This window comes from Vicugna pacos, chromosome 4, assembly GCF_048564905.1.
Source record: "Vicugna pacos chromosome 4, VicPac4, whole genome shotgun sequence".
NCBI classification, from domain to species: Eukaryota; Metazoa; Chordata; class Mammalia; order Artiodactyla; family Camelidae; genus Vicugna; species Vicugna pacos.
Genome location: NC_132990.1, coordinates 19,366,835 through 19,511,013, shown reverse-complemented (window position 1 = coordinate 19,511,013; position 144,179 = coordinate 19,366,835). Strand labels below are relative to the sequence as shown.

General features: G+C 37.9%; 2 long non-coding RNA genes across 5 annotated transcripts in view; one reads left to right on the top strand and one right to left on the bottom strand.

Annotated features, from left to right (window-relative positions):
• Nucleotides 1-11,145, top strand: part of LOC140695997 (uncharacterized) — a 19,545-nt gene extending 8,400 nt beyond the window's left edge. The window contains exons 2-5 of one of the 3 annotated variants that reach the window (XR_012071905.1): nt 5,790-5,905; nt 6,573-6,608; nt 7,608-7,744; nt 10,798-11,145. This is a non-coding gene — a long non-coding RNA (uncharacterized lncRNA). Of the gene's footprint in view, nt 1-5,789; nt 6,008-6,572; nt 6,609-7,607; nt 7,745-10,797 lie in introns of all 3 variants that reach the window. The other 2 variants (XR_012071903.1, XR_012071904.1) reach the window with 2 other exon arrangements.
• A 24,396-nt stretch (nt 11,146-35,541) lies between these two features.
• LOC140695996 (uncharacterized) lies at nt 35,542-116,150 on the bottom strand. Of its 2 annotated transcripts, none has more exons than XR_012071901.1 (4): nt 116,013-116,150; nt 106,146-106,189; nt 103,402-103,513; nt 35,542-36,332 (listed from the first exon to the last, which is right to left on the bottom strand). It is a non-coding gene; the product is annotated as an uncharacterized lncRNA (long non-coding RNA). The 2 variants fall into 2 exon arrangements; XR_012071902.1 differs by lacking the exon at nt 35,542-36,332 and adding an exon at nt 79,339-80,336.
• Nucleotides 116,151-144,179: the final 28,029 nt, after the last annotated feature.

Genomic DNA, 144,179 nt, shown 5'->3' with positions numbered 1-144,179 from the left:
GCACTGCTAGAGAAGCTACATGTTCAGAATTTAAGATCCTTGGAAGAGGAATGTTATCTCTATTTCCATTCAGTCCTCTGTAATCTGGCTTTCATTCAGAATCTGGGTAACCAATTGCCAAGGTAATCAATGACTTTCTTGTTGCTAAATCCAATAATTTCAGTCTTCATCTCAGTGTAGTTTCTTCTCTGAAGATTTGGATCCTGATGAACTCTTTTCTCTTGATGTTTTTAACTTTTTCTTGCCTCTTATGAAGCCATCCTTTCATATATTACCAATAACATACGTCATGGTGTGATGAAAATAATACCAACATGTTCATATCCTCCTAAAAACATATTCTTAATCCACATTTAGTTCATCCATATTTTTAGTAACAATGCCAAAATAAAATCTTGAACTGTTATCTATCTGTAAAATATTTACTTGTCCATTAAAATTTTTGATGTTGAGTCCCTCTTAAATATCAGATACCATGTGCTAGGTGTAAGTGATGAGCAAATCATAGAGTATTAACTACAAAACATGGTAACTGCCATTAAGTAAAAGTCCTGGATGCCATGTGAATGCATAATGAGGGAGCTGATCTGGTCTGGTGGTCAGGGAAATTAAGGGATATTTAAGTTGAGATCTGAAGGTTTATGTTGGTATTAACCAATCAAAGAAATGAGGCAGTCATTGTAAGGAGGAACATTCCAGGCTGAAGGAACTGCATGTGGCAAGCTCCGACGTGGGAAAAAGTGTGGACATATTGAAGGAATTATGGTTAAGCATAGGGATGGAGGAGGAGAGTATAGCTAGCTGTGGTTAGAGAAATAAGCACAGCAAAATCTTAGGGCTGTATAGGCCATGTGAGGAATTTTTATCTTTAAGGAAAGGAGAAGCCATTGATGTATTTAAGCAGAGAAATGATGTGATCAGATTTTCAGTTAAATAAAAAAAGAAAAAAAAACACTTTAGATGCACTTTGGAGAATGGTTTTGAGAAGAAGCGAGAGTGGATACCAGTGGGCTGAGAGTTCAAGGACAGATGATCGTAGTTTGGACTGAAGTGTTTGTACCCAAGATGAAGAGAAGCAGAATGTTTTAAGATATACTTAAGAAGTAACTTCAACAGAGCTGAACAATAAACTTGAGATGGCAGATGAGGGAGAGGAAGATGTTAGGCAAGTTTGTACAACTGAAGAGGCTGGTGATCATGGTCACCAAAACAGGGAACATTGGATGAAAATGCAGTTTGAGGTAAAGATAATGAATTTGAGTTCAGAGAGCTTGAACTTCACACATGGTGATATATCCAGGGTGGAGATGTCCAATGCTGGAGAAATGGGCCAGCAGCTCAGAGAGGAGTACATAGTTTTAATTTAGACTAACTTATACTGACAAATGTAGAAATGAAATTTTCTGTCACAATCTTAGCATAGAAAATAAGTTTAATTTTTGGAAAAGTATTAGCAGAAGTTATAGTAATTAATTCTGAAAATTTTCCAGCAAAAATTTTTGATAAAATATGTTGATACCACCTCTTCTGTGTCTAAATTTGCTTAATCATTCTGAAGAAAGTCTTTACATTTCTTTACATTGTTGATTTTTTTTATTTTAAAATTTGTAGGCTTAACATTTTCTTTGATTATTTATATATAATAAATATAAATATACAGGCATACTTTAGAGATATTGTAAGTTCAGTTCCAGACCACTGCAATAAAGCAAATATTGCAATAAAGAAAATTACACATTTTTTGTTTCCCAGTGCATATAAAAGTTATGTTTACACTATACTGTATCTATTAACTGCTAAATAGCATTATGTCTAAAAATACAAAGTGCACACCTTAATAAAAGCACTTTATTGCTAAAAAATGCTAACCATCATCTGAACCTTCAGTGAGTCATAATCTGTTTGCTGGTGGAGGGTCTTGCCTCCATGTTGATGGCTGCTAACTGATCAGGGTGGTGGTTGCTGAAGGTTGGGTGACAGCGGCAATTTCTTAAAATAAGACAACAATGAAATTTGCTGCATCCACTGACTCTTCCTTTTACGAAAGATTTCTCTGAAGCTGCAGTGCAGTTTGATAGCATTTTACCCACAGTAGAACTTCTTTCAAAATTGGAGTCAATCCTCTCAAATTCTGCTGCTGCTTTATCAACTAAGTTTATGTAATATTCTAAATCCCTTGTTTTCATTTCAACAGTCTTCATAGCAGTAGTTTTCATCTCAAGAAGCCACTTTCTTTGCTCATCCATAAAAATCAATTTCTCATTTAAGTTTTATCATGAGATTGCAGCAATTTGGTCACAGCTTCAGGCTCCACTTCTAATCTAGTTCTGTTGCTATTCCCCCCACAACTGCAGTTACTTCCTTCACTGAAGTCTTCAACCCCTTATAGTCATCCATGAGGGCTGGAATCAACTTCTTCCAAACTCCTATTAATGTTGATACTTTGACCTCTTTCTATGAATCACAAATGTTCTTAATGCCTCCTTTCCAGGAGGTTTTCAATTGACTTCTCCCAGATCTATCAGAGGAATCACTATCTGTGGCAGCTATACCCTTACAAAATGTACTTCTTTAATAGTAAGACTTGAAAGTCAAAATTACTCCTTGACCCATGGGCTGCAGAATAAATGTTGTGTTAGCAGGCATGAAAACAACATTAATCTCATTGTACATCTATCTCCATCAGAGCTCGTGGGTCATGAGGTGTATTGTCAATGAGCAGTAATATTTTGAAAAGAACATTTTTTTTTCCTGAGAAATAGGTCTCAGTAGTGGGTTTAAAATATTCAGTAAACCATGTTGTAAACAGACATGCTGTTATCCAGGTTTTGTTGTTCCATTTATAGAGCACAGGCAGAGTATAGCATTACTACTAAGGGCTCTAGGATTTTTGGAATGGCAAATGAGCATGGCTTCAACTCAAACCATCAGCTGCATTAGTCCTCAACAAGAGAGTCAGCAGGTCCTTTGAAGCTTGGAATTCAGCCATTGATGTCTCCTTTCTAGCTATGGAAGTCTCAAATGGCATCTTCTTCAAATACAAGGTTATTTCATCTACAATGAAAATCTGTTGTTTAGTGTAGCCATCTTTGTTAATTATCTTAAGCCAGATCTCTGGATAGGTTGCTGCAACTTCTACATCTGCACTTGACGCTTCACCTTGCACCTTTACGTTATGGAGACATAAACCTTGTGAACCTCTGCTCACTTCAAAATTTCTCCTGCAGCTTCCTCACCTCTCTCAGCCTTCACAGAATTTAAGAGAGTGAGGGCTTTGCTCTGGGTTAGGCTTCTTAAGGGAATGCTGTGGCTGGTTTGATCTTGTGTTCAAACCACTAAAACTTTCTCCATATCAGCAATAAGGCTCTTTCACTTTCTTATCATTCATATGTTCACTGGAGTAGCACTTTTAATTTCCTTTAAGAACTTTTCATTCGCATTCACAAGTTGGCTGACTGGTGCACGAGGCCTAGCCTTTGACCTGTCTTGGTTTTCAACATGCCTTCCTCACTAAGCTTAATCATTTCTAGCTTTTGATTTAAAGTGAGACCTGCAACTCTTCCTTCACTCAACACTTCGAGACCATTGTAGGGTGACTAACGGATCTAATTTTAATATTGCTGTGAATAGGGAGGCCTGAAGAGAGGGAGGGAGACAGAGAATGGCAGGTCGGGGGAACAGGCCGAACGCACATCGCATTCACCCATTAAGTTTGTCCTCATATGCGGCTACGGTTCATGATGCACCCAAACAATTAAAGTAGTAACATCAGAGATCACTGATCACAGATCACCATAACAAATATAATAATGATGAAAAAGTTTGAAATATTGCAAGAATGATGAATATGTGACACAGAGACACGAAGTAAGCAAAGGCCATTGGAAAAATGGTGCCAATAAGCTTGCTTGATGTAGGGTTGTCACAGACCTTCAATTTATAAAATATGCTGTATCTGTGAAGCACAAGAAAGTGAAGTTTAATAAATGAGGTCTGCCTGTGATTCAGATTCAAACTTAGAATAATCTACTGAAAAAAAATCAGAGAACTACATAAAAACACTCAGAAACAATGCCAGGAGAAGGCATTTACTACATGACATCTCTGATAAGAATTTCTTCTAAAATTTCTTTATGTACGCATTCTTACTAAGTGAAAAAAATCTTGAGAAAACAGTATTAGTAGAAAATCATGTAAAAATAGTGCCCTTTCTGAATGAGGAATATTTTTTCCATGGTTGCTCATTTCTGTGTACAAGTGTGTTGATTATTTAACACATCTGATAGCCACTCAACAAATATTTACTGAGTGTCTGTTATGTGCCAGGCACTCTTTTAAACTCTTAAGATACATCAGTGACAAAATAGTAAAAGATCCCCATCCTCATGGCTCTTTATTCTAGCAGGGGTAGCAATTTCTGCTGTAAAGTCAATCGTATTATAGAAATGACCCTTAGAAGAAGTTATTTTTAAATTGAATATACTTCATATTTTATACCACATCCTCAAACATACAAGGCCCGTCTAATGAGAAAACAATACCTGCATCATAGAAGGACTTTTAAAATAATTTTTGTTATATGAATAAGTCAATAATTAAACCATTTTCTCAAAAATCATAAACTGAATGCAAAGTGACTGTTCATCTCAGAGAAACTTTGACAGAGTTAAAATAAAAGTTTTAAGAAACAGACCTTGGAACAAGAATAAGGCATGTTGGGTTTGGGTTTCTAATTTTGCTATTCCTATAAGTGTGTACTGACAATTTAGTGTTGGAAAACTAGATATGGTTATAAACCAAGGCACAGTTGAAATGAAAGTTTTAAAAAAGAATCATAAGCCAAAATTCAGTATCATTATTATGGCAGTTTTAGGATTTTAATTTTTACACCCTAGTCTCAAGTTGTGTTTGATGTGGTTATAAACCTAGGTGATGTTGAAGTGAAAATTTCAAAACCAGTACAAATAAAGAGTTAGCAAAAACATAATCAATATAAAGATAGTTTTAGGATTTAAAATTTGGCATCCTAATTTCGGATTAGCACTTGAAATTTAACAGTGAATTATCAGAGGTATTTATAAAATAATGTTTCTGATTTTGATGTATAGTTTTTGAAATATTTTATAATCACATGTAGTATCACTCAGAAACCTGTGCCTTGATAGACCTGAGTTGATCAAAGACATCCAATTCCTTTTCTTGGCATGATACAAATAAATTACTAAATAACAATAATAACAATAATAAATATAAATGATAATATCATCATTATCTATAATCCTCTTTTAGATTATTTGATTATGGCATAATAAAATTTTAACATTGCCATATTCCTCAAAATAAACTTTTATTCTCTAACTGGCTTAATCTGAGAAAATGTGGACAACAAAAAGAATGATGATACAACTTAAAACCACACTAAATGTAAAAAATAATCTATTGGAGGTGGGAGCGACAGTAAGGTTCTCTTTCTAGAGCATGGTAACTAATATACAGTGAATCCTAGACTTAGAAAATCACCGTATTGTGCCCCCAAGGGATCACAATAGACCACAGCTGGGGAACAGAATAGTTTCTGGTCTCACCCCAAAGATTCATTTATTAGTCACAAAGGAAAAATGCACTTCTCAAGAGAGTGAGATCTGGCAGTTATTACCTTACCCAAATAAGAGAGCCTGACCATGTACATTTTGAGGTTCATCTAAGTGGGGTTTTTGATGGAATGTTGGCTATGAATCTAATTACAGAGGAGGCAGTCTAACAAATCCAGATTTTTGGATGTGCTGCAGGAATACTGGACTCTTTAAAGGATTCAGAGAAGAGAGAATGTTGGTGGCCATGCTAAGACAGCACCTCCCATCTGGTTTCTGACCCAACCTACAAGACTCTCTTTGTGGTCACGGAGGTATGTGCCACCGAGGCACCTGCCTTCCACTGTGTGTGCCGTCATCCAGGGATACGTGGGAAGAGAAGAGCAATGGGAAGACATCTCTTCTAGGTTTAATCTGTACGTTATTAGAGAATATTCCAATGGCCTGTTTTCAAATATTTACTCATAATTTCCAATTTCATGTATTTACTTCAGACTTTGTATTTTTACAAGTTCGTTTTACCTTCTTCATAATTACTAAGGTCTGAATATTGTGATATTAATATCCTATGATTCAAATAAGCAAAAACTTGCTTTCTGCTACAAAATGGATAGTGAATAATGTGAGTATGGAAAGTACTATCTCCTATCTGGGACCATTCCACTCTCTGCAGTCTCCCGAATTCTCATTTCCACTGGTTTGCGAGCTATAACTTCAGTGATCAGTTTTCTCAAAGTAGATTTTTTAAGTTTATTTTTCTTGGTCTAAAGGCAGAAAGCTCAAAGCACTTCTTGAAAAGAAGATTAAACACATTTTAGTTACCCTTATCACTTGGGAAATTTGGTTTCAGTCAAAACTTATATGCCAGACTGAAAAAGCAAAAGTGAGGTCTTTCTTTTCTTGAGGAGAGGATTCTTTGCAGTTAAACAGCTCACCAGGTATTTGGAGCCCATGGATAACGCGTTGCTTCTTTACTTGTAGAGTTGCCCTTGGTTGAGACGTCATACAGGGGAAGTGGTGAGTGCCAGCATCCCTGCCTGGAAGGAGCCCTAGAAAATGCCTGAACTTTATCTTTCTGTTTGCTTCTCTGTTCTTCAGAGTGAGTGGGCTGAAAGAGTTTGAGCCAGGAACCAATTGCTTCTTTTATTCTATTTAACGTGTATGTCCTGTCTGGGTATTTGGCAAAAATGACTAATTTTCTCACCTTGTTTGGAATGCCCTGGTGTTGACATATTTTCCCACATTCCAGAGGAAAAAAAAATACTACAATGCCAAGATGTAAAAGTGTAAGAAGTTGAAAAGGATGAAGTGTGGGCATAGTGAGTGGAAGTTCAGCCCTTTAAGACATTACTGGCAGAGTAGAATTAACACAAGCTTTGGAGTTAGGCAGACTTAGGTTTGAACTCTAGCTTTGCTATTTCTAGCTGAGTTATTTTGACCAAGTTATTTAACCTCTTTAAGCTTCAGTTTCCTTATTCATAAGATATGATAATACAACCTTCCTCATATGATAAGTATTAATTAAAATTGTACATTTTAGCATACAGTAAGCTCCTAATTAATGGAAGTTATTATTAATACACTGCTAGGAAAAGAAAATGCATAGGGTACAAATAATATAAACATTTTATTAATAAAATAGAAGGGTTATTTGTGGACAAAAAATTTAGGATTACATTTTCAAGCAGTCGTCTCTTTCACCAGGTGTAGTCAGGTTTGCTCGGCTAGTGACAAAGAATATACCTAGTTACCTTCTTAAACCAGAGTCACAGGACATAAATTAATGAATCAGATTTGATGCATTTGTGGAGCACGTTCAATTTTACGTAGTCATTTGTATACCACTCACAGTGTTTACCCCACTCTTAGATGATCTATTATATTATTTTCTCAATTTTTTTCTTTAAGTTGACTCACCTTTTTTCCAACTTCTAAGTCCCATTTAAACAATACTAACTGTAAAAAAAATCATGCATTTGCTGTGCAAATTATGTTTTTTTTTTAAATCCACTCTAGAAACACTTGAAAAAAGTTCCAACTGTATTCCATGTACCACTGATAATCATCTCAAGTACCTCCAGAGCTGTTACTGTGCCTGGGAAAACACTGACACACATGATCTTCCTTGGTCCTTGTCATACGAGTCATATGAGGTAAGCAGAGAAGGCATGATTATCCCCATTTCAAAGATGAGAAAATCAGGTTCATGGATAGAACCTTATAGCCAGTAAATTTCCAGAACTGGGCCTGGTACTTACGCTTTCTCCATATCAACCAATGCTTCTACTGTATTAGTAATGCTTCTAAGGAACACCAATCTAGAACTAAAAACAAAGTTTTATTGATTTAGATATGACTATGTTGGAATTTTGTGGTAATCTGAATAGAGATCAGGTAGAAAAACAATTAACAAACAAAAAAACTGAGAGAAGATTGCCAGGTTGGGTGGGCAGCTTCTCAGACAGCTCCTGAGTCCCCTAGGATTCATGCCTGGGTGATCCCTTCCACTTGAGTAACTTACTTTTAACCAATGAATTGAGGCAACTTAGAGGACGTATCATTTCCATGATTAGTTTACAAAAGATTGTCACTTCTACCTTGCTAGAAGACTCTCTCTCTTGCTGATTTTGATGAAACAAAGCTGCCATAGGAGAGAGGCCCCGAGGGCAGCCTCTGGCCAAAACTGGCAGGAAACCGAAGCCCCTAGTTCAACATCCCTCAAGGAAATGAGTCCTGCCAACAATCTCAGGCATCAAGTTGGAGGCAGCTCCTTCCCCAAGTGAGCCTTTAGCTGAGCCCCTAGCCGTGACTGGGGCTCTCACTGCAGCCTGGTGAGAGACTGTGAAGCAGAGGACCCGGTTAAACCTGCGGAACCCTGAACCACAGGTGTTTTAAGCCATTCATTTTGGTGGGGTGGTGGATTTAATTTGTTATTCAGCAATACATAACACAAGTCCACAGGGTCATTTTCGGAAGTGAGTCAGTGGAGGTGGGATGAAGTGAACACGGCTCTGCACAGGCCCCAGGTGCTTGCAGTCCTCACAGCCTGTGATATCTAACACTGGACACTTTATCTCTTATTCTTCCATTGTTTCATCCCTTCCCTCTCCCTCCCTCTCCTTCTCTTCATTTCTTCTACGCTTTCCTATACTTTTAATTAATAGAGCAGTTGGAAAATTAAAGTCAATAGCAACAGAAAACTCCTGCATCTGCAAAACATGATCATTTATAACTTTCCCCTGTGCCCTGTCCTGGGCTTCAGATGTAGGCTTCGTGTGCACATGTAGGAGGTACTTAACAGAAGTCTGGCTGTTGGTATTATTTAATTATCATGGAGTTGCTGCATTGCTGTCCATCCCATTTTGTTTTCATTTTTCTGTTTATTCTTTGTGGACTTTTTGTACTCCTGTTTTCTGTTTTCCGCTGCAGGCAACTTACAGCACTGATCTATCACTACCACTTGCTGATCGCAATGTGCAGATGATTTTTCCTGCAGGTACTCACTCTACAAAATTATCAATTTTGATTCATTTGACTTGATTTTTGAATTGATTAATTTTTCACTGAGCACGAGGAAATAACAGCCATGCTTTTACATTGTTACTGATTCCCCCTAGTTTCTCCATCCCCTGCCCTACCTGAGAGATTTTCACGTTTGAGCAGTGTGTGCTTCTATTTCATATGCGCAAGTAGCTAAAGAGAATTAGGCAAGGACCATTCCAAGTGAGTCTATCTGCATAAAACCTTGAAGAAAATCTGAAAATAGTCGTAAAAGGGGGAGGGGCGGGGTGTGTGAAGGGATAGAGAGGGTGGGGGGGGGAGGTGCCTATATGGATGAATTTGAGTCACAGGTTCCTCACTACAGACTAGCTAAAAATTAATAGTAGAACTCCTAAACATACACACACACGTAAATGAGTCAGTCACACCATAAAAACCTTCAACAAGTGCTGGCAAGTCAGATGGCAGACTCACCCCGAAACCTGTCTCTCCAATAAAAACCTTATAATTAAAAACAAGGCTGTCCATAAATTATAACATAATAGCAATTACACACAACTGGTACAAGACTTGATTAGGAAGTTAAAAGTTAGCTTTCTCAGGTGAATTCTTTACCTCTACATATGCAGCCAGCAGGTTATCATCTATTCTTGAAGAGTAAAATGCTACCTGGTGCAACTACTAACACCTACTGACCTTGGTCCTAGAGGAGACTGAGGTGATACAGTTTTTCTCATCTTGTAAGAACAATACTACTAGCGTTTGCCATATGCTGAGAAAGTTCCTACTATGTGCCAGATACTTTGTTAGGCACGGAATGTACTATCTCATTTTATCTTCTTTAAACTCAGGAAACAATTAATTTCACTTTTATAAAACCGAGGCTTAACATGGTTTACCGATTTTCCTAAATTGACCTGACTTTCCTAAATTTCCTAAATCAAGGTAAGTCACCAAATCAGGGCTTGGGCACAAGTCTACCTGATTCCCCAAAGGTGCTCTTTCCATCAGAGTTGTGACCTTGATAAAGGCCATGAAGTGGGTGAATATATGGAAGCTGGTGAATAGGACACAGTTGTTGATCTGGCCTTAAACCAGATCCTCTTGACTGTATGGTAGAAGGGGTAAGAGAGGCCTTTCTCTGTTGCTACCTTTTTAATCCTGGACAAGTCACCCAGCTTGGTTGGGTCCTTTTTTTTTTTTTCCCCAAATTGATTTTTTTGTTTGTTTGGCATAGTGTATTACAATTAGTATGCATAGAAAACCACGTAAAATCACAGGGTAAATGGTTTATCCTCCATAATAACCACAAGATAGTCTGCTGGGAACTTCTAGTACCCTCAGTATTTTAACATTTGTGTGTTTCACAAAGAGTCATAGATATACAAATAAGATTATAATACTTTTTCCAGGGAAAGGCTTTTTTTGGTCCACATTTTCCATTTAAACAAAGAAACAAACAAACATCTCAACTGGTTATTACCTGATGTGCCTTCCAGATCCAGATTCTATTATTCTAGTCTATAAATTCCTCCACCCAGGCGCACCAGGCTGGCAAGCCGAAACTAAATACACCCTGAGAGTTGGCCTGTCCTTCCTCGGAGCCTCCCTGTGGCAGGTGGTCAGGGTCTGAAAATGGAATGGAAGTTCCATGAAACTATTGCATGACTTTTCCATTGTGTTCCTCCCTCTCTCTCTCTCTTAGGTGCCTAGTTTGGTGAGATGTCCTGTGAGAACTTGAGGTGAGAAGAAGCTGGAAGTCGGACTGGGAGGGAGATGGAAGAATCAGCTGCTAAAATTCAGCTTCTAGTTTCCTGAAACACAACTGAGGTTTTGAGGAGTGGAAGAAAGCTCTGTGCATAGGCAGCATGTCTTCGGGTAGCATTTAACAACAAAATTGATTGCAGTGAATTCCCATTTCTTACAATTTCATAATTCTCCGAAAGTATTTATTATTCTCAACCTTTTAAAAATTCTTAATGGCATCCTGCATTGCAGAAGTTGGCAGATGCTTTCTCTAAAGGGCCAGACAGTAAACTGTTTACCCTTGGTGGCTCATGTGGTTTCTGTCACAATTACTCAACTCTGCTGTTGTAACACCAAAGCAACCGTAGATAATACATAAATGAGTGAGAATGTCTGCACTCCAGTACAACTTTACTTACAAAAACAGGCAGCAGGACAGATTTGACGCAAGCCTCACAGTTTGCTGATTGCTGGTATAGTGGAAACAGTTCATTTGGAGTTTTGATTATGGCTCTTTGACTCCAGCTAGTATTCTTGGGGAATATATTTAATTTAGATTTGCTGTACTTCCCTATGTGTAAAATGGGGATAATAAGACCTATTTCACAGACCGTTGTGAAGATGAAGTTATGTAGCTAAATACAGCAAACTGTCTGGCACATACTAGGTGCTTAATAAATGATAACTGTAATTATTATTATCATCATAATGGTATTATTATTTTAATTTCTCTTAGTTTTTTTTTTCAGTTGTTTCAGCAGTTTGACTAACGTATTTATAGAAAACCAGTAAGTGCTGTCGAGGGCAGCTGTAACTATGTTTTCCTGGCTCATTATTGAAGATTCTTCTACTGGAATTGGAAAGTTGCTTTAGAGAGCATTGGTGCTCATTTCATACTTCTTGAGCTAACACTGTTCTTCGTTCCAGTTTGTCTACCTCAAGTCCTTTGAAAAGAACTGTATAGAAGTGTGGAGGTGTTGCTTTACTTCCTTATTTTCCTTGTTGGGTAATCATGCATATGTTGATTGGCATCAAGCAGAGCTCTTGCCTATCCTCACGCCATAACCTTCCACTGACTTGAATTCAGACCAGCCCCGGTGGCCCTGTGAGTGGGAAAGTCTGGGTGTGTCTGGCTTGGGCTGTGGCACCAGGAGAGGGTGGATGCACCTGCTCTACTTGTGTAACACTGGCACCAGTGGAGCGGTTGCTTCCCTGTGTATATATCTTATTCTTCTTTGTGAAAGGTCACTGGCTGATCTGAACTGCTGGGCTGAGCCCCTGCCTGTGTGGGGCTCCATGTGTGCTGTACTGCCTTTTTCTGTGGCATGCTGCCTCATTTCTAGAGGTAAATTTGGCTTATGAAAGTGAGACTCTAGCTTTTTATCTTTAAGAATTTCCCTAGAAGGAGAGAAGGCTATGATCACATCTAAGGGTCTTGAGTCATTGTAGACATGAACTTACTCAAAGAGAATTCTTCGTTAAAGGAGAAAACCCATCGCAGTAAAGCAGAAGCCGCAGGATGGGGCTTGGGTTGTTAACTTACTGTAAGTGTAAGGGCGACATTTAACAGATGCCTTTCAATTCCTGCTATTGAAAAGATGGTCAGTTCTTTCCTCTTTTTTCTGGTACCTTTCCCCATCCTCTCCTTTTCTTTCTCCTTTCTTATAATGAAGAGTAAAGACAAATGACAACACATGAGCTTTAGGCTGGTACAGAGGCAAGATATCCATTTAATAACAGAAGTTGGGTCAAAGTTCACTTTTCTCTTTTTCAATTGAAATTATAGTGTGCATAGGCTAATTAGATGGAAGGCTTTAAACATTAATGAAGATAAAGCTTGCAAAAGTGCCTCCAGAGAAAGAGTCTACAACAACGTAGTAATATTTAAGGATAATATTAAAAGTATTCCTACATGCATTTTAAGACATTTAATTTGTCTTAAAAGACAAACTTTTTTTTGGTAGATAAAGTGACTAATACAAATACCAAATATTTTTAAATTAAAATTCACTCTAAATTATTATAATTCTGGAAGTATAACATAATAGTGATAAGTGAAAAATGCATAATATTTCATACTTTATTTGTATATTTGTGCCATTTTCTGCTTTTGCTTAACCTTTAGAAAAAATGTTTAAGTTACATCAAACAACAAGGCAAGTGTACAGTCTAAATTGTTTTCTTCTGTTTTCCTTCACTTCTATATATAGAGGTATTTCTATGCTAAGCTAGTTCATTCTTTTAAAGTCACTGTAGATTTTAAAAGAGATAACAGATATTCTAGTAACTCATTTATGCTCTCGTGTTAATGGATATTTAGCTTGTTTGTCATTTTACTTAGGCACGTTTATACTTGTGTGCTCATGACAAAGTTAGGAATAGTATGTTAATTTAATGGGTGGTGTTTTCTTTCATAACTCCTGGCTTTTTGTTTGTTTTTCACATGAAAAAAACTTGATTATATTTTAAATGTTTTTTAACAGTAAAAAAAACTATGATGATATTTCTTGTCTTATACAATGTTTTGTTTTGTTATCCCTTAAGTTAGTAATTATTTTTATAAAAGTTTACTTGATGTTCTGTGTATCCAGGACTGCCCTCTGCCCTTGGCCATGAGCTTTAGACTCTGGTTTTCCCCATTCTTGCCCATCTATGACAAGGAATCCATGGGGTCCTTGGGGATGGAGCCATGCCCACCGCAACTTGTGCCACTGTGCTCTCCTGGACCTGGCTTCTGAAACTCTGGACTCCAGAATTCCCTGCCCAGATGGTCCCAAGCACCCTTTCAGATCCCTCTTTGCAAAGGCAGATGGTCTTACTGTGTGCACTTTCCAAGGTCAAGGACTGATGAAGGAGCAGGTGTTGTAGTGTTCACAGGTTTGTGCAAGACCCCTTGTAGTAAAGGAAGGAGCTGGGGGTGGGCTGTGGACTGGAGGCCTCCATCCTCGACTGATGTGTGTGCACCTGTCAGTAATGCACCCTCAACAGATGACTGGACTAAATAGCCTCTTAGTTTCTTCAAATGCAATTGCTAGTATCTTTGCATAATGCCTTACTTCTTGCATGCCTTTGAGAATGATCTTATGAAACAAGCTCAAAATGGTTTTGGAAATGTACTATATATATTTATATTGACTCCAGGTCTATTTCCATGATTTAGCTATATCAGAGACCCAGGAGTGTAGGTTTAATTTGAAATCCAGTAAAAATTAATACTATGGTTGGACTCTGGTCAGACAAGTTGCCAGTAACCCACCTGTGGTGTGGGATTAAAGGTGACTCTTCCAAATTCTCACATCAACATACCAATTTGGCCTTACTTTCTCTCCCTTTCTCTTGATTGCTCTCATATGATTATTTGCATACATGTCTTCCTCACACCACTAAGGGATGCCTTATTCATCTTTGTATTATTCTAAGTTTCAACCACAGGGCCTGGCCCAGAGTGTTTACTCAACAAATGTATGTTAGAGAAATAATTATATTCAGCTAGAAATTCTCATTCCGATTTCTATATCAATACAACTGGCTTTCAGCTTTTTGGGTGGGATAAAGAAGAAATATGGGTTTTAGGTACATGCTATACTTTAATGTAGAATTTAAGAGCTGCCACACAAGTTCAGAATCCTCTGTGGTTTTCCACTGTTAAACTCACTTCTATCACTAGCCATGTCTCAGTGCTAGGTGACTCTTATCCTGGCATGTTTTGGCAAGAAAGAACTCTTTACCTGGTTTGTCTAATCTACTTTGGCTTCTAGTTTCAACAAGACTTGTTTACAAGCATTTAATTTTAGCTCTTGGGCTATAACATGTCATTGTTCTTTTCCCTCGTCCTCTGCCCTTGTATTTGGAAATGGGCAGGCATCTTCAATTCCTGCTATTCCTGTTTGGTGTGCTCTTAGATGGATTTTCCCTTTGCCTTTTGGCTTTCCTGGCACTCCAAGATATCTTACAGTTGTATTTCTTATATAAGAAAATATAGACTATGTCATCACAAAGGGAAGTGGAAATTGGGGGATATTATTTAAATGATTCAGGGAACTCATATGCTGGCTTGAAGGAAAATTAAAGCAAGGTATTTGAGTTAATTTATCTCATTTGATTGTTCAATTCAATTAAAAGGATATTCAATTTCCTGGATAATACATTCCTATAGTCATATATTCCTACATAGGATAATAATTTCCTATATTCAATTTACAGGATAATACATTCAGGTCTTATTCAATTTTATCTGTTCCTGTCACAATGAATCTAGAAGAAAAAAAAGTATATTTGGGGCTTGGTTTAAAAAATCATTTTTAGTAGAATCATTTTTATTTTATTTTTTTCTTATTTAGAGGAAAATGAATTCCCTAGAAAAATAATAATGAACTTTGGACAAAACAATGTTTTCCTAAGAATAAGTACTTCATGAAAATTGAAAGTACCCAAAGCAATCTTACACAAGTGCTTTGAAAAGTCACTTGCACAATTCAATTTCTTTATAGTACTTACACAATCATATTTCTGAATAATTTTCTATGAACATTTTTTTTTTGCCCACAAGCTTGAAGACGTACAAATAAAGAGATAACTTTGGAAGAAAATACATTTGTGGTTGTGTACTTCTACACTACGACAGACATAAAATTATGTTTTTTTTTTTTACAGTACAATTTTCATATGTCAGTTATGGAGACAAGGAAATGTGAAACACTGTAGGAGGTATCAGTTCGCCACCTAGAGGGGAGATACGAAATTTAACATTTCTCCAAACTTACTTCAGGAGAATTCATTCATTCATTCATTTAATTACTCATTTAATTATAAAAAAAATGAAGTACCTACTAGGCTTAATTATTGTGCCAGTGCAGATTTGATAATCTACTCAAGAGCTGTGAGATCAAAGAAACTACAAAGTGTATCTTATTTTAATTGCACAACTACATTTAAACCTTTTATTTTTATTTTTAAGATTTTAACTCAAATATCTGGACAATTTCAAGTATCTGAATTTGTGATGTCTATTACTTTTATCCCTTGGGCTATAACAGATTTTTTTCTGTTTTTTACTCATCCTACTGAAATATCTATAGTGCAGATATTAGTAACTTCCCTGTACAAATTAGGAAATGTAGTCTCAGAGAATTAAACAACAAGTTTAAAGTGTCACAGCTATTTAATTATAGAGCCAGTATCTGAACTGAAGCCAATCTGACTCCAGAGTGAAATCATACTGGTCAATTTTAGTCTAATCTAGATGCTCACAACCAACCAGACTGCAGCTTGGGGTGTGGACAGTGCTTAGGGGTTGAAAAGGAGATCACGGCCAGCATCAGATGGTCAATAAAGCAGGCTGGGAGAAGCTTTACGAAGCCAACTAACTAGACAGGGTATACTAAAGATGGTAGGATTGCTCACACATATGGATTTCTTCTACCCGGAGGAACGAACTCCAAATATCCCTGAGTTAGTCCAGCCTAGGCAAGAGTAAACAAGGCTGGGACAGTTGGTGGGCATGAGTGCCCCTTGTAGCTGGGTGTCTAGCATCATTAACAACCACATCTCATGTAATACAGAGATAAGCAATTTATAAATTAACTCCTGCAGTCTGATTCAATGTAATTGCCATTTCTGTCAGGTAGACAGGGCCAGTGTTAGCATGCTGATTATATATATGAGGAAACTGCAATACAAGAGGTTCCCTGAATTCGAAGGTTGCAAGGTAATCATTGGTGCCAGAACCAATTCCTAGGTTTTTTGAAGTCAATCCAGCATTCTTTCTATCATTTCTCACTGCCAAAAGAACCAGCTTTGCTTTCTCTGATTTTCTTAGTCACTCCTGTGGTTTTATACCATTCGCTCCTTCTCACTAAATAACTCTCTGGCAAGGCAGAAATTCCCATGAAAACAGAAAACAAATGTACCAAAGAGGTTGACTGTATAAGAGAGAAACAGATAAGGAGAAGGCATGTTGCAAAGTTGTGTCCATTCCTGCAAAAGAGAAAAGGGATGTTTTGGGAGGAAAGAAAAGAGAAAATGAAACACCATGGGTCAGTTCTGAGGTGGTGAGGAGAGCAAATGCCACATGCATACCCAAATCTCTTCAATAGGAATGACCCTGAAGAGCTGCACACAAGATGAACAAACGCACACTCCACTGTGGAAATTGTCGGCCGTTGGGATCCTATGTGAGCCATTTTTCAAAGTGAAGAAAACTCGGATCAACCTCTACTTTGCATATGCAGAGGACTTTGCCCCACTGTACCCAGAAAGCTTGAGAACACCACACAGGCATAACCCCAAGACTATTTTGTTTACCAGGAAAATATGCTTAAATGCTTAAAAAGAACCATTAAAATTTGTTTAATTCTACTCAGGGACGTGATATGTGCGTGATGGCCTTCTATTGTGAACTTGGAAGACTTAACCTTTCTGCATCTGCTGCTGAGACAGGAAGGAGAGCATTTTCTTAGGGTTTTGAGCTACTTCAGTTGAAATCTGTCCAAAACACAGCAGCACCAGAGACTGCATCTTACTTATTTTGTATCTTTCTCTGCACCTAACATAATTTTTTTGGTGATTAATAAAGGGTGCTGTATTTTACTTAGGTTCTAGATATTATTCAATAAATTTAAAGTATTTTATTAAAGTCATTCGAAGACAATTTACATTCAAAAATTGAATCAGTTTGACTCACATTTCCCTCTGGTTGAAAAGTCACAAACTCTAAAGCAACTGTTTCCTTTCTGAAAAAAATAAAAAAATAAAAAATCACCCAGAAGCAATGGCCCTGATCCTTATGCTTTATTTATGTGCGGTTAAAGTTCAAATTTCTCAACATACCATAATCTCAGTCTAACTGGCCAAATTCCACATTGGATAATTAAATCTTGTTCAGAAGGGCAGATCTGGATGGAGGGAGTAGTCACACTGTACTTCTGGAGGAATCTATTAGCCAAGTTTACTGTGTTTGACATGAGCGGTTGGACTCACCTCACTTGCTGACTGGACTCACCCAGCAGGTTCTACAGGTGAGATCACTGCTGGGCTCTCTCACTCCCCGGCCTGGTAGGCAGAAGAGGCTATGAAATAAATGGCCTGACTTTGGATTTCAGAAATTGTCTTTCCTATTTCCTCTCCCAAACCCCTTCTTCTGCCAACTCTAGCGACTGAAGCATTCATTTATAACTCATTCATTCATTCAACAAATATTAACTGAATACCTATAATTGTAAGGCAATGACCCGGGCTCTAGAAATGTAATAGTGAACATTTACTGCCTTCAAGGATTTACAAATGAATAATTATAATACTCAGTGAAAAATGTTACCATTCACAAAGCTTAGAAATCTAAATCTTTCTTTTTTCTGTCTTTAAAAAACAGAAAGGGCACAACTGCTGTTTGGAAAGGTATGGCATGGGAATGTATTTATGTATTTGAACACATAAAATTAATGGATGTGTGAAGACCTGTTCAGCTGTCTCACTGTCTGTTTGGAGTAAACCCCACCCTCCCTGCTGTACCCTGACTCCACCTTGGCCAAAGGCCACCACCACAGTGTGGCTGGAAGCTCTGCTCTCCAGGGTCTCAATCCACACTGTCTTTGAGTGTCTTCATGGTGCTATCCCACTGGTACTCAGACCCAGTAGTTAGATAAAAAATTTCACATAATATTCCTGTTTGGCTTTGTTATATTAGATGAAAAACAGGCATGACTGAACTTACTTCTCAAAAAGCCCTCATGTTTCAGCAAAAGTCTCTTAATTCTCTGTCATCACATAAACAAAGAAGAATGACTATGCTTAAACTCTCCTAATCAATTAAATTCATAATACTTACAATTAGATAATGTGTTGCCTTGCTTATGAAATGTAAACATGCTTTGAAAACCTATTTACAATGGAGTTTTTAATGACATTCTTATTAATAGGCTGTCATTGTGACACTACTATAACATTGTATGGAATCTTAATTCCATCTGATTTGTTAAATTTTTAGCTCCCTTTCCCCAGTTGTAAAGGGCTATCCGGCCTGTACTTTTTATGATTGTGAAGCTTTAGGTTATTTGTAGATATAATATCCACTGATATCCACATCAATCATTGATTCAACAATAAATTATTGAATGCTACTGTGTGCTTGGACTTTCCCAACGTTGTTAAGGATGAGAAATTAAAATTTTCCTCCCATACATTAGCAACTTAAGAGTTTTTTTTTAATCCATGTATTTTAAACATTGGTAAAGATTGTCTCATATTCATAGGTTTTTCTCAATAGTAAGAAATCATTGGTGTTGAATAAGGTATGAATTACAGTTTAAGCCTTTTTTATATTCGCTGCCTTTATAAGACATTTTTCTCCATTAAGAGCTACCTGAATAAGGGGAATGTTCTGATCAAAGACAGTCACATACATGGAGTTTCAATTATCTTCAAATCTAGGTAGCACTGAGTCGTTGAGCACATGTTAATTTACTGACATAGGTGAAGACTGGATCTTCCTTCTAGAGGTTTATAATCTAGTAAGTGTGAGATTTGCGTCTTTCAAAATGTGACATTCCTTCCTCACTCCTTAGATAGTGAAAGCAGTTGTTCATGCTTTAATTATTTCCCAAACTTCAGTTGTTCCTGTGCCATCTTTCCAGTTTTTGCTGTACTCACATATCACCTATCCTATTGTGCTCTGTAAATATACTACTATTTTTAACTTAATTAAATTTAATTAATAATATCTGTTAAATCATTAGGGTAATGTACTAGCTATACATTTTTCAAATATACCTTAATATAAATATATGACTACTAAATTAAATATTTTCACGTGTGTCTGTGTGCATCCTCAGATCTCAAGTGCTCTTGGTACTAAACAGACCAGACTTTGGGAAGCTTTACACGTAGGAGTTACCTTTGAAAGTGAGGAATGGCAGAAAAACAATAAAATGTATAAATAATGATAATGATCATAGCAATGGTAACAACAGCTATTATTTATTAAAGGCTATACATGTATCATTTAAATTTATCTCATTTTATCTCTGCAACTCTCACAGACATGTCTATCACAATGTGAGGCAAAAGGGCAGTAAAGAGGGAACAGTGGAAGTGAAAATTCATTTTGCGTAGAGCAGCTGTAACTCATACAGGCCCTCATATTTTAGTGTTTTTTCTTTAGTTAGCTGAGGTTTCATACCAGATTTTATGAAAATTGGTGTATGATGGTGGCAGATTAAAACACTTTTTATCAAATATATTTGCTGTTAGTCAAACAGAATAATCATCTCAGAAAAAGGATGTTAGTGTCAATTACACCCATTCTAGGAATGCAGGGTCAAGTGGGAGAAATCAGATTAAAAATTTTGGGGAGTGGGGGGCTAATGGTTTTCTGTTTCTCCAGTTGCTAATAAGTGAGAATGTCTTTGTCCTACTGAACCAAGGCATTTCTTACAAAGCCTCTGCATTCTCTGGTATAAGTGCTAATTTACTAAAGGCAAAATTCCTCCAGTTCTCTGCTAAAAAATGGTAAAATAAATATTTTATAAACATCACAAAATTAAAATGCAACTTGAAAGGAACCTGAGGGGCCTAAGACAACTCCCTCACTTAACAGAGGGAAAAAAAATGTTGAAACGCAGCAGTAACTAGAAAAAAAATTTCCCTGTGTTTGCATACTTAGTATTTCCATCATAAAGTTTATGATATGCACATCTTTTTATTTGCATACCTTAATTTTGCTTCCAATATATAGTGAACTCCAAGTACAAACCATGCCTTGCTTGTTTCTCATCTGTGTCTTCAGCAGAATGTCTTAGATTTATTGGTGCTAAATAATTGTTTTTTGACTAACTAAATGGGATAATATACCCCTTAAACCTATCTTTTAACTCTTCTTTGACATAAGCTTTCTGGATACTTAAATTCATTCCATTATTTATCTTCCCTATAAAAGTGTTAAGACAGTGTATGAGGATTACTTTGGCATGAAATGTACATTAAGAAGTGTTGTATTTCCAGAGCCCTGTCTGTACCTTGTGCATCTTCCTTTTTAAGCCTCAAAAATTTTTTTTCTTCAGCAGCTTGATAGAATATAACATGCTTCTCCTACCTTCCCCTTCTTCCCGTGCCTTTTCCCCAACCAGGTGGTTTGTGTGTGTGTGTGCGTGTGCACGCGTATGTGTGTGTTTCCCATTCCTTCTGGCACTTGGACTTCTTTTTCTGCCTAATGAGTCTGTTAGAGTGGAAATGTTTAACTCACATTTCCCATCTTGGCTGGGAGAAGAGGTCTGAAGGCAAAGATGCCTGAATATGCTCCATTTGGGTCCTCACACAACCCTCCTGACCCTCTCATGAGAACCCCACTTTATATTCAAGTTAGAAAGCATCAATGATAAGCCACTGTGCAGAAAAAAACACAAGATCTTGAAATTACAAGATCAGTGTTCAGTTTAGAAAGTTTTTCTTTGAAGAAAGAGAAAAATGTTATTGATTTATTTGTGTGTACAGTTTTTCTTAATGCCTAGTCTCCCTTCACAAAGGATTTAAGGAGGTTCTACAAACAAATAATACTGTAGGAAAAAGAGTGGAAAGAAAAAATATATAGTTATGGCAAAAAAGGGAAAGGGAAATAGGGGTAGGATTATAAACTGAAAATGAATTGTTTCTATTCTAGCATACAGTAGCTACTGCTGTTGAACATTTATTATATGTGGAACACTTAACACTACCTAACCAAAATATCTAATCTAATCTCATGGAATAATTACCGTTTTGAATCTATTTAGATTTTGTAGATGTAGAAATTGAGGCTTAGATTAGTTTATTCGACTCTACACTGCTAATTAGTGGTGGAAATGGGAATGAATTAGCTTCGTTAAATTAGTCAGTCCCCTCCTCACCAAAAAGGACAAGAGGTAGAATTGGTTGGAGGAGCAGTAATTGTTGGGTACTGGGGATAGGTGTGGTTTTTACCGAGAAACTAGTGAAATACACAGGATGTCCCTGCTCTTTGCTACAATGCAGGTCAAAAAGTAGATCATTTAAAGCTTAATGTTATCCTTACAGGTTGTATTCTTCACCAAGATCTGAATATTAAATAAACCATATAGACTTAGCAATATGCTGTAAAAGCGAAGATACTATAAAATTCTGCTATAATGTAAACTGCTCAAAATTGTGGTCAAAGCTCTTTAAAATCCTCAAAAATCACCATGCACATTCATTAAACAGTTCAATAATGCACGTGCACACACAAACACACACACACACACAATAATACAATACCATACTGCAATATCACAAATTGGACCTGAAATGAATTCACTGGCTGTAATAAATACTAAATATTTAATAGGTTGCAATTTTGTTTGCACTAGACTTAGAACACAGGGTAAAATTGGGACAACCTTAATAACTCAGTTCTCTTGAGAAAGCTTTTTTGAAGGCTTTTTTTCCTCTAGATAAATTTCCCTGTAGCAAATGAAAGCCATCAGAATAGAATGATTCCCTAGACCTTAAAGCTACCTCCAAGTACTGTTACTTTGTCTCCTTGACAGCTTATTGAAATAGATCAGAGTAACAATTCAAGGAAAATATACTGACTCTCTGTATCTCGGGCACCATGCTAGGAACATTATGCATGTCATTTTATTTAATTTAATAGCAACTCCATGAGATATTATTACCCCTCATTTTAGGGAAACCCATTGAGAAACAATAGAAAGATCAGAGAAGTGAAATAATTTGCTTTTACAAAGCACGTATGTAATGGAGCCTAAATTTGAACCTGGGTTTGGTGCCAAACTAGACTGTCTGCCAACTCTCTCAAGGAACTGCAAAGGTTGTCACAGAGGCTTGACTATGTATAGACAGTTGCTTCAAGAGAGGAAAAAGGCAAGAGGATTTGTTGTATAGGTTTTAAACTAGCTAAAATTGCAAGACGGAACTATTATATTCTAGTTATTGAGTAGAGGTATATCATGCTCAATGTGTTTCTCTCCTCCACATACTGTCCAGGTGATAAAGGGGCCTAGGAAGAGGGACTAGGGAATATCTTCTCTGTTTAGGTCACAGCCAAATCACAGGATGAACATTTATCGCTTCCTTCTCCTACATCCAGTCTCTCTTTTGATGAGAAGAAGAATAACTTCATTCTGAATCAATGAAAAGACTTCTGTCCTCTTGCCATTGGATATATGTTATCTGCACTTACAGAATTGAAATTTGTACATCAAAGGAACATTCTCTTGGGAAGAAAGATAATGAGATACATTGAACGAGAATGGGTACTTTTAAAACTGGAGACTTAGGATCAATTTCTGGGGTTGATGCTTTTTAGTAGCATAGCCTACCTTACATCTTTGAGCACTGATTTTTTTTTTTCTGAAAAATAAGGGTGATCCAAGTTACCTCCAGAGTTATAATAAAGATTAGTGCCATGAGTTTATCTGTATTACATGCATTATGAGACATAAATGAAGTCTTTTCATCTCCCGTATTTGCCCAAGCTCTTCCCTTCCTTTGCCTCCTCTCTTCTCCCCTCCTCCTTTCCTCTCTTCTCCCCTCCTCCTTTCCTCTCTTCTCCCCTCCTCCTTTCCTCTCTTCTCCCCTCCCTTCCTCTCTTTTTCTCTCTCCTCTCTTCCCCTTTTGTTTTCTTTTTCTTATTGTTTCTGTGCCCAGCAGTTTTTCATAAGCCCTAGAGTTTTGTATATGTACATTGTTGCTGCAACTATGTAGAAAGGAGACACTGATTCTTTGCATCCTTTTACATGCTAATATAATGTTTCATTCGCACAAGTTTTAGAAGGAAAGTCTGGATGCTGGTGGATTGGTAAGAAAGCAATGCTTATTTTACCTTAACTTGAGCACTGAAGAGATACCCTTTCACCGTGGTTGCAACTCCATGCTTCTAAGAACTGGGGAGTTAAAGGACTTATCGCTTCTGATGGACTAATCAAGCAAAAAGACTGAAATGAACAGTCTATAACACCAGTCTATAACACTACACTACGTTACAAATGTTAAAATGTATTACAATGATCACTATTAATTATAATTCTTATAGCCCAAGTTTATGCTGTTGTACAAAATTCCTTATATCATTTTATGACTCACACTGTCTCTGTTCAAGAAAATATATTGTAAAACATAGCTAATGATTGCAATAACAACAGGAACAGCAAGAATGACCTACTATGTAACTCCTTCCTAAATATTTTCCCATTAAGGCAATTTTGAGATCCAGCTTTTCTGTGGTTAAACACTGGATAAGAAAATATTAAGTTGGAAACTCCGAAGATGATGTAAGTAATTGGATGTATTTTAGAGCGGGATTTCATCGACAACTAGCTTGTCACTGTCATCCTGTAAACGTCTTTCTGTACTAAGCCCACTGCCCTGGGCAGTTGCGTGCCTCTGTATGAAATCTCTCAGCTGTGGCCTTCTCTTGGAGGGAGGGAGCTGGCCAAAGGTTGTATACCAAGCAAAGCTCCTCATTCTATTGGCCTAACTCTCCTGAGCCTACATTTCTCAACAAATTTCTCTTTCTCTTTCTCTTTCGCATAAATCCAGGGGAATCATTTCCTTTGATTTACATGGAAGAGTCTGTACAGCTAGTCTGGCAGTTAGGGTTCTCTGCTGGATTTTTAGCTTTCACAACTTCCAGCTGGAGCTCATGGACTGACTTTTAATAGCAACACAAAAATTTGGGGCAAAAGAGAAACATGGTTTCCTTCACAGACCCATACTGGCTCTGGTTAAGATCAAGGGCCCTGAAGTCAGACAGACCTGAATTTCAGTATCAGCTCAAATAATACATTTCTTCATTAAGAGGCCTAAGGTATAGTCTATTAAATAACACACATTTCACAGGATTGTAATGAAGAGGAAGGGAAGTAATATTTGTAAAGTGCTTCATGGATTGGCCGGCATATAGTAAACATTTAATAAGAAGTAGCCATTATTATTTTCTGCTCAAAATGTTTTGTCTGCCAGCAGTCGTGAACGTCAGTCTCGTGTAGACTCCACGACTAGGGCTTGGAGAAGAAAAATGGTCTGAACAGTTTAGACAATTGTCTTTTCCCTTTCAACCAAGGGAAGCATTTTTGTTCGTAAATCCAGACCCATGTCGCTTTAGTTACCCAGGCACTTGCCAGCTGTGGACTTCACTTTTATGCAATTGGAAAGCATTTAAAAAGTTGTATGTGCACGCACACACAAATACACATGCTGAAGCATTATATGTGAATATACCTTCTGTAACATTTTGCCCTTCTACTCTCTCCTGTGACCATAACCCTATGAGGCAGGTTTTATGTTATCCTATTTTATGATTAAAGGAAAAGGGAAGCAACTTGGCCAGACTAAAGGCCTTGCAGCTGATTAGGGATAGAGCTGAGGTGTCCTGACCCCTTTCTGGTTTTTCTTCCTTTGTCCTGCTCTGATGACCATGGAAATAAAATACACTAGAACTTGGCTGCCAAAGAAGTTTCAGCTGATAGGTAACCAAAGGAAACAGCATGGCTGAAATCCAGTTAAAAGTTAAAAGTCTGTTGGGCAACTTCTCTTTAATCCACGACAGGAATTGCTGTCAGTGCCCTGTCTAGCCACTTTGCAAACAGCGGGGTTATTAGCAAGAGCCAACGGTAGACGGTAAATGCTTCCTAAGGGAGCAGTGATTGCTTTGGCTGGGTTCTGCTGTAGCAGTTTCCTGGCGGTGAAGAGGCTGTAGTCAGACAATCAGAGGCAGTAACCATTTACTAATAACCATCTCAGGGTTTTGGCACCTTATTCTCTGCCACTGTCTAGGGAAGCTCTTTATGTTTATTCATGCTACTTGTCAATTCAAGCTGCTTGTCTAATTTCGGTGGGAAATCTGACACTGCCCGTCAAACCGCTCACCTCAGTGGGATCCAGTATGTGCCCTGCACAGTGCTCGACGGTTCTGATCGTCTCGGATAAGCCAATAGCAGACAGAGGTTTTTAAACAGGGATGCAGTTTGCACAGCTTTTCCATCCGTGGTTCCACGGTGTTTTGAAATCAGGTTGCGGTCCTGAGTTATTGACACAAGGAAACACTTTGATGCTTGTATTGCCTCCTTGGTTTTCTTGAACCTCACATGGACTGGCTTCATCCTGTCCCCAAGTCCATAGCCCTCTATCTTCCTCCCCGCTTCCTGTGCCGGCTTCCTCTGGTTTGTGGGCTGTGCATTTCATCCTGTTCCTTCAAGGCATGCACCGAGCCGCTGGTCAGACAGAGTTTTTGTGGTGCTTCTGCTATCTGCTTATCATCCAATCCCAGGCTCAGGTTTTCGTTCCCTGTTTTTTATACCTAGAATAGCTCTTTTCCAATTTGTCTGTAGCTTTTTCTTTCAACTCTCTCTCCCTTCTTCATGGTAATTAAGCTGGGGTTATTGCTCCTTTTCCAAACCTTTATTTTCTAATACCTTTCTTCCTAAAGAGTTATGTTAGTGAGTTTAACCTAAATATGTTAATCTTGGTACTGATTTGATGACTTCAAAAACCCCAGATTCCTTGACAGTTTTTTTTTGTGTAAGAGCTTGCCTGAAATCTCTGCTAATCTACCCATATTTCTTTCTACAGGCAATTACATAGAATGCCTCTTAAAATGAATTTTCTAAATTTGCAGGTTGGTAGGCTTCTCCTGGGACTCTGGAGAGTTAATAAGTCATGAAGATTAGGTCTTCTTATGGGAAATATGAAGTCTCCATTGTGGATAAATATGACTTAAGAAGACCCTACATTACAGGGAAGGTTGAAGATTTTTTTCGAGACCTGTAAAATGCTCTCTTTACATCAGTTACTGCAGGTTATATTATATTCTCCCTCTAGGTTATATTATATTCACATTGAATCGTTCCACGGATTTTGCTTTTAGCCTCCATATACCATATATGTTTCTGACCTAAGTAGATAAATTGGCCTTATAGATTTAAAGGAGATTGCAGCAGCTGCTACTGGGAAGTTCTTCTTGAGTTAGCAAAGAACTTGTGAAACTTAGTCCTTGATATTTCACTAGCTGCCATTTGTGATAAATGACAAAATAGTCTAGGGTTAAGGGATGACTATGGTCCTCATATCATGGTGGGGAACCCTGGTGGCCAAATGAAGGGAAACCTCCTACTCTTATTTCTTATGCCGTGACTATCATTGAAGGGCTTATTCCTTCTCCTACTAAAAAAAGAGTTTGCAAATTTTAATACTTTCCTCTAATGAAAAATAAAATTACAAGATTGTAATACTTTTCCAGTGCTCTTGAAATTGTCAAAGGTTGCCCAAGGGCTTCCCAAGGGCAGGACTGGGTCTGACTCAGTCACTCTTTCACGTGGTGCCTGGAGCACATGGAAGGCACTCAATGAATGAAATAAATGAATGCATCGAAAGATAGAACCAGAGTCACATTTTAGTGGCTTAATTACATATTTTCAGAGCAATGCAGTATTTAAAAGGGGACAGTGATAATACATTTCTAAAAGAAGATGAATGGCATATTTAACACTTCCAAAGAAGAAGGAATTCAGCCTCTATCACTTGATCTGTGATTTCAAATACAGAAGCATTGAGAAGTCCTTGTGGCTGAATGTGGGTGAATCTTTAAGGTTCGTTGAAGACCCAGGCTGCCCTTGTGGACATCAATACTCCCACAGAGCACTTTCCATGAAGAAAAGTGTGGGCTTGCTGACTTTTCATCAAAACTCCTAGAATTTGGCTGACTGCCTGGTTTTATCCCAGGACATTAGTCAGCCCACAAATCCCACATTTGTTTATTCAGACCAGAGCAAGTGAATACTGCCATTCTCTCATCTCCTTTGTTGGCAAATCTTTTGTTAACCTGAACTGAGTTCTGCAACACAAAACGACATGACTAATCTTTTGGGGGTTTCCCCTCCCAGGTTCTTGTATGAGCAGCTAAATCTATGGACCACAAAGTCCTACACTCTTGTTTTTCCTTATGCTGCCCTTTTATTCTGATGGTTCCACGTTGTACTTAAGGAAACCAATACCTTCCAGAGTGTGGTGGAACTGGCGCCACCATCAAGAAAAGGAGGTTACTGGATTTTTTAGTGTAGCAGCAAAAGAAGGCTAGGCTGATTATTTACACATATGTAGCCTGCTACTGGGTGTCTGTAAGAGTTGTTACCTTGCACTCGCAAAGCAAGTTTTCTAACTGAATACGTGGGTCTGAAAGTACAGGAAGTAGGAATCTTTACACAAAACAACCAGTTTGGATGATCACAAATATGGGGTAGATCTGGAATATGAAACTAAAAAATGTATATTCTTAATTGCTAGATTATTTGCCTATCTAAAAACACATGTAAAGCCCTAAATTTTTTTAGCAAAATTTGAGGATCTAGTTAGTAAATCGCCTTTGACCACGAAAGAATGATTAGTTTCAAAAGACAATTGTTCTGCCACATGGTGCAAAACAGAGGAGGGGATAAAGAACATCATAGAAATGAACATTCTTGCTGTAAGTCCCAGTTGTTTTTACAGCATGTTGCACATGGCAGCTTGGCAAAGAATTCTCCATCATTAGGTCTGCAGAAATTCTATTTCGTTGATAAAGTTTTTTCTTAACTTTTAAATTTTTATTTACTATTATTATTATTTGGGGGAGGGTAATTAGGTTTGTTTATTTATTTACTTTTAGAGGAAGTACTGGGGATTGAACCCAGGACCTCATGCATGCTAAGCATGCTCTGTACTACTTGAGCTATACCCTCTCCCTAGTTCATAAAGTTTTGACTCTGTGTTTACCATTGATAACCTGTTTTTCTCGCTTCTCTTCCTCCAACTCTTTGCTGGAACTACCTTCCAGATGACTCCTTGTTATCACACTCCTCCTCAGTGTAAGGGGATGCTAGTACATGCTGATGTTTGAAGCAAGAAGATTGAAGAACTGCTGCCTGACTTCTAACCCAAGCTTTTTAGTGTGAAGTTCAGGGATCACAAATGTTGTTTCACCTATGGGACTTATGCAACTTTTTATCGTCATACCTTAGATCTGGGAGAAGGACTAGTCTGAATGGTTTCTAAAATCACCATTGGCTCAGGAGATAAACAGCTAAGGCATATGACAGGAGCTTTGCCCACACCACCCTGTTTTTTGGTCACATTGTTTTTTTTTTTAATATGTTATTTTAAAACTTTATTTTGGGGGGAATAATTCCTCCCACTATTTTTCTATAGAGGGTCAGAAAAATGTAAAATTTATTTCTGGGTTTGGGTGCAGATAATGCATATGCTGGCAAACAGAAATCTAAATTGTTAAAGGAGATTGTCCTTTGAAGATACTTCTCCACGCTGGAGTTCTATATTTTTCTATTTGATTCAGTGAAGATCTTTACTGAGTGCTTAGTACAAGCCAAACACTCTGCTGAATTATAGGGGTTGGGAGACTATACTGTAGTCCAGTTGCAATAAAGGAAGGATGAGGGAGACTACACATAATTCTAGCACAAAGCAGAATAAAATATCATATAAAACGGGCTATGGAATATTGCAGAGGAAGAGAGCATTTTTTATTCGTGGGGCCAGGAAATGCATTACCAAGGTGATGGCCTTCTTGCTGGGTCATGAAGGATAGATAGGATTTGGATGGATATGTCCACGAAGGGTAGGGTCAGGGAAATAAAAAGTGGCTGGCTTTATAATGTAATTACTGAGCTGCATGCACACAGTTGACTGTGCCCTCATCTTTGAACCACGGTTTACCCCAGAGTCACAATTGACTCCTGGCTCTTGGCCAATCTTATCAGCCACTGCATCTCAGTCACCTTTCCTGGCTGCTCTTCCTTAGCCTGAGCTCTGTATGTTGAAGGGCTTCAGCATCAGCTTTTTAGCTTTCTTCTCCTAGGTTGCTATCATTTAAACATTATGTATTTAACACTTACATGCCAATAATCTCCAGATCAGTAACTCTCCCCACGACCCATGCCCTAACCTTTAGGCTGGCTATCAAACTTGTCTCCTCAACATCTTCACTTCGGTTGACTCAATATCTACGTTCAAATCAGAACTCTTTGTTTCTTTGCCTCCCCCTGCTCTGCCGTAAATCCTGCTTCTCTGCAGTCCTCTCCACCTTAGTTAACCAGCCTGCCACCCACCACTAGCACAAACTAGGAGTTATTCTAGATACAGCCTTTTCTCTCACCTTCACCACATAATAACAAGTATTTTGAGTCTACCTCTACCCCATCCCAAACAAGTGACTATTGTTTTTCATTATAAGTGTTATGGTAGTAGGATTTGTCTCCAAATACACACGAATCACCTTGATAAAAATAAATATTAAATTAAAAAGATTCCCTCTTGATTCCCTTTCAAAAATTAGCTCATAAGTTACCCGGAAGAGCCATGTATTCTTCAGTTTGCGTGTGTGTTGTGTCTATCTTTATTTTCCCATTTTCTACAAGAGCTTTCACGTTCTCTTGCCTTTCAGACCCAGCTGCCATGGATTAGATACACAAATGCACGTTCCTGTGTATCTGTTATTTAGTGAAAATAACAATAATGATGAAAACAATAGTGTTACTAATACTATTAACAACCAGCACCTATGCAGCCCTGCCGGCACTGCCATTAACACTGAACATTCACCGGCAGTTTAAACCTCACAGTGACGCTCTGGGATGGATACCACCATTGGCCTCATCGTAGACCTGCTGAAGGTCACACAGCTGGGAAGTGGCAGAGAACCAGGACACAGGCCTACTTCTGCCAGACTCCAAAGCCCATGCTTTTAGCCAAAAGTACTTTAAAATTGTGAGCCACCGAGGAAAGGTAGATGCAGCTTCTAGTGCAAAGAGTATTTTGGCTGCCACACTTAGGAAATTATAAAAACATAGCTCTAGAAAGACGATATAGTATTAAAAACTACTAGACCTTTACAGCACCTTTCTGTAGGCCTCATGGTCTATTCTTACATAAATTTCAAGGTAATTTCAGTCTGGGGGGAGGGGATACTGAAAAATCGCCATTCATTAATTTGTTTCCTCTAACATTCACCTCTTCTCACTTCCTCCAGCGAACACCTTCACTGACACCAGAAGTGAAAAGAGAGAAACCTGGGGGAAGCATGAACCTAATAAGAGGATAAAAAGAATTATTAGAAAAGTTTTCCAGAGGAAGAACACTCCGTGCAGTCATTTCAATCTTTATTTCTTTCTCGATTTGACAGTGAGAGTAACACATAAGCCTGAATGAAAACAGAACAAGATTGAATCAGTCAGAATAAACCAGGTTATGCTTCGGTAACAAACAACCTCAAAATCTCAGTGGCTTGAAAAGCAAAGGATAACTCTCAGTCATGACATAAGCCCAACAGTGGTCGCATTCTGTGATATACTCTTCTCTCCAACATCTGTTTGTATCCCTATCTCTGGGCACAAGGGCCATTTTTCGTCTTCATAGAGAAACTGCCTCAAGAGAACACTGTGGGCACAGAAGTTGTTTCAATTGCCATTGATTTTGTTTGAGGCTTTAAATGCTTCCCTGGAAGGCTGATTGCCCCCAGTGCCTTCTTTTCTTGGGTTTTGGTCCATTCTGTACTTGAAATAGTCTAATTTGTATTTCTTGGAGAGCTCTGAGAGCCCTTCCAAGTGAGGCAGTATTCTAGAATTCCAAGCATGGACTTCGGAAGAAGATGGGAATCTGAGTTGACTCTGACCTACTAGTTCTGTGACATTGTGCCGTGTCTTAACCTAATTCAACTATGGTTTCCTTATTTGAACAAGGCTGTTGTTCATTAGGTGAACAGGGAAAAGAGATTAGATTTGAGAGAAAGCCAGGAGATAATATTAGGAGACAATGTTGATGAATTGGGTGAGGCAGAGGGTGGAGGCAAGGATGACTACCGGGTTTGTATCTCTAACAACTGGGTGGTGATGTCTTTTACTGTGGAGGAGATAAGAGAATTGTGTGTGTGTGCATGTGTGTATGTCTGTGCATGTGAGAGAGAGAGAGACAGAGACAGAGACAGAGTAAAAGAGAGACAGATAGATCAGTTTAGGACATGAGGATTTAAGATACTTTCTAAGTGGAAATGTTGAGTTGAAGTTTTAATGGTACATAAGAGGGTGATCTGGACTGATAGAATTCAAAGTCCCTTGTGTAAAGAAGATAATTAAAGCTGTAGGAGTAGATGAGATATACTTCTGGAAATGAGCTGAGCAGAGAGTCTAGGGTGAGTCCTAAGAACTTTTCTATTTAATGGTCTCTAGAGAGAGTAGAGGATTCTTTAAAAAAAAAGTTAGCTTTTATGATACCACATTCCCTCCTTTTCCTCTTATTTCTCTGTACATCAGGTTTTTTTCAGTGAAGAAAAAAATTATATTGTCTACTTAGAGTGAGGGTGCAGGTTTTGGGTGAGTTCCTCAATACAGAATTATATGTTTAAAATAATTACTAAAGAGAGTAGGATGGAATGTTGATCAAGTGAAAAGATTGAGATGTATTGTAAGTCTTCAGATCAGAGACCATATGTTTGTTACAACAATAATCTGAATGGATAACATTTTACTTAGGAGTGCTCAGCCTTCTAGGTACCAAGATGGCATCCATCCTGTGTTGGGAGTTTACCAGGCGAGAGCGATACAGGATGAGATATACGGATTTGAAGGTGCTGAAGGTGAGTAGTTCAGATACCCAGCTACTTGCTTCTGTTTAGGGGAAGGCTGATGGACTCTAAGGAAATGAAGACCCAGGAGCTGGGGAACTCAGTGAATTTGAAGAGCAGGTGTGTGCAAATGAGGGTCCTGAGAGCATTGCAAGAAAGACAGCTGTGTCAGAGAACACAATGTTTGTAGTTAAAATTTTTGGTGTGGAACCATTCTGGGTGATGACAAGATACAGGATGTTCTCCTGGCAGTGTGGGGAAGTCTATGTTGAGTTGAGGTGAGACTTGGTATTGTGTATTTGAGGTCAAGGAACAGTAGATTGAAAGTATTGTGTGGATTGCTCTCAAAGATGTTGAAGTTTTCTAGAATAATGGCAGAAATTGGGTTTTAGAGGAGAAGAGGAGTGTTATATCTTAAAGAATGTGACCAGGAGGTCAGTAGATGATAGAAACATAGATGTGTACACAGTGGTGTGGTCAGATGACATAGGTACCAGCATGGAAGCGTAGTGGTTCTAAAGGAGCACAGAGGGGCCCACAGAGTGTCACTGCTACCCTTAGTTCTACAGTAGGTGAAATATACAGCATAGTGTGGGCAGGTGTTATGTTTACTGGCCCTTCTTCTTTTACTTAAAGGAAGAAGATTCCAGAGGGTCTAGTGGTTTGAGGAGAGAAGCCAAAGAGAGGAAGTGCAGAGCATTAAAGGGTTAAGAACAGGGGAGGCAAACTGACTTTCTTTTGGCATATGAGGATTATAGGAATGGAAGCTTTAATTGGAATTAATTGACCACAGACATTCCAAAGAAGGAGTGAGTCATTTGGTGAAAAAGACATTTGAGGGTCTGAGGTGGGGTCTGGCCTAGTCACATGTGGGTGAGCTCACCATGTGGGGACAGGGGTCATGAAGGATCTGAACATGGGCCCCTCCTGTGTGCAGGATGGAGGAGCAGGACTCTCTTCCCTGGGCAGCGGTGGGTTTCAAGATGTGCTGAGTGGCCACATGCAGGACAATTGTTATTTAACATCTCATTTTGAGCCTCATGATAAACCTAAAAGGTGGGCACAGCAAAAATGATAATAAAATAGTGATAATAAAACACCTGCCTTTCTTCTCTCCCTAAAGTTTTGAGGATTCAACGCAATCATTTGTGGGAAAGCACTTTAACAACTGTAATCATTATATGTAGGCTAAGTTTTATCGTTACCCCCACGTTTGCTGTAGTTCTCTTTGTGCTCTTCCTGTGACATATTCTGTAAGATAATAAGGGCTTCCCCCCGACAAAGCCAAGATCCTTTATTTACAGTGTTGGGCTGGCACCTGGGCTCACTTTCCTTTAGTGTTTATCTAGTCTTGATGTGGACTGGCACCTTTCCCTGGAGTGTGAGTATCTTCCTCAGCAGCTTCTCGTGGCCAGAAGCTCCATCTCTGTGTCTTTCTATTACAAGACCCAGACTCCCTTTTAGGCCACCCACCAAGTTCCTCACTCCAGTCTTAAGGATGCCTCCAGCCCCTGGCTCATTTGCAGAACAGAGCCAACTGACATGCCTTAAGCAAAAGTTGCCATTCTAGTCTAGTTTTCCAGGTACTCCTTGATGATTTGACAGAGAGGCATCCATAGGAAAATGGTACTAGGCTCTGAGAACTGCAGTTTTACAGAGTCCAAAGTCTTCTAGATGTCCCTGGAGAGAGGCAGATGTGATCCTAACCAAGACAAAGGCATTCCTTATTAATACCCACTGCCTCCCTCTGAAATTTAACTGAGACTTGATTTGAGTTTTTAGATGTTAGATTTTCTTCAAAGGGGAAAGAAGCTCTTGTGATGGAATAGATTTTTTTGGGGAGGGACGGGGGGCTGGTGGCAGGTAATGCCCATGTAGATTCATTAGCTTAGTTCAATCATCACTTTTCTACTGATAGTGATTTTTTTACCTTTCATGGCTTGGGATACAGACACTGTTCTGCAGACACCTCATGCCTTGGTCTAATGGGGTGCACCTCCCTCAGTTGTTTAGTACAGTACAACACACTTAGTCAACTATTAAGATATGCACAAATTATAATTAATAAAATGGGTCGGTCTTGGGAGAAAAAAACAACTAAGCTCTATGTTTCCTTTACTCACTTAGTTTATAATATTCTAGAGAAATGAATAGGAGAAGGTATTTTATTCCACATCTGTTTGTACCCCATGTCTTTATTCCAGGCATAAGAGCCATTTTATTGGCTTCATGTAAAAATTGCCTCAGAAGCACAGAAGTTATTTGGACTATCCCTGACTTTTTTTTTTTTAGGCTTTAAATGCCTCCCTGGAAGAGTAATTACCCCCGGTGCCTTCTTTCTCTGATAGCTCATATTGAATTCTCTCCAGCTTTCTGATTTTATCCATTTGAATCAAACCCAAGTTCTTTCACATCTCTAGAATTAGTACCATCTGGGTGTTGAAGGGTTGACATCTACTAAGTAAATATTAATTTGTTTAAATTCTTGTTCAACTTACATTTTCTGCCTTGGTAATACTGCTTCCCTGACTTCTTGAGAATTTCCAAAAACCTATGCTTATCTTTTATCATGTCACTTCAAGCTCCACGGGGTGTCCCCATCACAGCATCCCTCTCTCCAGAGGGAACTCTAATTGCCAAGAATAAACATGCTTTTTGATCATCCTCCTTTTGTTGGTAGGCTGGTAGAAATTTAATATGTGAGTGTTCTTTGCAGAATTCCGCAGGCTTTAATATTCAGATGGAGACTAGCATTATTTGTATCACTGTAAGAAAACAGATCTGTAATTTAGCTTCTATTAGGAGACATGACTTAATCATTGCCATCTTTGGGACTTTGTGGTGCTGCCAAGGCAGTGTGGTCAGAAAGAGGGTGGGATGTCGAATAAAAGAAACTTGGGAGAGCATGAGCTGGGTTGAGTCATGTAAGCAACTATCTCAGCTTCCTCACCTAACACAGCACCAAAATGTGTTACCACAATTCCAGAGTGCTGATTTAAAAAGAAAACAAAAAGGATAAATACACGCACACAGGCAGCTATGCATTTAGGAAGGATGTGGAGACCTGAGATATGTAGGCAGGATAAAGCATTTATTTTTTTATTTTTTAGGATAAAGCATTTCTTTTAAAGTACACGGCCCACAGTGGTAAGCACAGTCCTGGCCACGTAGCAGGGGTTCCATACCGTCTGTTGATTGAACTGGGTTTTGAAAAAATACTATAATGGACAAAGCAAAGAGCCCCAGATGTCTTTATAAATCTTAAGAAACAGGCCTTTACTTTCCATATTCAGCTGCAAAATACAAGTTTGAATTCAGAGTGTATCCTGAGTTGCAGTTTAAGAAGGTAAAAGAAGGCAGTGAAATTCACAAATGTTCAAAGCCTGTCTTTTCTCCCCAATTCTTCTTTCTCTCATTTCACTCTTCCTGTTTCAGGAATACAATTTCCCTTTTGTTTCCCCAACCTCTTCTTTTCTGACTCAAAGAGGAAACAAAAAACATTTACTGAACACGAACCATGACTTGTTGGTCTTTGCAGCCCCCAAGCATACAACATATTGAAATGTTAGTTTCATTTTCACTTCTTCGCCCTTTTCCAGATAACCCTCCTTTTAGCTATTTGCATAAGCATAAAGAGAACTTTCTCTTCACTCTTCCCAAATTTAATCAGACTACTCCATGCTCCAATTTTCTTGTTCACATCTGTCAACAAGACAGAAAGGATCCTGGCCCTCTTGGACTTGACAATCAATCAAGGAAGGCAAACACTGAACAAATAACTACAGGTGTGACAAGTGTTAGAGAAGGAAAAGTTCTAGACGCAAGGAGGTAAAATCGAATCCAGGAGATCATGGGAGGTATTCCTGTAGAACTGTGACCTGAAGAAAAACAAGAGCACACGGAGGAAGCCACAATTAGGAGGAGCTGAAGAATGGGACACATGGTGAAGTGCCAGTAATGTCATTGTCATGGCCATCGAAGTGGAACTGTAACAAATGTCTTCCTTTGGGGCACAGAAAAGTACTAAGTTTCCTCCAAACAGTTTTACATATTCTTATAACCTAAGCTAGACATTAATGGGAGCTCATAGAACCAGAAATCAATGCAAATGCCAGTGACCTTAAAGGCACTTTGTCCAGGGTAGTTGTTGATTCTGCCTGACTCAAAGGACTTGAATTTGGGAGGACACAGGCCTAGAGTAGTTGGCAGCCATCTTGTGACACAGAGGGCCTGAAAGCCCACCCAGGAAAGAGGAACATAGCAGACAGATGGGAGAAGTTTAGATCCTGGGGACATGATTCAACCCTTGGGTTAAGACACATCTGAAAAATGTCTACTTCTGGACTCTTAAATTAGCAGACATAAAACAGTGTGAATTTCTTGCTTAAGTCAGCTTGATTTTTGTTGTTGTTTTTGTTAATTGTAACCTGACAGATACAGCTGGCCTCTTTGCTTTACAGTTCAGGAGACTAATATCAAGTATGGCAAAGTGACTTCCTATTAAGTACTTAGTTAAAAATTGAGACTTGAACACAGGTCTCTTGACTCAGAGGCCACGTTTAGGAATATACAGCTTTTAAAAATGATCTGCCCATGAGGGCCTAAATATCCATGTACCTAGAAATCTGTTTCACAGTAACCACATATTTGAGAGTGTGATTGAGTTTAGTTTAAAAATGGTATTTCTACATGACAATGTTTTAGAAAGAGAATCCAACCAAGACTCTGGCATTGTTTAATGGTCCACTTTTACCACTAATTGCCTTTGTGAACTTGGGCCTATCTCTCTGGGCCTCAGTTGCTCATTGGATGTGATTATCTCTAAATCCTCTTCCATTTCTATGATTCTAAGCTAAGTACACTCTATTTTCAATTATCCATTGTGGATCTTATATATGGCTCTGTACCCTGGGGAAAAGCTTCCTTTTGAATTATTTTGCTATTACTGAGTCTAGCTTCACAAATATTTACTGAACACCAATTATGGGCTAGGTGTTGCCAATGAGAATGACTGTTTCTAATCAGTACGGCTTACCTACTTTAGTGTTCTCAAATGCAATTTGATACTGTTTGTAACCCCAAAGTATTAAACAATGCCTTCTAATCCAGGGACTGTGTGATTCCAAATAGGAGCAGGATTAGAGGGAGGGAGAGATTGCCCCTGTGCATCAGTTGGAGAGGTGATGCCAATGTGTCCAGCAGTCAGAAGAATGAATGGAGCAAAGTTCTGAGAAGAACAGGCAGATTGGGAGCCACGTGTATGTACAAAAGCACATTCCTGCCCAAATAGAACTGGTTTTGGATCATTACTCATCATCAGATCTGCGTCACAGTGATCACTGCGGATAACTTTGGGTCTTTTCAGAGTAGTTGCCTCGGAGGTTAATAACAAGTTGCTAACATTTTTTCTTTATATGAAATTATAAGCACTTAATGCTTGATGGATCCTTTTGGATAATCTTTTTGTAATATAGAGATTAATTTGATTCACCAAAGTAATTTTCTAGCTTGCATAAAGACCAGCTTCAGTCCGTTTCTTAGCCTGTCCACATTTGAATAATTCAATTGGCTGGAAAATGACCCTGGAGCTCTACAGCCTCACTTGAAGAGTCTTGGGGAGGGACCACGATGTTGGCTCTACAGTTTGATAGATTCCATTTCCTCTCTAGTCATTCTTGTCTGTGTAACCTTGCACACATGACTTAAGCTCTCTAAGCCTTAATTTGTCATCAGTCAAATGGGAATAATGATATCTCCCTTAAGGGACTGCCCAACACAGTGAATATTTAAAACATAGCTAGAATAAATATTATTAGATAATATATTAGTGAAGTTTTCTTGTGACTGTGTTCAAGTGATGCTTAGATTCTAAAGAAGAAAAAATGGCAGGAAGACAAGACACTCCAACTTGTAAGGTCGATACACAATAAGAAAATACACTACAGTTTGATAATTTCATTTGGCCAGAAGATAAAGTGGTAGGATTAGTCCTAGTTCACTACTATCTTGCTTGTAACTTTGGGAAAATTATTTAACCTCTCTAGATTACTATTTATTCATTGTTAAACTGAGGATAATAGTGCTATCTTATTTCACAGAAACTTAAAGGAGATAATAAATAAGAAAGTCTTTATGGGAGTAGAAAACATGAATATGAAAGTTCATGCTAACATAGTACAACTGACATTAAAAGTTAATATTATTACAGATCATTCCTTTTTTTTTTTACATAGTACAAATTGTTTTATTTCTATGTTGGCCCCTGCCATTTATAAAATATTTTCTCTGGGTATTAATTTTTGTGAGGCTAACTAGTACTGCCTTCATTCTTTATAAAGGGTCCTAGAAAAGCAATATTTGTCAGATGTTTCAGGCAAAAGAATTAAAAGGGAATAGCTATACATGTTGGAAATAGTAATCCCTTCCCTCTAAAGAGCTATTAATTTTCAGAGGATTGTTTTCACCATTCAAAAAGATTGTCTGGAACATGTGTTGAGCCACTTACCTCTGCAAAATATTTCTAAGAGCATCTGTGCATCTAAGCTGGGAAAGTATGCGAAAATCCCCTAGCATTTTCACATCAAGCCACGTGTATTTAATATACACCACCTCAAAGAGGAACATTACCACCCTAGCACTATGTAGTGAGGAGAGAACTGACAGATTTCTAAGAATATATGGGTGTAATTTTCTGTTAACTGAGAGTGATTGACAATTCTCGGAAAGCTGCCTTCAAAATAACCTCTTTGCAGCACCCTTAGTTTTATCTGGTGTGAAGGAAACTGCTTGTTGCTTATTCATTTAGCTACCAAAAACTCTTTTTCTTTGCCATCTTTATTGCCTAAATCTCTATGGATATATGGTGTAAAATCTATGTTTATTTAATTTAAAATTTTAAAAACCAGTGTTACATTTATTCCTATTTGAGAGTTGGTTGAAATAAGATCATGTACATAAAACTACAACATAGTCTAGATCTAAAGTCATTTTATGCATCTAGGGGATTTTAATAAAATTTGAGGTTCTAAAATTTTAAGATCATTTTCCAAAGGGAGGAATTTTGTTTCGTTTTATATGCATGGACAAAGAACAACCTTGTTGTGCTCAGGAAAATAGTAATTCCCAAAAAGAAAGAGGATTTAGAAGAAAAAGCCAAGCTGAATTTGTTTTATCTGCACGACTTGATTTAAGGGGGATTATGAAACTATCAGAAATTAAGTCTTTGATGAAGGAGGCAGTTGGGGGGAGGGGGAGAAGCACTTGAGATACCTGTCCAGTCACTTTGGGATACATAGCATAGTCTAAGGAAAGTTCATACTTCATATATTTGTTTCCTTCTGCCCCCAAGTTCAAGTCTTTGACCATGCCAACACTCTCAGTATGCTGCTAACTCAGACGTCACTGCTGGAACTGGAAGCTGGGAATGGAATGAGTTGGGGAATGAGTTTCTTGGGACCATTCTGCTTTTCTTGGGCTGTACTGGGTTCCTGTACTTCCCTATTCCCCAACCGGTCCTCAGCTCTGAGTCCAGAGAGGGGATCTGCAGATCTGTGGACCGTGGTTCAGAGAAAGTCTTTGTTCTGAAGCAGCTGGTTTCCTAAGCCAAATCAGTTTGCCATGAAATTTGCATAAGCTCATGTCTATACTTTAGACTTCCGTCTGTCCTGCCACGGACGTTCTAGACCAGTGTTCCTCCACATAATGGGTATACCACTGGTGGTAGAAGGGAGGATTTTTAGATGGTAATGGATAAATGCTTATTTTGATTGTTATGTACTTTTAATGCATATAAAATATTAGTTTTCCATTTATGACAGTCATATAAAGTTTCTTGTTTAAATACATTTAAATTAAAAATATGAGTTATTTAAAGACATTTATTAATAGAAATTCTGGAGGAATGAGGTATGGCAAAAAACATAAAAGTGGCATGTGAATAGCTGAGGTTTGGGAAGCACTGTTGCAGACTCTAGGCTGGCTCCTTCCCGACCTTAGGCCTATAAACTGGTTAGACTCTCTCAAGGGTCAGGATGTCCTTGGCATGTTGACTTTTATCTCAAGAGTGTCAGGCAATGATGAGGAAATACACCTCAGGAGATTCTAGGAGATCTCTGATGTGGAGAGTGGTGATAAATATTAAAGACGGAGTCACAGGGTATGACTAAAGTAGAGAAAAGGACATTGAAAGTCAGCACTGAAAGAAGCCTTCACTGGGGTGAGCACCTAGCTGGGTGAAGGGGAGGAAAGGAATGATGTATTCCAACCTTATTTCTTAAACCACAACTTCCAGTTGTGAGTTTTGGGCTTAGTCTGGGGGAGCTGGGAAGGACCGTGCTGTCTGTAACTTTATTCCTGACACAGGCACTCAAGTGTATGCAGCTTGAGCTTGATTTTTTTACTGCTTCCCCTACAGAGGACTCAACAGGGTGATGGTCTCCTCTATGATCAGTCCCACCCAAGGGCAGACAGGGCAACAGCAAAAAGAGGTGGTCCAACTGAAGTAAAGGAGCAGGAATGAAAAGAGATTTCTCTTTGCATAACAAATTCCAGAAATGTCCCATTTTATTGTCTGGGAGTGTCTGACAACAGGGAAACTGTGTATTTCTAAGAATGGGGCTTTGCTCAACCTTCTGCAATACTTGGAGGGGTGAGGGTGGAGAGTGATGCTGGAAATCTTACTCTTTTTGGCAGGGTTTCCCTCTTTCCTTCTTAAATCAGGCATGTTGTATAGAAAAGTCAACCATTGACAGCCTCAGCTTGGACAGAAAGGATTGAATTCCTTTTTGAACTTTTCAGAATGACATAGAACAGGGATGTCTAATAGAAATATAATGTGAACCACATAGATCATTGAAAGATTTTAATAGATTATGAAAGTAAAAAAAAGAGGTAAAATTAATTTTAGTGATATAGTTTGTATAACTCAATATATCTAAAACATTTTAACATGTAATAAATATACAAAATACTGAAATATTTTGCCTTTCTTTTCATGTAAATATATGATATCTAGGACATACTTTCCACTTGCAAGTACCTGTCAATTAGAATATTAAATTGTCATTGAAAATTATATTTAGGTTTTATAAGATGGAAAAAGTAAATTCATATATCCAAAATGTCTCAAACATGCTTAAAATTTCCAATAACTAGATATTAGTTTAATGTAAAATAATTATATTTATTATTTCAATTAAGTTAAATGAAAATAAGATCTCAATTCCTCAGTTCCTCAGTTCCACTAGCCATGTTTTAGGTATACAACTGCACACAAGGCTAGTGGCAACTGTATTTGGATCATAGGATAGAAGAAAAAAAATCAAAATAATTTTTGGGGGTCACTTTTAGTTCCTCTTCTTCTGTAATGATTACCAAAGTAGGAATTTCATAGCAAGCTGGGTAATGAAAGTACAATGAACAAAGGCCCAGGAAGTCTTGCTCTAGACCTGACTCATTGATTATGTTCTCGTATAATTTGAGGAGAATGATACCTGTTTCTCTGCCTTGTTGGTTTTTGCAGAAGCAGCTTTGAAAATCCAATGAAGTCCATAAATAACAAATTTTGGGGGTTTGAATGGCCCTCAGTTATCTTAACCAATGGTTTTCAAATGCCTGTCCACAGACCAAGTGTTTTTTCCCACATCACATTCCTCCATATTTTTAAGCTTTTTTTTTTTTAAACCAAAACTTTTCGTAAATAAATTTACCAATTCCAATTCCTTCCACAGTTTTTTCTCTCAGGTCATGATTTTAATTTTTCTGTCATGGTTCTTCTCAACTGAACATGTACTTGTTTGTCTCTGAATTTCCTAATTGCAGTTACCTTCAACTGAATGCACCGAAAAGACCTGACAAGTGTAAGGCAGAGTAGGGCAGTCATTCTCCTGATCTAGAGACCATGCTTCTGTAAATGCAGTCTCTAGCTTTTGTTTGCTAGCTTTTCAATTTTTTTTGGTAGCCACAATCAGTTGACTCATATCAAGCTTATCAGTAACTGAAACCCCCATTTTCCCTCTTCCTGTACTTGTTTGATTAATTTTGTTGCACTTTGGTGAAATGCCTCACTGTTTTTTTTTTTTTCGATAAAGGAAAAAAAAAAAAAAAACCCCAACAGTAGAACTTGCCTCTATTTGTGGCAGTTATGTCTTTTCTTACCCCATTCAACATTTTAAGCCATACTGCATTCAATTTGAACAGGGTGGGTAAGGGGGCTTGAGAGGGATAGGGAGGTGCCTCTCAAGCTTTAATAAACACATATCTACCTTGGGGATCTTGTTAAAATGCTAATTCTGATTCAGGAGATCTGGGCTAGGGGCCAAGATTTTACATTTCTAACAAGCTCCCTTGGATTACATTTTGTGCAACAAAATCTTAGGCTATCTAAAGGGTTTTCTTACAACCATACACTTTCTTCCATATTTTCTTCATTATCATATGAATATGCATTTTCTTACTGTAAATCAGCTCTGAGAGCCTTTAAAATCTTAGCTGGGGCTTATGGATATACAGCTTTGAGATTCTCAGCTTCTTAAGGGAAAAACCCCTGTATACTCCTCTTTGGGGTTTCCTCATAGTCTGATAACATGTAGAGTGTTAATAAATGGTGCTGATTTTTACAGCATTAGTTTGGCCCCCCAGTGAGAGCTGGAAAGGGCCACAATCGTGGACACCTTACTGAGGAGGCAGGGACAACTGACACCAAAGTGGTTGGCAATCTCTGGAAAAATATTTTTCCAATTGACCTTGTATCCAAGTTCATTTTTAATTTCCTCAGTTCTAATTCATTTCATTAAAATTAAAAAGAAATAAATGCAAATCATAAATATTAGAGATCATTAAATTTCATTGGAGGGTCTAAGAGAGGAAGGCTGAAAGAGGGTGTAGTGGTTCCTATCCTGGCTGAGGAAACAATTTGTGGAAAAGTGAATTTAGTCCTGTTGGAAGGTTTGGAGCTGCTCTTTTTTTTTACTTCAAAATGGAAATTTGCTCCAGGTTTTTTTTTTTTTTTTTAAACTCTTTTCTATATCATCTCTACATCTACATGTCCCCTTAGATGCCCCCGTCCTTTCTCCACTGTTATAGTTTTTTTTTTCCCCTTCTTAATCTTCTTGGGTTTATCTAGGCTCGGACTACATTTGTCACACTTCTTTGAAAATCTACTGTTTCTCAAAGTGTCTTTCTAGTAATACAGATAGCCCTCACCTAGTACCTTTCATGTGGTTTTGGTAGAGTCATACAGAGCAGCATTGCTTTATGGAAATGAATGTGACTGAATATTCCTGTCCACCAAAGCAAGGCTGAGAGGAGGTGGGAAAAACCAGGTGTCAGTGCTTCACACTTACATGTCTGAAAGGGGCCCGCTCGAGTGTTTTCTGCTGTTCTCTAAATCTCAGAGGTGGGGCTGAGTGAACAACTGCCGAAGGCATGTGATGTTGAGAAGTCCAGTTTGGCTGGCGCTGTGTAATCAAATGCAGCCAGCCCTATTTGCGTGTGAAAGGACTGGGTTTTCCCCAACCTGCTGGTAATGATGTAAGAACAGACTTTCCCCTCTCTGGCTCCGTGGAGTAAAATGGCTGCCAAGGTATTTGGAACAGAATTTGAAAATGTACCAATCACCGAAAGACAGTTACAAGGATCCTTTGATATTTTTGTGTTCACTATGATCGCCTGGCATCCATTTCCTTCTGTAAGGATTCTGAGATATCATTGCTTGATGCAAGTTTGTAACCTGGCTACTTCTGTTCAGGATACACTGTGGGGTGGGGTGCAGCCCTATTTGGATTGGAACTCAAGGAACAGCATTTACAGATGAGTTTTAGTGAAGCCCATCAGGGAGCAGAAAGAAAACCAAACACAATGGGGACTGTTTAACAATTAAAACCAGCCCTTGCTTGTGTGGTCCTGTGTTTCACCTCATTCTTCTATTGAAATGGACTGCTGGGAGGAAGACTGGATTTTTGATAGTTTATGAAGCCAAAAACCTGTTGAAGACTCTTTATAAGGTAGTGGAGAAAATGGCAAAAGACTCAAAATTTCAGGGAAGTTACTTAATAGCTCTGATTACCACAGGCCACCAGGCTGTTGGGTCATGGGATCATGGCTGCGTGATGAAAAAAATAGGACGTGGGCTGACCCAGACTCAAACAATTCGAAAATGCACTATGACTTTCCAGGAGGCTAGTTCTTCTTATTATTAAAAATAATTTTTTTTGCATTGAGGATTAACCTATGCTCATTAAAAATGTCATAAAATGTCAATAAGGAGAAAAAAAGTATAACTCCTGTTTCCATCACCTAGAGTCAACCCCCATTCATACTGAAGTGTGTGCTCTTTTCGATGTTCTTTTGTTTTCTGTGCTTCAAACAAAAACATAATAATGTCCATATGGCAGATACAATTTTGACTCCTTTAAAAATTTTAGCTTCTCAAAGTCTATTTTGTGTTGTTTCAAAGTTGTCATGCACAATTTGTCATGTTAAGTTTTAATGGTTGCTTTTGTAGGTTTGTGCCAAAAATTACTTATTCACTCCCATGCTGTTAGTCTTTTTTTTTTTTTTTTTTGATATTATAACTACTGAGGCCATGGGTTTTGAATATTTTGGATTAACTCCCCAGAATTAATTCTCAGGGAGGTTATTTACTTTTCTGTTATGTGCAGAGTCTAGTGGATTTATGAGTGCATTCTTCTGTGATTTAAGAGGATAGTGTTGTCCAGGTCAGTATCTGAAACTGTATTGCCAATCTAGTGGCACTTAAATCACCTAAATCACTCTCTGCTCCAGCCTCACCTACAACCAGAAGGCTCAGTCCTGTCTGGCCAGACCAAGGCAAAGAGATCCCAGGGATTAAAGAAATAGGAACTAATTTGCTCTTCTGAGTGCAATATGCAAATTGATTCAAGTGAGCCCCTGGAACATGCCATGCTCAGTGAGCTGAAATCCGTCCTTCAAGTGCTTTTTTTTCTTTTTTACAGAAGAAATCTGTTTATCTTTAAAAAAAATTTTTTTTTAAATTGAAGTAGTGAGTTATAATGTGCCAATTTCTGGTGTACAGCATAATGTTCCAGTCACACATGTATATACATATATTAGCTTTCATATTTTTTTCATTAAAGGTTATTACAAGATATTGAATATAGTTCCCTGTGTTATACAGAAGTTTGTTTTTTAATCTATTTTTATATATAGCAGTTAACCTTTGCAAATCTCAAACTCTCAAATTTATCCCTTCCTACCCACTTTCCCTGGTAACCATAAGATTGTTTACTATGTGAGTCTGTTTCTTTTGTAGATGAGTTCATTAGTGTCCTCTTTTTTCTCTTCTCTGTCTCTCTCTCTCTTTTTTTTTTTTTAAGATTCCACATATGAGTGATGTCATATGATATTTTTCTTTCTCTTTCTGGCTTACTTTACTTAGAATGACGATCTTCCAGGTCCACCCATGTTGCTGCAAATGACATTATTTTATTACTTTTTATGGCTGAGTAGTATTTCATTGTATAAATATACCACAACTTTATCCAGTCATCTGTTGATGGGCATTTAGGTTATTTCCATGTCTTGGCTATTGTAAATAGTGTTGCTATGAACATTGGGGTGCAGGTATCTTTTTGAATTAAGGTTCCCTCTGGATATATGCCCAGGAGTGGGGCTGCTGGATCATATGGTAAGTCTATTTTTAGTCTTTTGAGGAATCTCCGTACTGTCTTCCACAATGGCTGTACCAAACTGCATTCCCACCAACAGTGTAGGAGGGTACCCTTTTCTATACAGCCTCTCTAGCATTTATTGTTCTTGGACTTTTTGATGATGGCCATTCTGACTGGTATGAGGTGATACCTCATTGTAGTTCTGTTTTGCATTTCTCTGGTAATTAGCGATATTGAGCATTTTTTCATGTGCCTATTGGCCATTTGTATGTCTTCATTGGAGAAATGCTTGTCTAGGTCTTCTGCCCATTTTTGGATTGGGTTGTTTGTTTTGTGTTATTAAGTTGTATGAGCTGTTTATATATTCTGGAAATTAAGCCTTTGTCAGTGGCATCATTTGCAAATATTTTCTTCATTCTCTAGGTTGTCGTTTTGTTTTGCTTATGGTTTTCTTTGCTGTGCAAAAGCTTATAAGTTTAATCAGGTCCAATTTGTTTATTTTTCCCTGTAATTCTATTGCCTGTGTAGACAGCTTTAGGAAAACATTGCTAAGATTTATGTCAGAGAATGTTTTGCCCATGTTTTCCTCTAGGAAGTTTATGGTTTCTCATCTTATATTTAAGTCTTTAAGCCATTTTGAGTTTATTTTTGTGTAAGATGTGAGGGAGAGTTCTAACTTCACTGATTTACATGCTGCTGTCCAGTTTTCCCAACACTACTTGCTGAAGAGACTATCTTTTCTCCAGTGTATATTCTTGCCTCTTTTGTCAAAGATTAGTTGACTGTAGGTCTGTGGGTTTATTTCTGGGCTCTCCATTCCATTCCATTGATTCATATGTCTGTTTTTGTGCCAATATCATGCTGTTTTGATTACTCTAGCTCTGTAGTATTGTTTGAAGTCTGGGATGGTTGTTCCTCCAGATTCATTCTTTTTCTTCAGTATTGCTCTGGCCATTCTGGGTCTTTTGTGATTCTATATAAACTTTAGGATTGTTTGTTCTAGTTCTGTCAAAAATGTCATGAGTAATTTGATAGGGATTGCATTAAATCTGTAGATTTCTTTGGGTAGTATGGCCATTTTAACAATATTGATTCTTCTAATCCAAAAGCATGGGATATCTTTCCATTTCTTTAAGTCATCTTTACTTTCCTTAATCGATGTTTTGTAGTTCTCCATGTATAAATCATGTACCTCCTTGGTCAGATTTATTCCTAAGTATTTTATTGTTTTGGATGTGATTTTAAAAAGGATTGTTTCTTTACTTTCTTTTTCTGATATTTGATTAGGCTCCTGTGGGGCACTGGGTTGGGGAGGAGCAGGTTTGTTTACCAGCTATGTAATATTGGAAAAGTCTCTTAGTTCCCCTGAGACTCAGTTTTTCCATCTGGTACTCAACATCTTGAAGGGTTGTTGTAACAATTAGAGAAAATGTTTGTAAAAGAATTAACACAGTGCCCAATCCATAATGGATTCACGATAAAAGTTATCTATTATCATCATCACTATTGTTGTGGTTGTATCCTGCTAATCTCTTTTCCCAAAGGCTTCACTCTGCCTCTCCCTGCCCTTCAAATGCTCCCCCAGACAAAGGCTTTCTGGAATCAAGATGTTTCACCCTCTGATAAAGGATATTAGCACTCTAGCTAATCTGACCACCAGAATCACCCACCTCCAGAAAAATGACACCTCTCCAGACTGGTTTCTTTTACTTCTATCTGAGCTTACTTGAGCTTCTACTGTTCTCTACTTCTGTATAAGCTTAAATTTTAGGTATTGACTCAGGCAAGAAAACTCAGAACTTTATGTTCAGGGAGTGAGTAGCGTATAATTATGTATACCATATATCTGTGGTAAATTGGGTGCTATACAAAATATATAGAGAATTGTGTTTATTAGCTTTATATTTAGAGTCAGGATGCCCAGCTCTGGTTAGGGGGTAGTTAGTTAAGTCAAACCTGGGCAGTGGATGAACCAAATCAAACAAACTAGATATTCCCATTTGGCTGAGCTATAGAATCTGGGCAGGTCTCAGGTGTGAGTCATGGAAAGAAATCTGGAAGGACAAGTGCACTATCAGAGGATGCTCTGTGACTGGTGATTGTCAGAGATCCAGGTTGGAGAAAGGCAATTGGGATGAAGAAGACATAACGACAGGATTTATTCACTGAAAAGGAGGCTGGTTACAGGAAGAGAACATAAAATACAGGAATTATATAATTAGAGTTGTGTCATAATAGCAAAAACAAGAACGATATTGCCTTAGTAATTCTAATAGCTTGCTATATGCCTATCCCTGTACTAAAAGATTTACATGTGCTATCCACCCAGATCTCATTTAATAGGTATTAGTATCATCCTCAATTTCCTGATGAGAAAATTGAGTCCTAGAGAGATGAACTAACTTGCTCAAGTTTATAGACATGTAATTAGCAAAGGCGGGGGTTGAATTTAGATATGTTTTTCTCTAAAACTTAGGTTTGAACAAATAGATCTGGTAGCACTGGGAAGGATACATTAAATGGGGAGGGTGACCACTTATGGGCTGATTTCAGTATTCAAGGGAGATATGAGGGGCTAATGTAAGTTTGCTGCAGTAGGGATGGAGAGGAAGATATGGACATAAAATCTGGTAAGAAGGTACACTACAATGGTGGCTTCCAAGTCACAGAGAATATCAGATTCTTTGTGGAAGTTGTGTACATTTATTTATTTATTCTTTTTAAACTGAAGTATGGTTGGTTTATAGTGTGTTAGTTTCTGGTGTGTGGCAAAGTGATTTACTTATATATATATAAAACTATTATAGCTTTAATATATCTATATATCTATATCTATATCTATATCTGTATTTATATCTATATATTCTTTTTTGGGTTTTTTTCCATTACAGGTTACTACAAGATATTGAATATAGCTCTTTATGCTATTTGTATATTTATTTTTGAATGTAGATTCCCACAGCATACCTAAGGACTTCTGAATCAGAATCTCTGGGGCAGGGCTTGGTATTTTAACAGAGCATCCTAGTTCTGAAGCTCTGCCATGTTCAAGAACCACTGCTCTATTGGCATTAATTTAGATGTTTAGGGTGGAACATGAGAGATGGAGGATCTAGGATGACATCCAAATTTCCAAAGTTTGTGACTGAGTGAATTATGGGAATACGCCACCAACCTAGGAAATAACAATAGTATTGAGGGATACAATGCTGAGGTCAGTTTTGGACATGTTGAGATGGACCAGTCCTGTGGGAAGCTGGATATCAGAGTCTAAAGCTTGGAGGAGAGGTCAAGGCTGCAGGTTTAGATATGGAGGTCCCTGGTGTTTGGAGGGTGGTTGCTTTATGTTTTACATGGAATTTTCAAGATACCCAAATCTTTAATTTTCTCCCAATAATTAGTCACTCTACATCTTAAGTACATTTCGTTTCTGACCTTTGACTGAATCTACAGCTTCTTAAATTTAAGTTACCACTTCTTTATAGTTCCTTCAGTATAAGTACTATAATAAGTACTTGTTTGCAACATCTCATTGAATTCAAACCAACAACATGTTAAAGTAAAATTTATTATCCCCATGTTTTAGATGAAGAGATTTAGGAAGGTTATGTTGCCCAAAGTAATACAGAATCAAATGGCTGAGTCAGGTTTGAACGTAAGATTCTTTCTGACTCCAGCTTCAGAGCTTTTTGGCTATTTCACAATAGAGTTGTTCCTAAGTCAATCAGACACTATTCACACTACCTTTGTAAAAGAAGCAATGCAAACCACCATCAGTAAATTTTATAGGTTCATTCCAAAGTATGTTTAAATATAGAAAAATACATTTAGAAAAAAATGACTTCAATGCTTTTTGAGATATGGGATGCTTAGTAAAGTCTATGTAGTAAAATGAGTTTGTGTGCACTTTCCCAGGATCAGTAGGATTGAACTGATCAAAGTACCTTCTGACCTTTGTCCAACAGCACATGGAGAGGCCCACAGTTTTTGCACTCTCAGAGAAAGGGAGTGGGGAGGGGTATGGAATTCTGTCTCAGGAAATTCTGTTGCACGGTTGAGCCTTCCAGGATTTCCCCAACTTGCTTTGTAGGGTGTATCCAACTTTGGGTTGAAAATAAAATGGGCTCTTGGTAAACCCAAGTTGAAAATATGTCTCAGCACTAACATTGTTTTTCCTTAGATGTGGATAAATACGGACATATACCTTGCCTTCCTGATAGCACTGTTAAGTATGAGATGGGCTGATAAAAAATATGCAGGCCATTATGAAGATTGGTAAGTTAGAGTTGATACACTAAAATAAATTACATATTTTTCCACAAGATGAGTCACAAAGCTGAAACTGTGTGGTCTAATCTGGGCCAACAACTATAATAATGATGTTTAATTTCCACAAGTGACAGATATCTACAGTAACACTACACCCAGATGACAACTCGGGCAACAACAGCTTTTTGGTATGATAACAGAAGAAGTGCTAATTGAGCAATATTTTTTTTTCAGAGGGATGTCAAATATGGTAACACTATTATAGCTCTAATAATCCCCAGTGAAGTCTGGTTACTAAAATTCAAGATAAAAATAACTTCTACCAGTATGTAAAATATAGAAATATTTGGGCTATGATCAAGGAGAAAAAGTCTGTCAGTTAATTAAGAGTTAGGTAACTACTATAGTGAAAAGGAATATGAAAATGAATATATGTATGTATATATATGACTGAAACACTATGTTGTATACCAGAAATTGGCTATCCTTAAATTTAAAAAAAATTAGGTAGCTAAAATTTGCCCCCAGATCCATGTAAGTGTAAGGTAAGGGAAATTTCACCTAGCTGTGAAAAGGCAACTGTACCATAAGGTTTGCTTTCCCCAACCCCACCCAGCCAAGTGCATTCCTATAGCCCAGGTGTGCCTGTTTAGCCCCAAGTCCCAGCCACACCTACTCTCTGTTCTGGCCCCACACCAAGGAACACATAAAATGCCCCTCCCTTTAGATCTCAGAGTATCTTGGAGTCACTATTGATTCTTGACCTACTTCCTCCTTTCCATCATGTCTAGACAGGTATCCCAGCCTCTCTTCTATTCCATACTTGGCACATAGTAGGCGTTAAGTATCTATTTGTTGCCGAGATTTAGTTTTGACTCTTGTTTTTCTATTTCTCCACATCTCTTAGCCTGTATCTTTGCTTTCATTTTGAAACCTCTTGATTCTGTCCTTTGGTATTTGGTTGCACAGACCCTCAGGAGGCAGGGTAGTTCAATGGAAAGAATACAGGATATGAGATCAGAAAGACCCAAGTTCAAATCTTTATTTCACTATTTACCAGTTTTGTAAACTCTAAGAAATCACTCCCTTTCTTTGGCCCTCAATTTCACATTTTGAAGACTGAAGTAAAAAAATGTCTGTATGATAGTTACTGTTGGGATGAAAATCAGAAAAAATGCAAAGAGCTTGGCATCCTGTAAGTGCTCAATCAATATTTCAATATTTATTGAATGGCCTTTCCTGTCTCTTCATGTCTCAGTCTAGATCCGGAGTCAGTCATTTATCTGATTCCATTCATTCTAGAGTGGGAAATAAAGGCAAGAATCATGCTTAGAAAGCATTTATAACACAAGCAACTTGAGAAGGGTGAGTTGGAGGTTTATAGCCCACCTTATTTACTGGCACTAAAGTTATCTGTCAGGGCCAGGTTACAACACTGACAAGTCCTATGCACAGGTAAGATAAAGATGCCCCTCCACATATTCCATGAGTAAGTTAAAATTTTAAAAAAATGTCTAACAAAGTCCAATAATGTTCTCATTTTTCCCCTATGATGACTACTCAGCAGCTTTTAAAAAATATCAAATTCTTAAAACAATAACAACAACAACCACCACTTTTAAAAATTGGCCTGAGATTGCCCTCACGTGCATTTCCCGCTCACAGTATCTGAGGAGGGTGGGATAGGGGAGAAGGATTTCAACCAATTAATGTTCTTTAAACCCTTGAGATAAAATTTTTTCAGAGTTTCCTCTATCTGGACCCCTAAAAAAAAAAAAACTGTTACCTTCCAAACTACCATCTTCGGTATGTATTTTGTCAACATGGCCCAAGTTTCTATTACTCGTGACACTGAAATAAGATTTTTCTCCAGCATTAATCCTTAGCCTTTCTGCAAGTCTGGACTTGTTAAAATCTTGTGTTAATGCAAGCTCCTGGTAAACAATGTGGGTTAAATACCCAACAGCCATTCCCCTCAGACTTCCTTGCCAAGAGAACTCCAATCCTGTTCAGCTATTAGGCCCATGATCTCTATTGGTGCCTCCTTAGCCCCAGTGGGTGAGTGAGGAGTAGGTTAAGGCAATCTTGTGTAATTCCTTTTCTTCTTGGCAAGCTTTGGTTTAATATAGGTACAACCTTGCTTAAGAAATGTGAAGGCAAATAAGGGAACTTTTGAATAAGTTTCTTTTGCTCTTGAAAGGGTCAAAGGTTTCACACTTTCCTGAACCTGGTCATTGTTGGGTGAGGACTGGTGCCACGGAAGCTCTCTTGAGACCATGAGGGAACAGATCTGAGGACATTCGTAGCAGAGGCATGCTGAGAACGGCAGAGGAAAATATGGCATGAACGTGGACCCTTGAGGATGTTACCGAGTCACTGACTGACTCTATGCTGGAAACATTAGGAATTAGTCCTTGTTGTTTAAGGTAATTTTAGTTGTGTTTTCTATTACAAGCATCTGAAAACATCCTAAGTGATTAATATTAAAGGAATCACTCACAATTTGTACTTATTTTTTCAGAAATGCTCACTAGAAATTTCTGTTGCTGGTTATAAGATTCATTCTAAATAGCATGAATTTTCTAAAAGACTGTCAGTCTCTCTAAAAATAAAAGTGTGGCTTGATAAGCAATTGCTTAGTCTGGTGTTTCTCAGATTCCTATTATTGGCATCTCACTTCTATGACTTTATCACACCCTGGTGTCATCTGTACTAATAAAAATATTTTTCTTTGTTTCTCCTTTTTAATATTAAATACATTTACTTAAAAAATAAACTTTCTCACTAACTGAAAGCCAATATTGTGTGCCTCAAATAGAAGATAATCATAAAAAGAAATATCACGAATTAAGTAATGTTATTAAATTCTTGCCAGATATAGTTTCCTGTGAATACCGACCTGGAGGTCTGCTATTTCTGTTGAAAGGAGATATTAGGGAGTGTTACAGAAGTGGTAAAGTAATCTCAGCGCCAACTGGTACTATTTCCATGTCGTAACCAGAAAAGCTAAAAGAGAACGTCAAGGAGGATATCTGTTATTATCTGAATTAAGCTGAATGTCATGCTGATGCTGTCTCAGATCCTCTGGTGTTCCACCAGTACTCTGATCGACCCTAAAACTGACTTGATAGAGAGCCCTTTCAAGGACCTGGCACCCTGAGCAATGCCTACTGCAGAGATGCTCTCAGTAACCCTGAGGAGAGGAAGAAGGCCTAAGCAACAGCCTTTGATTGTTATGATTATGAAAGCTCATAAGAAGCCAACGTTGCAATGTTTTGTTATATTTGATATAAAGCAAAGACAAGTAATCACTTATTATACTCCCCAAGTCAGTGGCTTTTAACTTTTTGGAATCAGATGCCCCACTGAGAATTTTGGAAAACTATGGTTCTTCTCAGGAAAATGCACAAATGCCCGCACACACACATACATGCACACTTTTCACAGACAATCAGAAGATCCACAGACGCTAGGCTAAGAATCAGCATTCTACATGTTTTACATGTGTCCTCCTACAGCTCACTGTGTGATTCAGTTCAATGCAAACTGCGGTTGAGTGCAAAACATGGTTTTTTGAATATATCTATCAATGAGTAAGAGCAGAAGGTTAATTTAAATACACTAAGCTGGAGGCTTACGCTCTCTTGAACATCTATTTTGAACAGACATAGGTTACACTGATACTGCCTTCCAGGAGGCTTCAAGAGGTGAGGTCAGGTTCTACAAAAAGGATCAGCCAGTTCTATAAAGTCATCCTTCTGAAATCTTAAATACCACTGACTGTACCGAGTAAAACTGTCCCTGGGCAAGCAGACGCCCAGGCCTGGGTGGAGTTCACATGAGTTTCTTAGCTAAAACAAACAAAAATGACAGGAACTTTGGACTGCCTTTGTCTGAACTTGAGAGTCTGGAAGGATCAGCAAGAGCAGCAAACCACACACCTGCCTGTCAAACCAAAGAGAAACCCAACAGGCACCTGTTTCTTACATTGTCAACTGAGCAGAGACTTCACATGATTCTAATTTTTAATGGCTCTTCGGTCCTTAAAAACACCCCCTCCTTGTTCCCAACCAAATAGCTTTACTTTTTAAAGCCATACGATGAATAGAAAGATGAAACAGATCATTTTAATCTCTGACTTCAAAAAATAATATAAAAAACACTCAGTAGTAGGACTAAGACATTAAATATATAAGACCCAGAATAGTTTTTGGAACAAATTTTAATGCACTTTGAAATTATAAACTAAGCTTCTTAAATTTTTTTCTTTAAATTTGGTATTAGCTGGAGCTAATGGTTAATTTCAAATATTTGCAAATGATTAAATTAAAACACGTTTCTTCCAAACATTGCAAAAAATGGATTAAAAGCACTTATCTTGACCAGAAAGAGAAAGAAAAATGCATTCATGTGAAGAATCTAAATAATAATAATAATAATAATAATAATAATAATAAGGACACAAAGGAACTAATTATTATTTTGATTTCTTGAATATGTGTAAGCACATTTGACTGTCCTTTAGGACTGGATTACCACATTCTGTTGCTCCTTTTTTTGTAGTTGGCATTATTCCTTTGATAACTGTGTAAGTTTAAAAAGCTGAAGATCTAATCTGTTCTTAGAAACAATAATTAGTACAGCTATGAAAACTAAAAAAATGTGCAGTATACTGTTTATATGTATTTACATGCAATATAATGTGTATGTGCAGTTGAACTGTAGTAATTCTATATAAGAGAACCGGAAAAAAAAAAACAGTGCATTTACCATTTAGTAAATGATAATGTGCCAGGCACTGTTAAGTCTTTTAGATAATTTCTTACTTAAATTTCACAATTGCCCTATGAAATTGATCTATCATGCCCATTTTACATATGAGGAAATGGCCTTTTAAAAAAAAATCTTAGCAGTATAATAACTTCTTGCCCAAGATCAGTTACTAAAAGTGGCAAAATTAGCAAACACAGCATTGCCTGACCACAGACCTATGCTTCAGAAAAAAAAAAAAAAAGCACTTATCTTGAATAGGAGATCTGTAATTGGTGATGTTCATCTGATATAATTCTTTACGTAACAATTGTTAGAAAAATACTAAAAAATCTTATAAAAGGTGAGTTGTTCATTATCTCCAAGTTACTCGATTTATATTAAGAACCACTTGCAATTTTTCCTTAATTTTTAATTTACTCAACATAGCCAGAGACATCTTAAAATTATCAAATGTCTCAAAATATTTTTTAAGATCAGTAAAGATAAATTTATCTGCTTCACTGGGTTGGGAACTTAAATCTGTCTCCGAAAAGATTTAACTTCTTAATAATACTGTGGAAGCCATAACAAAGGTCACAAGTAAAATATTATGAAAATTTTATTTTTTCTTTGAAAATTCTTTATCTCCAAAACCAACCAAGATTGACCAAATTTAGTTGAAGGCAGACATGGTCTAGTGACTTCGGCACAGAATCAGTTTGATGACAGTTAAATTAAGATACTGCCTTTCTCTGTGGTCTGTGAAAACGTAGCTTCTTTACAAAGTGGCACTAACCATGCATAACTTTTCTTTACTAGTATTGGTGATGTTCATCGGGTGAACTTTGAGAAGTTCATTACAACATTCTTGATGAGTGTGTGAGGAACACAGTCTGACTAAAACAAGGTTAGCCCCTTCAGGGTCACAGAAAACACAAATTCATTATTCTTCATGTGACAATAGATAAACATTTGATGATACCACCTACCTAGCAAAGACTGAAATTTAAGGCTAGGCTGTATAATATAAGAAAAATAGACTGCAAGTTCAGTTCCTTTAAGGGTACTTCAAACTGCTGAAATCCTTGCTAACATGTGTATACATACAAATCTATGCACACATATATTTGTCAAAGGAGTGGCTTGTTATTTATTTTATTCTCAAGCATAAAACTGTGAGATTTTTGAACAAATGTTTGAGTTGGCAAGCAGTGATAAATATTTCCCCATAAATAATCCCCTTAAAGTAATGATCAATCTTAAATCTCGCTAAAAATTTCATTTAGATTCTTATAAATAATCTCGGTTCAAGACAATAAATATGCTGATTTAATCCCAGGGCAGTTTTTTCCAGTGTGATCCCAGGGCTACCAACTCAGTCACCTGAGAGCTGGTTCAAAGTACAGATCTCTGGGTCTCTGGACTCCATGACTTCCATATTGACCAGAATTACTGGGTGGCTATCTGAAATTTTCATAAATGTCCCAGGTGATTTTATGCACTAGAAGGCTGAGACCATTATGCTTGAGGATCGTCTCTGGGGACTCAGGTAATTTCTCTCCTTCAAGGAAGTAACAGAGACAAGCTTTTCCATTTCTTATAGTCCTGGAGGGCAGATGGTGTTTTCTTTCTTTTTTTTTTTTTTTCAGGTGAGGAGGGAGAATTGAACTGGAAATATTATCACCATAATCCTTAATAATCCCCCTCTTGTTCCTTATCATCACCATCATTAGAGCTGCTATCATTTATTGAGCATTTACCATATGCCAGGCACTGTGTTAATTGCCTTTCAAACATGATCTCATTTAATCTTACAATGGGTTTTATGACTGTCAGCTTACAGTAAAGGAAATGGGAGCTTCAGTTCACATATTTGGTACAGGACAGGGCTGGGAAGTAAACCATATGATTTCTAATCGGTGGCTCTCAAATGGTTGTGATAACCTGAAAACAGAGAACTAACTGGGTGGAGAAGAGAGAGAAATGACATCTGTGAAGCACTTTCCATCAGTCAAATATTTTACATGTGTGGTTACATTTACTTCTCTCAACAAACCGTGAGGTATCTATATCTATCTTCATGTTACAGACGTCAAAGTGGGACTCAACAGGTTTTAATATTGACCCAGAGTCTCTGTTAATAGTGGAAGGGCTCAGATAAAACTCTTAATTTTTTCTCTTTCCCTTCCTCTCCACCAAACACCAGCTCTAGGCTGAGAGTCAGTCTGCATAGGTTAAAATCTCCACGCTGCTACATGCCGGTTTTGGAATATGTGTTATTGACATATAACTCAATTTCTTTGTGCCTCAGTTTCTTCATTTGTAAAAGAGGGATAATAATGTTATGGATGTCATAGGGATTTTGTGAGGATTAAATGAATGTGTGTATCTATGTATATGTATGTATGTATATGTGTGTGTGTGTGTGTATATATATATATATATATAATATAAATCACCTAGAACAGTGCCTGACTTAAGTCTAGCACTCCACAAGTATTAACCACAGTCATAGTTATTAAACCTTGAGAATGGCAATTAGATGGCAAAATGGAAATGATTAATTTAGAGAAAACAGAAAGAGAATCAGTTGTTTCTAGTTTTTTTCCCCCTCACAAACTGTAGTTGGAGACAGCAAGTTGTGCACTATAACTTGCTGAACAGGATGCTAGTAACCAGGGTTGGAAGAAACCCTTGCAGAGGGTGGTAGGTGGACATGATCATAATTAGGGGAAAAAGCACTTGGCAGGGGACACTGTACTGGGCTTTGAGCTCTTGTTTATGAAAAGAAGGAGACCAAGAGGTCATTGCAAAGATTCTGATTTGATCTATTGCTTTTACATTAAAAGCCAACAAAACCATGATCATCACTGGAAAATTTTTGAAAATGAGACAAAAATACCTTACCCTTCGTTTGTATAATGATAGGACACTGATGTTTGTCCTTATAATACTGTGTGGTTCTGGCCTCTGTAAGCTTCCTACAGGATAGTTTAGATAAAGACAGGAACTGAAGGGCAAATTACAAAAAGATGATTAAGGGGATGTCTCATCAGACTTAGGACTCTCCAATCTGCAGACATGAAAGGAGAGAGGACAGGAGGAAATGACAAAGGTGAGGGATTCTATGGACACAGAATTATTTACCAACTCCCAGGGCTTATGCTGAAGATAGGCCAAGATGATTTGGGGATACAAAAAGGAAGAATTGCTAAACACACTGGAGAGTAAACCATGAAGCTAAACAACTCTAGAGGTGATCAAATGTAAATCTCATGCGGGTCCACATGGTGAGAAGTACTGGAATTCCAAAGGCCCCACAAGTGGGTAAAAATCTGAGCTGAGTTTTGAGACATAATTGGAATTTACATGATCGACAGGAGATAAGGGTAGGGGATTCTAATCAGAGGGAACTGTATACAAGAGGCAAACAATGAAGGGAATTTGGATAAATTATACAGATTTATTGTTATGGGACCTGAGTTTTGGAGAGTGTTGGAAAGTAAGTCTGGAGACTGAGACAGAAGTTAGAATGCATTCATTTATTCAGCAGATCTTTACCAATTACCTGCATTGGACTAAGCACTGTATAAGCACTGAAGAGAAAAAGATGAATGAGATTGGACACCCACCATCCATCTGTTCACTCTCCATAGCTAACTGTGTGCGAGGCACTGCACTAGGTACTGGAGATGTAATAATGAGAAAGCAGACATGCTTTCTGCTCTTATTGAGGTTACACTTTAGTGTGGAGACAGACAAATGCCTATTACAATATAGTATAAAAGGTGCTATGGAAACAGCACTCAGATCCATGATCTACATGCTATGAGTGACCTACTCAAAACTTTAATCTTGTTATTCCCTGTGTAAAACCCTACAGTGGCTCCCAGTAGTGCCTTCAGGTCAAAATCCAAGATCCACAGCATGATCTCACAGGGCCCTTCATCTCTGGCTCTGGCCACTTCTTCAGCCTCATCTTGTCTCTCACTGCAATTCTGGCCCTGTCTCTCTGATCTTCCATCTCCATTCACAGGGAACTATGTGGAGTTATTCAAATGCCCTGTTATTTCAAGACTTAAAGCCTTAATGCTTTTCTGTATTTTGCAACCTCTGCCCTTGTCCATCTGGCTGTCTCCAGCTCATTCATCACACTATTCTACTACTTTGGCTCAAGCACCAAATTGTAAATATACTGTGCCAGCATCTTTACAGTTTGCTGAGAAATCGGCTGTTAATGAGTTTTACTTAATTGGTCTAATAACCCGCTCTATTCTCCCTCCTCCTATGTTAGATTTGGTGCCTTTGTTTTGCTGGTTCCCATAGCTCCCTGCATTTATTTTTCTTTGCCTGCTGGGTTTGCAGTGTTTGTAGCCTGTACAGTGCGGAGAGCTGACTCAGGCTTCCAGTTCTCTAGGCTTATGTGGCCAGACACAATCCTGTGCTTCCAGCCCCATCTAAGATGAGCAGGAATTTCTGTTCTCTTCCTGAGCTCATTCTTAACCTTCTTGCTAAATTTTCTGCATCGTGTATACATGACAGATGGGGTCAGGGTGACAGTGACTTACTGGGCATGAGATGGTGAACGTGCCATCTGTGCTGACTGACTCTTTAGATGTCTCCTAATGAGTCCATTTTCCTGCCCAAGTGGAGAGCTTTAGTAAAGGCAGTGGGGAGACAGGGACTTGGGCCTGGGAAGCACGGCGATTAAACTGGGGCCATTCCACCTCCTTACCCTACCAGCTCTTGATTTGTAAACAGACTTAGCCTGAAAAAATGCAGATCTTGTTCTGTACGTGAGCCACAGCTTTAAAAATAGAATCTGTTTGCAATTCTGAAAATAATCTTTTCATGTAAAAGTTAAGGCTCTCAGTTTTTTCATCAGTCATATGATGAAAAACCAGTAGGAAACAGTAGTAATGAAGACTTGTTAGTCTGCCGTTTGCAGCTTTCTTCTGATCTGCAGGCAATATACCGAGACCTTTGCAGATCTTCCAGCCCGGTAGCGATTTCTTCGCCCGTGGTCAGTCTTTCACTGTTTTAGTCATGCAGTTTCTTTGTGGTTCCCTTTAGAAGGAGTTGAGGCTGTGAGGCAAAGCTTTTACCTTTTGCTTATAGTTCAGAGTTGTGAGGCAAAGAGTAAATAAAGTCTCCTTTCCACATACTTGCCTACTTGGTTGGAATTCTTCTGGGCAAACTTAGAAGATGACAAAGCCCCTTTATTAAGTAATTAAGTGAAAAAAGCAACACTCAGAACAATGTGTGTGTGTATTTATATATATTAAAAATATGGTCCATTTTGTATCAAAAAGAAGGGAATAATTACGTATTTATTTGTATTTGTGTTAAAAATGAAACATGGGAAGGAGCTAAAAAAACTGTTAAAGGTAATTACCTACAGGGGTTGGAGGTAAGGATATGGCGAGAATTGGGTGTGTATGATTTTTATCACCTTGGTTTCTGAAACATGGTATATATCACCTTTTTCAAAACTGAAATAAAATAAAAACAGGAAAACAAAGTCCGTTCACTATTACAACCCATGTTGGTGGTGTGTTTGCTTTCAGGGTATATTATAACTGTTTGACAGCATGGAATGTTCCACTCGCTCTTATAAAAGTTGCTGTGTTGAGAGCATCAGCTCTGTGCCAGTGCCTGCAGATGCCTCCCTCATTTAATCCCTTCAGCAGTCCTTCTAGGCAGCTAACACTCTTCATGTTTTCAGATGAGGAAACCAAGCCTTGGAAACACTAACTGACCAAACTAAGATCAGAGATGGAGAAGTGTCAGAACCCGTAACTGGCATTTTCTGACTTCAGACCCAGTGTACTTTCCCCTGTACTGCGCTGACTACACCTCCATTATTGCAGACGTGCTGATTACATCCAGGGGCAAAGTACACATCCGCCCACTAAATATGTATTAAATGCTTACCATGGACTAGCACAGAAAAAATCCCTTGAGATTCGAGAAAAACAAGAGACAGGGAAACAATGAAGCCTAATACTAGGCAAGAAGTGCTTTTGATGGAATTAAGCACAGAGGGTGGTAGCACAGAAAGAACATTTAATTGAACTGGGGAAGTTCATGGCAGTTTTCCCAGAGATGAGTCTTGGAGGACAAATGGTATTTAGCTAGAAGGAAAGAGGGTCAAGTGTATTCCAGGCAGAGGGAACAACATGTACAAAAGCACAAAGTTTTAAAAGAGCACTACATTTTTGAGCAACAGTCAGTGGTTGGGCATGTCTAGAGCACAGGGTAGTGGGGAGGAATGAGGCCAGAAAAGGGAAGGGTCTTGTAAGTCATACTAAGTTATTTGAACTTCATCCTGTTCCTTCATCCTGTAGCAGTGGGAGACCATAAAGGACCTTTCATAAAGGAATGAAAAGATTATACCTAGAGCTTAGAAAAAGTACTCTGGCAGGAGACTAAGAATTGAAAGGGAGCCAGGAGTGCTGTTGGAGAACTGGTTGGGAGGATGTTATACCATATTTTATTGTTTCTATATGCATATATGTGTATTTTTAAAATATATATATGTACGTTTTCTGAAGTTGGGATACATCTTAAAGTCAGTGGTATGTCAAAATTTAATTGGCAGCATTATTTTTTCTCTTAATGGTCCTCCTAATTGATGGAATCTCAAATTAGATAAAATACAATGGTCCAGCCAAGAGGTACTGAGGGTCCTAACCAGTTTCCTCGCAGTGGAATAGTAAAGAGGGAAAAGATTTGAGTGGTATTTAGATTCTTATATATTGTTGATTATTAAGCAAAAAACAGAAATGTGCAGAACACTGCAAGTGGAATAAAAGGGGTGTGTGTGTGTGTGAGTGTGTGTGTTGGGGGTAGAATACAAACACACATATATTTCTGGAGATGCATAAAATGTCTCTAGAAGGATACACAATAAATTGATAACACTGATTGCTTTGAGGGAGGGGCATTAGGTGGCTGAGGAGGAACAGCAGAAGAAAAAAATTCCACTGTGTTCTATTTTGTATATGCATTCTGAACTATGTATTATGCACATGAAATATTTTATAAAAAAAAGGAAGAACTTGATAGAAACACTTGATGAGTATGTTGACAAGATTGGTTATGAGATAAAGGAGAGAGAATGTCTTATGCATCATGTTTCATTCTTCTAATGATTCTCTAATTTTTTAAACAACTTTATTGATGTATAACTTACATACCATGAATTTATCCATTTTAAGTGCATAATCCAATGACTTCTGAGAAACTTACTGAGGTTGTGTAACCATTTCCACAGTAGTTTTATTTTTCTTTATTACTTTTAAAAATTTTTAGGGGGGAGGTAATTAGGTTTACTTATTTATTTTATTTTTAGAGGAGGTACTGGGGATTGACCCCAAGACCTTGTGTATTCTAAGCATGTGCTCCACCACTTGAGCTGTATCCTCCGCCCCCTACAATAGTTTTAGAACATTTTCATCCCTATACCTATTTAGTTAATCCTCATTCCCACCTCAGCTCTAGGCAACCACTAATATCTGTTTTTATGGCTTTACCTCTTTTGCACATTTCATATAAATGGAACAATATAATATGCGGAGTTCTGTGTCTGGCTTTTTTCACTTAGTATAGTGTTTTTTAGGTTTATAAGTGTTATCACATATGTCAGATGTGCTTCATTCTTTTTCATGGCTGAATAACATGCTATCATATGGCTATATCACATTTAGTTTATCCATTCACCAGCAGATGGACATTTTTGTTGTTTCCACTCCTTGGCTGTTACTAATAAAGCTGCTTTGAATGCTCACATTCAAGTATTGTTGTGAAAATATTGTTTCATTTTTCTTGGGCAGACACCTAGCAGTAGATTTGCTATGTTGAATAGAAAATTAATATTTAACCTCTAAGAAACTGTCAAACTGTTTTCCAAAGTGGCTGTATCATTTTACATCCTCACCAACAACGTGTGAGAGTTCCAAGTTCTTCAAACCCTTGTCAATACTTGTCATTGCCTGTCTTTTTGATAGACATGATCCTAGTGGGTGTGAAGTGGTACCTCAATATGGGTTGGACTTGCATTTACCTAATGATTAATGATGCTGAGATTTTCACATGCTTATAAGCAATTTACATACCTTCTTTTGTGAAATGTCTATTTAAATCTTTTGCTCATTTTAAAACTGGGTTGTCGTTTTCTTATTGAGTTGTTAGAGTTCTTTGTATCCTTAACTTTAATTTCACTAAGGACCCTTGTCCACTACTAAGGAGACTCATTTCTCTCTCTGCTCCTTAAAATCTTTCAAACTCTTATTCCTTTTAGAGGGATCCTTCAAAAATTTCCCCTACTTATTTTCAGAGTATTTCCATAAGAACACAGGAATCATTTATGAAAACTGAGCACAACTTTCTTTTCTCACGGCAGACTCAACAAGAATTACAATAGAAATTTTTGTATTACTTTCATTTTTGTAGCACTGCCAAAGCTCATAACTATCTTCCTAATCACCTCCATAGACAGACTGAAAAATTCAATGTAGTTGAGCTATGTATTACTGTGTAGTGTTCCAAAGGACACTTGCAGTCTGGAATTAGGAAGTAGGTAGCTCTAGAGATGTGATAAATGATTACAGAAGTAGCAACCTTTAATAAACTACATACAGAGCCCATCTCAAAAGTAAGTTCTATCTCAGTTTTATATCTTCTGTTTTATCTGACCTAAATACCAATCCTTTTAGTAAAATATATTTTAATGCTCTGTGATAAAATAAGCATAGAAAAATGACTTTTGATTTTTAATTCTCCCCTGTGAAAAATTGTTTCTTTTATTTTTCCTTCTAAAGTAATCACACATTGCATTGCAGTCTCTACCCAATACTCTTCACACACACACACACACACACACACACACACACACAGAGACACGCTCACTCATACACACACACATCCCTGTAGATTCTAAATAGTCCAGGGTCCAAATATTTCTCTCTGCCTACACCAAAGGTGGGAGAGATTTTGAATGTAAGTGGCCTGGACTGGCAGACCAGTCTAAGTAGGAGGCAAAAAGGTCCTCTTCTTGGTTCTGCTATGAGTGGTCTGTGGCACATCCCTTAAATACTGTTAGAAGGGTCAACTGGCTCCAGAGGCAGCAACTAGTCACTTGCGGTCAAAATTCAGACCTCAAACGTCTTTGGTTGGGCCCACAGTGCAGTTTGCCTGTTTGACTTTTGAACCAACCCTTAAAATTCAGGAGATTGAAAATAAAAATCCAATAAAAATGGGAGGATCTGGCCATTCTGGGCTCACGTTTTCCCATGGCAATAATTAGATGGGTCTGAGTAACAGGCACTTCTTTTGGCTAGGACGTTTGTTCTCACTTTAGCTTTAGACCACTTTCACTTTCTGTTGTTTCCCTGCTTTGAGAAAAAAACCCGTTAGTAATGAAAAACCATGTGGATGTTAAAACCAGAACTTCCCTACCTAGACTGCTTGCTCCTTTCATTACCTGTGTGATTTCTGTAAGGCATTCAAGTTTGTAAATGTATTTGTTTTCTATGGCTGCTGTAAAAAACGACCACAAACTTGGTTCCTTTCAAACAACAGAAAAATAGTTACGGTTCTGGAGGCAGGAAGTCTGAAATCAAAAGGTTGGCAGGGGCTGTGCTCCCAGCAGAGGCCCTAGAGGAGAATCCGTTCCTCGCCTCTTCCAGCTTCTGGTGGCTCCAGGAGTTTCTTGGCGTGTGGCTGCATCACTCCACTTGTGCCTCCATCTCTACAGGGCTCTGTCCTCTTCTCCCTGTGTTCTTCCTCCGTATGTTTCTTATAAGGATAGTTGTCATCGGATTTAGGGTCCACCTGGATCACCCAGGATGATCTCATCTCCAGATCATAACTTTTTCCAAATAAGCTCATACCCCCACGTTCTGGGGATTAAGACATGAGCGTATCTTTTTAGGGATCACAATTTAGCCCACTAGAGTAACCAAACTGGAGAATCCTGGTAGACAGTCAAACAGAACAGGGAGTTGAGGCTGGTACCATCTATCAGGATAAAGAAATAAAGTGAGGACAAGAATGTGGACAGCATTTTTGCCTCAGATCTTAGTGTACCAAAGGAATCAGACAGCCTTAAACTCTGGGGTCCCCACACTTTGGCAAGTTGAATTAGGGTACACTAAGTGTCTGTGATTCATCAATTGCACCTGGGTTTACCTATACTGGTTTAATTGGTTGCTTGACCTTGGGCAATGATTATCTTAACTGGGTATATAATCTACCAGCTGTGTGAGCTTGCAGTTGCCTAAAACTACAAGAATCATCTAAAAGGTGCAACAAATATGAACATTTTAATGAACTTACAGCTAAGACTCTTTTCTGCTAAATGGAAAGATGGTGGCAGAGGCGATGTGAAACTAGGTAGTAAGCGAAAATAGGTACTCACAGAGCTAGGACAAGCTACTGCCGGCCGAGCAGCTCTGCCACGTCTCACGAGCACCAGGAAGCCGATCCCCTCAGAAAGCTCCTAGTAGTCTAATTTCATGGGATCACGGACGGTTAGGGTAGAAGGGGCCTCAAGGATAGTTCTAGCTCTCATCTGAGGCTTAGTTGGAACAGTCAGAAACGTGTGGGAAATTGAGGCAGATCAGTTACCAGGAGTCCAAACAGCACACAATCCATTTAGAATCTAGAAATTTTTCTAGTGCCTGTTTACAGATTTCTTTCTGCATTCTGGTGTTTTCCTTCTAGAGAAGGTATGTGTGTGTATGTGTAGTGAGGAACGGTGCCTAGAAATCCATACTCAGTTCCCCCAAAATCCAAACCTTAATTGGGCGATTATATTGGTATCCCCAGAGACACATAGCTGGAAGAGTTTCGCGTTCCCCTGCAGAGATCTGGTGGGATTTTCTTTGCTGGAGCATGGTCGCCAGGGCAGCGAGAAGCCCAGCCTGGAGGCTGGTCAGAGGCTAACCCAAACAGCTTTGCTTAATTCTGGGCTACTGCTCGGGGTTGGGGGGAGCGGCTGGCAGGGAAAGTGACATTCTTGCCTGCTGACATCAAGCTGCAAAGCTGCTGCCCTCTGGTGAGTCAACGGCAAAAGTCCCACATCGTTCGAGATGTGCTGCCCAATCAGAGAAGGCGGTGCCACGCCTCAGAAATCTTTCTAACCCTCAGCATTCTGCAGCCTTCAAATAGCTCCTTCCAGAGAAAGAATGCAGAATGATTAAACTTGTAAGAAGCATAGAATCTACAATAACAACAAGATAAATTCCACATTTGCTTTTAAAGCATTTTCAGACTATAGACAGCCAGCACCTTGGATTTTACTCACTTAAAAAAATATTTAAGCTTTTCCTTTTATGCTGAGGCAAGAGGGCATATTGAAGGACTCACTGAAGCTTTGGGGTTTTCTGGATATTAAAACTGAGATGCAGTGGAATGACATTGATATCCTGGAATATCACTGAGTTCTAATGGCAGCTATTGGAACTCAGCCAACATATCTATAGGTTGTTAGCTGTTATAATGTGAATTTTATGTCTAAAAATGTATGTATGTAAATCCTATGGTGAAAATGAAAATTAAGTGTACAATATCTCTTCTCATCGTATTAATCAAGTTTGTGTTGTTGTTAGGTAATTTCTCTCTGTTGAGCAGAAATCAGTGGGGAGACACCAAGCTTGAGGCAAGAGGTAAATTATTTGCGTAGTGCAGCACTATCCTGCTGGTCAGGTGGAAGCAGGGTCCCTTCTACTGAACTGCCACCATATGGCATTGCCGTATCGTCGAGTCCATAAAAAGGACTGACATTGTAAAAGATTAACAGGTTTTACTTGGCAAGGTCAGGTACCTTGATGGCACGCTGTAAAACAGGAGAGGGAAGGGAATCCGTAGTTGGAGGCCATCTGAGATTTTGGCGCTGGCTTTCCTTACAGTTCTGCCATCTGGTTTGGATTGTCAGGTGTAAAAGGGTTCACTTGGCCAAGTGAGGATGCTCCCTGCATGGCTGTGGTACCACAGTACCACTAGGAAAAGAGAGAAGAATTGGACCTGACATGAAAGCAAATGGCCAGCACTCGGACTACTTCTCCTAGAACAGGAAATCTCTATCATCTTCCCCCTCCTACATGCTGGACAAAAAGAGTTGAAGGGAGGCTAAATTATACATACCCATTCACTCATTCATCCATTTGATTCTTGGTTCATTCATTCATTTATTCAATTAACAAAAATGTTTTTTTGTATATCCTAGGTACCAAGCATGAAGATATACTGTTCTTGTTCAGAAGAGGAAACAGAGGAAGAAAGAGATAATTGCAGTGCAATATAATTAGTGCTCTTATAATAGCAACATGTATTGAACTCTTATTAAATGCCAGGAACTTTGCCCAGAGCTGTAAATGAACCTCTACAATACAAGATAGGAGTTTGGCTATAACTCCCTTTTGGAGGAACAGAGGTTGACGAGATTAAGTCCCACAGCCTGGAAGCAGTGAACAAAAAAAAAAAAAAAAAAAAAAAAAAATTAAGCCTAGACATTTTGATTTGAAGTTTAGGTCCTTACCAACCCACTTCCAGATTTGAGGAAAGATGATGAAAATTACAATAGTGACTAAAGATGACTAAAACTACAACAAAAACTATCTACAATGACTCTTGAAAGCAAATTTACTCTCTAAATGAGGGTATGAGTGTGCTGGCTGGGGTACCATGGGCTGGTGGTGATTTGCAGGCAGAGACAGCTGCATATTTGAAGGCCATGGAAGGTGTGTTGTCAGGGGAAATGAAAGTGATTTAAATAGTACTGGAGGTTTCTGTGGGTGATCTGGTTTTCTACTGGTGCATAACAAAGCATTCCAAAACTTAGTGGCTTAAGTAATCATGATCATTTCTTTAACTCACAAATCTGTAATTTGGTCAGGGCTTGGTAGGGCAGCTCCTCTCTAGCCTATGCAGTGTCTGCTGGGGCTGCTTGAAGTATGGCTAGGCAACTGGGGCTCCTGATGCATTTCTATCTTTATGTGATCTCTTCATGTGGTCTCTCAGGCATGGCAGCTTCAGGGAGCTGAACTTACATGGAAGCTAAGGACTCCAAAGGTTTTTTCATGCTCCAAAAGAGACTGCCAGACAGAAGAAACGTTGCCTTTTATGACCTAGCCTCAGAAGTCATGTAGCCTGACTGGTGCCAGACTCAATTAGGTGAGGCAGTCAAAAGGTCCTGCCCAGGTTCAAGGGGAGGGGACATAGATGCTACCTCTTAATGGAGAAGTGGCAAGGTTCTGGAAAAACACACAGGGCCAGAAATACTGTTGTGGCTGTTTTGGGAAATAAAATAGGGTAAAGGCGGCATAGTGTTGTCATAAAAAAAAACAGTTTTGGTGTATAATGGACTTGATTTCAACTATGGGCTCCACCACTTATTAGCTGGGTTACTTTGGCCAAGTTGCTTAAATTTTTGAGCCTCAGTTTTCTTACCTGTAAAATGAGGATGCTAGTACTGATCTAATAGGATTGCTAATGGTCAAAGAATACATATAAATCCTTTGGCACCAGGGACTGGCACAGAGTAGGTAGTCCCTAAGACCTGTGATTACTGATGGGATAGTAGCAAGACAGATACTTGGAGAGGGAGAAGGGGTCAAATTGTGGGAGGGCTTTCGTAGCTAATAGTGAGTTGGTGAAATCATAATAGTAATAATAGCCAAAAGTTACTGAAAACTAGTCACAGTGCTAAGGTTTTTAAAAGAAGTATCTCATTGAATCTTCACAACAAACCTATGAAGAAGGACTATCGTTATCCCATTTGAGAGATGAGGAAATTCAGGATCAAAGAGGTTAAGAAACTTTCCTAAGTTGGTAAGTGACAAAGACAGGATATGAACCAAGGTGACTGAGTTATCAGAGTCTGTACTAGGATAGCTTGGATTTTAACCCGAAGACTATTGGAAGCAACTAAAGTTTTTTAAACTGGGCAATCCTATGGCCAAAACTACTCCTTAGAAAGCAGTGTGGAAAACAGATCAGGGACTGTTAGTGGGGAGAGCAGTTATTGAGATGACTGATCTAATCCAGGTGAGAAATACTGAGACATCTGGAATATTGAAGAACTCAGTAGTATGGGAAATACAAGTCATGGAGGACGTCCTAAGAAGGTAGTGGCAGTCTTGATTTTTGATTGGATGTAGAAAGAAAGAGAGGGAATTTCTGTCGTCATTAGTCAGCTCTGAGTGCAGGCACTGACATGTACATTATTGCTTAGGGCTCTAAGCGGAGAAAGAAAACAACCCGCCCCCCCCCCCCCCCGGTGTCTTCTAACCTAAAGCATATTTCCTAAGTCCTTGTACCCTCAGTCTAGACTGAAAACAAACAAAACAGACTCCTCTTGAAGCTCTTAGATCTCTCACCTTGCAATTCTAGCTTTCAAATTCCACGCCGAGCTTCCTTTCCCACACCCCAAGCCCTTGTACTGGGGATTACAATGATCGTTTGTGTGTACTAGGTAATTGTTCCTTCCACATCAGGGGCCTTGGGAGGATGACCTAAGGCTGCTTTCTCCTGTTCTTACTTCCTCTACCCAGCACTGTAACTACACATGGAATCTGCTGGTTCTTACAAAGGATGCTGACTGGTGCTGTGATGTGGTCTTCAGGAAGCCAGGGGGATCTCCATATGAGGTACTTATGGGCTGTGTCATTTAGTGTCAAGTGAATTTCCTTTGAGGGGGCAATATGTGCTTTGAAGGACAGAGAAAGAATATGTGTCATTAGATAAGGCATTCCATATCTCTGAGTAAGGACTTTAATCTATTGCTGGTCAAGGTCTGAGAAATAAACTGGCCCTTGATGAAAAACTGAATTAAAACAGGTGAAGAAACCAACAGACAATGCTCCAAACCTAGTGTTCCTGACTATGAAAATATTTGTCTTTTCAAGTTATTTTCTTTAATTTGGAATAATTTCTGAGATTAAAAAAAATGCCATGATCTTGTCTGAGAGATATATTTACTTGTTTATGTCTTCTTTTTCTTTCTCTGTTTCCTTCATAAGAGGGTTAATTTCTGAAAAGTAACTTTATTCTGATGCTAAAATTACTGCCCTCCCAATGAACTATGGAGGTTGGCGTTTGATTGAACAGTTTTTGTCCACTGATTGGTGTCTTTAGATACAGTGGGTGCTCCATTTAACTCAATGTTTCAGACAGTAAGTCTCTTGAGGAGAGAGTATTCTCATTGTTTGAACACTTGTCTATGCACATTGCTTGGTCAGTCAATAGGCAGTTATTAACTCTGCCTTTCACTGTCCATCTCTGAAGTTAGAAGCTATGCCAGTGCATAAGGCCACTGGATGGTCACACTGTTTGGTCACAGTCCTGCTTAAAGATCTCAAACCCAGCTTCCCTTAATAATCAGGGAGGCTTAAACTGGGCTCTGCCCACTGAATTATCCCTTTAGAGAAATCATCCACTGTACCTGGATTACAATTCAACTTTTTCATTTATAAAGAACAAAAAAAGAGCTCTTTTATGACTTAGAAATTTCCCCTAAATGGGACTTTCCAATGAAACGTATAAAATTGGTGAACAGCAGTGAGTAAACAACTGATGAGGTCATACTTTCTTGTTACGGGCTATTACAAGCACCATAGAATGGCAACAAATTAGAATACAAAAGTTAGCGAAAGGTCTGGTTTCTGTTTAGAGGTCTTTTTGCTTGTTAAAAAAAAGCTCCCAAACCACCAAACATTGCGGGGGGGGGGGAGGTGGGGTGGGTGGTGGAAAGCTCTGTTTAATAATCTAAGCCTCTTTTCCATTAATTAAACCTTGCATTTAGGGGATTATTTTTCTTTTTTTTTCCCCAGAAGGAAATCTCTTGCTTGGGATAGCTTCAGCAATTTAACCACATTTTCCAAGCATATAGAGCAAATAAGAGGCAATCATTTGTCAGTCATAAAGATAAGCCAAGGAATGGGAATAGTTTTGTAGGTCACGTCACCTGACAGAAACTTTGGACTGATCCTTTCCTGGTTCAAGAGTTCAACCATAAGACCTACTTTCCCTATCAGCTGGCTCAAGCTGATAAGGTCCTGATGCAAGCAAAGGTTCTTTATGGGCTTTTATTTAATTGTCCTTGTGATATAAAGGTTGGGTGGATTACTCTGTACAGAGTTACTTCTAGTTGGTCTATTTTTCTTTAGAATAAATCACCATCTCCCCTGAATGGACAAGGAAAATGGAGTTTGGTTAAACACTTTCATCAATTTCGTAGGGTCCAGAACAGAGCCTTTATCCTTAATAGGCTTCCTGTGAGTTCTTATTGAAGAAAATAATTACAAAGTTAGCTTTTGATAGATGATTGGCTAGGGATAAACACGATTTGAGGATAATTAAGTAAGAGCAAATACTCTATACACCCATCAAGTGGATTAGTTGCAGGTGATGGAGATAAGGGTGAGACAGAGGGTGTCAGAGTCCTCTGAAATTGCATATGAGATAATATCTGCTATTAGAATGAACTGAGTCTGTCTTCTTCCCAGGAATCAGGCCTGAAAGGAGTTCATTCAGAGGTGTTACCCAGCAAGTGGTGTGTCAGGCCTGTATGCCAGGGAACCTTCAGTGAATTCTAGTTCCAAAGCTCCTTTGAAAGGAGCTGGGTGCTTCCGATCTCACTCACTTTCCCTTCTACTCCCATCCTACTCCCATCTTCTCTTCTATTTGGCCTAGTGAACACCAACAGTAGTACATTTTCTGCAGCTTCCAACCTAACTTGTGTTCTAGCTCTGATTGTGTCTCAAAACTCATTGTTGACCTTGAAGTCAACTAACCTCCCTGAGCTATAGCTTCTTCAGCTTTAAAAGAAATAATTATATGAGATGATGGTCAAGGTGCTTTACTAATTCTGTGATTCTATTATTCTGCGATCAGACACTAGTTAGAAAAGCTTAAAGTCGATACTTGATCCCCTACTAAGAGGCAGATATTAATCATTTTTTCTTTAAAGGTTGGGCTTAATTCTTTGAAATCAGGAAACTAAACACCTCATATTCATCACTATTGGCCTGACATTTAATCATGCAGAATTCTCATCTATGGCTGGGAACCTAGGACTCTCTCTGGTACTCTCTCTCGGATTAGTGAAGGTTAAAAGCCATAAGTTTCATTCTCTAGTAGGACTGTGGTTCTAACATAGATTTTTCAGGCATCTTGGAAGACATGCTTTTTGGCATTTTCTTCTTCTAAGTGGTATAACTATCTCCATGTCATAACATCATCACTATGGCTCCTATCACTTATTGAGAGCTTACTATATGCTAGACACTGTTGCTAAACAGCTATAATTTTATTTAGTTCTCTTAGAGTGTGGTAGGTAGTTTTTATAATTACTATTTTTGCTTTAAAATGACCATAAGTGCATGAAATATACAGTTGGCAGAAGAATGAGAAAGTGGACACCCTATACATACTCCTCTGTTTAAGAAATACAGCTCTGTCCCTGTGTGCTCTCTCATGTCCCCCTCTTACCTCTAGGAGTAACCACTATCCTAAATTTTGTGTAAACCACTACCTTGTTGTTTAGTTTTTAGTTTCGCCACCTCTGTTTGTATCCCTAGATAACACATGGTATAGTTGTACTTGTTTTTGAACTTGATGGAAACGGAATCCTCAAGAATGAATTATTCTAGAATTTACCAGTTTCTCAATATCTTATTTTGAGATTGATCACTATTGATAGGTAGGGCTGTAGTTCATTCATTGTTACTGCTGAATAGTATTACATCAGGTGATTATGCTGCAGTAACTTATTCAACAGTTGGTGGATATTCGGGTTGTTTTCATTTGATTTGTTTCTTGGTGTTAGGAATAACGTAGCCTTGAATATTCTTACACGTGCCTGGCATAAGTATCTACATACACATGTATGTATGTTAGTGTGTGTGTTGGTCTGTCTGAGTGTCTATCTTAAGATGCACTAGAAGGCCAACGCCTGGAATCACCAGACAACTCATTTAAGGTCAGAGTGGTGAGCCCACGTTCATAGCCACAGCACTCTGTGGATCCCCATTTGGAGAAGAGGCCTTGGAAAATTTAAAATAACTTGTCCAAAGAGCAAGGATTCAACAAAGATCAGTTTAACTAAAGCCTTTCGTTATTTCTTTATAATCTAAAGCACATGTTATGATTCCATTTGTGAAACATTAACCAATTATAAGTGAATAAGATTATACTTGGCACCCTTATCTCTTCCTTATAAGTGATCAGATGCCAAAATATAAAAACTCTGAGTTATATTACAACAAAATATTTATATTATATATATTATATATAATATTATATATAATATAATATTATATATAATGTAATATTATATATTATATAACAAAATAGTTATAACAAAATATAAAAACATTTGACATAAAATTATTCTAGTATTTTTTCCTTAAGAATATGAATAGAAGTGAAAAGAAAAACAGGTTTTTACAGTCGAATCTCTCTCTCTCTCTCTCTCTCAGCCTGTTAAGGCTCTTTAGCAATATATAACACTTGTAAACATTTAGTTCAGCTTCAATAAAAAATATTCAAAAGTAGATATACTACACAAGTGAGACATGTGCCCAAAAATGTTTATGATGTGACACTGACAGAATACAGTGTGTACGCAGATACTTACATCAGGCATGTATAAGAATATTCAAGGCTACGTTGTTCCTAACACCAAGAAATAAATAAAATGAAAACAACCCAAATATCCACCAACAGTAGAATAAATTACTGCAGCAGAATCACCTGATGTAATATTATTCAGCAGTAACAATGAATAAACTACAGCTCTACCTATCAATAGTGATCTATAATCAAGAGAGCAGTAATAAATTAAAACTTTTTTATGCATGCAAAGCTTTTAGGAAGGAGTATGTTGTGGTGAGCAAAAACAACCGAGAGAGAAAAACCAAACCAACCAACCAAAGAACCACCAAGTGAGTGTGGCAGTTGGTGACCTGAAAGGAATCAAAATGTAAGCCCTTCTGAATCATCAGTGTCCTGGAGACATTTGAATGAGTTTCTTTGCTAGAACTTTTTACCACTACACAGTCATAAATATTTTCAAGGGAAAATGAAATGAACTTTCCCCATTGTATGAGTCACATGTCTCTTGGTTACAGATTACTGGACCACCTTGAAATCGTTTAGGTAAAGAGAAAAGGCTGATTCACAGAATGTCATGAAAAACTGAACAATCAAACCATGGGAACTTCAGGGATGGAGATGGGACTTCCAGAAAAAACTGAAACAACTGGTCAAGCACCACAGGGGACTCTCTCTCCAGCCCCTGCTTCTGCTTCTCTCTCTGCGCTGGCTCCCTTCTCTGTCACTGGAGGATGGCTTCTTCCACATGGCAAGAAACACTGCCATGGGTACTTCCTGAGTTCTACATCCCACAACTTCTACAATGGGTGATGGATCAACTTGCACTTTCTCTGATGAAAAGTTAAAAATTAACAGAGGAGGGAGATTTTGTTGCCTTAGCTGGAAGATTTTGTCCATTTCTAAACCAATTTACTGTTCTCTAGGGGAGGAGCATGGGGTTATGTATGAACATGCACATTTTCTCAGAACCACTTGGTTTGACTGGGGGAAGAGCACTTCCAAAAGAGTGGGAGTAAAGTTTACAGAAGGAGGTACACTGGACAGATGAAATAATAGTTCTTCACTATACTTGTTGAAACAATCCCCACAATATTTTCACTGAAGAGAATTAACAATGTTCCCAAACTATGACAGCAAATTTAACCCATAATAAATTTTTTGGATTATTTTATTTATAATCAACCTGGAATATTTTCAAATAAACAATCAACATGAGGAAATGGATATTCTGTCTTCCTGAAAATGAGTTCAAGCCCATAGGCTCAAAACCCAAGGACATGAGGACAGGCCTAAAATAAATCTAAGAAAGCTAAAATTCTAATCAAAATTAAATTTGCAAAACTAGAAGGTTAGTACTGCACTTCTCCAGTTTACTACAATTTATTTCTAGTGGCGTTGGTTAAGAGTAAGGGTGATAGAAAATATGGGAATTACAAAACTCATGTATTAGTTTTCTGTTGTGTAACAAATCACTACAGACTTAAAAGTTGCTTAAAATAATGCCCATTTATTATCGCACAGTTCTTGTGGGCTGTAAGTCTGGGCACAATGTGGCTTAGGCAGGTTCTCTACTTAGAGCCTCACAAGGTCAAAATCACGGTATCAGCTGGGGCTGCAGTTCTCATCTAGAGCTTAGATCCTCTTCTAAGCTCGCTGGTTGTAGGCAGAATTTATCTTCTCATATCTTCCTCGTGGGCTTTTCTGTCTTCAAGCCAGCCACAGCACACTGAATCCTTCTCTTGCTTTGAATCTCTCTGACTTCCCCTTTTGCCATCTCTCTCTGATTTCTCTTCTACCACCAGCAGGAGAGGCTTTTAAGGGTGCATGTGACTAGATTAGATCCACTGGGATAATCTTTTTTAAAGGTCACCCGTGCCATATAACACAGTGCAATCATGGGAATGAGTTACGTCTCATCCCATCCACACATTGTAGGGGTTAGGGTGCGAAATCTTAGGAGTCACTCCCAGAAATTCTGTCTACTACAGCCTGGTTTCTGGGATGAACTTTACCACGTGTTAGCTATTTATACTCCCCAAGTCTCCATTATCTCTTTGGTAAAAGTGAGTTTTAATGCTACCTGCCCTCCTAACCTCACACGATGTATGTTAGGTTTAAATGTAAGGGTGTACGCCAAACAATTTTTCAATTCAGTTCTACAGACATTACCACATCTCACTGAGGACACAAAGTTCCATATATGAAGGAATATGAAAAATAAGCTATTGCTTTTTACAATAAATGCATTCCTATGAGCTGAAAAAATTTATTATCTCTTGCAAAGAATTAACTTTCTAATTTATGTTTTCTAATTATGCAAAACCTTGTCATCACAAACACTGCAAGACACTCCAAAGCACCCCCTGCCAAAAGCAGAGTTATTTTAAAAGGGTTCCAGTGCACATATATCAACTGAACTATCCATGTTGTCCAAAACACAATGAAATCTCTTCAAATTCTCAAATTGTTTTTTGGTCTTAACGTAGCACCAGATTTACAAATGAATAACTTCAGACCCTGACTATTCTCACCTCGGTCCTCACCATCACAACCCCTTATGTTATGACCTGTTCTCAGAAACTTCCCTCTTAAATCTAATCAAACTTCTTTTATGGTCACTATATCTATTATTCTTCCTCTTCGTATTGGATCAAATTATCTTAAATACATTAAACAGCCTAATTCTTCCTGTCCTTCAAATAGATCCCTCCTTGGATCACTGTGTTAGTTCAGGTCCTCTGAGAATCAGGTGCTAAAGTGAGATTAGATATGCAAGAGATTTGCTGAAAGAAACCTCTTGGGAGAAAATGAAGTGGGAACTGGAGGAGGCAGGGAGGGCTGTCAGACTACAATGCAGGACTGATCCCTGTGAAGGAGAGAGGGAAGGAAGGCAAGGAAGAAAGGCCTTCAGATTTCAATTCAGAGAAAGTTTCAGCAAGGTTAACTGGGAGTCCTCAAGCTAAAACTGCCTGTCAGAGGAGCCCTGCATCTTCCAGGAATGGGCCTGCCTTAGCAGCCAGGTGGTGCTCAGTCATGGCTGGGAGCAGCCACAGAAAGCATGGCCTCAGAGCAAATGTGGTGATGGATTTCACAGGGCAGCAGCTGGGACCATCAGTCTATTATGCCTCCCACAGTAGCCACCATAATTACTAGCTCCTCTAGATTTTTTTTTTTTTTGGTACACTCATGGTTTAATGTTTTTCTCTTTCATGCCTTCAAATGCTAGATCATTGAAAGGGTTGATTATTCAAATTCATGTGGTATCTCTGACTGAATATTTTCCATCCAGTATGTTTTATTTTATTTAAAAATACTTTTACTAAATAACTCAATTCACCCTTACCATCCTGGTTGCTTCTTCTGTTTTCTCCCTATAAATATTATTATTGTAAGGCACACATGATGGCCTGGATCCTGAAGCCTCAATGAGCAATCAATAGTGATTACAGATCCTAACTGCAGAAGTACATCAGACCAAAAACTTTCATTACTGTGAACCAAAGTTTGGACCTCAAATGCTTTTGGGATTTCCTTAGCGGATGAAATGGACAACTGATCTGAGTGACAAGGACTTTTCCTTAGTGGCCTGATGTTGGCCTGGAAAAGGACTTACATCATATTGTCTAAGACTCTTTTAGTTTGGTTCCTATTTGTCCTTTTAAGTGGGGGGAAGAGCAGGGAAGATGTACCTTAGAGTGATTGCATATTCTACAAGTGAAAAGGGAGCACTATTAATGCCAGACAACTGTCACAGCCAGGATGGTCCTGAGAAGACTGAGTTATATGGTCACTCTAGGGTCTCTCCTCTCAGGAGCGAGGGTGGTTTGTACCTCTTATCTCACCAAGCACATGGTAAGAAAGGGAGCAGTGAAAAGATTTAAAAGAGATGTTTGAGAAGACAGCGATGCAGGAAGATAGAACTTTTAGCCTTTTATCGTTCTCAAAACATGACACCTCCTAGGACTCTCGGTTCACTTAGGACTCTTTGTTCCAGAGCTCTTCCTCCCTGGGGCAAAGGTGGGGACAGGTGAGTGGGCCAGCACGGGGTGGGAGGGGACTGTGCTCCCTTCAAGGCTCCTCTGGAATCATTTCTGGATCATTATCAGCTTGGACCATATGTACTTGGGGATTCTTGGTTGTTTTTCAGGGTAAGTAGGACATGTCTTCTTGGAGGGCACTTTTTCCCCCCCCAAAATATTTGAGGGGAAATTTCTTTTATTTTAAATCAAACCCAGATATATACTAATGGATTAGAATGCAAAATTCATCTGGATTTTAAAAATAAATCTTGAGGCTTCAGAGATATATTGTCCTTGAGGCTACTTTATACTCCTGTTTAGATCTTCCTCTAAGTATTATTACTCACTATTCTGAGCTATTAGATATATTTTGTTGGAAAAGTTTGAAAAGACCTACTCACGATATTAGTATATCCTTAACATTCGTAGCTCTCTGTGTCTCTTTCCAAAATTGGATCAAATGACATTGGACATTACCAGCTTCCTACTGTTTTGACAGCCATCTGAGGATATCACTGTAACTGATAATTCAGTCCAGATTACACAATGTGTAATAAGACTCAAGGCAGCCAGAACTCCCCATGAAAAATGGAAGTGAGTGTGGATATGGGCTAGGATTTATTCCTTCACCAGCATTTACTGAGTGCCTCCTATATGCCGGCAGTTGTTTTGGAAACTGTTACAGCAGTGACCAAAACAGATAAAGGCCCTCCTCTTGCAGGACATAACAGACTTAACAGAGAATGACTATTGATTAAAAACTAGTAAATAAGAAAACAAATTAAAGCATTCCAGTAGCTTTAAAAGCTGGGGTAAAAATAAAGCAGGAAAGGGCTACAGCTCCCTTGGTATCGGGGACAGTAATGGCTTCACTGAGGAAGTGCCATTTGATCTCAGACCTAAATAAGGAGAAGGAGGCAGCCAGATGAAAATGAGGAAGGAATCTTTCAGGAAGTAGCAATGGCAAGGGCAACGAACCGGAGACAACCGGGCCCTCTGGAGGAACAGAGAGGAAGCCTGTGTGTGGACCACAGTGGATGATGGGGAGATTGTTTAGAGAGAAAGGCAGGGTTTTGGCCATATTTGGCCAGGGGTTGCTTTACAGAATTCTATAGGTTATGGGAAGGAGTTTGGCTAATATTCTAATTACAGTGAGAAGTAACTGGAGGGTCTTAAACTGGCGGATGTTATTGTTGCCCAAATTATCCAAATAGTAAAACCATCTCTTCCTGAATTACTTGGATAAAAGAATATTAGAGTTATGGACATGCATGAAAATTAAGCAGAACATGGAAGAAGGGCCTTAACTAAAATTGACCTCACTTAAGACAGGAGGACAAAATGGGAGCTAGCAGTGTTAAAAGGATGTCAGAATGCCTTTCACAAGGAAAGGTTAAATTTTTTTAATGAAGAAAAATGTTATATATGTTATACCTTTCGGGAGGAATGCCCATTCAAAAGAATTGAAAAAAGTCTAGGATGTTTACAACAATAAGCCTTTTGAGATACACGGAAATTTCACGTGCCTGGAGCTTGATTTCTAAAGAGCTCAGACTTCATTGTGTACAATATGTTAGGAAATTTTGTTTATTTATAATTTAACCTACTTGAGTCGAAAGTCACAAAGAAGTCTAAGGAATCTGAATAACATTTAAAACGGCCACTTAAACAGATTCAAAGTCAAGAGCATCAGCACAGTGTTCCTTTGATACGCTCACCCCTCCTCCCCAGGGCACTGAATGGAGGGGGTGGGTACTTTAACCTGAAATGGAAAACACTGCAATCATGTTTCCCAGGGAAGAGAAGTGAAATAGGAAAAACAAAAACAAAAACCACCAGCTCATTTGGAAGCTCATGAAAGGCAGAGTTGAGTTTGCCCATCTCAGACCGATTTGCCTCGGCATGTGAATCATTTAACAGGAAAAAACACGGACTGACTCAGCTTGAGCGAGCTCTTTCTGTCCCTGCTGAGGTCTTCGCTTGGTGTGGCCCCTGCCGCTCTCCTCAGAGCGTCTCACTGTAGAGCAACAGGAAGTGTTGTTTATTAATAAGCCTGACTGGGGTCACACCCAAGGCAACATCAGAGCTTCACCTCTCTTGGGCTTGGGGAGAGGTTCAAGGATCCAGGACAAGCTACTGGTTATAGTGAGATGCAAGGCCAGACTCTGAAAAATAAACCCACAGCCAGCATTTGACACAGGGCCCCAGAGTGACTTAGAGCAGAGGGGCCACTACAAGATCTCCTCGGTTCCTCCCCACCCTCTGCTGACCCTTTATTTCTCCCAACAGGGAGGCAACTGGGGCCTCACCAGGAGAAGGAGCTTGCCCAAGACTGCAGGGTGAATAGCACTTGGATCCAGACCTTCTGACCCCTGGGGCTGTGCCATCTTCCATTCATCGTAGCTCCTCTGGCAGATGTTTGTAACACACAGGAGCGTTGCCCAGGGTGGGTTCTCCTAGCTCCCTTGTCATGAGCTCCTCTTTCCCCTTCATCTTTCAGTTGCACCTCATGGCCACCTTCAGTTAGCTCCTGGAATGGTCATCCCCTGTCTGGCACAGGCTGACCTGCATTAAACTTGAGAATGGAGAGACAGCAAGCGAGCAAGCTTGAACCTGACTCACAGTATGTATGGCACATTCCCCACCTCACCCCACCCCACCCCCTGTCAACAGGGAGAAAGTATCTAAAGAAGAGCATTGCTACGGGGGGCGTGACAAGCTAAATGGGTGCTACTCAGGCTGAAAAATCTTAGCGATGCCAATAAGCCACTTGAGACGACAAGGCACCCGCCGTTCTGTCCTCATTTCTTATCAGTCCTTAGCTTTGGGAAGAGAAACGTTCTGGAAGGAGGAGGACCTCTGTGGAGGAAAAAAGGAGGGGAAGGGTGTGAACTCTAAGCCCTGAAACAAATCAATGACAAGTTGTTCCACAGGCTGACAGTTTTCCCCTCACCTTTCCTTTCTAGCAGCTATATGCCTCATTGTCAGACACTCAGAGGGAAAGTCCGAGTGAGAATACAATGTAATCCCTTAAGTGTGTTCACCACAAGGGAGCTCCAACAACACCACAACCGTCAACGTAATTCCACCTCAGGTGCAGTCTGAGATCCAACAGGTAAGTGACCCCACAGAGGATATCCGTGCGGTCATGAAGGCTTTGGCTTTCTAACATATACAAATTGTTGTGTTCATTTTTTTTTTTCACACCAACTGCTTAGTAGAGAATTAGGTGGATTAGGAAATCTCATGAAAACCATTAACCTAAACAGTCCCTGTTTATGGGCACATCTGACCATTTTAATCAGTAACTTGCTTTGAGAAAGAGTGGGCGTTGGAGTCACGCTGCTGGGGTACGAATCCTTACGTTACCATTGCTTCCCTCTATGACAATGGGAAAGTTACAGAACGTTTCTGTGCCTCAGATTCCTCATTAAATGTGGGTGTAATAATTGGGCCTACCTCACAGGATTATTGTGAGGCTCATGTGCACAATAAAAGTGTACCCTGCCTGGTGTCAGCAATTATCTGTTAAAATGACAATGAAGATAATGTAGATGTATCTTAACATGTAATTGTAATTTTGCTTATTCAAGGCCAAATATTTTAATTTAATAGAGTTTGCCAAACACAATGAAGTCTCTCGGATCTCAAGACCATGGCTTCATTGCTCCCACATTTTTATGCTACTTTTTCTGAACAGGCCAGTGAGTCCCAGCTAATGACCCAAGATTTTTAGCAAGACATTTCATGCTGACTTCACCCTCACATGCCCTCAGGCTATCACTCATCAACTCATGGGAGCAAAGAAGTGTGTTGGTGGGAAATAACTAAGGAAGAACAAGGACAAAAAAAGTGTCATGGGCTTATCCACTGGCAATATTTATTATACAGTGATCATTCCTAGATGTGGTTGTTCTCTGTTCTACTATAAATATGGAAGAAATATCATCACTCAATAGCTGTCTTGGTCACTTACCAGGTAGACTTTTAAGGTACAGCAGTCTCAGGGTGCCTTCAAAATACAGTGTCATTTCTGCATTAAAGCTTTCATGATGGGTGCGACTTGGTCAATCGTGATCGAAAGATGCCGCCATCTTTAGGCCAGTTGTTCACAATAAAATACATTCCTTTACTTCATCATGTTCTTGGGACCTTTGTGAAGCAGGTCTCTTCAGTGGGCTTGAGATTTAGCAGAGAAGTTAAAACGATAACCAACATCCCAAGCCCAACTGATTGCAAGTCTCAGTGAGGTTGCATGGAACTTGAGCACGAGCTCAAGCTTTAGGCTCCATCAGACTTTCATTTGAATCCTGGCTGAAAGTTAGCTATGTGACCTTGGCACTGGTACTGAACTCTATGAGGAAATTATCGCCGCAATACGGGCAATAAAACCTACCCTTTCGGTGGTAGTGAGGACTCGATGAGATAGGCATTATAGTGACCTGTACTACAAGTGCTCAATAAACATGAATGCTTTGTTGTATTCTTTCCCTGTCTCTTTCTTCCTAGTCTCTTAGTGCCACTTGGGAGTCTGGCTTTTACAAGCCTAAATTATTTTGCAGACAGTCAGACGCTGGAAGAGGAATAAGCTATGTGAGGACTTTGAAGCTTGCTGCTGCACGAAGGACGGGAGCCACAGCCAGTATTTATACTTTGCAGCAAACTGGTCAGCTGTTCCAGCAATTAGGTTGGCTAAGAGCATGCGAGATATGAATGAGTACTTCCCAGTGAACTACTGCATATGGAAGTGCTCTGTAAAATGTCAGGGGCTCTAAGATTGTCCGGTATTACCATCACTATTGTCAACACTTACCCCCTTTCCTTCTCATTTTACACTATAGGAAACTGAGGTCCAGAAAGACGAAAAGCAATTTTCCCAAGCATGTAGAGCCTCCTCCTCCTCCTCCTCATAGTGCTTCCTAGTGCCAACTCCTGATCTAGATACTTTACACGTATTACCAGTAACTCTGGTAGACTGGGAAATCTTTGTAATAACTTTACGAGGTGGTTACTATTATCCCCATCTTATAGATGAAGCAGAAGCACAATGAGGTCACACAGCTGCTAAGTGGCTGGGATTTGAACCTTAGTGTCTGAATCCAAAGTAATCATCTTGTCAGCTATGCTGTACACACACACACACACACACACACACACACACACACACATTTAAAAATCAAAATGGGCTCAGATGATGAATACAGTTCTCTTTTATGTTTGATCCTTTCTCTTTTCACACCACAACACATTTTGATTTATTAGTTGGCTTTAGAGAATGTTTTAAAGATGAAAACAGTGCACATAAAATGTATTGGTTACATAAAAAGAGGAAATAGCTGCTAAAGTCAACCAAGCTTTAAAGATAACTTTGAGATACTCTCCTATGAGGCTGGTGATGGCAGAGGTGAAGAGTAGGGGGGAGGTTTGTTCCAAACGAAACATGAGACATACCTTCTACAGTCTAGCGGAGGAGAGAAATGAAAACAAAGCCCAGCAGGAGCTGGGGAAAAGAGATGACTTTGCACTGAGGAGGTAAGGCTTTCAGGTGAGAGAGGTGGCCTCCAGAGGTGGGACAGGCTAAAGAGTTGGCAGGTGCTATTGTTAAGACCATCAAGTACTCAGAAATAATGTCAGATGAGAAATGGATAAAAAAACTCCAAAAGCCCAAGCCTGCTTGGCTCAGAGAAGGAAAGAGTCAGCAAGATATGAAGGTTTACTTTTAATGTTTTATGGCTGTCGTACGGCAAGGGAATTAGACTTATCTGTGTTATTCTAGAGGGCAGAGGTAGGGCAAATGTATGCAAGCAGAGGGCACAAGGTTTAAAACCAAAATGGAGAAGAACCTTCCAGGATCAACTACGATACAGTGTAACAGTAACAGAACCAGAAAGGACTGCTTGTGCAATCATCTAGCTCTTGGTCAGTAGACAGATGTGTAAGCAGAGGCTGGATTGCTGGTAATGTTGTAAAGGGAGACAAAGCAAACTGCAGAAAAATAAATACTGTATTATGTTCCCATTTTATAAAACTTATGCATATGTATCATACGTATACAAAAATACATCAAACTCATAAGCACGTGCCTTGTATAATCACTCTTTTCCCAGTTTTTTTAAGGAATGTATATTAAATAATTTAGGACAACCTACAATATATATTTTTTTCACTTGGAAAAGCTTAAGAAGGTTAATTATATTTTCTGAAGTCACAACTAAAAGTCAAGATTTGAATCCACCTCTGACTTAAAGCCTAGTCTTCTTTTAGGAAACCACAATCCCACATTTTAGGGGATTAAGAAGGGAATGAGTAGACAGAGCATGGAGGTAGCAGTAGGTATAGAATACGATGTTGCAGGCGATTAGGTGCTTCTAAAATAGCAAATAGCGGATTTGGGGAGTGTTAACTAGAAATGACAAAGGGACAGTTAAGTCAGGTGGAAATGAACTGTGACAAAGCAGGGCTGTTAGAGACAGAACAGAATCAAGATAAGAGTTACGGCCTCTCTTTTTCATTTTGAAGCCCTTTATAACAAACAAAATTATCTACCAACCAATATTATGCTTATTTCTATCTTTGAAGCTATTTTTATTTTTTAGTAACTTCTTATTCTTTAACAATAACTGTTCTCTTGAAACAAAATTTTTTATTTTCCTGTGTAAGCTAGAAGTCATATTTGTTATGTGGGAATGGCAATGGTCCTGTCTACATGGGTACAGACTAGAGTCTAGCCATGTTACAGCCAGAAGTGGTCTTAAGCTGAGTTAGAACCTGACACCATTATGTACACAAGTGTGGTCTGCCTCCAAGATAGAGGGAGGTGTTTTTACAATCATCAGCTTTATGAGCTGTTGCTATAAAATAATCAATCTTTCAAAGCAAACATACCACAATGTCTACATCCAAATGTAAATTGTTCTTCAGAGCTATGACTTTGGAAAACTTTTCACACGTATTGGCATTAAACATATTTAAACTCTTCACTGAAAACATCCTTCAATCCAGCTTATTTCTCTCTCTCCGCCCGCCCCACACACACACTTACACATTATTATTTTAAGGCACACTTTATTTTTAACCCAAAATGTTTTATCTTGCCTGATAACTTGTTTCCCAAAGGACTGCTGTGAATGCCTCTGGCTATTAAAAAAATCAAATCCATCACTAAAAGACTGAGCGTTACTAGTGAAGAGTTAAAAACATAATGTGGTGCTGACTATGAAGACCACGCCCAAAGAAGGGCTGCAAAGATAGTAGGAATATTGTAGCATCCTTAGCATAAGAGGATGGCCTTTCAAGATGCTATTTTAAAGGTACACTGAAATGTCTAATTGTCAAAATAAGTATAAAATGAAAACTAACCAAATCTACTTCTTACTCCAACCTAGGATACTTTTCATGATACCACTTGAATCCTAATTTATGGTCACTACCTTGCTGTTGCCCCTCACACTATACACATGATCAATAGTTCCACACCCAGAGGCAAGGAGGATCTGTGGCAAATACTGTGTTGGTGAGGGCATAAAAAAGCAATCACATTTATATACTTATTCCAGGAAGTGTACATTGGAAAAACTTTGAGAGGGTAAGTTGAGAATATCAAAATTCAAAGTGCTCTTACTATTCTATTCAACAATTAGGATTTGAGCCTTGTGTTCCATAGATAGGTTCACAAATATATACAAACATATAGGCAAATTATGTTCATTGCAGTATTGCTTGTAATAAGAAACTACTAAGAACAAACTAAATGCCCATCAATAGAGAAATTCATCAATAAAGTATGGCATACATGAAGACTAGGATATATAAAAATTAAAAGGATAAAATAGTTTATATACACAGATCTGCAAAACATATACTTAAATGAAAAAGACAGGTAAAAAACTATTTGTATTTCTCAATTTAGGAAAAACTACATATGTGTGTGCATATTTATGATAAATATCCGGAAGTGTACATAAAAAATGTGATGGCAGTTACATTTGGGGAATAAAATGAGATTTCCACTATAGGCGAGAAAAAAACTTTTTACTGTATACTCTCTTGCATGTTTAATTTTTTTATCATTGCATGTATTCTTTTCAAAATAATAAAAAAAACTCTAAAAGATAAAATATACAATGGAGGAATGTGTTGACTAAGGTGTGGTTGAGATCAAGATTTGATCTTCTTTCAAAAGTAGTGAACTAAACTTTTGATTCTTGTGTTTTAGGTATACTTGCGTGTGGAAGGAAGATGTGAATGCTGAGAAGTAAAGAAAACAGTGATCAAGTCAGAATGTGAAGGATGTGTCATAGCTTTTTATTTGAAGGTGATGTATTGAGCCTAGAAGAATGGCATTCTGCATCAAATCTGTCCTTTACATTGTCTGATCTCTTTTACTTAAAAACTAAACAAAACAAGAAATTTTATCTTTTGAACATTTGGACCAATTTTTAGCCTATTGGGGCTGAATGTTTTCTTTACAAAGAAGTAAAGTGTGCCTGGGACACTGTCACATAGTCAATCGTAAGGAAGAATCAGTTTCATTAAATTGCCTCCCCTTCTCACAGCTCATAGAGAGGTGCTGAGTTCATGAGCACTTTAATGGGGGAAGAAGGGAGATAATTTTAGAGGAAAGGATGGTTTTGGGGGGCACTTTTGTGTTTTTTGCAGGGGAATTTAAGGGCGTTGAGTGTTCTGTGTAGATTCATTGAGGATCTTTTGGGTAGGGAAAGTAGGGAAGAAAGAGTTAGGAGGGGAGGCGGGAGGAGCTGAAGACCAATTTTGACCCCATCATGGTTTTAAAAGAGTGGGTTCTAGAGGGGAAGGATGGTGGATTCATGGAATGAGATGTTGAACCATGAAAACTTTCTCTAGGGCACTTCAAACTGAATAGGGATGGCTTTCAACAGCAGAAGCCTTTTGTCTATTTCTCTGGTACTGAGACAGGCAAATACCTCAATCTTAGGGGAACAGAATGGCAAAATAAGAGCATGGCTCTAGGGTCAGAGAGGACTGGGTTCAGAAAAGGATTAAGACATTACAGCTGGTTAGCCTTGAGTGAATTATTTAGTCCTTTCTTGCCTCAGTTTCCTCATTTGAAAAATGTGGCTCATAATACCTCATGGGATATTTATAAAGATTAGATATAATGTTTAAAAATCTTCTGACTGACTTCTATGAATTTTATTGGCTCAGTACATATTTTGCAATAGGGGAACAGCTTTTTGTTTATAGAGTTTGTACTTATTTCATAATATGGGATTGTTGACTTCCAATGTAGTATAATTATTATTTTTGTTATTAATATCACTCTTTATAGAGTACATAAATATGTTTTAAATCTTGCTCTAAGTGTTTTATATGAAGTGTTACTAAACCTAACAACCATTTGGAATGGCTAGGACTAGCCCATTTTATAGATGAGAAAACTGAAGCTCAGAGAGTAAGGAGTAAGAAGGAAGGTCAAGATTTGACTCTCTTCCAAATAACTGGAGGCTTAAGGCAATGGACCAGGTTCCAGAGTGACAGGGAGGGGTGTCAGTTTGGCTTATAGGCTGCAGAGCATGAAACCAGGGGAGCCCCACTGACTCCAGAGGTGAGCTATGTTTGAGAGCTGGGAAGATCGAATGGTCTGCTCATCCTTAGACAGCAGCTGGAGAGAGGCAGATATAAGGCTACCAGACTGAGTTGAGAGATACTATGGAAGCGGGGAAGGGGATCCTGAGAGAATTTTGGACATTCTGAGAGTTAAAGCAGCTGCACCAACAGGGACACGGGCTAGGGTAAGACAGGACGGACCTCTTCAGGATGTGGAGTATGGCTGGTACCTCGTTCTTTTCCTTATTCTTCATTATTCTTTTCACTGTTATTTTACCTAGGTTAAACATTTCTTGTTACTTAGTAAGCTAACTGTAAACACTAAAATTTCACTTGTACTTATAATTTCTAGAGCATTTTAAAATTTCCAAACAGTGTTCCATGGTTTTCTTTCATGTTCCCTGCCCTCATTACTTTTTAGTAAGATTTGAAATAATTGCCCATCTTGGAGTTTCAAGAGAGAAATGTGCTCAGAGTATTTGGCTACCCTGTCTAGTTTCTAGCTCAGAGAAGCAAAACTATCCAATCTTCATCTGTGGAGCAGAGCTGGCTTTAAAAACAGATGCTTTTTCTCTTTCGTCTGCAATAAATAATGGTGCTTAGAGCAATGCGTGTTTACTGGTAACAAATTCCACCAATGGGTGTGGTGAAAAGCTGAGCATTTGTGGACTGTGCAGCTTCTGCTATTGTCTACAGCATTTCCTCTCTTGTCTCAGAGGCTCACGCTTTCTCAGGCAAGGGCACTGGCAGGTCCAGATAAATGTCTGGGTTTTCTTACTCCGAGGATGAGGAGGTGGGGGTGGTGGGGTGGTGGGGGTGGTTGTGCAGCCGTCTTTCTGGCACGGATTCCATTGTGGGGAAATTCTGTCTTGGGAAAGAAAAGAAGTAAACTGGGGCAACCAGCCTCATCAGTTAAATGATTTCCTTGTTGACATGAAGTGAGGACAAGATGAATAGCTTTTGGGGAAAGAAACTGTGAGGATACAAGGGAAGAAGAAAAATAAAGAGTTAAACGGAAGCCTTATGAGATAGATGAAGTGTAAAGGCAGATAACTCACTTTTTCAGTTTGGCATAGAGACAGTAAGATAATCTTTTCTTTCTATGTCAATAAAGGCCTAGTGTCTGTTCTGTTCTAGGAACATCAACGATTATATTGAGCCTCTACAAAAAGATAGCCAACTTACACAACTGTTCTAAATCCCATCTCGCAGTGACAGGCCTGAAAATTCCAATATCCAGAATCAATACTTGTAGTGTATGTGTAATAGGTGGTGCTCTCAAAGAGGATTAAGGCCTGTTCTGTCCACCTGTCATTACAAGCATGTTTCTCTGTAAATGTCGGGTGCCATCACACCAGTTCACATGATTTTTCTTAACAAAACAATAGGCCATCTTTGAGAAAAACTCAATCTAAACAATGGAACAATACATATTTATTTGCACATTTAATTTACATACAGCAAAGCCAGGACACACCACGTAGTGCTTCAGATACTAATAGCAACTTGTCCTTTATTTCATTCCACGAAGATGATGATAAATGTGGCCTGGGGAATGCTTGGCCTCGGTTGTTTGGTGTGTGTGTTTATTTCTTCCCGTCGTCTGGGTTTTGATTCACCTGCTGGTCCATGTCAGTGTCAGAGTGCTCGGTCACTTCCTGCCCTGCCCAGGTTTTAGGGGTCATTTTCTTGAATCATTGCTGATTTTTCCACTTAAGGGGATTCTGTCTCCTTCAGCAACTGTTCCAAATGTAGCATCTCACATACAGATTCTTCCACTGTACTTGCATGTATCGTGCAGACTATGTTTATCTTAGCTTTGAATCTTCTAGATACGTGGCATGCCGGTGTGATTCCTGTTATTCAAGGCTGATTTGCAAATTGTCTTGCTCAATGTGCCTGCACAAGTTGGCTGTGACTGGGTCTGTGGTGGGAAGGGCTTTAGAGACATCTGTGGCTTTTGATGGAGGAAAGTTTCCTACTGAGAGTCACCTAATCTTTAAATCCCTTTAGTCTGTTTTTGAGCCCCGTGTTGCCCCCATGAATGCCCAGTTATACTAAATACTGTCCTCTTGCTATTTTGTTAAGATTTTGCCATTTTTAAAGCCATAAAAATGTGTAATCTCCCCCTACTTACACACACACACACAATGATGAGTGAGTCTTAAACATGAAAACTTAAAGCTTGACATAATTCTGATAAAAATCAATGTTACTGATAAGAAGCTGTGTAATATTTCTAAAAGTGGAAATTCATGAAGAAAATAGATTCTTGAGCACTTCCTGAATGCCAGAAACATTTTACCTGCATTTCCTCATTTAACTTTTTAAAACTTCAAAATGTAGATATGCCTTATCTTATTAGAGAAGAGGCAACTGAGGTTCTGAAATGTGAAGTAACTTGCCAAGGCTGCGGTAAGGGGCAGGGCCAGGCCGGGCCTGCTGTCTCTGACACCTGAATTCCCATACTCTTTAATTATTCTCTGTGCTGGACTTTAGTTAATTTGCAGCTGCTCAACGCATTGCATTAAATTCATAATCTTGCTTTCATCCTAGTAAAAACGACAATAAACACACAACAGGACAATTTGCAGGGGCTTCTGGCCAAGGCTATTGGTTCAGGGTCAAAACCTCACATTTGCACAGTGCTTTTACTTTGTCAGACTCTAATGAGGGAGGTTTTCATACCTGAAGAAAATCAAACTGATCTCTGTTTAATACAGTAATGCACCAAATTATTAGTTTCACATGTTTTAGTCAGTCTCTATGGCCATTATTTTATGTTTTAGAAAGTGAAGAACTTAAAAATGCTTTTGAAAAATTCCTCCTCTGAGGATAAGAGATAGGTGTTCCTTTCCAAGTCCACAGCTTCCTAATGAGAAAGTGGAGATGAGAATTTAGGTCCCTAACAGAGAGTTCATTGTCTTTCTAATACACCACATAATCTGGTGTTGAATCTCTCTAAACACCTGGGTTCCTCATCTATTAATAGCCCTTCGATTAATAATGTTCAGTGACTGGATATGCCTAGCTCTTACTGGTGTTTTGGAGAACTGAAAATGTTTTCAAAGTTATATCTAGAAAGTCTTTGGAGTTTCTTAAACATATTATGTGATAAGCAACTGAAACTATGGCAGGAAGGAAGGAAATAAACATGCAGAATCTATTATTTGCCAGACATATCAGTAGGCGCTTTACGTATAACTTTGTAGGCTGACAGTAACCCCACTTTACAAGGGGTACAAAGTCTGAGAAATTACTAATTTCCCCTAAATTGTACAGGTAGGAGAATTTGAATCTAGCCTGTCTAATGCCAAAGCCTAAAGGCTTTTAAGCATCCTGCCTCCATCTAGTTTGAAAATCAAATATACAGCATTTCACGTCTGGACCACCTCAGCAAAACAACTGGGCGCTCTCTCACTGAAATAACTCACACTAAAAATAAATACCCCTCTTCCTCCCACGAGCTTCCCAAGGTTGAAGGGAGGAGCACAGGAGCTCTGCTAAGCCCAGGAGTGCTGCCCACAGTCGTCTGAAATCACAGGACATCATTCAAACCACTTTTTCCCCTTTCTGAGATTGTCCCTAAATTTTTAAAGTTTTTATGCTGGAAAATTTCAAGCATATACTAAAGTAGAGAAAGTAGCATAATAAAAAACTAGGTACCTAGATTCAGCTTCAGTAAATCCACCCTAATTTCATGCCCCATGTAATCCTGCCACAAACTATGGTGTGTCTATATTTGATAGTGAGTAGATTAACAAACCATATACTTTTACCTTTCAGCCCCTGGTTCTTAACATAGTACAGGATGGATATTTTTTCTTCCAATACCAAATTTTAACTGGTTACTAGCAGTGATATTTTTAAAAGCATATATAAGAGAGAACAATAACTCAACTATCAAAATAGGATATTTCACCTTGAAAATAAAGCAAAGTCAGGAGAAGAGTGTGAAGACTGTGAAGATTAGGAATGTGAAAACATAAGGCCACCTGGAGCCATTATGTTCCCATGAGTGCATGTGTATGGGTTTCACTCAAGGTTAGGAAGGACAGTAAAAGGGCAGAACCATCAGGATAAGACCCCTGGATTACCTGAGAGACACGATTGTCCATGGCTACATGGGGTGTGTGCCCTGGGTATGGTAGCTCATCTGCCTGGAGGGAAATGGAGACTCAAGGAAAGAAATTTGCTATGTTGTTATTTTTCAGTTATCTACCAGAATGACTGGGAACACAGGCTTGATGATAAAAGACAGAAGATAATAAAAAAGCATTTGTATTCAATTTTGGAATGTATTGCTGTATTTACACTTGTCTAGGGGGTGTGCCTATTTGGTAATTCCCTTTATAGAACATAGAAGCCCATTCTGTTACAACCAGGCCCTGTTGGAGCTGTTTCCTTGTTCCCTTCAGCTACTTGCCTCTCTCTGACTCTCTGTCTTGTCTGTTTCTTTTCTGTCTATCTGTCTCTCTTGTGTTACTTTAGTGGCAGGGTTTTAAAAGGCCATGGTCCTATATACTATAAACACACATTTAAAATACTGACTGAGTTTCAACTAAGCAGGTGAGATTCCAAGCGTTAAGCTCGGATTTTCCGAAACAATCCAGTTAACACACATGACAGCACATGTCAAGTCTGTCCTCACACAACTACTGCAAACATTAGACATCACAGTCCCTTCTGGACCATTTTCTTTGTCAACAGTGGTTTCAGTTCTACCAACAGGTCCCGTCCAGATTCAGTTTTCATGTGATGGTAAGCCTACTTCTGCCCTATTTTGTCTGCTGGCCTCTCCAGCCCTGGTAATGGGAAGGTTCTTCTCCTGCTATTGTCCTCACAACAAACTGTGGGAAACGAAGATAAGGTTTTCTTTAAGAGCAACAACTGAACACACCGCACAGGTGTCTATATTTATGCATCCCACGACGGAAGGAAAACAACTTGTCTTAACTTGCCTGTAAGTTCAGAATCCCACCCCAAACAAACCAGTCCTGTATTTAGCTTGTGTAGACCTGGCATGCTCTTATCTGAGGACTCAATCTACTGAAAAAGCAAAGCACAAGGCTCATAGACACAGTGATTTTCCCATCCTGAAGCAGCTGGTACTGTTCTCATCCCACTGCTTCTGTTCCTTTGCTGCATAAATGCATGTCATTTGTGGGATCATTTGTCCGGATTTCAGTTCAAGTAGAGCAGTCACCATTCGTAGAGAATGATACATAATAATATGAAATACTTTGCCTTTGCCTCAAAGAGGATTGTCTCTGTGTCGATGAAATAATAAATATGAGAATAACAGTGACCAGTATTTATTGTGTATTTACCCTCTATCAGCACTGTATTGCGTGCTTTATTTAAATTACCTCATTTTGTCCTCACAATGTCCCTGTTAAGTACATTCTGTTATAATCCTCAATTTACAGATGGGGGCACTGAGGCTTAATGGGGTCTGTTAATCTGCCTCACAGTAGTTAGGGCAGAGCTGGGATTTGAGCCCAGGAGGAATGACTCCAGAACTCAAGCTCTTACACACACCCACAGAACAACTGCTGAAGACAGATCCGAGGCAAAATTCCTTGAATAGAGGAGCAGTGTGTGCGAGTGAAGCTGTGGTGCTTAAGTAGGGATAGACATGAACAAGGTTGGCTGGGGTTAATCAGGATGGGCTCACTGGCCATGATCAGCTTAAAGGAGGCACAGGAGATGGGAAAATAGTGTTAGAGAAGAGAGGAAGGGTAGTCAGCGGTAAGGTAGATTAAGGTGGTGGAGGGGATTCAAGGTCCAAGAAAGAAGTTGGAGACAGGAGATGACAGTGGAAACATGCCTAGTTTACGAGTCACTTTAACAAATGGTGGGCTTTACTTTTTAGTAGCAACATTCTAATCCTACAGACTAATGGGAATCTATTATAATCAACTATTTATAAAGGCTCCCATCTCCCTGATGGGTAAGGATTGGGTTCCAACTTGCTTTCCAACAGAATTGAGGTTCTGATCTGAGAAGTCTTCTTCTCGTTGTACTTTTCTTCTAAGCATCTGGAACTTATTGAAGAAAGTGGGACACACCTATGTTTTTAATTTTGGCAACTAATATTAATTGCCATGTCTTAAAAATTATAAATTTTCCTTTTATTCAAGTCTTGTTTGAAAGCACACTAGGTATGTATATAAAGATAATAACTGCGAAAGTATAAAGGTGTCCTTCTATAGTTAGTCCTAAATTTTATCATTTAACATGTACTTGACATATTCAATAAAAGGGTTTATCTGCTATGACTTTATTAGAGTAGATAACGTATCTTATTTTCAGGTACATTTTATCTTGGTGCCAGTGCATTTGATACTAAGATAAAATGTTAATACTTAAACCAATGTCAAAATAGAAGAGAATAATTTTTATGTTGGAAATGTGGTATATAATTTTATTTAGGGTTGAATCATATTTTGAAATATATTCCATAATAGAAAAACTATCACATTTAAAAATTACTTTACCCAACTCTTTAATAATACCTGCTTGCCTTTAAAATCTTGGACTATTCCATTGAGGACAGAGTATTATGCTTTTAATTGTTTAGTCTTCTGATCATATGAATTCTTTTCATGTTTCATTGTAGTCCTATAAAGCATTTTTCTTCAAAGGAAAAATGCTGTGAATTTACAGTGCTTTTAGAAATTTAAAATCTGTTTCCTATTTTGTTGATTAAGACAGAGGAGCATTGATTGTGAATAAAGAACATGCTATGTTGAAAAGAAAATTAAGGATTCTGATGTTTCTCTGCCAGATAGCACAAAAACTAAGAACACCACAGGAATTTTTCAACATTATTAACCTCTTGACAATGTGTGGGTCGTATAAAGGACAAATGAATGTTTTGGAGGTACCAAGAATGCCAATTTTAACAGACTGTCCAATGACTGTAGATAAATATTTGTGTTCCTGGGGATTATTTGATTTTTATCAAAGCAAATTGAATTGGAAACATGGCATGTATTAAGTCATTGGTCCTTATTGTCTAATTCTTTTTCCCATAGAAGTTTCTATGCACTGAAAGAGCACTAAGTCATCAGTTAGACATACCATGTAATGATCCTTATCATATCCAGACAAAATAAAAGGCTTTTAAGAAGCTACTTCACAAGACAACTGCATAGCTTTCCTCACAGGAACTTGTTAAACAAATAATGATTATTAAAGCTAGTGGGTCAATCGCTTACACCAGTTAAACAAGAACAATTCCAAGATGTCTAGCCCATTCCACATTCCATGTGACTAACTATGGTATCCAGAGCTTGGAAAATACCCAGGCAACTCACAGTAGCTTTTCTTAAATGCTTTATTGGCACTGAATTTTAAGGAAAGTGATAAAATTAGATTTATAGAGGGGAGTCTTCAAGGCATACCCACTGTAAATGCTATAAGTGGTCTCAATTGTATCTGAAAGTTGTTTTAAAGCACCCAAAGCTGAAAATGCTGCAGATTTAGCTCCTATCTATATTAGAGTTGGCAAACACATACACACTAATTATTGATGTGGAGGTTTATTGTATCCAGTGAGACAAATATACTAAGAGTTTTGCACAAGCCACCAATAGAGAGGCTCCTGTGAGTTGGAATGATTAGCTTTTAAAAATGTGTCACATTAACCCCTTCCTTATACTTATACTCATGCCATGATCAGGGTAGAAACAGAAGAAGGAAGATTTAGAGTGGAAAGACAGGAATAAGAGATAAGAAGGACATGAGTTCAGCCAGACAAAGAGGACTTCGGCAGGTCTGGGGTCAAGTTCTGTGTTTGTTATCTAATACAGGTAGGAACAGCAGTTACTATAATAGCACACAAGAGCTAAGTTCAGGAAGAGCAAGGGAGAAGACCAGTTAATACCCTAAGTCCCTGTTTCTTAAAAACAGAGTCTGGAAACCAGAACTATGGAGCTAAGTCCAATGCCCAAAGTAAGAGATATTAGAATACTGTGTCAGTATTCTATACCCAGGCAAAAAATCTGGGTCACAGAGCCAGGGGCCTGGGACACCAGCACTAAGAGGCAACTAAGGCAAGTGTTTCTACATTCCCTGCTTAGAGTCCAAACTTAGGAAGATTTTTGGAAGGCCTGAGCCCAAAGTTTTATTTTTTCATTCAATTCATATTTACTGGACACTTACTGTATATATCAGGCACTGTACGAGCAGCAGAGACTATTATTGAACTAGGCAGACATATTATTACTTTTTAAAGGAGACACCCAATAAATTAGTAAATGAAGAAATGGATAAATGACTCTAGAAGAAAATAAACAGTAGAACTAGCCTAAGAATGGGAGGAAGTTGTTTTAGATAGAATAGCCAGAAAAAACATCTCCAAAAAGTGATATTTCAGCATGAGAGTGAAGTTTGAGAATGAGCAGACATTTGAGGAACAGGAAGAAAAAACTAGTGGAATGGCCTGGAGGTGGAAAAAAAAAAAAGGACTTGGCACATTGAAGAGATAAAAAGAAGCAGATTCAGAGGATGGTGAGCAAAGGAGAGAGTGGTGTGATACGGGGGTTAGAGAATTTGGCAAGAGCTAGATCATACAGTTAGAAGAGCAAAGCTTTTGGCAGAAGAAGGCAAGAGCCAAGTAATCTAACAACTGATTTGAGATAACACGCTGTTTTTATAGTTGTAAACTGGAAGGCTGATTATGAGGGACTGAAAATTCTGCCCAAGCAGCCATACCTTGTGAAGAGCTTACTCAGGAAGCTACCTAAAGCAGAGGTGGAAATATGGGGCAGACCACTGGTACCAGATCTTGGTGTTCAAGTTAGTTTCTGAAGAACCCGGGGTTAAAAATTAACTTCAGGACAAAGCATTGCAGTCCACAGGAGTGGTGGTAGTAGCCAGAGGCTTTTTTCTCTGGATGATGAAACTGTTCTACAAAAGACAGTAGGGCAGGATGGTGAGTCACCAAGCGTGGGCTGGCGTAAGGCAGAGCACAGTGTGGGTTAGCCTGAAAAGCACATGAATAGTAGGATGGAAGAAGCACAGACAATATCATCCGCTTCTTGCTTCTGCCATTCACTGGGAAAACATGCTCCGAGCAGCTGCTGGTGCCAGAATGAAGCGACATGTGAAGCCGACCTGACCCCAATCTGATTGTAACCAAGCCTAGCAGATCCCCAGAAAACTTGCAGACTTGAGAGCAAAGCAAATGCTTTCTAATGTAAGTTAATAAGATTTGGGGTGGGCATCACACAGCATTATCACAGTGGGAACCTCATTAATACACCTAGGTAGTTGATGGTCCAGCCAGACTAGAACACATGTCTGTAATCCAGTAATCCAAAGTAATCCAGTGTTTCTGCCCAGTTAGTCTGCTATTCATTGATGCATTCATCACATATTTATCATACATCTACTATGGAAAACAGACCACCACCACCACCACCACAAAAACCCAGACAGTCTCTGCTTTCACAAAGAGCAAATTTCTAGGGAGGGAAGCAGACAAAAACAAGTACATTTAAATCTAATATAGTGACTAACTCTTATAATAGCACACATGTCCTTCTGAGAGAGAATAACAGATGGGGTGAAGGACAGGGGATGATGACCTTGGTGGTGTCCCGGGTGCTGGTGAAGCCGAGCAAGCACCTCCTTCTCTCCCTCGAATGGTCTCGGATATGGTTTCATTTTTTCATTTTTCTAAATTCATGTAGTGTCAACCCAGCTGTATGCCTTTGCTCTAGGCTAACTTGTCATCCACGGTTTGCATCCTATGTGTTCAGAGAGCTCCTGAGTTGTTTTGAAAGTTCATAGAGAAAGGCTGAAAAAGGGTGCATTTTCCCTTTTCCAAAGGGAGCAATTACACACTCTCACTAGAACAACAAACTTAGGTCCTAGGCTGTGCGTGAAATCTGATTTCTCTCAGGTGAGAGGTATTCTGTATATGGAAAATCAAGAGAAAAATGTGATTTTAGCAATACTGCAGGGACTGTGGTCAGCACTGCGCTCATAAAGGCCTTTGTTTTCCGTGTTTTCATTGGCCCTGTGAGAAGCCTGGAGCAGCTCACACACCCATCTGTAGCCATATGAGTGGGACTGAAAAGTGCTGACACAGGATTGCAGATCAGGGCCTGCGGCTTGCCAGGGTAAACTTGTGTAATGCACTGTACATCCCTCCTAACAACAGTGGTTCTTTTGTCACTTCAACAGAGGCTATTAGAACACGAGTCATTAAAAAGAGCTTTAGAAAAACAGGCAACATTTTCCAATATTGTGGCTTTAGGCGATCCCCATAAAGGCTCAGAAGCTCCGGAAGAAGTGAAACATTTCGTGAGTAACTAACAGTAGATGCAGAATCAGAATCTGAATTGATTAGAAGCAAGTGATATTTCAAAATATAATTTCTAAATGTCAAAAGAAGCTCATTATTATAGAGAACTGGATGAAGATTAACTGGATTATTCTGTTGAATGTACATAAATAACACAAGAATACTTTCAAATCTTAAACAGGTCTGGGAAGCTCTAACTTACCAATAAAATACAAATTCAAAGAAACTGGCTTTAAGATCTTTCTTATTTTTAATACACAAAAAAGTGTAATTATAGGAATAAGGATGGGAAAAAGTCCACTTTTCACTATGAAGAAAAAAAATCTGGTTAACATTTTAATGCTGTTTCTGCTAATGTTTTCATCACAAATACTTTTTTTTACATAGTTGAACTCATAAAGTACATGTAATTTTGTGTCATGCATTTCTTTCACTTTCAATATTCTTTAGGAGAGATCAGGGGTTGGCAAGCTATGGGCCAAATCTGGCACACTGTCTGTTTTAGTGGAACACAGCCACACTCGTTCATTTTCAGAATTGTCTGTGACTGCTGTCATGCTACAAGGGGCAGAACTGAGTGTTTGCAGCAGAGCCCACGGGGCCCACAAAGCCTAAAATACCTGCCCTCCAGCCCTTTCTAGAAACAGTTTGCCAACCTTGAGGACAGACATTTATTTAGAGTCACATGTGAACGATACTGTAAGGCTCTTGTAAACATATACTCAAAGTTTACACACCCGTGCACAGTTTCACCAGCATGTGTCTGATGAGGCTATTGTTTGATTATCTGTAACCAGATATATATATATACACACACACACACATATACATATATATATCTCACCAGCTATATATTATATAATTTGAAAGTTGTACATTTGAAAGTTAATTATACAGTTGAAATTTAATATACATTTTAAAGTTATACATTTGAAAATTAATAGAGAATAGTATCATATCTCTTTTATACTTTAATTTTTATTTATTTCTTTGATTTGCAGTGAGACAAAATAATTTCCCTTTTTTTGAAACACTTTTAGTTCCTCTTTTATCAATTGCCTTCACATGGCTTTTGCCTATTTTGAAATGGAGTATTCTTTAAAAAGTAAATCTATAAGGGCTGTACATTGATTCAGAATACCAACCTTTGTTTATTGTTTTCCCTTTGAAGATGGTTTTTCAGGTTTTATTTTTTTCTCTTTGAGAGACCTATTTTGAAACTTGTAAGTTACTTAATCTACATACAATTTTCTCTGTGAATTCTTCCAAAGCTTCTGAGTTTAAATTTCTCCAGTATATCATGTTTAGGAAGTATCTTGTTATTTTTAATTTTTGTAATAAAAAATTATTTTTTAAATAAAAGGGGATTGATACTTAAATTTATCAAATGCCTTTTCAATGTCTACTGATTTTTTTCAAATAGTTTATTTTTTAGAAAGAGTTTGGGGCTCACGGAAAAATTGAGATGATAGTATAAAGAGTTTCCATAAACCCCACACCCAGTTTTCCCTATTATTAATATCTTACATTAGAACTGTATATTTATTATAATTAATGGACCAATATGGATACATTATCATTACCTAAAGTCTGTATTTTCTGCTTTCTTTAGTTTTTACCTAACATCATTTTTCTGTTTCGGGATCTCATCCAGAATGACACATTACATTTAGTCATCATGTCTCTTGGGCTCTTCTTGGCTGTCCCAGTTTCTCAGACTTTCCTTGATTTTAATGACTTTGACAGTTGTAAGGAATACTGATTAGATATTTTATAGAATGCCCCACTAGTAGAACTGTTCTGGGGTTTTTTCATGTTTGGGCTGAGGTTATGGCTATTTGGGAGGAACACCACAGAAGTAAAGTACCATTTTCATCACACCATATCAAGGGTACATGCTATCAAATGACGTATCACTGTTGATGTTGACCTTCACACCTGGCTAGGGCGGTGTCTGTCAGCTTTGTCCACTGTAAAGTTACTCTTCTTTCTTCCTTTCCATCTTGTACGCTTTGCAATGAAGTTACTATGTGAAGTCCACATTTAAGGAATGGGTGGACAAAAGTCAAAACTCACAGAAACAGAGAGTAGAAAAGTAGTTGCCAGGGGCTAGGGGATGGGGACATAAAGGTTAGTATAAGGATATAAACCTTCAGCTATAAGATGAATAAATTTTGAGGCTTTAATGTAAAACACTGTGACTATGGTTACTGGTACTATATTGTATAATTGAAATTTGCTAAGAGAGTAGAGCTTAAATTCTCTCACCCAAATCAGAAAATAATAAATGAGTTGTTGGATACATTAATTAACTAAATGGGTGGAATCTTTCCACAATGTATATATGTATCAAATCACCAGGATGTACATTTTAAGCATCTTACAGTCATAGATGTCAATTAATACCTCAAAAAAGGTGAAATTTAAGAAAAAAGCATCTCAACAGATTAAAAAATGAATAAATAGGAATGGGAAGTTTTTCTCCCTCTCCTTGAGGATGGAGTACTTACATAAATTAATTGAAATTCTTCTGCATGGGAGATTTTTCTCTACTTCCCCATTTATTCAATTATTTGTATCAGTATACACTCATGGATATTTATTTTATACTTTGGGTTATAATCTAATACATCTATTTATTTTGTTGCTCAAATTGTTTCAGACTTGGCCATTGGGAGCTCTTTCAGTTGGCTCCTGGATCTGTTTGATTTACCTCTATCAATACAGGTGTTTGTTTTCTGTTTGTTTGTTTTTTTAAAGAACTTTCTTCATTTCTGGTACTACAAGATGCTCCAGGCTTATTTTGCCTATTTCCTCCCTCAGTATTAGAATCAACCATTTCTCTAAGGAGCCCTGATTTCTTTAGTTAGTTTTCTGCTATCAGAAACCAAGATTTAGCCAGTAGGCATGCTTATTGCTACTACCTACAGGTGCTTCTAGGACCTCTTAGCTGACAGAGCAAGGTAATGTATGTGCTAAGCCATACATATAGACACATACATAAATATTTCTCTGTGTAATCACCTGTATCAAAAGCAACCTAAACACGAATTCACACCTTTGTTTCCAACTCTAATCCATTACCCCTCATATATTTTAGCTTCCACTGGCTGATCTGTATGCTCCCACTCCAACAGTGAGAAACCCTGCTCCCACCATCTGCCAATTCCAGTATATACAACGAGCACTATCAGAATTGCTAACCCAGCATCCCTGTAGAAGACAACTTTATCAACTAGCCAGAGTGCTTATGTGCAGTACCTTTCACTTTAAGTCATGGAGACTCCATTCATTCTAAAGTTATTTTATTTGTCCCCTGATTTTTAGCACTAATTCTACTGCATTTTCTATACACATTCACTTCCTGTTTCTGGTTGTCAGTCGTGAAATTGACATGGTATATGTGACAGGTTTTCAAATTTCTTGAGGTCATAAAATATGTATGTACACATATTTATAATAATGCCTTAATCAAGCAGAAAAGCTGATATTAGATTGCAGATAGCAAACAGTATGAAAATGTTTATGTATAATGAATCACACCGATATATGCAAAGAAGTGAGGTTGGACGGAAGTTGTGGGTTTTATAATAACATATTTCTCTTCCTTTGAATTTGCTGTTCTCAGCAAAATGAGTGCAGCTTCTATACCATTAACTTTCTGCCATGGCTATTGCTTGTATTATATATGATAATGTAAAGATTTATGTGGGATTTAGTCTCAAAAATCAGGTAATACAAATATCAAAACATAAATATCACAGACATCTCATGCTAAGTCATCTTATGAAATGCTCCAATCAATAGAACGCCAAGCAATAGACTGATTATCAGTGAAGTATCTGGCTTTGTTGAGGTAGTCCTCACGTTAAAAATGCAAATAAGGAACAGTGAATGTAAGTGATTCTGAGATAGCACATTTAAAAATCATCCCTCTAAATTTCCTGCTTTTCACTATGATCTCTTTACTCATTATTTTTCTTCTTGCTTCAATTTGCTTTCTAGTTTTGTTGGTTGTCTATTTGACTATTTAGAAATAAAGTGTTATACTCCATCAGACTTACAAGTTACATGTTGGATTTAGACATTGAGACGATTACTTGAAGTAGAAAATGACATTTTGGTGGTGACTGAATTCACGTAAAAGCTTTTTGAACAGAACAAACAAACCAATAAGCAAAAAATACAGCTCAGCTCATTGAATACACTTAACACTAAGTCACACTACTGACATTATTTTTGAATCACAAAGCATATATATAACAGACATGTAGAACTTAGTGTTTATTGAGTTAGTGAAGGCATGAACAATATCTCGCTTGACACAATTCTGCATGTGTAACATTCCTCTCTACCTTTAATAATGAGAAAGTTGAGGCTCAGCAAGATTAAGTGAATTACTTGACGTTATACTGTTAAATAAGTGCTGAGGTCAGATGCAAGTCTAGGCCTTAATCATCAGAAGGGCAAGTCTCATGTCTATGTTACTAATGACAGTGTCAGCAGTCCTAGCAGAGTGGTACATAGTAGCTGCTCATTAAGTATCACTGAGCAAAAAAAAAGAAAAGGGGTGCTAGGTATTCGGAGAAATATAAATTTCACAGAAGAAAAAACAGGTAAGTATAGAACTTGATAAATGTTCAAATAATAGCTAAATAGATGCAGAGGATAGCACAAAACCTATCAGAACTTATAAACTCTGAAACTAAAGGCTTTTATTTACTCATTTCCATTTTACATCACCATCATACGAAGTGATAGACTTCATTGCTTTCAGCATTTCAGTGGCATTTGGTTCATTTCTGCAGAAGTTCTTTTCACACATTATTTTTAAACTTCCTTTATGTTATTTTTCAAAAGTTCTCTTTTTCAAGTACTTAACATCACTTTTTCTTAGCATGAGAGACAAGATTTTCCATTTTGTTGCATACATGTGTGTATAGGGAGGGAGTTCTATTTTGTTTTTTATTTTTGATGTCTTCATTTTCCCTGCCTCTGATTTTTAGAACCTAAAATTGACTATCATCTCATTTTGAAAGATAAAATGCCACAAAGATAATAATTTAGAAAATGAAAGTGAAAAATCGCATCAATTCATCCTCTACCCACCTCCTCGAATATAACCACAGTTAACACATGAGTTGATTTCTATTTTTCAATGCATATACTATGACTGGTTTCATGATCCATTCATTGGCCTAAGTTTGAAACCACATTGATTCCATCAACAAACTCTTTATTCCCTACTAAATGACAAGTAACACCTAAAACTGGATACTTTGTTATGATATCTTTGAGCAAATTATCAATGTGAAGCTTTTTTTTTTCAACTTTCCTCTGTTGAGTCACTATCTCAAATAGCTCATTAATTCTTTCCTTCCCTCATCCCCACTGACACTGCAGTAGTGCACAATCAGCTGTAGATGAAGTCTCCAAAATGGTCTCCTGTATTTCACCATTCTATCCTCTGCCTAATTCATCTTCTTCAGTATCTCAAGTGTAATCTTCCTGCAACACAAACCTAATTGCAGCTTATTGTATTAACCCTTATCTACTAAGTCACATGTAGAGACCGTGGCTGACCACCATCTTGAAGGCTTCGAGGCAGATGGGACTTATGGTGTGTCTGAGTGGTGCAAAGATTATTGGCTGTATGAACCACTGCTGGACTCCTGACTCACATCCACTTAGCCTTGTCTCTAATGTCAATGCATGTGCAGTGAGCAGATTGGCTTACCTCATGCTGACATATCCTCTCAAGCACTGGATGTTTTGTGCTTTTGCCTTCAGGTTTTTCCAATGCCGCAGTTGCCTTTGGGAAGCCCTCTGTTTCAGCAGGTGTGTTCAGTCTGGAAGTATATAGGAATTTATTTGCCTCAAAGTAAAGCTCAATGAATGCAGGATATGAGCTATAGGGGAAAAAAATCATCAATCCTCAAGTAAACAATTCCAAAAGGTATTCTACATCCTCTTTAGAAGATTCCAGGCAGCACTGAGCACCAGTTGCCTGCAATAGAGATTTTAATAATGCATCTGTGTATTTGCTTTTCCACTTTTCCTCACTTTTCCCACTCCCTCACTCCTGCTCCCTGTTTACAAATTCTTGCTTGAGGCACTACTTCTGGGAAAACCCAAGCTAAAAAAAGTCCTTAAATCCCAGTATCTCTGTCTTCCCTTTTCTACCCTGTTTTATTCTGTGTTTCCTTCTGGCTTCCCTGTTATATGCCAAGGGAACCAATGGAGAAATAAAAGGGAAGGACCATCAACGAATAGTTAAATAGAATTTCTACAAGGACTTAAGCTGTCAATTGACAGGGTCCACTGAGTAGCCCAAAAATGGTTAAAATAGATTATTTTGAAGTTTTTCTCCAGGAATAGTCTGTTTTTATTTCTGCATCTGGTGTACAGCTGTCCTCCTAAGATTTTTCTTTATTATTCGTATGTGCCGAAACTATTTCTTACACCCTATGCTTTCTTTCTTGAAGCACTTCCTCAATAGTCTTAGAAACAATTCATAGAAGGTAATTTTTTGACTCCTTGAATATCTGAAGAAGTGTTTCTTTTCCCCCTACATGATTGAATAGATATGGAATTACAGGTTAGAGATTATTTTCTTTAAATATTTGAATGTCTTGTTTTCAGTGTCATTATTGAAAAATCCAGAGCAATTGTGTTTAGAATCCTTTACATGTGATTTTTCACCCTCTCTGGAAGCTTACAGAATCTTCTTTAGTCCCCAGTGTTCTGAATTTTCAGATAAAGTGCCTTGATGAAGGTCAGCTGTTTGGTTCTGATCTCTGTGTTGATGTTTTGTAATTCTTGGATGGCTTTAAATTTTTCAGTTGTCTTTTAAATAAACTAAAAGAAGAAGAAAGAAAAGAGATGGTCTTTATATTTACCATTTCTACTTACTTTTCTTCATTCTTTACCGTGACTATGAGTTTCCATCAGACATCCCTTTCTTCAATATGAATAACTTCTTTTAGGGCTGACTAGCTGAGTAATACATTTTCTCAATTTCTGTTCATCCCAAAGAAGTCCATTTATCTTCATTTTCAAAGGCTATTTTCACTGAATATATAATGCTGGTTTGATAGCTTTTTAGTTTTTGTTTTTGCCTTTTAAAAAAATTTTCCATGCTTATACATGCTTTATTGTGTTTTGTCTCTATTGCATCTGATGAGAAGTCAGACATTACTTGCATCATTGTTCCTCTCTGTATAATGTATTAGTTTCCTTTTAGCTGCTTTCAAGATTTTCTCTTTCTCTTTGTTTTCAGTAGTTTGATAATGATGTGCTTAGGTGTAGTTTTCTTTATATTTATCCTGCTTAAGACTGAGTTTCTGAAATATGTAAGTTAATGTTTTAAATGCATTCAGAAAATTTAGGCCATTATTTCTTCAAATATTTTCCCTCTCATTTTTTCTCTCCTCTCCATGGAGGACTCCAATTATATGCATGTAGAGTTCTTGATATTATTCCATAGTCATGAGGGCTCTGTTCAATATTTTTCAATATTTTTTTCTTTTAGCAAATAGATCTTAAAGTTCCCTGTCCTGCTCCCTGCCTTTTCCCCCTGAAATTTCCAATCTGTTTTTAAGTACTTTCAGGGATTTATCACTTAAGACATTATATGCTGTAGTTCTAGAATTTTCATTTTTTAAAAATAGTTTTTACTTTTCTGTTGATACTTCACATCTGTTCACTCTTTACAGTCATAATTTCTCTTAAGTCTTTGAACATATTTATGATAGCTGCTTTAAGTCCTTTTCTGCTAACTATGACATCTGGGTAATTTCAGAGTTTGTTTTGTCTTGAATACTTTGTATCTTGGCTCTAGGTCACATTTTCCTTTTTCTTCTAATTTCTAGTGATTTTTTATTATATACAAGGCATTGAAGATAGTTTGTTGTAGAGATTTTGGGGTCTGTTACCTTTGTCAACAAGAATGTTGACTTTGTTTTGGAAGAGGGGCATCAGCTGAAATCTCTGCTTAGTTTTTTAGCCTGTCAATGGTTGCTCTCTGCTGGGCCATTTGTAGTCTCCTCCATGTGTACATCGTTCAGTAGTTAGCCAAGGATTTGAAGGAAGTTTACATGGAGTCTGGGGGCTTTCTCTGTGGTTTCCCCCTTTTCAGGGCTTTCTCTGTTTGATATCGAGTCACTTTGGCATCCCTGAATTCCTTCTCTTGATTCCTCAAGTCAGAAAGATAGTGACTTTCTTTATGAACTTCACCTACCATGCACTATATGGGCTGAGAGATGTCCTCAGAAGAAAAGCTTTATAAAAGTAAACCTCACTGTAATCGCCTTCATTCAAGAGTTGAACCACCTCCACCTTGGACTCCTTTTGGTTGTTCTCAAGTACCTTCATATAATTGTTTTTCATCCTGGTTTAGAGTTTATAATTGCTATCTGTGGGAGGGTTAATCAAGTATTCAGCCATTTCTAGAACCAGACTCTAGTATTAAATAGCTTTTACCTTGTTATGTATCTCTTTAAAAATCTTCAGTGGCTCTTCTTGGTCTAAAGAATAAAAACAGATTCATTAGACTGAATGCACACTATTTTAAAATTTTTCCCCACAACAGATTCCATATTCCAGCCACACTGAACTGGTCTCCATTCTGTTTCACTCTGCTCCTTTGCTCATACAATTCTTGAGAAGAGCATTTCTCCTATATTTGCATGTCCAAATGCTGACTGTCCTTCAAGATCTAAGTCAAATGTCAATCCTTCATGAAAACTATCCTTAGCTCTCCAGGGTGAAGTGACCCCATTTCTACTAAACAGTTTTTATAGTTCATTATTTCATTCATTTAATAGGCCACTCAGGTGTCAGAAGTCATAATGAGCACACCGGTTTAAAAGATGGATAAAATATAGTCTCTGTCCATGAGGAATCTCTGTTCCCATAGTGATAGAGAAACCCAAGTTAACAGGAAGGTGGTAAGTGCTCCAGGCAGAGGTTGCTGTGGGAAGCTCTGAAGAGGGAAGGCCAACTCAGTCCAGGGTAGTAGGGACATCTCCTTAAGTACTCCTAGACCTGAGTCTTGAACAATGAATTATCTAGATTAGATACGTGTATCAGGAGAAGAACATTCCTGAAAGAGAAAACTACAAATCTGCAGGCAGAGAAGTATGCATGAATATGTTTAGAGAAATGCAAGTTATTTATATAACTTACAAAAAGTATATTATGTGTAAGTGGAAAAAATCTAGTCATCCTTTCTCCTCCTCCCCCTCCCCCTTCTTCCTCATCCTCTATTACAAATACTTCTAAAAATACAGTATCTTCTCTTTAATTCCCCTGTTACTATCTTAGTCCAAATCACCATCAACTTTCAATGGACTTCTGAAATGCTCTTCTAACTGGTTTCTCTGCTTCTATTCTTATGCCCTTGAACATCAGTCTTCACTCCACAGCCTAAGTGATCTTTGGAACATGTAAACAGGATGAAGTTGCTATCCTGCACATAATCATTCAATAGCTGTGCATTGCACTAAAATAGAGCCCAAATTCCTTGCCATGACCTCCCTGATCTCCTTGACCTCCCACAAGATATGGGCACTGCCTACTACTCGGACCTCATTTTTTATACTTGTCTTTGGCCTTAATGTGCTTCAGAAGTACTTGGCCTTTTCTTCAATTCTCAGACACTCCAAGAGTCCCTCTACCTGAGGACATTTACATTTGCTATTCCTCTGCCTAGGATGCTCCCTCTTAATTTTTATAGTTGGTTCCTTCTTGTCTTTAAAGTCTTTGGAAAAATACCCCCTCTGAGGGAACTTCATCTCCTCAGTTACATCCTTGCTTTAAATTGTTCAGATCACTTGTGATTATTTCAAATTATTTTATTTACTTGTTTAATATCTCTGCCACCAGAACCATATGCTTATTACAAGCAGGGATGTGCTGTAATTTCTTCATTCTGCTCTGTATCCTGGGAGGCTGACTTCTAAGAGCTGCCTCAACTGGGTTTCCCTGCCCTCTGGCTTCCAACTGAGTTCATTTAAGTAGAGATCAGAGGGCAGGAGGAAAGGTTTAGTGATAGCTGCATTTTCCTACTGAAGGTCATAGCTTCTTTCAAGCAGTCCTCTGCTACAGCTCTTCAATTCATGACTGTTTCCTCTCTGATGATTTAGGCCTATAGGGGATAAAGTTGAATTATTTGGTTTCTCTTCCTAGCTGTTGCCAGCCTCAGGATGCTTCATTTTCCCCTAATGCTGTCCACATCCTCATTAATAGATCCTTCATTAAACGCTCTTTAATTATCTGTTTCAAGTATGCCATTGTTTTCTTTCTGGGACCCTGAATTTTATTCTCCAATGTATTGACAGTACTTAACAGAGAGCCTCATACAGGTAACAATCATCAAATTTTCTGAATGCATGGATGAATGATTGAGCTCTTTTGCTCTGTACTCAAAATCTATTAAGCTGTAAACTCCTTTAATATTTTAAAACCATGATTCTATTTTTAAAACTAAACTTGTTGAGAGCATAGTATCTGTGTATTTCATATATATATATATATGTATATATATATATGTATATATATATATATATATATATATATATAGTGAAAATGAGCAATTTTTTTCTTCAAATACTATGTTTGGTTTTTGGAAATACAATGCATTATTTTTAATATTTACTATTTCCTGGGGTCTAAATCGTAGAGTACACCATAACTAACAGCTACTTTTATAGTTGAAGAAACTGAAGATCAGATCTGAAGTGATTTGTTCAAGGATATTATGGGACTAAAACCAATTTTTCCTTTCAGGTCTTTGCTGTCTTGATGATATTAGCTTGTTTCATCAATTACTAAGTGAATCCTCAAGTAGTTCTTACCCGAGAGCCACCTAACCTATTAACCACCCTTTTTTCCCCGGCTAGTTGCACAAACGTGCCATTTCATTCTGGTAACCAAAGCTCTTTTAATCCAGAAAAGATTCAGGAAGCAGCTGCCACTGAGTTCAGTCTTTGACCAGCTTCCTCCTGGTAGATAGAGGCCCAGTTACACTCTGGACAGGACTGAGCATCTCCTCCTAGGTGCTCTGGCCTCCTGGTAGATAGTGGAAACTGTAGCAGTTCCCCCAGAGCTCCTGCCCCTCCAGATCACTGGCTGGGTGACTACCCCATCCTGGCTTCTCCAGGGTCAGCCCTCCTCTGTGGTCCAGCTCTCTCAGTCAACCCTGTGGGTTTGTACTGGTACATACAGTATAGATAGATGCAGGAATCATCTATATAGGATGTTTTTCATCCTAATTAATTGGCTGTGTGTCTTATTATGACCTGCTTGTGGGCAAGGACTGAATGTTAAATGCTTTGACTCCTTAGCAGAGTGTTTCAGTACTTATCAATCATTTAATTCTACTGAGTGAAGAAGGAAATTCTTCAAATCATGAACTTTATATCAACATCATCAAAGTTATAATGATAAGCTAGCTCATTCTAGGTATGTTCTGGGTTGTGATACTAAGGGAGTAACTTTAAAACTCGGGATAAATTCAATAAAATTACACATTATGGTTACAATGGTGTATACATATATATGTATGTAGGGGTGATAACTAAAAAATTAAAATAGGTGGTGTAAGTGTAGTAAAGTTACTGAATAATTTTCATTTCTTTTGCTTTTTTAAAAACATTATTTTTAAAGGATATGTGAAATCAATACAAGGTTGGAGGAAGAAAACTTGGAAGAAAATGATAGGTGAGTAATGATAACGATTAAAGAGCTGTGATAAAGAGAGTTAGAAATCGAGTGGTTTCTGGCTTGGAGAATTTGAAAAGTGCCTTGTGTGAGGAGGCTGATCTACGAAGGATGATGACCATCTCTGTTAGGGACCAGACAGGAGGCAACGGGCTTAGGTTACAGCATGAGGGATTTAGATAAGAGAAAAGGAAAAATTTTCAGACAGTGAGATTTGATAGACACTGGAATGTGTAACTGGGGAAGCTTGTGGAATTTCCTTCTCTAGAGGTCTTTTAAAAATAGAACAGCATCTCATCTGCTTGAAGGATGGACTCTGTTTGACCTCTCAGAGTATCCACTAAACCCAGGAGGTACACACACCTTAGAGAAGAAAGTAAGTTTGAAGGATCCTGGGCAGCTTGTGAACTGAAAAGAGAGTGAACAAATTTTACATTTAATTTGATTTATATATGTCATAGATGTAAATTAAGATGTTACAGTTCTTTCTTCTCCATTTAGTTGAATGTTTTCATTTTTAAGCCCTGGAGATTAAGGGTTTAAGTAAAAATATTGTAGGGATGGAAGGAGGAACTCTTACTTTACTTTAGAGCATATTTTTATGGGAGCACAGGTAAAAAGAAAAAAATATTTTGGACATCTCTGATTTTGATTTTACTTCCTATTCTAAATAAATTTCAAAAAATACTGGCCTTTCTGTTTTAATATTTTTAGGGTAAAATTTAAAAAATTAATTTAGTCTAAATGTTTCTTTCAGTGTTTTTGGCAGAACTGGTATTCCAAACTGGAAGGGGTTTTCTGTATTTAATTTCCTCTCCGGAAGTTTACCTTCAGAAGTCCAAGTGTAAGGTCAAGCCTTGGGTTGCCGGAAATGGTAATGTCCTTTACTGTCTGAGCACCCAGACAGTACTTAATGAAACATCCTACTTTGTGGACATTGGTAAGGATTAAAGTACTTTAACTATTTCCTCTTAATTTGTGATTTGTGATTTCTATATTTGGTCTTCGAAGACTCAGAAATAAAATTACATGTAAGTAATAGCTGTGTTCCCTGCATTCAGCTCTAACTGCAGATTTTCAGTTATAGGTGATACCCCTCTTTTCCTTCCTAAAAACCAAAATATATTGCAGCTCAAAAGGGATATAAGTTTTAGAACTCACTATCTACTTCAAGCAAAAACAGTTCCAGGATATTCTAAACTTGATTTCTAACTCTGTTTTGTTGACCTGAGAACATTCACAGGTTAAAGCAGTAAATCATAATATCCTATATTCGTAGAGATCTTCATATTTGTCCAAGTGCTTACTCAGCTAATATCTAATATGACCTTAATAAGAACCTCATGAATATCATGATCTTTCAGATGGAGAAAATGGAATCTTAATAAGATGTAACTTGCCCACGATCACAAAACTTGAAAACGCAGAGATGGAACACTTCTAATTTCAAAGCCTGTGTCTTTTCCACGGCATCATGCTATGCTGTATGTGAAAATCTGTGATTTGCTGGTGTTTTATTATTTTCACCATTGACGAGATCCTTGCCTCTGATTCATTCGGAACCAAAACCACATTAGAGACCATTACATTAGTGTTATCACCAAACAGAAAGTTGTGCTAGCATTCTCATGGAGTAAAACACCAAAAGTGTTTTAAAATTTTGCCATTCCACATATTAAGTCATGTAAATTTTTGATAAGGCACTTTGTATGGAGATTACAACCTATTCCCTTTTTTAATTTAATTTTTTATTGAAGTGCAGTCGATTGACAATGCTAGTTTCATGTGTACAGCAAAGCGATTTAGTTATACATATACATATTTTTTCAGATTTTTTCCATTATAGCTTATTACAAGAAATAGAATATAGTTCCCTGTGCTATACAGTAGGTCCCTGTTGCTTATCTATTTTTCATAGAGCAGTGTGTATCTGTTAATCCCAAACTCCTAATTAATCCTGTCCCGATTTCCCTCTTGATAACCATAGTTTGTTTTCTATTTTCATACAACCTATTCTAATTCATGCTAGCTGTTGATTATTAAGCAGCATTTTGTTTTTATTACAAAACTTACTTTAATTACTGCATCAGTCTCTGACAGAATGCTGAATACAACTTCTATATTCCCAGCTCTCTGTCCTGGGTGTCTTTAGGGTACAGTGGCTTTATTTCCTTCTCTAACATTTCGGAAGTTTGTTTAATACTGACTCAGAGGAAGCATTCTAGCTGAGTCCTCACATGGTCTTGTTTACAGCTCCGGAGTGCACATAATAGATAAGCTACTGATTTCCACAAGACCCCCGCACTTCCTGGGTGTGTGGGTGTGTGTGCTTGCGCCTGTGAATTAAGATTGTGCAATCTCCCTGCTAGCTGCATCAAGTTGCAAAGTCATTTCACATCTCCTAAATATTTCTCTAGCAAGCCTAATTTCATAAACCAAAACCATTGCATTTCACAGGAGGTGTGCTGGTAACTAATAATTAACACTGAAAAGTCCATGAGTTTGTAACAAGATCAAGCCTGATATTGAGGCAAGTAGTAGAGAAATCTGCCTAAGGAAATATTCTGAAATAAAGCTGCAAATGGCCATGGATGAACACTCTTTCATCTGCAGTATCTCTTTCCTTGACTGTAATGATAACTATCACTTATAGAGAGCCTAGTTATGTGGCAAGAATTTTGTCAGCATCATCTTATTTGATTCTAACGGTAGCTCAGAAAGAAAAGTATGGCTAAAGCAATTTACAGAAGAAAGGAATCAGAGAATTCAAATCATGTGTCCTGTGTTGGCCTGATCTCTATTTGGTTTCTTTTTTGATGTTATTTTGTATGAAATTTAATCATAGGTTATATACGTTATGGTAGAATTTATTAGAAGAACTACCTCTGTATATTAAGGGGGTTTAGGCTAAAGAAGTTTGGAGAATGATGCTAGTGGGCTGAGAATAGCTCCATCAAACTCTTGACTATTTCAGGGAGGTGGATCCAAGGCAGAAATGTCACACAGACCTCAGATCATTCTTACCTGGAGATGGAGACTGTGTACAGGACTGGGTATGTAATCTGTCTTGGGCACAGTACTGAAGTGATTAAATCCATCATGAACAAGGACTGAACATTAAAAATCCAGAAGCAGGTTTTCTCCAACCAGCTCTTTGCATCACAACTGAGAACCTTTATTATCTCAAGATTTTGCTTAGTAAATTTAGGCATTCCTTGTAACTCTTAGTTTTTAAAAGTCATCATAATTTTCCCCTTTGTTTTCTCTTTCCAGCTGCTGCTGCTTCTGAATTATGAGGCATGCCATGCATCACTTCTGCAGTGGATAGCTTCATTTTTTGCAAAGTGCATGGAATGAAGATTGTGGGGATGATGACTGCAAGCACTGAATGTGTAAGAATGACCACAAGGCACCAGACGTGGGTGTATTTATCCGTTTGTCTCATTACCAAGAGGTTTTAGTTCCAAAAACATATCCGGAAGGATTTAGTTTTGGGGAAGTGGGGAGGGAGGAGTGGAGTAAGGTTTTTGAACTTTTAAACAATTTATTTGCTCTTCCAATTGCTATATTCTATTTTCTTTACATCAGAATCAGAATTCCTTAAGAGACACTTGAGGGTTTTCATACCAGTGTCCATAGGCATTAGAAAGTTGATTTTGAAATTTATTTGGTATGTTAACAAAAAGGCATTTTATTTCAAAGAAAATTGGAAATTGGAAAGTTTAAATTCTAGTTATTAAAATAGCAATTAAGCCTTTCTGTGGCCCAGAAATACACTTGTCTTGCTGGCATATGCTATGCTCCATTTGCAGGCTAATTGTGTTTATGTAGTTCTGTCTCATGTTCTACTTGTCAAATAGGTCATGCAGTTTCATGATGAGAGATAAATGAAGCCCCTTTACAGTCTTTGCAGAGCCGGCATAGGACAGCGGTGAAGATACTCAGTTCTAGAGTCAGACTGCTTGGGTTAAAATCAAAGCTCTGCCTCTACCAAATGTTGTGACCTTGGGCAAATTAGTTAAACTCTCTGTGCCTCAGTTTCTTTATTTGTAAAATGGGGATGATAATAGTATTACCTATCTTGTGGGGTTATTATGAAGATTAAAATGAAAGAATCATGGTAACTGCTTGGCACATAGTAAGAGATTAATACATGTAATTCTTCAGAATTTACATATAGTCATATTCACCTTTTTCTGCTGTACAGTTCTATGAGATTTAATACATGCATAGATTATTATAGCCACCAACACACCAACACAGTAGGGTACAGAATATTTCAATACCCCAAAGAATTTCCTTATGCTACCTCTTTGTAGACAGACACTAGTGCCACTCCTCTCCCTCCCCCTGATCCTAGCCCTGGCTACCACTGGTGTGTTTTCTAACCCTATGGTTTTGCCTTTTTTCACAATGTCATATGAATGGGATCATACTGTATGTGATCTTTTGAGACTGACACCTTCCACTTAGCATAATGCATTTGTGGTAAAATCTGATTTATACAAGATCTTACCTAAAGAGCTGACTGTATGTAAAAGGGATTAGATGAGAGTTTTTTTTAAGGATCATTAAAAGGAAAAAAAATTCAGATTAGTATCATCCAAAAGGAGAGCTTGGCTTAGTATGAGAAAGGACATTTTCAGAGTTATTAAAATACCAAAATAGGATGCATCTGCAAGAGAAAATAATTTCTGTGTCATTATAAGGTGTAGAGACATAAGCTGAAGGGTCACCTGGAAAGCAAGGTGTAGAAAGAGAAAAATGTCAAATGAAAATTAACTGAGAGAAAAGTGTTTGTGTTTGGGGACTTTGAGTGGGGCAAGAAAGGTCACAAATAATCCCAAATAATCTGTAAACGTTAACAATATTCATGTGTGTATCATATGGATGCAAATTAACTGTTGTTGGGAGCAGAGGGGACTTGGACCCTAATTACCTTCCTAGCTGACCTGCACAATTGGGCAGGTTAGGCAGCTGCTATTACAAATGAGAGAAAAGAGAAATCTTCACCAGGATGGGTAGAGAGTGCACAGTGGGGTGAGGGATAGCAAGACTGAAGGAATGGAAGGGGCTGGGGTGGAGGCTGAGCAGACAAAGCTGCAATGGCAGGGTTGGGTTGTAGGTCAATGCACTGCATATTTGGTCTTGGGACAGCCATTATCATCATATGCTATAAATATCATGTGCATTCTCCTAATTTACACACACATACACACATTTATACATACACGTACATTATGTGTGTAAATGTATGATTTTAACTAGATCCATCTTTATTCTGCCAATCAGTTAACTTGCTTCTAAAAAAAATGGGAAGTTTATCACATCAGTTATGATTTTCTGGGCACATAGTAGGGTAATTCCTATGCTATTTAATTTAATCCTTGATTCAATACTCTGTGGAGAAATTACTTTTTCCATTTTACAGATGAAGAGACTGAGGTAATGAGGAGTGAAGTGACTTACAGAGAAAGAGAGACAGTGAATAAAGGCAGAGCCAGATTACGTTCTCGGCAATCTCTATTAATCTTTAGAGTCTAGGCCTTTGCCTTTGCTGGACTTTTGCCTTAGCTTTCACCGGATGATGACAATGGTTGGATTTTGGAGTTTTTCTATTTGAAAATCCATGATCCAGTTTTAAATATGAAGGAAAATATATTTTAAAGTATGTTCTATGGTACTTTCTATTTGTGTCTGTTGTTGTTGTTATTATTATTAAAGGTATGTTAATACCTTACATTCACAGTTACCCACTGAAGTTAGCAGGAAGTTTAGGAAAGGAACCCTAAGCTATGGAAAAGTCTTAGAATCTGAAGACCTAAGTTAAAACTTCAGTTCTGCTCTTTACAGCTGCCTGCTCTCTCTCAGCTTTGTGTTCTTTGGTGAATTCAAAATGCTAATATCAACTTCCCAGGGTTATTTTATGATTTAAATGAGAAAATGTATGGGCAAATGCCTAGCTATGCTCATCACATGGTATGCATTTAATAGGAGGTTGAGAAATTAGATAAAAATATAATGAAGAAGCATCACTAATTTCAAGACTTAAGCATAAGGATAAAGGATATGGCTTTATTTATTTGGACTGTGGCCAGTTTGGGGCTCTGGTCTATGCTTGGTGGTTTCTGAGTAGAATACACAGGACTGTTTTGTTTATATTCAACTCAATCTTATGTATGTAAGTATGAGTCTAGTTAGATCAACAAGGCATACACTGAATGAATTAAACTGAAGTATGGGATGGTATATAGATTTCCAGGAGAGTGCATATCTAAATATATATAACCTTTACACCATTATTCTCTCCTTCTAATTGCTCTCACATTGAGACAAACGCCTCTGGAGACTTCATTACTAAAAGTGAAAAAAGCCAAACTGGGCTGTGAAATTATTTGTCCCTGCTTTATTTCAGCACCTAGTCTTTTCACTTAAACCTCTTCTCTCTGGCCTGAGCGGAATGCAAATGTGAACAGTTAAGAAACCTATGTTCTACTAGGATTCAACGTTCCTGTAATTTCCTGACTGTGTTTGCATTCGGCTGCATTATTCCATTTGAAGACTGGCGTTTTTCACCTTTTTAGGAGCACTGTTTCTACTCTTCATTTGCAGTTCAGTACTACTCACCAAGTGTATTTATTGAACGTTGGCTCCTCCTCCTGTTCCACATGCTGGGACTCGTTGACACAAGGGAGGAAGCCAGGCACGCCGCGGGAGCGAGGACTGAAGGCTGGGAAGCCGGCTAGGAGTCAGCGCCCGGCGGGGCAGAACTGAGGAGAAGCCAGCGTGGGGAAAACTGAGGACTGACGGCGTTGAGAGCAGGGTGCTCAGCTGTAGGCAGCCGTAAAGTTGTTAAAGCAGGAGGAGTGAGGGCAAGCGCGCCAAATTACTGCTGGAAGCCTGGCCGCTGCCTCCAGCCCCAGCTGTGTGTCATCCCGCCTCCTCGCGGCACTGAGGCACGGGCGCGTGCGTGCGTGCGCCCCTCCATCTTTTTAAAGGCACAGGTCACAGCTTCCGATCCCAGAGGCGAGAGGAGCGTCTTTACAAAGCTCGCTCTTTGAAAGTATTTTGAAGGATCGCTTTAAGCACAATATTGGCCCGATTTGTTTACAACTGTGGTGGGGATTTTTTTTTTTCCCTCTTCTACTCACAATTCCTCATAATACAGGTGAGCCAAGTCGGTGGTTGCCAAAGGCACAAAGTAATGAAGTTAGATTTTAGTCTGTCCCGTGCTTCAGTCAAATTGACCACATAGAATTGAAGTTCATTGCAAAATGTTTAATTCTACTAATGATGCAGAGCTCCCAAAAGCTAGACGAAGTCTTTGGTGTGTTGTTTTAAATTTACTTCCGAATAGCTGGCCAGTTGTATAATACTCATCTGTCCTACAAGTGGACATGTTTTCTGCAGAAATTACTGAAAAAAAACAAGGCCAACATATTCAGTGTCTTCCCAATGAATTTATTGTTACATATTTTTACAATATCCTGGGCATTATCAACATTTAATTAAAAAAAAACTTTTATATCTTACAAGAATTTCTCACTTACCTTTAAACCTTACAAGAATCCTATGATGTAGATGTTACTACCTTCATTGTGCTGTGGAGGAGACAGGATCAGAGACGTTAAGTGCTTTGTCCAAGAACACACAGCCAGGAAATAAGTAAAGCCAGATTCTGAATCTCTGTTCACAGCCTCCAGTGTCTTTATTCTCTTTTTCTAGTGCAGACAGTTTTTGTGTAGATGCTAACAAAATACTGAGTGATACAGATGATACACTATATCTGAAATGAATCTACTGTCCATGTTATAATAATCTCTTGCCTTCTCCTGGTTTCTCTCATTTCCTATCCTAGTTTGTTTAACAAGCCTCTCTCTATTCACTAGGTCCAAAATCATAATAACATGATTACGGGCACAGAATTCAACAGTAAGAGGGAGCCATGTTATCAAGAAAGTCAGAAACACACAAGAGTGAGTACTCTGTGAAGAGATTGATTATGTGTCAGGTGGTATATTAAATCTAAAAAAGACAAAATAAAACAATTAAAAAGAAAAAAATGGCTTACTGTTTGGAAAATAAAAAAAAAAGGATCCCAACTGACGCCATAAGCCATACACTAAAGTGAAATCTAGATAGATTAAAAAGTAAAAGTAAAAAGTCATTCAAAACTATAAGAACGTGAATAATTAGGAGAGGACCTCATCTTAGGAGAGGGCAAGAATTTTTAAGCATCAAGGCAATGAAATAAAGCACAGATGAATGTCTATAGTTTTCATTACATAAAAATTTACTTCTGAATATTTATAACATAAATAAAATTAAAATAAAAAAGAGAAAATACTTGGCATCAGATTAAGACTTATTTTTCAGATATAAAAGGCCCTTACAAATCAAAGACAAAAATAACTAAGACTGCAATGAAAAATGGATGAAGGCTATAACTAGACAATTCTGTGAAGAAGAAATATGTGACTAATTGTAACTCAAAAGATTTCAACCCATTTCTTAACAAAAGCATTAATTAAAACAAGATACCCTTTATCTATCAAAATAGAATGAATGTTTCAAAATATACATTGAATTTTGGTGATCTAGTGAAATGGACACATACATATGGGGAGTTATAAACAGATGCAAACTCTCTGGGGACCACTTAAATTGTTTTCTAAGAACCTCGAAGAAGTTTGTGCCTTTTGACCTCATAATTCTTTTTCTAGGAATGTAATCTGTGGTTTTATTAAAAATTCACACAAAGATATGTGTATATAGAGACACACACACACACACAGATTTTTATTTCAGTATTTTAGGAAACTTTTTATTATGGAAAATTTTATACCAATATAAAAGTAGAGACAATATTACAATGCATTTTTATGTATCTGTTATCCAGCTTCAGCAATTACTCATATTTTCCCAGTCTCATTTCATTTGTTTCTGATCTTTCTCTCTTTTCCTCTCTCTCTCTTTCTTCAGGAGTTTTCTAAGCTTTACAAAGTATCCAAAGAGAACTGAATGAGTTTATGTTCGAATTTCTTTATTGTCTCAAGAATGTCTTTTTATAATTGTTTTGTTCACATGAGAATCCAAAAGAGGCCTGCACATTGCCTATGTTGATGTTATGTCTCTTAACTTTCTTCTAATGTATAACAGTCCTCCCTCTTCCTCTTTCTCCTGTTATTTATTTGATAAATAAACTAGGTCATTCGTCCTGCAGAATGTCCTACATTCTAGATTTAGCTGATATCTGCTTCATGGTTTCATTTAAATTTTTTTCTATCCCTCCTATTTCCTGTAAACTTGTACTTAGAATGAGGCTTGATTAGAGTCAGGCTCATTTGTATTTTTATTTTTTGGCTACAATACTGTATGTGTGGTGTTTGGTACTTCCTATTGTATCGTGCCAGAATGCACAGAATTTCTGGTTGCCCTGCTTTTACTGACGCTAAAATCGATCTGTAGGTTCTGGTGAGCCATCTTTTATCAAGTTCCCTATTGCCGTTTTACATAATTGCTATTTATAACATTCATTAATGGTCATTGCCTACCTCTATTATTTCATTAGAATTATTTTTACTGAAGTGTGGTTGATTTACAATATATAATAATGAGTTTCAGGGGTACAGCATAGTGAGTCAGTATTTTTACAGATTATACTCCATTAAAAGTTACTACAAAATAATGGCTATAATTTCTTGTGCTATACAATATATCTTTGTTGCTTGTCTATTTTCTACAAAGTAGCTTGTATCCTTTAACCTCATACCACTAATTTGCTTCTCCCCCTTCCCTCTCTCTTTTGATAACTATAGTTTGTTTTCTAAAGATACATACACCCCGGTGTTCATTGGAATTCACAGAATGGTATTTTTCCAATTCTGCCAATTCTTTTGCGTAAATTAACTGGAAATTTTCTGTAAAGAGTAACCCTTCCTCCCAGTTTAGTTACTCTAAAACAGTTCATGAAGGAAAGGCATGGTACATGCTTGATTCTTCCCCTTATTTATTAATTTTCAGAGTAATGTGTTAATGCTCTTCCTACCTCTATCTCACTGGTTTATAATGGTGCAAACTGGTAGCAACATAAATGTCCAGCAGCAAAAGATATCCTGTTGTATACTTATGCTATAGATATTGTGTGTCTTTAAATTTAAAAGAATATTTAATAACATAGAAAAATATTCCAGGTAAAATAGTAAGTGAAAAAAAGACAGAAATGTGCATATAGTGTGATCCAAATATTATCTAAAATACATGCATTGTAAAATACTGTCTCAGCCTCAGGTATTAACATGATTACCATAGGATAGTGAGTTTTGGGGTCTTGAAATTTTTACCTTTAATTTTTATAGAACTTCCTATAAAATATATCAATTTTATTGTTTTAAAAATGTAAATTTGTTTAAAGGAAAAGGCCTCTGGATAAGTCATACTCAAAGAAATTGATAGATGGTGATCTTGGCTCCAGCTTTGACTTCTGTAACTTTTGAATTTCTCTCCTGCATCTAAATGAGTCTCTCTGGTACTAACCAAACAATTGTAGAGATTTAAAATGCAGTCAATTCTATAGACTCAGAGACTTCTTTTTCATTAAAAATAACACTCTCTGTTGACTCACAGAATCAGTAGAATGGGATCTATTAAATCGTTTCATGTTCAGCTCCATTTGATCAGTTCAGATGATAGCCGAACTAATTTCCTGTTTTTGTTTCTTTCCCGTGTGTTTGTATATTTTATCGACTGGTCCATTGGTCCATATCAGATGAACAGATGGATCACAATCTCAAGACTGCATTTCTTGTCAGGGCCTATTTGACATACTAAATTTGTTTGTTGCTTAGTTTCAAGATGAGTGAAAGGGAACCACACACTGGCTTTGATTCTGACAATTCTCAGTGATCCCCAAGAAAGCACCTGATTCTACACGGATCTCCCTGAGGCCTATTTTCTACCTCTGTAAAACGGAGATCAGGTGTAGGGTTGGTTCCAGCACAAGTAGGTAAAACTCCTGGCACAATCCTCAGCAATTAGCAGGTGCTCAACAGATGCTAGTTTTCTCTTCTCTCTTCCCAAAGAGAAAGGGAAGCAGTCTTTTGCACTTTTACTATATTCTAAGATTAGAGAGCCGATCTTGGGGTCAGGAGATCTAGATTCAAGTCTAGCTCCACTCCTGGCTTTGGGCAAGTGATAAAAATGAATGTTTTTGTGCCTCAATTTCCTTATCTGAAAATGAGAATAGTAATAGTACCTACTTACAGGCTGCTATGCATATCAAATGAGTCAACACAGAGTGCTTAGAAACTTTTCTGCCACAGAATGGGAACTGCAGGGTGTAAGCTATTGTCTTTATTATCTGCCTAGAGGAATGGAATTTCCAAGCTCAAGGTTCAAGGCACTTCCCCCTTGGATGATGCGTGAGATCCACTGACCACTTCTTAATTTTCACTTCTCGTTTCCTAAGTCTTATACAGAACTTCTTCCTTCTGTTGATACATTTAATATAGCCACACAGTTCAGACTTCACTTAATTAGGTCAAGGTTTCCTCTTATGATTATAACTGATTAGACTTACGTGAGGTTTATCCCTTTTTCCTTGTCTTTTTTCCTTGTTATCATTGTGATGGTAATGGTGGTGGTTGTCCTGTGCATGTGTGTGTGTGTGTTTGTGTGTGTTGTGGTCCTGAGATACAGTGATACAACCACCCTGATGCACTTGGGTGTAGTTTAAACTTTCACACATCCATTTCATGATTAGTCTTTTGTTGGGAAATTGCTACAGATTTTTGCTTCTGTTATGGGACATTTTATTAGTATATCTCTCAAAGGGAAACATGGCATTATGCTTGGTGAGGGTAGGAGTGGGATAACCAAGTTCTCCCATACACGTTGACAACAGGGGATTATCAGACAGGTTTGGGAGAGGGTGCCGAATAACAGACATAGGTACAAACCACATGGCCAAATTATTCAGGACTAGGCAGCCCTGAGTAGTGCACAGGGAACACTAGATCCCAAATGGAAACACTATTCTCAGATTACATAGACTGTGTCAGAAAACATTTCCCACTCAAACTGAAGAAAATAACAATACCAAAGTAGATATAATGTACCCTCTGTAGCAGTAACTGAAGAGAGAAATTTTAAATGTGTTGCTAATGAAACCAAGATGTTTTTTCTATTTATTCATAGGGTGTTTCTCAAGCTGCATCAAAGTGATCAGTGTGTGTACCCTAGGAAAACAGGACAGTAGTATTGCAGGACACCTATGGGAATTTGTGTTGTTGAAACAAATCACATTATGGAAATGGAGTTTGGAGAAACGAGCACCAGTAAGTAGTCTTCTCACCAGGCAGCCAGCAATTCTCAGAGTAGAAAGTAAGCTGAGTGTAGGCCCCAGTTTCTGGGCAGAAACATCTAGTAAGGATGGAATAATCCACTTAGATGCTTTTCTGAAACTATTAAGAGCACCTATTCCCAGCTGCTTTCATCCTGTGCTCATGAGGGCACAGATTGGGGCATCATTTTTAACACTGAGTGTTCATACCTAACATTGGGAAGAGGTTTGTGAAAATGCCTGATGCTGGTAATCTTGTTAGATGAGCCTTCTATGTGGGGCAGGAAATCCAGGGCCTGATGGGCCATGCTAAGGATTTTGGGGGTTAGGAAGCCATTTGTGGGTTTTAAGCAGGGAAGTGAGAGTAAATGTGGTGGTATTTATAGATTTATAAAATATGAAATTGGAAAAATCATCTACTTCAGCTACATTAAATTAAAAAGAATCACTTGCTTTCCATTCATGAAAACTTTGGAAACACTCTTTAGGTAATGTACTAGTCAGGGTTCTCCAGAGAAACAGATAGATATAGATACAGATATATGTCTATAGATCTATATACGTATATGATATAGACATATAGATCTATATGACATAGATCTATCTATATATTATATAGCTATTTCATATTAGGGAATATATAGAATAAATTGGGTCTCCTGATTGTGAGGGGCAAGCCAGCATGCTGGAAATTTCGATAAGGGTTGATGTTCCGTCCTTGAGTCTGAATTCCAGAGAGCCGCAGTCTGGAGATTCAGGCAGGGTTTCTATGTTGGAGTCTTGAGGAAAAGTCCTTTCTATTCAGGAAACCTCAGTCTTGCTCTCAAGGCCTTTGACTGATTGGTTGACACTCACTCACATTATGAAGGGTAACCAGTTTACTCAAGGTCTTCTGATCAAATGTTAATCACACCTAAAAAAACAGCTTCCCAGCAATCTCTAGACTGGTGTTTGGCCAAAAAAACTGGGCACTATAGTCTAGCCAAGTTGATACATAAAATTAACCTTGCAGATAATGAAGAATTTACAGTGTTACCCAGGTAAATTTATTAGCCCAGGAAAGACAATTGACCATTTCTGCTTTGGGGCTGCAATCAGTAAGAGAGAGGGGCCACTCTCCTTATCTGCTTTGCACTTGGAAGGGAAAGCATGACAGCAGGAGTGTTTTATAGCCCTCTGGAAATCCAAGGTGATAAGTACCATTATTTGAACACTTCCCTTTTTGTCCTAATATCATACAGTCCTTTTATTGACAACTTTGTGATAAGGGCTAATACCCTTTAATTGTTGACATTGTGGAAATCTGCTAATTGATGTCTTGTTAATTGGAATTTTTCATCTTAAAATGAATGTCTCCACTTCTAATGAACAATCTTTTCTTTTTAGTAGGAAATGTTTATAAAATCCCAAGGATCATGTTTAAAGATGAAAAAGGACATTGGGATGGGTTCTGCAAGGTTGTTAACAATTTTGTTTGATGACAGAAGAGGGAGAGTTTCCTTCCTACTTTCTAGTTTTAAAAATATTTCCCAGTACATTTTGGAGCAATTGGTGATAAATACACTCAGCAATAGAGAAGCATATATACAGTTCCAAGCTCATTACATTCCAAGCTCATTCATTTCCTGATGAAAAATTCTAGTTTCTTAGAAAACTTGACTTATTATTTAGTTACATAAAATTGAAAGGTTACTTTGTGATTAGTTATTTGAAATAAAAACAGTAATAACAATTTCTAATAATCCTCCACAAATTTCCTTTTAAACTCTGACCCTAAAACTTATTTACATCAGGTTTTGGAAAAACAAATCACCAAGGGTGTTATCAATTGCTAGTGTCCAATGCTAATATACATGACTTTGATTCCACATGAGCCTCTTGGCTTTAAGGATCATGTTTTTTAATATATCCCAAGGTTTTAGACTATGTCTCTAAGCTTCTGAAATATAATCTTTACTCACTAATAGGACTTGGCAAGAGGAAGGGGTAAATCAATATACACACATGCTCCTGTGAGAAAAGAATTCAGGGTTGCAGGTGGTTAGGGTGTGGTGTTGGATAAATTATGCCATTGCCCTGTCATGGATGGATGTACATTCCAGAATCTTTCTGTCTGCATCTTATTTATTTATTTAAATAAGATTTTGACTTAAAAAAATCAACTAGCCAGGAATGAATTTATTGATGTGCATATCAAAGTATACAACAAAGGTTATTTCTGTTCTTTACCAGATTTTTAAGATCCTTTCCCTCATGTACATTGCTCACAAATTCTAAAGACTGAAAATTGAACTTTTCACTAATTCGATTCATCATCTATCCTGAATTTTACTCATTTATATGCAGGATTCATATAAATAAATATTCTTCCTTTGTTTATGGTATCTAACTCAGTGGTGCCATTGCAACACTTGTGTGGTGAAATGGAAGAGTTTTGTGAGTCTAAGATTTGTAGGAGAGCTTCCTAAGTGTCAGGTACTGAGGACAAATATTCAAAGCAGTCCCCTCCCCTCGCAGAGTTCACAGTGCAATGGGGACCGAGATAAAGGAACACTTGTAAAACATTTTGATCAAAGGTATAAAAGAAGTTTGCATGGGATTGTGTTTTCTCCTGTACCTTTTCTTACATCACTCCCATATCATTTGTCATGGACCCTGCTCAGCCTTCCTTACTCCTTCTCTTACAGGACCCCAGCTTTTCCTGGCGAATCATGCCTTCCCCATTATGATCTGTCATTCGACATGTAACAGACTGTCAGTCAAGGTGACTGGATTATTTTAACCACAGGGGCAGCTATGTGACCCAGGATAGGCTAACTGATCCTCTCTCCTAGGATTTTGAATCCTAGGGAGTCTTAAGGAAGGAAAATGGTTGAAGATTTCATTCCCATGGTTGTGTCCTGAAGACGTGATCCAGCCTGCCTTGATGACGGGTCCTGCCTTCCCTGCCTTCTTTGTCCTGCAAGAAGCCAGTTAGTCAGGTTTCCTTTGATTTTGTGAGCTACTTCATCCTGTGTCTTGCCAATAGACTCCCTAAAAATGTGGTTTATGTTATATAAAACCAAAAACAATCCTGGTACAGTATTATTTAATATGAACAGCTCTCTCTGGCCCTCCTTATTCCCCCCATACCTGTATATTTTCCTCATAGAAATTTCATTCTCTCTCTGTCATTCTCTACATTTTGCCTCTAATGTATAGTGATTGCCATTTGAGAGAGACTCTTGGCCCAACTGAGGAAGATCTGGATTTTCCCTTGCTATGTTAGTCACAGTGGGTAGGAATTTGAAGAACTATCAATTACTGAAAATCTCCTGTGCACATGTTACCTCATTTAATTATTAGTCTATGTAACAGGGACGATAGTTACTTACAGTTAAGGAAGCAGAGTTCAGACAGCTTAAGGAACTTGTCCAGGTTACATCGCAGGAATATATCAGAGCTCTAATATGAACCCACATCTACCTGACCTCAGAACTCAATCTTTCCTTGAGACTTCTCTGCTACCTTCCCCCAAGACATCACAACTTTGATATCTTGAACACACTAATTTAGTTTCCTGAATCTTGGTTTCCTTATCTCTAAAACAGGACTATGAATACATACTGTGTCACATAGTTGCAGTTGCTAAATGCGATAATGCACAGAAAGCCTTTAGCTTTTATCAGTGGTCAGAAAACGTGTGCTTTCTAGTTCAGTTTCCAAATCTGATAGGTAATTTGGACCTGAGAGTTTATGGCGAATTCAAAACCTTAGCTGAGTCCGTCATTTCCAATTATCCCTTAACAAACTTCTCACCAGAGCTTGTAGCTGTGGAAAAATTTTGAATTCTATTGTTCTCTCCTTTCTCCCGTAAACACCTTTCCAATTCCTGGATTCTGTTCTCTCCTTTTTCCTGTACCCTCACACCTTTCCAACTCCTGGAAGAAAGGCTAACAGTCAATGAAATGCGTATAGCAGGACATCAGTGGCAAGGACCCTTCATGACTTCACACTCTGAGTAAGTGGGAGATAGTCTTCTGCACTTTTGCCTCTAAGATTACCTATTTGCCTGTTTGTGTTTCACATGCCATTTATCAGTTTAATAAATATTTTTTGATAACACTTCAGAATATATCCAAACTTGTATGTCTAAAGTTTTGTACTTTTCTAGCTAATTTTTAGTTTGGCATTTGAAAATAACAGCCCCTCTACCTCATAGTGATGCTGTGAGGATTAAATAAAATAATAAATGACCATTATTGTGTCTAGAACAGAGTAAGCACTCCAGAACTGTTAGCTATGTTTATTATGACACATTTACATTCCTAATATTTTGAACGTACTGGATGTCTACCAAATGTCTGCTGAATTGAATAGAGTTGTTAGGCCACAAGGAGAGCAGGTTTCATAGAAGAGGTGAGTAGTTAAAAAGAAAATATTTTAAGTCACACAATGTCTGAATGCAACCTAAGGGAAAAGGAGTAAAATTCAAATTAAACATCTATTTAAAAAAAATCTGGTCAACTTTTCTAGTATGAGATTTGGTTATGGCAATGTTAGAAATTATTGACTCAAATGAAGCTTTTGATTTTAGCTTCAGGTTTAAGTTTTACTCATTTTCCTTATTACCAAGAAGCAGTATCTGAGCTTAGAGGGTGAGAGGGAAGGCATACTTTCGAAATGTACTAAATTCTAAGGTATTTCATTGTCCCCACAACTGTAAACGAAACCACATCCTTTCCTTCTGGCCAAGGTAATGGTAAAAACACCCTAGAAAATATGTACTATCAGCGTTTATTTTATAAATCTTTGTTAAAATGACTTATAATGAGAATCACTTGTTTAGAGCTGATAGATGAGCTATCACAACTCTGTAGCCTTGGACGCATCGGATACCCAAATGCACCTCTACTGGTTTGTGGTTAGTGTGGATGGGGGAGGGGCAGGAAAGTAGGGAGGCTAGAAAGACCTGGGTAGTGGTGATGTAGAACTCATTAGAACAAGGTGAAGGCAGAGGGGAATAATTGAAAGCATGATAAATCAAGTTCTATTGGGAGAGACTGAAGGTACAAACAGTAGAGAAAGAACTTCTAAATGTCAATGAAGATCTATAGCGGTACAGGCAAGGATGGAGGAGGCTGGGTCATGAAGCCAAGAGTTCAAAGCTGAGTAAAGACCACGAGGATGTGAAAGAATCAAACAAGCCTGATGGTTTCAAATCTCACTGTGTTTGCAGATCATGTATAGCAAGTCTGCCACTAAAACAGAGAAATTAGCTTAAGACTCCAGAACAGGTCAGACTACTAACCGAGACAAGACTTGCCATACATAAGCAGTAATCCCATATCACTTTGGAAGTGAAGAGAGAGTTTCCTGAGCAAGAGGTTTTACCCTTTATAATAATATATTTCCATACTGCCTCCCATCTTAAATCTGTGGTGGGAGAAAAGATCAAAATTGAAATAACACAAGGGAAGTCTCATTTCAATCCATCTTAATGGTCCCCTGAAACTTTGTTCCCAACAGCAGCGACAAGAAACACGTTATAGGATGTAGCATGGTAGGAGCAGTTTTTTGGATGGTACTTTTTTGCATATTGACACTGACCACAGTTCTACAAATAAATTTTTATTTCTATTTATAAGTGTTGGGAATATTGACTTATTAAAAATATAATTAAAAATAAATCTATAAAAATTATAAATATATGTTTATATTTTATAAAATATTCTTTAAAATACATATAAATATATAAATTTAAAATAAATAATATAAAACATATATTCATTTATATATTTATATATAAAAACATGGTTTTAAAATATGATAAGCAGCCTTAAGATTTATTGAGATTTTAATAATGATTTTCACCGTGGTTCTTGACCCACTTCTAGCACTCACGTAGTGACATGCACTGTTATTAGAAAGGAAAAAAATGTGTGAGGGGTCCAAAGGAAGGGAGATAACTCAAAAGCCAGAGATATTTTACATTTTTAACAAGATAAAGAGCACTGAGAAAAAATTCTACTGTCTTAGAAGCTGTCATCCTATATTTCTCTAGAACATTGTTTTCCTCCCTGTAACATATGTTTATTAGTAGCTCCCAAAATCATTCCACTGACATTTTAAAAACTCTGCATTGTGAAAAATCTAAAGCATACACAAAAGTAGAGGATGAAAGGGTAATAAATTCTCATGACCTTATCATCCAGCTTCAAGAATTATTAATGTTTTTCCAATCTTGTTTCATTTAGAGTCTCACTTTTTGGGGGGGGTGAGTATTTAAGCAAATTGCAGACATTGTCTCATTTCACCCACAAATATTTCATTATGCATTGCTAATTGAAGGAATATGTTTTATGTACCAATCATATCATTATCACCATGTACAAAATTAACAGTAATTTTTAATATTCAATCCATATTCACATTTACTTGTCTCATATTATTTTTGACAGCATATCTCACTTATTATAATTGAGCAAAAATGAGAGACATCACTGGAAGTCATAAAAGACTTTTCTGAAGAAACGTTTATTCTAATGACAACATTTTGATGATGATAGACTTGTTATCTATTATAGTAAAAATAATTATTGTCTCTGGGATTAAGTTGCAAAAATTTTTAGTTTTATTTGCATAACATTTTAAAAAGTCAATTTAAAAGTGTTTGCTTTTTAATTTTTATAAAATTTAATTTGATTTCCTAAAATAGAATTACTGTGTTCAAGAGTATGAATGCTTGTAAGATTTTTAGAATCTATTGCTTAATTATTTCCCAGAAATTGTTTTCCAATTTCCAGAAAATGAGTACTTATTTTAATTCAACTTCATTATTATAAAATATTAATGTGTAACTTTCAAAATAAAATATGCATGAAATATTACATCTTTCCTTTAACTTTTTGTGAGAATGAATTATTCTTCAGTGCTTTTCTTGAAAATTCTTTTTCAGATGTTTCTATCACAATTGTAATTTGCCTATCATGATGTTGGACCAACTTTCTATTTTAGGAACTAGAAGTAGATTTTATTGATTTGTAAAAACTTTATCTGTAATAAAGATATAAGCTTTTTGGGTATCTTATGTTGTTAAATATTTTCCTGGTTTTTTCTTCTACTTTCATTTGTTTTTTCCTTATGAAATTTTACATTTTTACAGTCAGGCCTATCAATAGTTTTTACTGTTATTTCTTTCAAAGATTTTAGTTAGAAAGCCCTTCCCATTCCAAGATAATATGTATATGCTTAAACTTGCTTCATGTTGATGTATGATTTTTAAAAACACTGAATTCTTTTTTTTTTTCTGAATTAATTTTAGGAGTATAGTGTAACGGGAGGCACTGACAGGACTTTTTCCAGTTATTTCATTTCTGTATCATACAAAAAAACAACCTTTTCTTTCCTTACTGGTTGTTTGATACTAACTTTTCATACACTAAACTTTTATGTCCACTTTGGCACATAATGGTGTATTGATTTGCAAGTAAATGGGCTGTTGACGTACTATCTTTCCTCAGTAAACTGTTAGAGGACCCTCTTGTAGTCTTCTTTTGAATTTCCCCCATTGCTTTGAACACTGCAATCAATAAAATTTTGAAGTATGAAATAAACAATTAATGAGTCATTAATATGCCCGGGAAAGTATTAACTCTAAGATAAGTGAATGTCTGTTTTGACTGGTTTAAATATTTCACTTTTGGAAAAAAGGACACTGGGCCTGATGGGTTCCTTAATGACCCCTCCTGTCCATGATTCTTTCAGGTAACTTAACAATGCAAACACAGTCACCTCCCAAGTCAGAGCATCCGGTTAGGTTCTCATGGTCCCCAGGATCAGGATTAACATTCGGATCCAAGGGAATTTGAATTCATCATTCTGAAACAATTGTGATGCAGCTGAGCCGGTATTTCTCAAACCCTAGTAATGTACAGACACTTCTTGCAAAAACAACAACAACAAAAAAAACCTTTGAAGATTGCACTGTATCTTGTCAATCTAGCAGGATTTTCAAGTACACCAACGTACACCACCAGTTCTGGAACATCGCAACAACATTCTCCTAAGTATCTGCTTCTGGAGATTCTTTTGTAGCGTACACACACACACACACACACACCCGATGCTAACTCCACTGTAAACTCCATCCCCACAGGGACCAGATCTTCCATTGCTTTTGCAACCTCATTCAATACTGCATTCATTCTACAGATGCTTGTTCGATGAATGAGCCTGTGCCTTGTAGCGTTCCTCCCACCCAAGCCACAGCCACGGAGCAGATCTCGGGCCCTGCAGCGCCTCCTGGAGGCCGCGGAGTCCCGCGGGTCTCTGGCGCTCGGCTGCTGCCTGTCTTCACCGAGCTCGGGCCGGCCGGGGCTGGCCGCCTCGGTCAAAGGCTGACAGCTCGCGCGAGGCTCCCTCCCCGACGTCCTCCCCTTCCTCGCTCTTCCCTAGGCCTCCCTTGGCAGCATAGTAAGAATGGATTGAGAAGGTCTTTTTATTTCGTTACTTCATTAAGTAAACGTCTTTGCTTCTTGCTGAGCGACCATGGTGTCTGGCCTACAGTTCCCGTTAAATGAAGCAAGGGGACTGGAATAGATGGGGGTTTTCAAACTGACTGGGTTCCTAGGAATGAAAAGGTGCTGCGGGGGCCGCTGTTTAAAAACAGTCTAAAAAAACCAAACCAAAACAAAACAACAGAACACTTCTCCCTTTCCCCCTCCCCCCAAACCTCAAAAAAACCCAGCAATAAAAAACCCCTTGTAAAATCACTGAGACAGATAACCACCCAAGTGTTCTCTCAATGCTAACATGCTATGCTTTAAAATGTTTTCATTTTCTTTACGACACATCACTGCATCTATTTTCACCTGTAATGATTTTCATAAATTGGGGATTTTACTTCAACCATCTCTTACATACATTTAATAACCTGTGTGCATTATATTCATTAGCTGATTACAACTTACATAAAATAATCACCACACAAATTCTGTTTCAGAGAAAATTCTAGAATCTAGACCAAAGATTAGGATTTTAGACGTAGGTGTGCCATTGTTTTGTCTTGAGCAATTCATTTGAGCAACTTTACTTTTGATCTCTGAAGAATGAACTAGTAGACCTGAATGACATCCAGGTCTCCTTCCTGTTTTGAGTTTTCAGGACACCCACGCTTGCTTAACTGCAGCAAGCTGGTTGTCATCAGACCCTAGGCTGAATATAGGTTTAACTGTCGAGGGTGGTGCCTTGGCTCCCAATAGGTGGGTTTTTCCCCTTTGGGGCTCTGGCAACTCCGTTCTTAATTGACCTTATCAATAGGAAGCAGGGTGAGTCATTTGCTGATGGGTTAGTGCGGGTTCACAGGGCTCCTTGCTGATACCACCTGAACCTGGGTCCCAGGAAGAAACCCATGGCCACATCTCATTACAAGAAGAGCAGGCTAAGACTATATACTTTTTTCCTTTATGAGAAGCCACTCATCAAAATCTAATGGCATACTAAGGTTGCTATTTCTGACAAAGAAATTGTAAGTCTGGCACCAAAAATTTAAGTCAAGTGAGATAGGATGCAAAACAGGAGGTTGCCTGCAGTGAACAAAAGGTGCACAACTGGAACCTCCTGTAAGGTCAACTTTCTTGGATTTAAAAAAATTTTCACTTAATTATTCTCAAGGAGGTCAGAAAAAGTATTAATGACAAACCTTTGATTTAACCCATAGATCAGAGATCTTCTTGAATAACTTCTACCTAGTCTAGGAAAAGTCTGTCAAAGCAAAGGCAGATGTTTTCCACATTAAGACTACTCTATAAATTAATTTCCTAAACAGTTTCTTTGGTGGCATATACTTAATATGCTTTGAGTAGTATGTCTCTAAGCATTGACATTTCTGTTATCCCCAATCCCAGTAAACTCGTATCAACAGCTCATTTCTGATTTGAACTATGAAATAAGCTTCTTTAAAGAATTCAACAAGTTATTTACCAAAGTACTCTAGGAATTTTATTTGATTTAAAAATATTAAAGATTGGGGGTCCTTATTTACCTTTCAAAAGAACATAAAGGGCAAAAAAAGAATGTAGAAGGCATTTGTAGACCTTTAATCATTAATAATAACTGTTCATTTTTAAAAGTTAATTAAAAAGCTTTAGTTTGAGCAGTTGAGTGAAGTCTGGCGTCAAGGAAACTAGAATTCCTGTTTATCTTTGGTGAGGAATGGTGTTAGAGACTAACATCTGGACACTGGTGGTGTTCATTGCTACTATGACAAGTTGCCTTTAAGCCTTTCTGTGAACATGACTAAAACGTGTATCTAGATATGTCTACATATATGCCTATGCTACACAGGCACATATGTCTATATATACACACAGATGTAAATTACATAAGTATGTGTACAGACGTATATATGCATATACAGCTATATATATTAGAAATTTTGAGTCCATGCTGATGCTACCAATTCAGATCTATCCCCACAGGGTTTTTGCCTTCTCTGTTCTGTATTAGTTTGTCCCTCCTTCAACAGTGAGGAAACCATGGCTCCCAACCATCTCAACACATTTCTTTATTTACTAAGTCCTATAACAGACATAAAATAATTCGGAATTTCTTTGCCTATACCATTAAAAAAGAAAACCTATTAAAAAGGGTTCAAAGTGTGTTTCCTGTTCTCCACCCTCTGCTTTATGCCTCCTCTAAGGCTGAGGGTCAAATACTGTGATCATAACTTACTTGGAGTAGTTCTTTTACTGCCATCCTATCCCTGTGATGTTCTGTTTTTCTTTTCAAATAACATTGGGCTCATTTGTTTCAGTTTGCTTTCAGTTTTAGTTTTTTCTCCTTTCTTACCCTTTAAAAAATTTATGTTCATTCTTTGAGTATGCAGACTATTAACATGATTTCAAGTCAAAACTAAAAAAATAGAAATTCACAGGGAAATGTCACTGCCTTGCATAGCCCTTCTACCCTGTTCCCCTCACGCCTTGCAGGTAACCAACTTCATTATTTTCACGTTTCTCCTTTCTTGTTTCTTTTTGTGAAGCTATGCTGGTATATGTACTATTCTTGTTTCTTTGTCTTCTGTTACACAAAAGGTAGTTTGCTATACTTGCTTTTATGCATTGTACTGTGTGTCACTTCACTGTATCGTTGGGAAATTGTGTCACATGAGTTCATAGCGGTATTTCTTATTGTTTTTTATAGCTGCATGTAATTTGGAGAGCAGCAATGAGTCAGAGAGAGGGGGTGGGGAGGGGAGGCTACTGCTGTATGATGTGGGGGTGTGGGGGAGACAGAAGAGTAAAAAACATTTCTGGAAGTATTTCTCTGGGTTGCGAGGTGTAATTCAATATATTTCTCTATCCTCTGTGAAAAATTTCCGATAAGGCCACTTTTCTCTTGTATTGGATATGTCATTTTGCTGAAGTAGATTTGAAAGTGTAATAAGAAGGTCAATTTTATTTGAGTTTCAGGAGAGGACCAATGACATCATACAAGGAGTCATTTAAAAGTCCTGTTTCAACAATGGTATAGATCCTTCCAGATCTGGTTGGGCTATGTGAAAAGAGGCAGGTGGCCAAACCCCTGTCCTCTGGGAATCTGGAGTCTTATCCTAGACAGGGAGACTTCTCCCTCAAGGCAGCAGAGACTACAAAATTAGTTGTATGAGCAGAGCCACAGAATCAGCCTGGCACAACGTAAAAATTTCAGTGACAGCCTGGGATCCAGAGGGTTAGAGGCTGACGTCAGAGTGGATTACTTTGCCAGAATCTGAGAACTGGAGATGAAAGGAGGCCCAAACATCTCGAGAGTAAACAGGGAGGGAGTCAGGATGATCTTCCAGCTAGAATAGTGCTGCTGTTCATAGCTTCTTTTGAAATTCTGGTTGGTGTATGGTGGGTCAGTTGAGTTGAATGAACCTGAGACACAAACAGGTAGAACTCTAAGGACTAAGATAGAATGCCATAGAAAAGGTCCAGAGAGGGAGATGAAGGGGGCAAAATAACAGTGTGAAGAGAAAATATTTGAATTTAATTTCTATATTTTATGAAGAAATCTAAGATGCAATGAGATAAAGCAGCCTTGTTAAATCATAGAATACCCAAACTCAGATTCTTGCATAGAAACATCTGAAAACTAAATTATATTTTAAATGTCAAGTAGTAAATGTAAATAATTTACTTCCTCAAGAGGTTGAACATATGCTTAGTTTCCAGTATAAATTCTTAGATGAGTGATTTGAAAATAAGAGAAACTAGGGGCATTCAAATATCTTTTTTTTCTTTTTTGGTATGAAAGGAGGTAACAAAGTATAGCTTGATAAATTGCAAAAACAAATCTTTCACTTCTTCTTTCTTCACTTTTTTCCTCTTTCACTATTAAAATTGTGACAAACATCTACATTAAAACTTGAAAGCCAAAACAAAAATATACTTAGTAAAATTTGTCAAAGGGCTATATTGAAGGCCATTTTCAGAGTTAAAAAATATAAAGGGAATTAATTTAAATTTAAATTTGCAGGTGGTTATAACTTTTTTTTTCTGAGTTTGTTTTTGCAGTATTGTTTTAACCTTGCTTATACCATGGACACTTTTGGCTGTCAGAGGAAACCTAGGGACTTCTCTAAATAATGATTTTTAAATGGATAGTCTCAAATACAAAATACTACAGAAGAAGCCAATTACATTGAACTGTAGTCATCAAAAATTTTTTAAATATAATAATTGTGAAATAGTTATATACTCTAAAATCAATGTAACAAATAATAGGAAAGTACATAGGTCTATTATAATGAGTATAATGATTTTGATGAGATGAAATAAACAATATTTGTGATACAGCAACAATTATTATGTGATATAGCAACAATTATTATGTGATATGAAAATATCTGATATGAAAATATCTGAGCTATATATTGGCAAAAAAATCTAAGTTATTATTATCTCTAACATAACTTGTTGTTTACACTTAAAATAGAAAGAAATGCTAGATTCTAGTTCATGAAAATACGTATGTAAATTGTTCCTATTTAAATTCACAGACTCCCTGAATTCTATGAGTTATGGACCTCACTTAAGAACCCTTGCCCCAAGAAATCACTATATTTTATGATATCTCAACAGAAAAAGTATGGATCACATTTCCATGTTCACTACAGCATTATTCAGAATAGCCAAGATATGAAAACAGCCAATGTGTTTATCAGCACATGAATGGATAAAGAAAATGTGGTGTATACATACAATAGATATTATTCAGTCTTAAAAAAGGAGGAGAAATCCTGCCATCTGTGACAACATGGATGAATCTAAAGGACATCATGCTAAGTGAAATGAGCTTGTCACAGAAGGACAAACACTACATGGTTCCACTTAAATGAGGAATCTAATAGTCAAACTCATAGAAGCAGAAAATGCAATAGTGGTTTCCAGGAGCTGGGGGAGTGGCAGTGGTAGGGGGAAATAGACAATTATTCAATGTGTAGCCAGTTTCGGTTATGAACGATGTTTAAGTTCTAAAGATCTACTATACAACACAGTACCTATAGTTAACAATACAGTATTATGCCATTAGAAACTTGCTGTGGGTAGATCTCATATTAAGTGTTCTAGTCCCCCTAAAAAAGAAAAAAGAAAAGTTAATAAGGACATGAGAATATTTTAGGAGGTGTTGGATATGTGTATTTCCTTGATTGTGGTGATGATGTTACTGGTGCTGCATATCTTCAAACTCATCAAATTGTACAACATTAAATATGTGCAGTTCTTTGTATATCAATTATACTTTAATAAAGCTGTTAAGATGAACAATTTTAAAAAGTATGGATCAATGATTCAAGCCTACAAAAATAAACGTGTCCCCCATATGTTGGCTGGCCACTTCCCTCAGTGCATTTCTAATTTTAATGATTACATATTTTTATTTCTAGAAATTTTATTTTTAAATTTAAAGGTTTAAAACTGTGTCTACCAGGCCACCAAAATTCATGCTCTTTCCTTTTTGCTGCCCTGGATTTTATTCTGTGCCTTGACCCAGCATTCTATCATGCACATTATACTAGAATGTTAGGTCCATTCTGGAAGAGGTGTTTATCTGTTTTGCCTTTTCATATACACCCAGCATCTAAAGCAGAGGCAGCGAATAGGTCAAAAATATTTATCAGATGAACAAGTAGGTGAATTTTTATGCTACCAGGTGAAATTCATAATGATAATTTCTGAGGCTGTGTAACACACTAATGGTTGATTAACTGAGGCAGTGTATTTTAAACTTTATACTAAGATACGATATTATCTGTCTTCTAAGAGGAAAAAGTCTCAGAAACTAGCCAATTATTTTCTTTTCTTGTACTATCTCTGTCCCATATTGCCCAAATTCATTTCAGTGGGTTTTTTGTTTGTTTGTTTTCTTTTCTTCCTTTTTTTTCCAGCAAGTCACATCATGACATCCCTGCACTGTGACTCTCCACATTGGGCTGGTTGGCTCCCTGCTCCTGGTTTTGAGGGCTTTGGAGGTGGCTTCCCTTTCATCTCCTGCACTATTCTTTGTAGAGATTAGTCACAACAGCCACGTGATCTCAGGCAGTCCTTCTGCTGTGCAGCTGACCGTGAAGCAAAGTAAAAGGGCAAACTATTTATAAGTCAAGCGGTTACAGGTGCAGAGAATAGATAAGAGTTCAGCTTTGTCCAGGTTGGACACAGAATTGGGCTTCATAAGCTTGTTTTTAGATTTAAGATGTCATTATACACAAAATGATACTAAAGTGCTTATACTCATAGAATAAATGTTGATTAGCCACAGGTTTGTTCTTTTTTTTTTTTTTTGCTTTCTTTTTCACTTCCTTTCTTACTCTCTTGCAATTCCATATTCATTTATTTTTATTTTTGTAACAAAAAAAAGCGCAAAATAATGTATCTATGTGCCTAGCATTTGGCAGGCACAGGATGTATACAAACTAATAAGATAGGGAATCCACTGTGGAAGATGGGAGGACATACTGTTTGAAATATCAGAAACAAGAGCTGGTTCTATGCTCTCTTTGTCCAATACATATTTCATGATAGGTTTGACTGTTTCTTTGATGTCTGTGAACCATCTATTACTTTGGGAGAATTTTGTTACTGATTCAGATTTTCTGCCTTGGAGCCTTAAGCTGCTATGACAGACATGTTCAATTTTTTATAAAGCTCGAATGAGACACAGTATCTGTATTGAGGCTTAATGCAGTACATTTGAGAAAATTGGTTTTTCTGTAAGGAAACAACCCACTATCACCCTGACCCCAGGCAATGAGTTTTCAGATGCATTTAGGAAGTCTGATATCTTGCTGCCTGTTATCTCTGAATGTGACTGAACTGAGTTGAATAAATATTTATTGAAAGCCCACGAAGAAGAGCCTCCCAGCGTTTGCATTAGGTTTTGATACAAAGGCCAGCTGTAATGGGGGAGAAGAGCCATCAGGAGAGACAGGAGCTAACTCATGGTGGCAAGAGAATTCAGGAGTCTGTAACAGAAATATTTCAGGGTAGAGTGGGGGAGCGAGTTGGTGGACCATTTCTAAAAGGGCTTGGAATACTGGCTGGACTTTGCAAGTTACGAAGGACCAACCCCTGGGCTTTCATCCAATAATGAGTCAGTGTCAGGTGAGGCTCTGACGCAATGAGAGTGCTGTGCCAGCAAACACGTGCAACCCTGAAGAACCGTCTCCATCTGATCCTCGGATGTGATATGATCAAAGGAAGCAGTCTGAATTATGAAGTTCTCTGAAGTTTTTAAGCAGAGTTCTGTCCCGTAAGTTTTCTCCTGGAAGATGTGAGGAGCTGCGAGGTGCCATACCTGTCCAGGCCCCCATGCTACTCCCAAATCACAAAACATCCCCATTCATTTCTTATGGTGCTTCAAGAGACACACGGAGTACAAAGGTCATTTAGATATTTTTTCTCTCATTTTTGGAAATGGTGTCTATTGTGGGTAGGGAGTATGGTTTCTGAAGTCCTTTAACCACTTGGTTTCAACTGGGGATTGAAATCACTAGCAGAACTCCAAGGCAATGCAAAGGTACTTTATTATTTGAGAAACAAATGATGGTTTGGGGAGAAGTTCTTTATCTATACCATTGTCACCATTTTAACCTCTTTATTAAGGTACTGTCAACTACAGGCCTTTAACTCTTGGAGGCCATCAATGGCTGGGCCTAGATCAGTGATTTTCAGATTAGGTACTAATTGGGTGGGAGTAGGGATATGATGGTTTCAATTAGGGGCTGGACACAATAAATCCTAAAATCTTTAATCTGCTCTTAGTTATTATTTAAACAAATATGTCTTAAGCACCTACCATGTATGGGGTTCTGTGCTAATTCTCATCAAGAGATGTAAAAATATGCCTTTTTATCACATGTCAGGACTGGCAAGTTTCAAATTATTTTTCTCTTTCTCTAGGATTTGAAGGTTTTTGTTTGTTTGTTTGTTTCTCTACCCCACTGTCTACCCCTCTGCTTCTTAAAATGAGTCTCATAATAGCCAAGATATGGAAGCAACCTAAGTTTCAATCAACAGATAAATGGATACAGAAGATGTGAGATACACACACACACACACACACACACACACAGAGGAATACTACTCAGCCATAAAAAATGAAAGTTTGCCTTTAGCAATGACATGGATGGAACTGGAAGATATGCTTAGTGAAATAAGTCAGAGAAAGACAAATGCTGTATGATATGACTTAAATGTGGAATATAAAAAATAAAGCAAATGAATTTATTTGGCAAACTAGAAACAGACTAAGAGATACAGAAAACAAACTAGTAGTTACCAGTGAGGAGATGGAAAGAGGGAAGGGCAAGATAAGAGGAAGGGACTGAGAGATACAAACTACTATGTATAAAATAGATAAACAACAAGGATTTATCATACAGCACATGCAACTATGGCCATTATCTTATAATAACTTTTAATGGAGTTTAATTTGTAAATATAGTGAATCACTATGCTGTACACCTGAAACTAATATAAAATTGCAAATCAACTGTGCTTCAATAAAAAGGACTGATAAAAATATGCTTAAGAAAAAAATAAATAAAATGAGAGTATCTATGTCCTTTGAATATGTAATAAGCAAAGAAAAGGAAACTACATTTATGACTCTTAATTGTTTCAGAACAGTTTTGAATAAACTAGTCCAAGTGTCATAACAATATTTAAATATGAATATGAAATACTTTAAAGCATGTCACGTACGTGTCTCCATGCAGTATGTGTAATAAGGCAGGCACTGTTTACTGCCCCGTTTTACAGATGGCAACTCAGAGGCTGAGCAGCTTACTGTAGCTGGTCAGGTGACACAGCCTGGACTGGGACAGGCAGTCTCGTACTCTCCCACTGCACTGTTCTTCTTCCACGAATGTCAAGGGCAGCCGGATGTTGGCATTCTTTCCAAATCCAAACTCCAGTTAAAGCGACTCTTCAGCAATTAGGGTTACCGTCTGAAATATTTTTAAGTTGTTTGTTTGGTATCCTTCCTCTGTAGGAAAAGGGAAACATGACACATCAGCATGGTTGAAGAAGACGTGTATCTTAATCTGAAAAGGCACTGGAGGGAGCATAGAGTTTAGTGGTAGAGTGCGTGCGTAGCATACACGAGGCCCTGGCTTCAATCCCCAGTAATTCTGTTACAAAATAAACAAATAAACCGAATTACCTCCACTGTTCAAAAAAAAAAAAAAAAAAGACAACCTACCAAACAAAAAAGAAAAGTCATCTGCAAATATTCTGATCACTTTGTAAACCACATCAAGTAAATTTTTAAGTTATGTGTTTCTTTTTTACAGTTTGGGTTGCTTTATCTGAACCTAGTTTTAAAAAGTCTGTCATTGTTGACAGTTATTTTACTTATACATTATTTTTTAGAAGAACCAGGACTTCCCAGTTCGGGGTAGTAGTATTTGTTGATTAGTTATTATGTACCAGGCACTGTTATGTGTATTCCTTTTAAGCTGTCACAACAGCCCTATGAGAAAAGTACTATTATTACCTCAATATTGTAGATAAGAATATTGAAGCACAGAAAAGGTAAGTGACCTGCCCAGGGTCTTACAGTTAATAAATAGGAAAACTGGGGTTTGAACTTGGGCTGACAGGCTCCAGAGCCTGTTTTTAAGCACAGTCTCACGATGCTCTTTCTTGGCACTGCGCTGAGTATGTGGCCCTTGTTAGTCACTTAATGGTTGTGGCCTTCAGATTCATTAATAGCACTAGATAATTTATTTACTTAGCAGAACTCCTTATTTACATACATACCTTTGTTTAATCCTCACCCCACAACATAGGGTCCTAACCCTAGACAGATAATAGTATCAGCCTCACTTTACATATGGTGAAGTTAGGTCGTAACTGCTAAAGGTGGCATCGCTGGGGTAAGGACTGGAATCCAAACCTGAGATTTCAATTAATATATTCTATTGCCTTTCCTTTCTAAGGGATTATGCAGCCTTAAACTTCTATACAATGAATCCTGTCTTTTTATTTCAAAGTCATAGTGATAATGTTTGTTCCATAAAGACATTAACTGATAGTTCTTCCAAGATGTGACCTTAATCTAGAAATGGCTGCAAATATTTGGGAACCACTGACACAGATAACAGCAGTGTTAACAATGAAACACTGTGCTATTAATATTATTATTTATTTGAGGAGTCACATGTAGCAAACAGGATGTAACCGGACATGTTAGGCAAGCTGTTGCTAACCCAGAAGACTAAAAGGGATTAAATTCTCATTATTACTCATAGTTAGTCCCCAAATATCTGTGTATGTTCAGTTTCTCGGTTTCTTCAGTTTGGCAGGAAGTTTTAAAGAACCAAACAGCATGCCCTTCCGTCCTTGGCATATTCATAAGCTATTTTGGGGTGAGTCATCGGAATTCTGTGGTTTGTATATCCTGAAGGGAGAGAAGGGACACTGTATGGTTAGCATTTATTTGAAACAGCTAGTTGGAAAAAAAATTATTTGACAAAAGTTCAACATTAGGTAAGAAATGCATGCAGAAGGATCTTTCTGTTGTGATAAAACTTCAGCTCATACTTATCTCTGAGAATAGCACACTAATTTAATTCTCTAGCTTGTGTGTACTCTCAGCTTGACCTAGTGCACACAGAAGCCCTGATCTCGCATTTAGTTTAATTCACAGAGAATAAACAACCGGCTGAATGATTCTTCTTTGTCCTTAGAGTCTCTGGTCCCTAATGTGAGTGAAAATTAAGCTCAAAGTTGGATAACCTTGTAGGTATATGAAAACAGAGACCAAGCCAAGCCTCTGAGGTCCATTGGATAATATCATCAATATTATAGGTGTGGAGTATGAGTAAATAATTACAACAGTAAAACATAAGTGGGTAGGAATCAGTTTTTCTCCTTATAGCTAAAAGAGAGCCTAAGAGGAAATTTCAGTCATTAAATTTTTTTTTCCATCAGGAAAAGAAACTGATTATTAATGGAGGAAGGAAGGAAATACAAGTTAGTTGGGTACTTAACGGTGCACCAGATGCTGCAATAGAACTCCAAAAAGTCCCATGAAGACTTTTTGCATATGGGAAAAGATTATTTTCAGAAGTTGAAATGAGCCTATGGTCCACAGCATCAGTGGTCCATAACACAGGGGTACAAAGAAAGAAAGTGGGACATTTGACACCCGTGTTCAATCACAGTTATCCATTTGCTTGTGACCACCTGACTGGTGACTGCAGACAGACATAGTCATGGAGGACAACTAGGAGTTGATCCTCATATTAGGAGAGTTAAAATAATGCCTTGTTTTTTGAGGTATAGAGAGACTACTGTTTGGTCCTGAAAATGGTTTTAGATGGAACATGAATAGGGTACTACATAGCAATGATTTAATGAGTAAATACCCTCTTTTTTAATTTCCTCTCACTTCTGTGTTTATGTCAAGTAGAAAGTTTCAGTTTGCATTAGTGGGATTTTAAATCTCCTCAGAGCAGGCAACCACATCTCCTTAGTCTTGAATAACTACTTATTCATAGCATTTCTTTGTACAGTGACATTTTATTTATGGCAAGTGAAACTGATTTTCTGTTTACATGGAGTAGACATTAAAAAATGTATCCATATTAAAAAGTGAGTTGATGTTTAAAATATTAACTAAATAACAATATGTGGTGAGCTGAATGGGCAACAGAGGACTGACCTGAAGAGGTTACCTAGCATATAAAACTTTATAACGTTGGCCAGAGTATGCTCTATTACAGTGCAGTCATAGTTAATTGTGCTTTTCCAGGCATCTCACAATATTCTCGTGTTCCCTTTGTTGTGATGATATAAACATCAAGTCAGCTTATATGTATTCATTGGTCTGTCAATATACTTTGATTCCAAGAAGGTGTGCCTTAATTTAAAATAATTTTTAATAGTGGGCTGTATAAGAATAGGTTGGGTTATCCTTAATAATAAACAGCCCCAAAATCTTGGTGGCTTAACCTAACAATCACTTATTTCTTTCTCACACACGTACCCAACAAAGGTTGTCCTGGGGCAGTTGACTCACCCTGTGTGTCCGTAATAACCATATCAGGGGAAGTGGCAAATCATACCCTGCCTCTTAGAGCTTAGGTTTGAAAGTGACACATTTCACTTCTATTCATTTATTTTTTGGGCTAAAATAATGAGCATGTCTAGTATCAGTGGGGTGGGGAAAAGTGAAGTCCAGGAATATTTTGTGAAGAGTGCTAATAACCAACATATACACCTACTTATTGTGAATTACATTAACAAGAGTTATTCCTTCTTTGATTGATCTTCTGTAATTGTACCATCTGCATTGAGTTTCTGCATTTTCGGATCTGCACACTGAATCTCACATGTGACGACCCTACAAAAGTAGGGCCATTTGTATTCCTTTGCCTCAGCCATCGGCTCGCTTACTTTAGCAGCTCTGTTTTCTGTTCTTTCTATAATAATAATAGTGACTTCTGCTACAGAATACCAACTCCTTCGGCTCAAATTCTCTCACCACCAACCACAGTTCACTACTGAATATATCTTTTGCATTTTTCCATAAGAAGGCAGGCGATTGGCCTTCGATCTTGGTCAGGGAGATTTCATCTAGGAAATTTTTAAATGACTTTGAATATAAGATTTTTATAAATATTCTTTTGTGAGATTGTTAGACTGAGTCAGCTTCCAAGAGGCTCATCAATCCTGAGAAAAATCAAGCATATCAAGTTTCTAGATCTGGAACCCTGGGCAATAGGTCCTAGGTCCTAGTGATCTAGATTCCTTCCCCCTTGTTCCTCCTTTCCTCCCTAACCCTTCCCTCCTTCCTTCTTTCCATCCATTATCTATCTATCTGTCTGTCTATCTATCTATCTATCTATCTATCTATCTATCTATCTATCTAATATCCTTCAAGGCAGGACATTCCTACATATCTAGATTGGGCTAGAAAGGATCCTTCTGAAATGCATGAAAACTTTACTTTCTAATGGAATATAAAACATTTTTGCCTTTTACAAATATTTTTACATCATTTGCTTGCAACTTAACCAGGAAAGAAAGGATTTTCTTTAAAAAGATGACCTTTTTGCAGCTATTGTTAGCATTCCTTGGAATTCCAAATTAGTGGACTCAATCCAGATGGCTGAAATTTCACAGCACACTTGAAAAGCCCCTGATTTTTTGGAATTATAAATCAAATTCAAAATATCAATATCTGCCTCTGACTACAGACACATGGCAGAGGGAGGTAGAGGTCTGAGACTTCTAAATGTGATCAGTATAAGCAGTCAAATCAGATTACTGAGTTTCTCCAAAGTCACTTCGGAGAGGCTTTTCTCCCAGCTGCCTGTGTTGAACACATTAGCAGAGTGATTTCCAGATCTTTACAGGATTGTGCCAGTAGACACTGACTAATCCCCCAGCTGAATGGTAAGAGGGGAGGGATCTTTTATTACTTCTCAGTCAGCTGTTGCACATCTAGACATGTAGCTAATCATTTATTAGCCTCTAATTTTGGAGGCTGGCTCTAGACAATAAGCCTCATAAAATGCTAACAAGGAGATGCCATTGATAAGGTGGTAAATCATTAAACAGAGAAATGACCAGTTGATTTATGACTTACTGGAATACTTTCGGCTGTGAAAGATAAATTTCTGTTTTGCAAATGATATACTTGTTGTCCCTTAAAAAAATTAAACTTAGATTATATAATGCAAAGAAAGAGCACATTTTTTGCCCAATTTCAGAGATACTGGTTGAGTGGCTGAGCTTGCATTCTAAGATCTCTTCTAATTTACAAAGACTCCTTTAAGTTCCTTTAAATGGAGTCTGCATCTCAAGTAGCCAGCCTGGTATTGGCCTAATAGGCACTCTGTGACAATCTTTTGGTTTTATTCATCAATCTTGGGTTGAAAGTGCAAGATTATATAGACAAAATATTGCTAAAAACAGAAA